At 35.2% G+C, this 111,907-nt stretch overlaps 4 protein-coding genes across 6 annotated transcripts; 3 read left to right on the forward strand and 1 right to left on the reverse strand.

Moving 5' to 3' along the window:
* Positions 1-1,316: 1,316 nt before the first annotated feature.
* Positions 1,317-3,793, forward strand: LOC128557564 (uncharacterized). Its single transcript, XM_053545036.1, has 3 exons — positions 1,317-1,375; positions 2,469-2,862; positions 2,978-3,793. Exons 1-3 carry the CDS (start codon positions 1,317-1,319, stop codon positions 3,791-3,793), a joined length of 1,269 nt encoding a protein of 422 aa, XP_053401011.1.
* A 10,371-nt stretch (positions 3,794-14,164) lies between these two features.
* Positions 14,165-20,735, forward strand: LOC123545625 (uncharacterized protein C20orf85-like). The gene is made up of 4 exons (XM_045331943.2): positions 14,165-14,322; positions 15,614-15,698; positions 17,140-17,292; positions 20,508-20,735. Exons 1-4 carry the CDS (start codon positions 14,258-14,260, stop codon positions 20,604-20,606), a joined length of 402 nt encoding a protein of 133 aa, XP_045187878.1. The 5' UTR covers positions 14,165-14,257; the 3' UTR covers positions 20,607-20,735.
* A 1,033-nt stretch (positions 20,736-21,768) lies between these two features.
* On the reverse strand, positions 21,769-33,708 carry LOC123539493 (probable RNA-binding protein EIF1AD). 3 transcript variants are annotated; one of them, XM_045324138.2, is made up of 5 exons: positions 33,656-33,708; positions 31,176-31,290; positions 26,060-26,168; positions 24,630-24,738; positions 21,769-23,386 (listed from the first exon to the last, which is right to left on the reverse strand). In XM_045324138.2, the coding sequence occupies exons 2-5, from the start codon at positions 31,260-31,262 to the stop codon at positions 23,200-23,202; spliced, it is 492 nt and encodes a 163-aa protein (XP_045180073.1). In that variant the 5' UTR covers positions 31,263-31,290; positions 33,656-33,708; the 3' UTR covers positions 21,769-23,199. The 3 variants fall into 3 exon arrangements, with proteins under 3 accessions (XP_045180073.1, XP_045180082.1, XP_053402671.1); XM_045324147.2 differs by having other exon boundaries at positions 33,607-33,677; XM_053546696.1 differs by lacking the exon at positions 33,656-33,708 and adding an exon at positions 33,168-33,436.
* Positions 33,709-37,487: 3,779 nt separating this feature from the next.
* LOC123522948 (collagen alpha-3(VI) chain-like) lies at positions 37,488-99,781 on the forward strand. Its single transcript, XM_053545124.1, has 64 exons — positions 37,488-37,645; positions 38,048-38,071; positions 38,330-38,449; positions 40,612-40,737; positions 41,334-41,506; positions 42,319-42,454; positions 42,865-42,882; positions 43,591-43,708; positions 44,989-45,171; positions 45,677-45,806; positions 46,237-46,372; positions 48,232-48,436; positions 49,277-49,490; positions 49,966-50,122; positions 50,407-50,436; positions 50,965-51,101; positions 51,680-51,851; positions 52,831-52,956; positions 53,463-53,591; positions 54,651-55,214; positions 56,202-56,246; positions 57,209-57,238; positions 57,603-57,629; positions 57,787-57,807; positions 58,283-58,298; positions 65,632-65,765; positions 66,131-66,250; positions 70,116-70,241; positions 70,660-70,832; positions 71,012-71,147; positions 71,815-71,832; positions 72,081-72,176; positions 72,824-72,943; positions 73,337-73,462; positions 73,913-74,085; positions 74,274-74,409; positions 75,032-75,049; positions 75,315-75,398; positions 75,690-75,809; positions 80,927-81,052; positions 81,143-81,315; positions 81,912-82,047; positions 82,234-82,251; positions 82,936-82,962; positions 84,389-84,508; positions 85,493-85,618; positions 86,694-86,866; positions 87,165-87,300; positions 87,837-87,854; positions 88,177-88,279; positions 88,881-89,063; positions 89,471-89,600; positions 90,462-90,597; positions 90,900-91,104; positions 92,118-92,331; positions 93,789-93,945; positions 94,342-94,371; positions 94,710-94,846; positions 95,806-95,977; positions 97,228-97,353; positions 97,449-97,577; positions 97,919-98,479; positions 98,871-98,912; positions 99,741-99,781. Exons 1-64 carry the CDS (start codon positions 37,582-37,584, stop codon positions 99,764-99,766), a joined length of 8,085 nt encoding a protein of 2,694 aa, XP_053401099.1. The 5' UTR covers positions 37,488-37,581; the 3' UTR covers positions 99,767-99,781.
* The last annotated feature ends 12,126 nt before the right edge of the window (positions 99,782-111,907 follow it).

Below are 111,907 nucleotides of genomic sequence, written 5' to 3' on the forward strand. Positions count from 1 at the left end.
AATAAACGCCAAGCAGTAATTAAATAAGAGGACCAACTGGTCCTGCACTCACCTGATCAAATGCAGCTTACTGCATTTAAACAATAAGAAGACAAGTTTTTTTTTCATCTAGTCTCAAAAACGCGAAAACATGATACAAGGTCGCGAAAACACGATGCGAAAAATATCGTGCCCTACTGACCGCGAAGGCGAAAACACGATGGGAGATTGAGGGTGAAAAAGAGAAAACACGATATTAATAACGATATTAAAACCCGATATCTTTGACATCGTGTTTTCGCTTTTTCACATCGTGTTTTCGCGATTTCGCCCTTATTAGGACGACGGCGCAAAACCACGATGGCCCTAACGGAACACCGTTGTTTCCACACTTTTTAAACGAACGACACATCTTAATTATTATGCGTTAGTTTTGAATGGAAAACACTAGGTATGTTCATCGTCTAGGTACCTTTTAAAGAAACAAAGATCTTTAATACAGTTTGCACCAATTTATTGTTGGATCGATGATACTTACACCTATGCAGATCCCGGGAAAATATCGAAGAGTAGTTTTGTCCGCCACGAATTGACTTTCTCGCCAACGGTTAACAAATGTGATTTTTTTCATGCCTATCATGTTCAAAAAAAAGATCGCGATAACAAATAGCTTAGGGCACTTCCTGGTATTATATACTCTGTTTATGATGTTGTGCCGCTGTGACAGAACGGAATAACAAAATGGCACCCATTAGCCAACATAGATAATACTCTTTTGAAGCTGCATGCCTCCGGATTTAAGTCAAATATGTCGAAATTTAGGAAAATCTTTCTTTACGGAGTCTAGCAATGGTGACAGGAAGTAATACTGAAGAGGGTTTGCGAGTTTCATGAACAATTTATTTACTTTTTTTTTCAGTAAAATATAAAAAAATGCTCAAAAACGTTAATCATTCTATTGAAATTTGATGTCTAACATTTTGTATCATTAACATTAATTATCAATGTTAACAATATTACATCATTTTTCAACGCTATCTGTTTAAACACTCCAGTCAGTGACATCACTGATAATCTATATTTATAAGGACTTTAAACCCAAAGTTATCGTTTTCACCGAATGCTGTGCATGTGCTGGGAAAAATATAAAGCGACAAGCTGAAAAATACTGTGTAGAATGTCAGGACTATTACTGTATACCATGTACAGACATGCACAAAGCTTTTCCGTCAATGAGAGGACACAAATTGCTGGACAAGGCTCCTTTCAGTACATATGGTCTATGGCCATATTTTCCAACAGAGAGATGCCAGATTCATAAAGCCGAACTTTAGGACATGTTCTGTAAGAATCATGATGAGGTTGTCTGCGCAACTTGTGTAGCTATAACTCACAGGTAAATACTTAAAGATCTGGCGCTCTATTAAGGTAAAGCAGATTTTTTTTTTGTAAAAGATAGGGTATTCACATTATTATAAGTCATGAATGTTGTAAAAATCTTCTTTGCCAGATTCTTTTTGACGAAGAAACCAGCTGTAATTTGCATAATTTGCATGGAAATTCATCATTCTGCACACCGACCAATCTCTTACCTCAACCATGTCTAATGTTTGAAGCAGGTTTGTTCTGTATTGCAGGAAAAGTACAAATAACTGCCGAAATTACAAGAATGAGCTTTTTCAGTATACCTTAAAACAAATTCTGCTTTATCATATTTTTATTCAATTAACTTGAACAGAATATAACTTTATCTATTGCCCAGCTGTATACAGCAATGTTAAAATAAACTAAGAATAGCAGTCATTAAGTACAAATCAGGAGTATATCGGTTAACCATACCGAAGACTATTCTTCCGGCCAATAATCGATAGTGGTCAGACTTTCTATATAGAAATAAGAAGGGCATTTACACATTTTACTTAATAACAAAAATATCAAAAATAAGAATCCTTAGGTGCAAAAATATTATCCATATTCAACATTTGATTAAACACACACTATCTTTAAAATAAATTTTATCTTTAATTTTGATTGACCCACGCGACGATTTATAATGCCATTATTTCGTCATTTGTTTCTTCTTTCTTCTATTTTCTATATAAGTTGTAAAATATGAGTAGTGCAGTAGACTATGGATTTCAGTTTTAAAGCATATCGATTTAGATCCGTTACATTACCAAGTCGTAATCAATTTATAAGCGATTCTCATCTTGTATAAATTTTACACCAAATCTGAAAGAAAACTCGCAAATATTTATCTTTAAGAACTTATAATCGTAAATAATTGACTGCGCAAACATATCTGATATACTCCAGTATTAAAGCACGTATCAGTTGTCACTTTTTTCTAGTCAACCATTAACATACAATTATATAGAATTATAAAATGAAAATAATTCATAACGTAGAAAACAAAAGGACATCCTAAAAATATAGGAAATCTGTCATTTAAAATAAAGAATGTAAAAATATATATGATTATAATACAGGGATTCATGTCAAAATATACACTCCATTCCGGACGAAGTTGACAATCTATACAAACAATCAGCTTCTGATCAAACCAAGAATCAACTCCTTGCAGCAAAAAAAAAAAACAAAACAAAACAAGTAGAGGATAAAAAGAAAGCCACACAGCAAATTCAAAATGAGCTAAAGAAACAAAAGCTGAGAGCAGCTGATTCTATCATAAACTATAGAAAAGAACTGGAGGCTGAGCTCAAGATACTTGAAACAGAATCACTCAAAGATGTGGATGTGCAATATAATAGTATGGAAAGAGATCTACAGAGTGAGATCAAGGAAGCAGAGGAAGATATTGAAGACCTGGAACAATCTGCATCCAAGCTACGAAGGTCTATTGAAAATAAAGCCCAAGAATTTGTATGTGTCAAATCTGCTCAAAAAATAATTGATATACAAAAAACAAACAGAAGCGAAAATAAGTTTTTCTGCTGAATCAGATATGAAAATAAAAAACTACCTAAAATAATCAAAGGCATTAAGACAAGCGCCTACAGCAGAAGCTACTTGCAAGCCTAAAACTACAGCATACAAAGTGAAACAGCAGAGGAATATTAATACTAAGGTTAAAGAAGACAAATATACATGTAGAATACTTGGATCCTGTTTTACTGAGGATGGTTCCCTTTTGCTTGCTGATAACAATAATTATAAGTTGAAACGTCTGAATATTTCAACATATACCATCATAGATCAACTAGATCTGGAGACAGGACCTGATACTGTGGCTGCAGTTAGTCTTCGCAACAACACCATACAGTTTGTATCACTAGGAGACAAGATGATAACAACAAGGAAGCTGAAGATGGATCATTACTGTTATGGTTTGGCTTTCAATGATGGGGAATTGTTCATATCTGATTCAGACAAAACAGTTTATATTCACGATATAAGAGACAAAATGTTACATAAAGTGATAACTAAAAAATCAGGCACCGCAATTTTCAGTGGCAATAGACATTTAAATGTGAGTAACTACAGGGATTTTGTGTATGGCGCTGATTCCGTGAAATGTCTTATAATTCTAAATAAACAGGGAAATTATCTATCAACATTTACTGACCCTGATTTAGTTCAGCCTTGGGGAGTATGCACAGATAAGAGAGGAAACATACTGGTCTGTGGGTATATTTCATCAAATATTGTCCAGATAAGTGAGGATTCAAAAACAAAGATAGGCATGATCAAAACAGATCACTATCCATTATCAGTCAGCTTTAATCCTCACCAGAACAAACTAGCTGTAACTCATTCAAACAACAACACAGTAAAAGTCTATGAACTAGAGTAAGACATAGTTACTGCTGCTGAAAACACTGTATAAATGAATACTTATTATTGTTAAGTTTTAAGGATACATCGACACAGGATCTCGGGTCATATGGTAACTTTTTAGTTTTACTGATGAAGGAAGACCCCGTTTTCCTCTCGAACTACAGACATGAGGGATTAGTGATTCAAAGTCAGCGACCTTAATCTCTATGCCACGTATCTGAACTTATTATAGAAAAACAAAAAGAAACCATATTAAGCAATTAAAGGTTTTACTTACATTGCTATAACTTCCCTGTTAACGGTGTTTTCAAGAAGAATGGAAATACAAACATACAGAGAGAGAAAATACAGAGTGAGAACATGCATTGTAAAAACATACAACATACATTGTAAGAACATACGACATACTTTGTAAAAACACACGACATACATTGTAAGAACATACGACATACTTTGTAAAAACACACGACATACATTGTAAGAACATACGACATACTTTGTAAAAACATACAACATACATTTTAAGAACATACGACATACATTGTAAGAACATGCGACATACATTGTAAGAACATACGACATACATTGTAAGAACTTACGACATACTTTGTAAAAACATACGACATACAGTGTAAGAACATACAACATACTTTTTAAGAACATACAACATACATTGTAAGAACATACGACATACATTGTAAGAACATATAACATACATTGTAAGAACACACGACATACATTGTAAGAACATGCGACATACAGTGTAAGAACATACGACATACTTTGTAAAAACATACGACATACAGTGTAAGAACATACAACATACATTGTAAGAACATACGACATACTTTGTAAAAACATACGACATACAGTGTAAGAACATACGACATACTTTGTAAAAACATACGACATACAGTGTAAGAACATACGACATACTTTTTAAGAACATACAACATACATTGTAAGAACATACGACATACTTTGTAAGAACATACAACATACATTGTAAGAACATACGACATACATTGTAAGAACATGCGACATACAATGTAAGAACACACGACATACATTGTAAGAACACACGACATACTTTGTAAGAACACACGACATACTTTGTAAGAACACACGACATACATTGTAAGAACATACGACATACTTTGTAAGAACACACGACATACATTGTAAGAACATACGACATACTTTGTAAGAACATACGACATACATTGTAAGAACATACGACATAATATGTAAGAACATACGACATACATTGTAAGAACATACGACATACTTTGTAAGAACATACGACATACTTTGTAAGAACATACGACATACAATGTAAGAACATACGACATACATTGTAAGAACATACGACATACTATGTAAGAACATACGACATACATTGTAAGAACATGCGACATACAATGTAAGAACATACGACATACTTTGTAACAACATACGACATACATTGTAAGAACATACGACATACTTTGTAAGAACATACAACATACTTTGTAAGAACATACGACATACACTGTAAGAACATACAACATACACTGTAAGAACATACGACATACTTTGTAAAAAACATACAACATATATTGTAAGAACATACGACATACTTTGTAAGAACATATGACATACTTTGTAAGAACATACGACATACTTTGTAACAACATACAACAAACATTGTAAGAACATACGACATACATTATAAGAACATACGACATACATTATAAGAACATACGACATACTTTGTAAAAAACATACAACATATATTGTAAGAACATTGTAAGAACATACGACATACTTTGTAAGAACATGCGACATACTTTGTAAGAACAAACGACATACATTGTAAGAACATACAACATACATTGTAAGAACATGCGACATACAATGTAAGAACATATGACATACATTGTAAGAACATACAACATACACTGTAAGAACATGCGACATACATTGTAAGAACATACGACATACATTGTAAGAACATGCGACATACTTTGTAAGAACATACAACATACTTTGTAAGAACATACGACATACACTGTAAGAACATACAACATATATTGTAAGAACATTGTAAGAACATACGACATACTTTGTAAGAACATGCGACATACTTTGTAAGAACATACGACATACATTGTAAGAACATACAACATACATTGTAAGAAAATGCGACATACATTGTAAGAACATGCGACATACAATGTAAGAACATACGACATACTTTGTAAGAACATACGACATACATTGTAAGAACATACGACATACTTTGTAAGAACATACAACATACTTTGTAAGAACATACGACATACACTGTAAGAACATACAACATACACTGTAAGAACATACGACATACTTTGTAAAAAACATACAACATATATTGTAAGAACATACGACATACTTTGTAAGAACATACGACGTACTTTGTAAGAACATACGACATACTTTGTAACAACATACAACAAACATTGTAAGAACATACGACATACATTATAAGAACATACGACATACATTATAAGAACATACGACATACTTTGTAAAAAACATACAACATATATTGTAAGAACATTGTAAGAACATACGACATACTTTGTAAGAACATGCGACATACTTTGTAAGAACATACGACATACATTGTAAGAACATACAACATACATTGTAAGAACATGCGACATACAATGTAAGAACATACGACATACATTGTAAGAACATACAACATACACTGTAAGAACATGCGACATACATTGTAAGAACATACGACATACATTGTAAGAACATGCGACATACATTGTAAGAACATACGACATACATTGTAAGAACATACGACATACAATGTAAGAACATACGACATACATTGTAAGAACATACGACATGCATTGTAAGAACATGCGACATACAATGTAAGAACATACGACATACATTGTAAGAACATACGACATACTTTGTAAGAACATACGACATACACTGTAAGAACATACGACATACTTTGTAAGAACATACGACATACATTGTAAGAACATACGACATACTTTGTAAGAACATACGACATACATTGTAAGAACATGCGACATACAATGTAAGAACATACGACATACATTGTAAGAACATACGACATACATTTTAAGAACATACGACATACTTTGTAAAAAACATACAACATATATTGTAAGAACATTGTAAGAACATACGACATACTTTGTAAGAACATACGACATACTTTGTAAGAACATACGACATACTTTTTAAGAACATACAACATACATTGTAAGAACATACGACATACATTGTAAGAACATACAACATACGTTGTAAGAACATACAACATATATCGTAAGAACATACGACATACATTGTAAGAACATACAACATATATCGTAAGAACATACAACATACATTGTAAGAACATACGACATACTTTGTAAGAACATACGACATACATTGCAAGACCTTACGCAATACATTGTAAGAACATACAACATACATTGTAAGAACATACAACATATATCGTAAGAACATACGACATACATTGTAAGAACATACGACATACATTGTAAGAACATACAACATACACTGTGAGAACATACGACATACACTGTGAGAACATACGACATACTTTGTAAGAACATACGACATACACTGTAAGAACATACGACATACTTTGTAAGAACATACGACATACATTGTAAGAACTTACGACATACATTGTAAGAACATACGACATACATTGTAAGAACATACAACATATATCGTAAGAACATACGACATACATTGTAAGAACATACGACATACAGTGTAAGAACATACGACATACTTTGTAAGGACATACGACATACTTTGTAAGAACATACGACATACATTGTAAGAACTTACGACATACATTGTAAGAACATACGACATACATTGTAAGAACATACAATATATATCGTAAGAACATACGACATACATTGTAAGAACATACGACATACAGTGTAAGAACATACGACATACTTTGTAAGGACATACGACATACTTTGTAAGAACATACGACATACATTGTAAGAACATACGACATACTTTGTAAGAACATACAACATACTTTGTAAGAACATACGACATACATTGTAAGAACATACGACATACACTGTAAGAACATACGACATACATTGTAAGAACATACGACATACATTGTAAGAACATACGACATACAGTGTAAGAACATACAGCATACAGTGTAAGAACATACAGCATACAGTGTAAGAACATACGACATACTTTGTAAGAACATACAACATACTTTGTAAGAACATACGACATACAGTGTAAGAACATACAGCATACAGTGTAAGAACATACGACATACAGTGTAAGAACATACGACATACGTTGTAAGAACATACGACATACTTTTTAAGAACATACAACATACATTGAAAGAACATACGACATACATTGTAAGAACATATAACATACATTGTAAGAACATACAACATACATTGTAAGAAAAATACAACAAACAGACATTGTAAGAACATACAACATACATTGTGAGAACATACAAAGTGAGAAACGTACATTGTGAGAACGTACAGGGTGAGAACATATATTGTGAGAGCATACAGAGTGAGAACGTACAGGGTGAGAACGTACAGGGTGAAAACATACATTCTCAGAGTGAGCACAAAAATAAATATTTGTAATCAAAACGCTACATAAATTCCAGATGAACTATTGAATATAACGGAAGCTGGCTTTGCAGCAATAGTATAATGAATAAATCAGTCAAAACTAGTAAGAATTCATGTAAATTTGTAAGAAGCTATTTTCGTATGTTATTACGAAACGTTATTATGAATTCACAATAGTGTTTGTTTAATTAATTATAAAGTTTCATTACCTTAAGAATTTTACATTACATGTAGAATGTATGTTCGTTTATTGTACATTTTGCCATGTACATATTCATAAATCAATGATTATTTAATTAATTTAGTTTATTATGTACTGTATGTAGACACGACATTATATGTATGTATAAATCTGAAATAAAATGTTGTTCTATTCTGTAAAAGATAATATGCTGAGATGATGTATTTTAGTTCTGTCTACTAGTATTTGTTGTTTAGCGAGCATATAAAAGCAGTGAATAAAATCAAAAAAAAATTAACATGTCTTTTGAATCCAAAAACTTCCAAGTTCTTTGAACATTATCATTATCAAAATAATAAATTCATTAATATTTAGTTACAATTTGAATTACTAGAGATATCACTAAATAGCAATAATATATGAGCCGTGCCATGAGAAAACCAACATAGTGGCTTTGCGACCAGCATGGATCCAGACCAGCCTGCGCATCCGCGCAGTCTGGTCAGGATCCATGCTGTTCGCTTTCAAAGCCTATAGCAATTAGAGAAACCCTTAGCGAACAGCATGGATCCTGACCAGACTGCGCGGATGCGCAGGCTGGTCTGGATCCATGCTGGTCGCAAAGCCACTATGTTGGTTTTCCCATGGCACGGCTCATATTATTATGCTCCCTAAACCTCTTTGTCAGAGGAAAAAAGGAATATTTTTTTAAAAATAGTTGCTTACCGCCCCAACCCCTCACACGCCGTTTCTCACTCTAGAAAAATACAACCGTGGAAGTTGTTTATGCCACTAACTTGTTGGGTGTGTAAAAGGGTGTCCCCACTTCTCTCGAGCACAGAAAAAAAAAAAGAAAAGAAAACTTCATGAAAAGTATTTGAACAATTTTTCAAAAGATGAAATTAATATGTCATTTACATCTGGATTTTATGGTAATCATAGGAATGAAGTTTAATTGTGATCTATTTTATAATAGAGATGAAGTTTAACAGTGATCTATTTTATAATAGAGATGAAGTTTAACTGTGATCTATTTTATAATAGAGATGAAGTTTAATTGTGATCTATTTTATAATAGGGATGAAGTTTAACTGTGATCTATTTTATAATAGAGATGAAGTTTAATTGTGATCTATTTTATAATAGGGATGAAGTTTAACTGTGATCTATTTTATAATAGGGATGAAGTTTAACTGTGATCTATTTTATAATAGAGATGATCTATTTTATAATAGAGATGAAGTTTAATTGTGATCTATTTTATAATAGGGATGAAGTTTAATTGTGATCTATTTTATAATAGAGATGAAGTTTAGGCTAATGTGATCTATTTTAAAGGCACTGACTTCCAGATTTTGACTAAGGTATGATTTTTCTTGAAAAACTGAAGTTTGGTTATATTATGAACATTAAAACACGAGTTTTTGTTTCTAAACTAGCTTAAAATGCCAATCAAGAAATAACAAATATGCAAGAGTCGTTAATCGAACACCGGTCGCAGGGGCAATCAACATTTTTCACAGTTCTTGACCAGTATACCAAACAAGAATACTAAACCGATTGCTAAATATTAAAATATTAAACTTTATTATAAAGGCAGTTTACTCATGCTACCACGTTACAACGCTTTTTAATTATGAATGGAAAAATTAGTAAAAAACAGCTAATTCGCGTGTGTAACCACAACTTATAATCTGTAAGTAACTTAGTTTCAATTCCTTCTTTAGAAATATAGAAATAATTTTCTGATTTTTATTTTTTGTTGTTGTTGTTATTGCCGTTCGATCTTGAGGTCAGTGCTTTTAATATTGGAAGTAATGTAAGTAATGTACACCCTAGACTTGAGAGGGGATGGTATATGGGTGTCCCATGCTTTTGTCCGTTACATACAAAATAACTGAGCCGCTCCATGAGAAACCAACATAGTGCGTTTGCGACCAGCATGAATCCAGACCAGCCTGCGCATCACGCTGTCTGGTCAGGATCATGCTGTTCGCTTTCAAGCTATTGCTATTAGGAACCGTTAGCGAACACATGGACCCTGACCAGACTGCGCGGATGCGCAGGCTGGTCTGGATCCATGCTGGTTGCAAATGCACTATGTTGGTTTTCTCATGGCACGGCTCAAATGTACTTTGGTAGGGGAGGGAAATGGCTACAAAATAGTAGTTGGGTTCAAATTCGCTATTCTAAAAATTTGCAATTTTTAATTGCTTTTGAACTTTTATTAATAAAAACCATACCTAACACTTCATTTTTGAACTGGTGGGAAAATAGAGAAAATGTAATGAAATAATACATCGTAACAGTTTTCGGCTTATACCCTGCTTTTTATGTTGAATGTTAATGCCATATGGCAATCTATTAGAATATTCATGGAAAAGTTTGCAGAATGAAAAACAAAAAAGACAATATCTTTGACTTCTGAATGTGTCTTAGTCGTTTAGGTTGGAGTCTGGCTCTTGCACTTGACATATCATCTAGGGGGCATTTGCAGCGAGAAATATCAAACTCTGTGCTGATCTGTGAAGTAAAACTGTTGACATAGGAGAACTTACGCAGTATAAGTATGGCATTCGGAGTTTTGGTTGTGATTTCAATTAGTTAGACCACATTCATGGCCGTTGACCATTGTAAAAAATATACGCAAATAATAAATTACTCATATAAGATGTATACGCACGCATTGAGTGTCTATACTGTAGCACAGGTGGCAGTAACGTACCTAGGATACAGTATGGTACCATGAGCCATATGCACTTAAATTTATTACAATTATAATGTTTTCTTAGGGAAAAAATGACAAAAAGCCATTCTGAAAATTTTTTTGCTCCTGTGACAATGAGCCATGAGAAAGGTAGATATGAACAGTTTGACATGTGCATTGCTTCCAGGTCCGTATTTTTTTCAAAACAATATTTCCTTATCAATGATTGGCCGTCTTTTGAGCAAAAGATTAATCTTTCAGAAAAAACTTACTTCAAAGCCCAGTTCCAAACCGTTTACGCATCATGAACGGGCAACGGCGTACGAAACGGTAGTGTTTTCTCTGTCCGAATAAATCCCACACATTTTTCGCACCGAAGTCTCCTCCCTAAAACACACCAAGCACACAGTGCCAGTTTAAAATAACGTTATAATCGTTCATAACAGACTAAACACAAACTAACAAGACCGAAAATCAGGTTCAATCCTACTTTGTTACTTACAAATTCGCTATTTAACTTTTTCGCTTTCGGAAATTACCTTCGCCTGCCATGATTACCGTTGACAAGACGGTGGTTGTAAAGAACGTTTTCATTGGCGGAGACAGTTTACGTATTTCAAACATAGCGATAAAATCCAAAGAGTACCCGAATATAAACAAGCAGCGATGATTCACGAAGATTATTTACCAAATTCAAATAAATAACAACTGGTAAGTAATTAAGTAGAATTGAACCTTATTTTTAGTCTTGTAAGTTTACATTTAGCATATTCTGACTGCTTGCAGTGCTATTTTTAACTGACATGGTGTACTTGATTTGTTTTAGTGGGGAGACTTCGGTGCGAAAAATGTGTGGGATTTCGGATGGAGAAATCACTATCGTTTCGTACGCCATTGCCCGCTCGTGATGCGTAAACGGTTTGGAACTGGGTTTTGAAGTAAGGTTCAAAGTTTTCTGAAAAATTAATCTTTTGCCGAAAAGGCGGCCAATCATTGATAAGGAAATACTGTTTTGAAAAAAAAAATACGGACCTGGAAGCAATGCACATGTCAAACTGTTCATATCTACCTTTCTCATGGCTCATTGTCACAGGAGCAAATTTTTTTTTTCAAAATGGCTTTTTGTCATTTTTTCCCTACGAAAACATTATAATTGTAATAAATTTAAGTGCATATGGCTCATGGACCCATACTGTATCCTAGGTACGTTAATGCCACCTGTGTACTGTAGGGTACATTCAAAACGTTTTTGTTTCGCAAAGATGTAAATACGTACTTTACTTGTAGTTGAGTAAGGAAAAGTGACGAAATTGTTTTAGAAGTAAAGAAAATACAGTTCAAATAACACTTTAACTTAAATTCTAATATATTTGTCTCTGTTAAAACACGCTTACGCTAGAATGACATCACACCTTAACGTGCGGTGACGTCAATGTTTTTGTTGCGACCAAGAAAGAGCGCTACTGTATTTTATTTCTGAACTAAATGCGACTTTGTAATACATTGTCATCATGGAAACACAGTGGGACAAATATGGCAGGTGCTTGATTCATTTTCACTTTCAGTTCGTCGGCTAATTTTATCTTACCGTCCCAAGAAAGTCGTAACGTTTTCGCAAAAGAAAAGCCGGATATTTTTCATATGCTGGTAGACTGTTTACATCAAATAGGAAGTGATTTCTCAGAATTTTGAAGAAATCTAAAAAGGTAGTTCCAAGCTTTTGATGAAATATGATCTAAGATGTTTTCGGCTTCGATTTATAGCTTATTGTATTGGGGAAAGAACTAGGCCATTTTCATTGTAAAGTTCCAGTGTTTAGTTTATTAGTGTGATATCATTATGTCCGAGGGAAGAGACATAACTCAAAACATAATAATGGGACAAGAAAGTCCCAGTAACATGCGCATATCTGCTTCAATGTGATGAAGTATACCAAGTTTAATTTGAATCGGATTGAAACTATAGGAGTTATACACGTCACAGATGGAGATGTAATGTTGCTAAGTCCAAAATAAAATATCATGTAGTAATAACAAGACATAATTTCAAAAATCCCGACAGCATGGGCATGTTTACTTCATAATATGAAGTATAACAGTTAGATGTATACTAGTAGGAAGATCCTTCGGAATCACTGAACGCAGGTACGGTGTAATTGAGTATGTTCGTAATAAGTAATTAAATGTGCAACACTCACAACGTCACCAGCCCATCCCAAACCTTACCACCGGCTTAAACGGAATACTGTAAAATTGAATGGTGTTCATGATCCCAAAGGACTAGAAAATATAACAATCCACAAAGTTTCATTTGAATAGAAACTGTAGGAGGAGTTGAGTACACAAAACATTCTGACGATATACAAATAAAAAAAGCAAACTCTAGCAAACAAATAATAATGCATGAAACTGTCCAATATATTTTTTTATTTACGCATTAACTTAATTCCGGAATTTCCAAAAAATAAAAAGGATGGAGACATGTCCCTTTAAAAGCACACGTTTCATATTACAATGAACAAAAAGAAATAACTCCAAAATAGATTACAGTCTTATCAAATTAACTATAGTCGATGATGAAGTGAAAATTATCGGTTAATAGTGATCTTTTTTATTATCATTTTTGGAATAAGATTAACAACAAAAATAGTTCACACACTGGATAAAAATGCATGTTTATGAAAAAAAAAACTTGAGGTTTTAATAAACAGCATAGAATATATAAGTTTGTTTTGAAAATATTAGCCAACATGAAATAAACACAGCGTAAAATTTAGACGTTACGTCATGACGTTCAACGCTTATGACGTCAACGATCCTGTTTGCGTCGTCACTGTAGAAACATCAAGTGGTATAGGTACACACGTTGCATAATCTGTAAGATATTTTTAGGAATTTTTAGGAAAACGAATTCACAATGGTGGAAGCTGCAGGCAAGCGATCGTCAATGACTTTGAGCAGGGTGCATAATGATGAGATATGGTAAGTTAAGTAAATTATAACCATAGAAATATATTATCTTATCTGCGAGTTCGATAACCAAAGCTTAAATTGATTTACCGGCGCAGTCGGGGTTTTCATGGTTGCTAAAAATACGAGAAAACACAAAATACAGCGCAAAATTATCGTGGTTGGAGTAATTTTTAATCATTTCATGTAAATTTCAATGACTGCGCATGTGTCGATAGTATCTGAAAATGAGCCATGCCACGAGAAAACCAACTTAGTGGCTTTGCGACCAGCATGGATCCAGACCAGCCTGCGCATCCGCGCAGTCTGGTCAGGATCCATCCTGTTCGCTGACGGTTTCTCTAATTACAATAGGCTTGGATCCATGCTGGTCGCAAAGCCACTGTGTTGGTTTTCTCATGGCATGGCAAAACTGTAGTTTAATAGTATTCGTAAACAGATAGACAATTTAACTATATTCAGATCACAATATCAACAAATCAGTTTTGATAAAGATTAAAGGGCAATAAATTCCTATAAAAACGCAGTTTGAACATAACATCAAAACTATTTTTTTTAAATATTTTCAGGTCCAGTTTTATTTTTATTTATAATCCATGGCATATTATATGCATGTGGATAAAACAAGTGAAATAATGAAATAGTCATAAATCAATATTGTACAATTTAAAGAATTCCGTCTGATTATTTTCGTACTCGTAGTTTCGTCCGCTGTTTTAAAAAAGCAGGATTTAGATTTCATTTTCGATCATAAGTGCATTTATAGGGTCATTCCTGAGATTTTATGTAAACAACACACGAATGTCATGTTTCAAATTTCTTAAACGACATTGTATTCGTAGTAACATGAGCGTATTTAAGGGTATGGATGTGGGCCCGATCTAAGGATGCTCCGCAAACTAAATTCTCTGCCGTTTAATTTAGCTAATAAGGAGGGTATCATCTAGAATTTTATTTTTAAAAAACGCACGAAAATGGTGGATTCTTTGCGTTTATCTGGTTGAAGAAACAGATCTGAAACTATCACAAAGCTTTTATGGATCTTAAAAGAAGATTCTTCCGCATAAATATATACAGTAAAACCTAACTGTAAAGACCGACCCTGGGAAGAGAAAAATGTGGTCGTCGTTGACAGGTGGTCCCTCGATGCTGGTTAATTTACACGTTTTATTGGCAAGCAGGTTTTAGAGGTCTTTATTCGGATGTGGTCTTTATTCGGAGGTGGTCTTTAGCCCAGGTTTGACTTATATGTACACGTCACCATTACCTTTTGTTTTAAAATGCTCATTTTTCTGTATCCCAGGAAAATTCACGTACGGCATGAGAATGTTTCGGCAAGACACAGGTGGCCAGAGACGTGGGGATATCTTATCTATGAATATAAAAAGGTAAACACTTTATATGTTTCATTGTCGACTGAAGTTCGAAAACTTAGTATCGTCTTAAGTACTGAACGCGTATTTAACGCTGCAACGGTATATACGGTAGCCCTTCGAAACAAAGGCTATATATACGATACCTCAAGGGGGCGGGGAGTAGGTGTTTGGAATCAATTAGATACATCAATCAGCTTTTATCAAAGGATAAGTTCTGTAAAGCAATACATTCACACAATAGGAACTTACCTGTACTTGATCTCAGTGATATTATACGTTTTTGTTCTTTGTGATCATTTCCATTTAATTTTACTGTAACATTTTAAGCCGGTAACAGGGCACTCGTTTGTCTGTTTTTGGGGCCGACTTCCCCTCATAAAATAATATGTTTTTCTCCTTTCTCAGAAGAAAATTCCCCTGATAATAGGTTGTTTGACCCAACTAGATATGAACTCTCTTTCAAGTTATATTATAGTGCATCCAAGGAAGGTTACTGCTGCAATATAGTTGCATAAGTTAGAAATGACTGAAGACAGTAGTAATAAGTGTGAAAAGTAGTAACATATATATGGCTAAAAACTTCCCCTTTTTGTCTTAAAACGATGAAAATTTCCCCTTCCTGAGGGTATGGGTACCTGTCCCCAAAAGTTGTCTAGTGCCCTGTGGTACTAAGGGGCGTGTTGCATATTTCATTTCCTGTCAGGAACCGACCCATTCAAACCGAGCCTGCTATTATTTTGCTTGGTAACGTTCATTATTTATTGAGGTATCTCTATACTATATACCTCCATGGTTGCGTTCTACTTAGATATTTCATAAGCCACTTTAAAGTGCCGTGTGGCGGCTATAAAAAGTATCCCCGTATTTTTTCTCAATGTTGTTATGTTTTTCCGGTCCTTTTAGATCATGGAATCCATTCAATTTACTATTATAGAATTCCGCTCAAACCGGCGCTAGGGGGCGTGTACATTTCATTACCACCCGTGAATAGATTCAATCAAACCAAGTCTGTTTTGATTTTGGTTGGTTGCGTTCTATGCTCCATGGATCTTATAGATACTATTAGCTCTACTTCATGTTAAAGTCAGATTATCAACCTTTTTGATTTTCTACAGTTAATTCACGTTGGTGTTTAAAATATTTTGAAATTGTGAAACTTACTCTAAGGCCGCATCCTTTCAAAGATAAATTGAGATTATTTCAATTTGAACAAAAGATGGCAATCATCTTTGAGATACTCTGTTAAATCTAAGTGGATCCGTAATAACAATTTCCGACCGATTACGTATTCTTGTATACGGTGTTTCGGCTTTGTTCGGACGTGTAGCTAACATGAGCACCTGACTTCCTGTTCATACCGTAGAATGCCGAAGCCACACACGGATAGTACGTAATCTAACGGAAATATCCGATTGTCATTGCGGGTCCACAACCTTAAGTATATCCATTACAGTTGAACTGTATGCTCGCGGGTGCACCGGTTTCTCCACGTCCTCGGTCAAGCAAGATGGCTGCCCCTGAATGTCTAAAGTTGCCCACTATTCCGCAGAAAAAGGTTGGATTTCCAACGACAACGAGTCAAGAAATAGGCTGGAAATCATCGAAGGTAAGATCAGTTTTATCTTAAGGTAGGTTTTACTTCGAGGTATTATCGGCTTTTACCCGGCTTTTGAATGTTGTATTTCTTTATGTATAATTTATATCATAATAATAAGTTATATGTTCATAAAAACTACATGCAATTTAATACTTATACAAATGTTACATATTGGTTATCTAATGTCAAAGTTGAAACCAGTCTGAAAGGACTTACTGGTCACTCATGTCCCCTTCGATAGATTTTTATGCTCCCTGAAGGGCGAGCATATAGTTGCCGCTTTAGCCGTCCTTCCGTCACACTATTTTCCAGAGTATAACTTGAAATCTATTAATGGCATTTGAATGAAAACTTCACATAATCATCAGGCCATTTAGACAAAGTGCAGTGTTAAAGAACCATAACTCTACCTTACCTAGTTTTTAAATTATCTCCATTTATTATACAAATTAAGGCTTGTCCGGAGCATTACTTGAAAAGTATTAAAGACATTTCATTGAAACTTCACAAAATGATAGAGGCCATTTAGACAAAGCGCAGTGTTAAAGAATCATAACTCTATCTTACCTAGTTTTTGAATTATCTCCCTTTATTATACAAAATAAGGCTTGTCCGGAGCATTACTTGAAAAGTATTTAAGGCATTTCATTGAAACTTCACAAAATGATACAGGCCATTGTCTGGAAGTGCAGTGTCAAAGAACCATAACTCTACTTTACCTAGTTTTTTAATTATCTCCCTTTAGTGCAGTGTCAATGAACCATAACGCTACTTTACCTAGTTTTTGAATTATCTCCATTTATTATACAAAATAAGGCTTGTCCGGAGCATTACTTGAAAAGTATTAATGGCATTTCATTGAAACTTTACAAAATTATAGAGGCAAAAATTACACTTAATGATATGTCCCTTGCTTTAATCATCTTCCTTTATTCAATTTTCTTCTTTTTATTATCTCCATTTTTTTCTTTCTAATATGTTATTCCCCATATTGGGATAAGCACATGCATCGGGGAGCATCATTCGGTTTTACCGATTCCTTGTTTATAAATTGTCAACAAGATGTTTCTTTTCAAAAAGCGCATGGATTCCCCAAAGTCTTCATTTAAATGGAAGGTTGAATTTTGGTAGATATATGATTGGGCACAATACAAAGAGGAATCAATAAATTCTTTATCAAAATTTCATCGGGTAAAGGATACAGAGCAGACATATAATAATCTCTTTTCCAGAGCGGACAGGTACTTGCTCGAATCCTCCTGATTTTGGAGGCGATAAAATAACTGGAAAACACATGGGTGGGCAAATAGCCCTTTAACTTCTTAGGATTATTACATCTAGTCTGTAGATGTCTTGCGATGCTTTTGTTTTGCTTGGTCAAAGGTAATGGTAACCGTAAAACCAAGAGTCTTCCAATAAGTAATGAGGTAACTCTTGGATGTACGAACGTAAGTTGTATGTAGCCTGTAAATAGTCCATTTTAAGGGATTAGTTCAAGCAGCGAGAGCTAGAGAGATTTATGTGCGTATAAATACAGAAGAAGAAAACTTCTTTCCCATTCACTCTTCAATTTGCTAAAATGCCACACTGATGTTGAAGTTAAAAACAAATTCCAACCAGTAAGTTGAATATGCTCAAGTCTGCGGTCATCAAACTTCTTAGGAACATTGTCCGTTGTCAAAAGATGACCTTATCATATTTGAGACAGATAGGCCAAAGGTCAAGGTCATAGTCACGTTGAATCCCAAAGGTTTCCCTGAAGACTGTAGAATTCATATATTAGCCGAGCATTTTTATGCCCCCGAAGGTGGGCTGATAAAATCGCACTGTCCGTTCGTGTGTGCGTCCGTGTTAATTATTGTCCGGGCTGTAACTCTGTCATCCATAAAGGGATTTTAAAATAACTTGGCATAAATGTTCATAATGAGGCGACGTGTCATGCGCAAGATCCAGACCCCTAGCTCCAAGGTCAAGGTAACACTTTAAAGTTCAAAGATTAACAGGGTCTGTTTCGTGTCCAGTCCATAACTCTGCAGTCCATGAAGGGAGGTTGAAATAACTTGGCATAAATGTTTACCATAATGAGAAGATGTGTCATGCGCAAGACGCAGGCGCCTAACTAAAGGTCAGGTCACACTTAGAAGTCAAAGTTTAACATGGTCTGTTCCGTGTCTAGTTTATAACTCTACCGTTCATAAAGGGATTTTGAAATTACTTAGCGCGAATGCTCCCCATAATGAGACGACGAGTCATGTCAAGACCCAGACCCCTAGCTCTAAGGTCAAGGTCAAACGTAGAGGTTAAAGGTTAACATGGTCTGTTTCTTGTCTAGTCCATAACTTTGCCATCGATGAAGGGCTTTTAAAATTACTTGGCATAAATGTTCCGTATGAGATGACGTGTCATGTACAATACTCAAACCCTTAGCTCCAAGGTCAAGGTCACACTTAGAAAATCAAAGGTTAACATGGTCTGTTTCTTGTCTGGTCCATCATTCTGCCATTTATCAAGGGATTTAAAAATAATTTGATACAAATGTTGACCATATTGAGGTGTGTCGCGCATATGACCCGGGTCTCTCAGTCAAGGCCACAAAATGATTCGTACCTAAACTATTCTTAATTTCTTGCATATTTTGTGCAGACAACTGTAGCATTCTTGGGGACGCTTCGGGGTTATCTGTCACTAAAAGTGACAGCTCTTGTTGTTTTTAAGGTGAATGCCAGTGACCTTGAACATGATTTCCTATCATCTAGAGCTATCACTTAAGGTGAATAATACCCTAGACGCAGCTGTGGTACAGTGAAGGAAAAATATTGTCATCATGACCTTTGACCTTCAAGTGTGACATTGTCATTGGCCATAGTGACCTAGGTTGTGCACTCGACAATTCATCTTGATGCGATAAATAATTCATTTTCGTTTTGTGAAAATCCTTTTGGCGGTAAAGACGTAAAGCGAAAACAAAACTAAAATATTTGATCTTTGAAGTCTTTGACATTGACCACAGAGCAGTCACACGGTATTTGCACTTTTCAGATCAGAAAATTACACTTTTTGGGTCAGTAGGTCACATTTCAAACAAGTTCATATCACTTGTAGCCGATTAATACCTAGTTACCACCGGCATGATATATTAACAAAGAGCTCTTCTTGGCATATCAAATAGTTAGCTCTGAACGTTTAGGAAAAACCAATGTCATTGTTTTTATTTGTATTTTCAGAATGGACACAATGCTCAGATGGTTACCAATTTTGGAGAACAAAGGCGTGGCAAATGTACCATTCAGCGTCGACTCAAATGGCCTAAAATGATGTTTTAATTTTTTTTAAAAATTTACCTTTAACTATTTTCCCAAAGTTTCAAAAATTTGCTTTTAAATAATTTTTTTAACAAAATCAGATCAGAATTCTTTATGGAAATGAGACTGGAATAATAAATATAAACATTTTTTTAGTACATATAGTTTTTATTTTATATGAAAATTGTATTCATGTAACTGACTTTTTCTTCTGAAGTTATACAATGTATATACATGTACTGTAGTTCCATAGGAATAACGCATAACAGTGTTATGAATGTAAAGGAATGTGTTGTATAGGCTGATTTAAATCAAACCTGCATACAGAACAGTCAGTCATATCATAAACCATGGCAATTATACAGTCACAAGATGACTCCAATCTACTATGGAAGCCTTATGAACTGGGCACCAGATTAGAACAGAGTTCTATATTTTTTTCCAAATAAACAGCATTCTGAAATTCAGAACACTTTTTCAGTGCTAAACAAGAGTGCCAGACTGTCACAGAATACACCCTTCTTAATATTCAGTTACGTATCATAAAGGTAATAATGTTGATGTTGTATGCCTTGTTAACCTAAATAAAAAGATTAAGAAGAAATCAAGGAATATATGAGGTTCCATGTAGGATGAAATTGACAATTGGATCAAAACTGAATGGACAAGGCTAATTTTGCTGATTTCAAGTATTCAAGGGTCAAAATCCAAGTGTCTTGGGCGATTTGGCTGGTTATCGAACTTGGCCAAGATATTATGCCCAAAAACATTGTCACCAAGTTTGGTGAAGATTGGAAGAAAACTGTTCGACTTAGCGGGTGGACAAGGCTAAATTGGCAGTTTTTTGAGTAATTCAAGAGCCATAATCCAAGAGTGTCTGGAGCGATTTGGGTGGTTATCAAAACTGGCTAAGATATTATGCCTAAAAACATGGTCAGCAAGTTTGGTGAAGATTGGATGAAAACTGTTCTACTTAGAGAGCGTACATGTTTCTTGAATGCTGACCGCCCACCCGCCACAGGTGTTCACATAATATGCACTGCTCTTTCTGAGACGGGCGTATAAAAAGAATATACCCAAGATGAGTCCTTAAACAACAACGCCTAATTTCAACTTGATTAACATAATACACTTTATTTAATCATAGCATGATTAAATCTTCTAATATACAATGTACCACAGGTCGAATGAGCAAAAATTTAATCAGGACAGCATCGTCATGGTCAAATATTAAAGCATCTGAACAATACACTGCAGTATATCAGATGATAAATCACAAGAAAGCCTTAATAATTTTAATTCTAACATGTTCATAAAAATAGTTCAATAATCCAGAGCTCATATGACCTAGTACTAACCTTTGATGATCCAGTATTCAATTTGACCTAAATTTCATTAAGACAAACATTCTGACCATGTTAAAGGAAACCAGGGAGAAAATTTGGCTTCTAAAAGGTTAACCAAGATTTTCTATGATTTGATATAGTGACCTACTTAACCTTGATTTTATACAGACAAAATTCTGAGCAAGTTTCATGAAAATCAAGTACAAAATGTGGTCTCCAGAGTGTGATTCTGACCTAGTGATCTAATTTGGCCACTTCAAAAGTGACCTAGAATCTTTAAAGAAAAGTTTCATGATGATCTGGTTGTAAATACTGCCTCTATAGTCTTAACAATGTTTTTCTATTACTTGACTAACTTTTTTTAACCTATAGGTACCCAGTACCAATGCACTGATATTCAACTGAGGCAAATATTCTGACCAAGTTTCATTAAGATTGTACCAAAAGGCTGACTTCTAGAGAGTTAGAAGTCAAACTGTTGAAAACAACAAACTCAGGGCGATCACAATAGCTCAAACTGAGCACTTTTTTGCTCAACTGAGCTAAACATATGCTGATCTATATTTATTGCATAATAATCAACTTGGAGTTATGCATCAAAAATCCTAACTTCACACTTGGCTTTTTGTTGTAATTTCTGTCAAATATGCTAGAAAACTGGTTAAGTATACCATAACTGATGTGTCCTTTATGTAGAATTTTCTAGAACACATGTAGAACTATAAGAGTAGAGTGCAAACTTTGTAATAAAATTATATCAAAGTTCAACTTTAATGGGTCAATGAAAATGGCTGTAATACTTGGTTTTACAATTACTTTTTGATGACTGGTCTTAACCTTAATTTCCTTCTTTTGTTAGTACACAGGCTGAAGTGTCCACATCTATTTTCCCCATCGCTGATCATGTAAAGGTCAGGGACAACCCTTACCCACTTTACCATGTCACACAGTATTTCTTATCTTCCCTTACCCATCATGCACTATTACAGTATAATTATTCATTTACAAAAAAGTTGCAGACTCTTAATACATTCTACTATTATTCATGGTTTGCCCTGTGGCCTTTATCAAAAATGACAAATATGAACTGCACAGTCTTCTTTCTTCTTGAAAAAATCAAGAATCCAACTGTTATAACAGGATAATTGAAATATTATCATCATCTCCGGCCAAAAATTATCAAATGATTATCTTCGATAATCTGCACAGTTCATACTTGATCACCACTTTTGTGATGGACGTTACTCTGAATTTATCACCATGTATGGTCAATCATTTTCATCTTCGTCACTACTTTCAGATTCCTCGTACGTTACAGTAGGTCTGTTTGTATTGATCACTTTATCACCGAGGTTTTCCTCGTTCTCCGAGTCACTGTCACTAGGTGGCAACATATCGTCCGGAATCATACTGTTACTGTTCTTGTTGTCGGAATCGTCAGAGAATCCTGCTGGCCTGAAATTGTAACATAATGACAGTTAACTTTCATCATTACATTACTCCCTACCGTTCCACAAAATAATATAATAAAGGTCTGCAATCATCCCATACTAATTTTGTATGGTTTCATAACACCAAAATTCAACAAATATGGAAGGAATGATCAAGATAACTATATATAGCATAATACTGTCTCAAAAATCCATATCAGACTTCAATTATGCCTGACAAAGACTTTGAAATCACCACCTTAGAACCTTTTAGAAATATGTAATGACACCGTGCATATGCCCATATCAAAATATTAAATTCTCTATTATTTACTTAAACAAGAGCTCTGCAAAGCAGGGTAATATATGCCACAGTTTTAGACTAGCAATCAGTGGCTGAGTTATGGGGGCTTGTGTCTAGTGGCTTTGATGCGATATTAAGGTATATCAAAGAAAGTAAAAGTGAAGACAAGACTTTAGTATGCCCACATGCATAATGTCAAGCCTGCCAGCTGTCAAGTGTGACCTTGACCTTAGACCTAGGGACCTGGTTCTTGCGCATGACACTGTCTCATAATGGTGAACATTCATGCCAAGTTACATCAAAATTCCACCAAATAAAAAAAGGCCACCATGCATGCAGAAGAAATGCTACGGACAAACTTCAATTTGACCTTTGACCTCCAACTGTGACCTTTACCTTTGAGATAGGAACATGGGGTTTGCACGTGACACTCCTTCTCATTGAGGTAAACATTCATGCCAAATATAAATAAGATTGGTCCATGCATGTCAAAGTTATGGTCCGGACAAAGATGGACGGGCGCACCCACTTACATACACCAACCTGCCAAAAGTAACGACTATATCGAGCTCCCAAGTGGTCTCGAGAAAAAATGTATGTGTGTGGGATAAGGGTTTGTGATTCGAAGTCAGTTACTCATCTCTCATCCCTCTGGTGGCATAAAAAGAAGGTACTAATCTTGCTGAAATCCAACAAAGACTTATAAACTGTGTAAAAGTAGGCATTCCAAAGACACACTATCTAATTATTTACAAATACTGAAACGTTTTTCAATAATTTTTGTTGCATTAACTTGTAAAGAGTTTCCAAAATACTCTTTGATTTTGTTTTCAATAAAACACAGTCTGTGACTGTGTATCATGTCTTTATTGTACTTCCTTGGAAGCAATTTACAGCCTTTAACAATTTACACAGCCTTTAAATATTTTCCTAGGCATAACTATTTAAGCAGATAAAATATTACCATTTTCCTTCTTCTTTGATGTATTTAACTTGATCCTTGTACAGTATGTACACTATCTCTGCTTTCACTTTGTCCCCTTCATCAATTGGTTCAATTATCACAAAATCTCCTGAAAATAACATAAGACATAATTCGAAGTAAGGTTTCTCTTGGTCATGTTAATTTTCGAAAGTAGAGACAAAAAATTATGCAAAATTAAAATATTATGGTACCAAGTTTTCTGTTCAATTTTGAATTTTTCATGCAAAATTTCTTTTAAGGCAACAAAAATTTTTCATGCTTTTTTCACTATGTAGAGACCTTAACTTGTTTAAAACTTGAATTTAGTATTACATATGTGAAATTTTTATTTATTATTTTTTGTTTTCGTACTCCAGAAAAAAAATGTATTTTTTCCTATTTGTGAACAAATTCAGGACTACCTTACACTCTGACAATACTTATAAAAGCACTGACCTCCAGATGGTATGACGACAAAAGAAAAGAAATTTTTTAGGTATCAGGAAATTTTTGTTATACTTCTTAAGAAGGCTTTGAAAGTTACTTACTGACAGAATAATTATATGTTACGGAAACACATGAGAATTAGTTGTTTTACTAATTTTTAAATTTAAAATTGGAAAGTGTTTGAAACTGGGTACCAGAGGTAAACTGCCTTAATTATAAATCTTTATATTTATCATTCGTCAGATACTTAATTCATCCTTAGTGTATTAGTTAGGAACGGGGAAAGATTTTATTGCTGAGTAAGCTCAGGTTTGATTCCAATATGTTTTGAGGACACACAATTTCACTTAAATATCTGCAATGTGACTGAAATTATTGTAAAGGAGCAGGCTGATGTCTGTTGGATAATGAAATCATTGTAAAGGAGCAGGCTGATGTCTGTTGGATAAATGTATGCTGAAATCATTGTAAAGGAGCAGGCTGATGTCTGTTGGATAAATGTATGCTGAAATCATTGTAAAGGAGCAGGCTGATGTCTGTTGGATAAATGTATGCTGCTGTTATTTATAGTTACTGGCTGACTGAATTTTTTCCCAATTTTGATCAAAATACATGTACTACTAAAATTCCCAAAGCAAAAGGTACACGGAGGCCAAACCACGTGACTTTTAGATATCATACACACCGAGAAAATGTCCTGATTCAGGTAGAACTTTGTCTATTTTTTCATTATTACTTGACGGATTTTCATACTTAGGATAAAGAGTGCCTAAGAAAGAAAAAGATGTGCTTTCCTCCACACAAAATGTCTGCAATTAGTTGTCAGTACTCTTCTCTAACACTGCCCAACTTTGAAAGTGTGTATGCATTTAGTCCACGAACAGCAGTTGGGTGAAGTGTTTGAGAAAAGAACTGTATCTATAAGCCAACCTGGGGTATTGGTCACCTTCCTAAATTACTGTTAAAAAAACATGATTTTATACCTCTTTTAATCCAGACATTTTTACGGAACTTGGTTGGCATGCTGACAAGAAATTTCTCATTATTTTCAGTTTCAACTTCATGCAAATTGTTCCCTCTTCCAGCTGAGATCTGTAATAGAGAAATGTGATTGTCAAATTATTATGTTGTCTTAAACTGGGGATTTAGGAGGGGCTTACATGTAAAACTGCCTTTTTCTTGAAGTTCTTGTATGTCAAACTCCACAATTTTTTGTCATTAGGGAAATTCTTTCAAACTTAGGTTCATAGATCTCCTATCAACATCCATGATGTGCAGAAGTAAAAATAAGATGTTCTTTAAGGGGCAACAATAATTAAGACATAGGCAATCTTGGCACTTAATTCATTCACCACCAAACAAGTCTTTTTAGAGGGGCTTACATGTAAAACTGCTTTTTTCTTGAAGTTCTTGTATGTCAAACTCCACAATTTTTTGTCATTAGGGAAATTCTTTCAAACTTAGGTCCATAGATCTCCTATCAACATCCATGATGTGCAGAAGTAAAAATAAGATGTTCTTTAAGGGGCAACAATAATTAAGACACAGGCAATCTTGGCACTTAATTCATTCACCACCAAACAACTCTTTTTAGAGCCATATTACAAGCTGCCAGTCTGATCTTACTGCAAGGATGAGACAAATGTTTGATCTTCCTGAGCGAGATAAAAGGCTGAGAGGCTCTGTTTTTTTTTATAGGGTTTAACTTGCATTTCGCTTTGGGGTTAGATTTGAGCGAAGTTTTAAGTTCCAAAGTGCCTATTCCACTCAAGTCGCCCACTCGCGAGAGCCCTGAGTTTAATGTCACACCAACACAATCATTATTAAAGGTCATAATTATGGTGACTTTCTTTCAAGCTTTTAATGGTGCAGAAAGACCCCGGATGCCCCTCCATCATTTCAGTTATTTATGTGCTCCTGGGTAAAACCAACAACCTTCCACAAGCTAGCTGGATGGCTTCCTCACATGGCAGAATTCTACAGTCCAAGCAAGGTTTTGAACCTACAGAGGCATGAGGCAAGTGATTCAAAGTCAGACATCTTAATCACACAGCCAAAAAGGTCGAGTGTAAGGCTTTGACCAAACATTAAATCCTACAGTACATATTTTGCTTTCCACTTTGACGATATTTTGATAGGTGTTCACCAAAAATATTAAACTGGCAGAAGGAAGGCATAAAGTTCAATAATATATTTCTATACTCTTCTAATAGCTCTTGAAACATTTATGACTGATGACTTGAAATATAGTGGATTCTAGTTGATTAACCTTTAAAAATTTATGACACTGTCTACATGTGTATATCAAAAAGTATTTTCACAGTGTATAGACTCTCTGTACGCCCGACCGGAAGTCGCCAAAAACTAGGCGTTCAGAAATCAAAACACAAATTTTTGCTGTCGCGGATGGCTTGGATTTTCGTTGTTTATTTCGTTAATATCGCATAAAGTAAGTGTATGTGTTATCTACATATTGTTTAAGAGCTACTGTTTACGTAGATACCAAACACGCCTATTAAAACTCTCAATATACTTCATTTCAAGTCAAATCACGTGTGGGTATTTGTTCGATTTTGTAATAAAACTATCAATTCTTTGAAATACATGTATATTGAGCTTTTGCAAAGAATTGAAACCTTTGCTACTTCGTAGATAAATATCTTACGCATCAATAAATACTAGCATGGCTCTATGGTAACGAATGCGTTTTCAGGAAAATGTGTTTTTCTGAGACATGTATGCCGATTACACTGTCCCACTAGTCGATACATTACTGGCCCACTAATCGCTATTTCTAAAATCCGGACTGAACGCTTAGTCGAAAAACTGAACGCATATTCAAAACTTCTTTTCATTCATGTATTTCCATAATTTGACTTTGTTTTATGACAACTGACAGTTAAAAAGTAATAGTTATAATTTCCCTTACCAAAATGAAAAGTTTGCAGCAAACTTGCCGCAAAGTTGCGGTAAATTTGCCGCAAACATTTTAGTTCACCAGAACAGAGTAATAAATGTTTGCAGGAGTTCGCCAGTAGCGGCGACCTTTCGGCAAACCTTTCGGTGACGTTGCTGCAAACTCACCACAGACTTTACTGAATTAAGAGTTTGCCATAACATCGCCAGAAACTTTATCACATGATTTTGTTCACCAAAACGTCACCAGAACTTTTATCTATATTTTATTCTCCAAAACATTCGCCATATGATCTTTTATTTATCTGACCAGATGTGAAAGTTTGCCAGAGGATTGCCAGAACAGTATCACATTACTTCTTCTTCGTTTTTATTGGCTGTATAGAGTTTGGCTCCATTTTCAAAACTGCCAAACAGTAGTTGAACATCGATGTATTAACATGAAATATTTATGTTTCTCTGCTAAACAAAAACTTCCACAAAAATATGGATAAACCACCGAAGTATACTGTGTTTAATTCCGTGGATAAATGTTGCGATGTAAGGTTAGTTTTCACATTATTACGCATGCAAAAGCAGAATGATTTTTATACGGTTAGCCTTTGTTTTTTTCAGACATGTGTCACCAGCTAAAGACCATTAGATACAATAGATTGCAATAAATAATTTAGTGAATCTGCAAATTTATTAAGACATTTGCACACAGAGGAATTTTTTGCACAACGGTTCCTTTAAAATATCTAATATAAATAGTTTCAAACCCATGTAAGCATAAAATATATTTACTAACGATATACTTTATCATAATGATCTCGTGCATTTGTATTTTTTCTTTATAATTATTTAGAAAAGATAAATCATTATTAGCAGATGATATTTTGCTAAAATAGTAGACCTTTCTTACTTTTCTTGAAAATATATCCTTTGTTCTTCAAAAACAAAAGGTCTGTTACTTTAACGCCAAAAGTTTGCAGCAAATTTGCGGCAAACAAATTTGCATAATTGTTTGCTGCAAAGTCGCCGCAAACTAATTTGCATAAATAGTTTGCCAAAAGCTCGCAAGAACATTGCCAGAAGTTCGCCAGAAAGGTTTTGGCGAATTTGCGGCAAACTTTTACCATGCAAATTAGGTTTGCCGCAAATTTGCTGCAAACTTCATTTGCATATTCATTTGCATAAATTGTTTGCGGCAAATTTGCCGCAAACTAATTTGCATGGTAAAAGCTCGCCAAAAGAAGGTTTACGGCAAATTCACCAAAATGTTTGCGGCAAATTTGCCGCAACGTTCGCCGGAAGCCTGATATTTTGGTAAGGGTTCTTTCGTTTTCGTAACAGTCACTGACCAGTTTATATGTTATTACTGCAGTTTCGAATCCACTTTTCGTAAAGGTTAGTGTTTATTAGTAAGTAATTATCAAATTGATTAGTCTAGCACGGCTCAGTCGCAGTAAATGCGTACTAATAAACTCTAACCTGCATTGTGTTTGAAATTATTTTTTTGTAATAATGACTAGATTCTTTACACTAACGCATCATTCATATAATCGTTAAGTGGCCCAACTCAGTGCTTGATCCATTTCCGGCATCTCAGAGACTTGTTCGGACTTTATGACGTGGACTTTATCATAATTCACAGAAGAAACAGCTGCCGTCGGCGCGGCTATTTGTAATTTCTGTTTATTTTAATATCCGGCTCCAAATAACCGCTGATATCAGTCAAAATCAAGCAGATCGAAGCCAGTATCCAATTCTTTTTCGTTTGCATTAAAAATTATTTCAGTAATCGCTACAGAACAAGCGGAAAATGACCTGGCTCCTATATAGAGCGGATATAATTTGACCAACATGTTATGGGACTTGCTGCTATCAACTAGTTTTATAACCCCAAAGGCACTTGTGAAATTTCAATTCAATAACTGTATTAGTTTTGGAGATAGTAACTTGCATGTAAAATTTTAACCAGAATTTTCTAAGTCCTAAAGGGGGCATAATTTGCCCAAAATACACGCCAGAGTTATGGGACTTGACCCAGTGAGGTTGGTAATTGATCTAGAAAAAGAAAAAAATAAGTTTCAAAGCTATATGCCTTGAAATGATAGCTGTATGTACTTGCATGCAAAAACTTAACCAAGGTGTGACGCCGACGCCAGGGTGAGTAGAATAGCTGACTATTCTTCGAATAGTCGAGCTGAAAAGGCTTTGTTTGCACAATGTTTATGTGAAGTTACAGTAAGGTATAAGCAAAAGTTAAAAAAAGATGTGACAAAAAAAAGGCTGCCAAAAAAACTTAACTTTAACCAAAGCCGGGGCTAGTAGAAAAGCACCGCTATTCCCCGAATAATCGAGCTAAAATACAAAGAAAAAAGCAAAAACAGTGTCCTGTCAAGCTGAGCGGAATAAATACATATTTTTCTCGTATGTTAACGGAAACTCGTATACAGATTCTATTTCCTGTCCAAGACAAGGACATCGTTGGTGAAACAGACTAGTAAATACTGTTTCACTGTCACAAGTAAAATACAATACAAAACTTATATTTATATAAGTACAGTGTATAGAGCATACAAGCCCAAACACTTCGTCATTTCGTTATTGAATAGGCGTACAGTGTTTTGGCGAATAGTGGGACAGTTTTTCTGTAAAGATTTGCGACTAGGCGTTCAGTGTATAATTCATATGCATGTTGAATTTAACAATATTTAAACTATTCAGGATTGTAAATTCATATTTGTAGGTATAAACTCGTTTGCATGAATTTATAATTTAACATTCAGAAGCGGTTCTGACACGTATTTCACTCGCAGTTCCTAAATAATGGGCATTTTAGCCTGAATACATCGTCTTTTGCTTCGACCTTCTAGGTTTTGAATGAAAATACGTTTTATTTTCATGTGTTAATGTCTGTTAAACGGCAGTTTGTTCTACAGACATTTATCATACATTGAAAAATATATACAACAAGAATATTTATTTCAAATAGCCACAGAAAAACATAAAAATACTCACTACCGACAGCTTCCAAAAATTTGAAAAACGAAAGTGAACGCCTAGTTATTGGCGACTTCCGTTTGGGCGTACAGAGAGTCTATACACTGTGATTTTGCTTTCCAATGGCATAAATCCCTATCCCCAACCCCCTCCCCCTGCACCCCAAAAAACGCAAAAAATGAATTGACTGCTTACTCTGACAATCTGCTGGTTTCCCTCTGGTAAGACAAAGTCATCCAGTACTTCCTTCACCACATGTTTTCTTTTTGTAGCTGCAGACATTTCAACAGATCTATTTAGTTTTGCAACTCTGAAAAGTTTAAAACATATAGCTGCAACACATTAAATAAAACTACTTAAGAGACAATGAAACCTCATGCAGTTCTTCTTTCCTTCATCATTTGCGCTGTGCCATGAGAAAACCAACATAGTGGGTTTGCGACCAGCATGGATCCAGACCAGCCTGCGCATCCGCGCAGTCTGGTCAGGATCCATGCTGTTCACTAACAGTTTCCCTAAGTCGCAAAGCCACTATGTTGGTTTTCTCATGGCATGGCTCATTTGCTTTATTCAGCTTAATTTTCTGGCATTATATCATTCTGTTGATAAAAACTTGAATTTAAACAGAAATAGTTTGGTTGAACATCCGACACATTTTGCCTAGCTACTTATAAGTTTGTTAAGATTAATTACTGATTGATATGACATGGCAGTATGATGGCACACTACATACATGTAGTAACTAATGTTTTCATGTCGGTAAAAAGCTACACATACATTCGGTTATATAACAAGCTGTCTTAAAACCCATCTGACAAGAAATAAATTTTGATTTAATCTACATGTAATTTGTTTTTACACGCTGAAATACTAAACTTAAACTCAAGTGGTTGGGGAGTTAATGCATGACTTTACAAAACTGATTCTTTCATAGAATAGTCCATTAATATTTTTGTTTTTTTTTGGTGTGGGGGTGGGGGGTGCATGGGGAGCGATTTTAGGCCAAAATTCGGCTCTAATCCAAATCAGTTTTTGTTCATTACATGTGTAATAGCTTATTTATAACAAAAACAATGTAACATGTGCAATAATTTAAACCCCGTGACATCACGCTGGGTTGCTTTCTCCTTATTGTTAGTGCTTACTATACAATTTCTTAACCTATATAGTCAGACATGTGTCAGGGCTGACATTCTACCATTTACAAGTCCAACAAATTTGACGCGAACCTAGGAAATATTGAGTTATTTTCCTTATGGACAATATCTCCACTTGCGTCACACACTCGAACTACCAATACAGTGGAGGAAATTTCTGATGAAATTTTTATTGCTGCTGACACTTTACATCCTATAGGTTTAAATGCCGATTATGTCAAAATTGGCCATAAAATCAAATAAAACTTACATGTATCAAAAGGGGATTCAATTCCTCATTGATTTATGTAAAAATTATGAAATAATTTCTAAAATTACGAATTTTCTGATGATTTAAACTAATATATGTACTGTAGTCTGTACACGATTAACGTTTACCGCGTGTCTACACAGCCTATGCGCAAGCGATAAAACCAGTAACTTAACATGACTGTGCACTGTGATTTATCCTCCATTATTTTGGTCCTTCGATGTTTTGATGGTAAGATTGCCCGTCACAAATATAAAACAATTTGACGTGTCAAATTATTTTGACTAACCATTTACAAACTGAAGCTGTGACTGTATGTGTATATCCCGATTACACAGGAAAACACAATTTTAGCCAAAATTAGGGACAAAAAACAGACCCAAATAGACGAGTACATGTTGTAGTGCTGCAAATGGGATGTTACTGGGAGTCTGACCGGTGTACTGTGTAAGAAAGAACTTAAAATTTTTTCAAATAGATTGGTTTTTAGAATTTTTGTGACTACATTTTTCACTTAGTCTAACAAGTCAGACGTGATCCTTGGAAATATTGAGTTATTTTTATTATGGGCAATATCTCCACTCGTGTCGAATACATGCCGACTCGGACCATGACTGATTCTGCCCAAATTTACTTCGCTTATTCGGCCCAAATTGTTTCTGACACGTAAATATCATAAGTAAAAACAACATTTATGAGTATTAAGTTTGATTTCTGATGCAAATAATAATTAAAATGCTTATTTAACTGATGCATTTTAGCTTGTCAAAACTTTCTTACCTACTTGTACGGTGTGTGCCTGGGCTGAATCTGCCATGGCCTGAATCAGCCTGTTTCCCTCGTGTCAAACACCCGAGACCAAAATAGTGACCAGTGGAAATTTGCGATGAAATTTTCAATGCTGCCAACGCTTTACATGTTATAGGTTTACATGCTGATTTCTCCTTATTGTTAGTGCTTACTATACAATTTCTTAACCTATAGTCAGACATGTGTCACGAATTGGCCATAAATTCAAATAAAACTTACATGTATCAAATGGGGATTCAATTCAGAAGGGACCACCAGTTGTCAAAATTGCAAAGATTCGGATAATTGTACCATACCCGAGTGAACTACCGTTTAAACATAAATTATCCTTACAAGTAAATTAATGAATATTTCAGAAGATCCTTGAGCAAACACTTAAAGATAATATTGTTACACTGTAATTTTGTACCAAAAGTAAGTATTTTCTTTTCAGTATCTTAAAATTGTTACTTAATTACCTTGGAAATGTAACCTGTCACACTTGTGCAATAATCTCCATTTTGAAGAGCTGATTCATAGCAAGAATGAACCCAAAGAGAAAGTAACGAGAAAGATAAGCTAATATAAAATTCAGTGAAGTCGGCAATATACCAGACAACATAGGCTCATGTGCGCTTTTGAACCGACTAAAGAATAACACGTAGTATATATTAATACAAATGGCTATAATGTTTCATCACTGAACGTTTGCCATTATTATAAAAGAAGAAAAGAAGCTGAAAAAATAAAGTGGAGGTTAATAGTATATAATTATACACTTTATTCAGTTTGTTAAGAAAAGGAATATGCAAATAAATAGCAATTAACACATTAAAAAAGGTCACCTGTAAAATTTGTCATTGGAATCATCAAGATAAAATTCTGACCAAGTTTCATGAAGACAGAGTCATAAATGTGGCCTCTACAGTGTAAACAAGCTTTTCCTTTGACTTGAGAAAGTGACATTGTTTTTGACCCCACATGACCCAGTTTCAAACTTGGCCTAGGAATTATTAATATAAATATTCTAAGCAAGTTTCATGAAGATAGGTCATAAATGTGGCCTCAAGAGTGTTAACAAGCTTTTCCTTTGATTTGACCACGTGACCTAGTTTTTGACCCCATATGACCCAGTTTTGAACTTGGCATAGGAATCATCAAGATAAACATTCTGACCAAGTTTTATGAAGACAGAATCATAAGTGCGGCCTCTAGGATGTTAACAAGCTTTTCCTTTGTTTTGACCTGGTAACCTAGTTTTTGACCCACATGACCCAGTTTGAGAACTTGGCCTAGAAATCATAAAGATAAACATTATCTGCAAGTTTGTTTAAATGAAACCTCTATATGGCTGAAAGGGCCAAAATGGAAAATTTTGCCTCTTTCAGGGGCAGTAACTCTAGAACCCATGATGGAATCTATCGGTTTTCAAAAGGAACCGAGATCTTATTGTGACTTACTGTGTAAGTCTGGTTAAAATCGAATGTAAAATGTCACTTCTATCGTGTTCACAAGGTAAACATTAACAAATTTTGGCTATTTCAGGGGTCAGTCAGGGGCCATAACTCTGGAACCTATGATTGGATCTGAATGATTTATCATGGAATCCAAGATCTATTGTTGTTTAAGATATTTTGCAAGTTTGTATCAAATCAAACCATAAATGTAGTCTCTATATGGCTGCAAAGGCCAAAAAAGCAAATTTTGGCCATTTAAGGGACCATAACTCTGGAACCCATGATGGGATCTGGCAAGTTTTCGAAAGGAACCGATATATTTATGCCAATACAAGTTGTGTGCAAGTTTGATTAAAATTGATTGCAAAATGTGGTCTCTATTGTGTTCACAAGAAATTGTGGACGGACGCCGGCGGACGACGTACGACGGAGGACGGACGACTAAAACTCACCTTGTCACTATGCGACAGGTGAGCTAAAAAAAAACTATGACTAACGCCTATCTAAGATGTCACTTAAAAGAGGAAAACAAATACAGGAAGCTTAAAAAAGGACTATAAAAACTAATGTAGAATATGTGGTTGGTTATATACGAGTTTAACAGGAATGCACGTGGGTACACGTTTGCAGTAGATTGGCAGTTATCAAAGTTTTCAAAATAGATATAAAGCATACAAACAGATAAGCAGGTGCAACAAAACAAAACAAGAAAATCAGCTGACTGCAAGTGAAAGAGAAGGAATTTTTCAATGGAATAAATAGCATATCAAAGTATGCATAAATAAACTATGTATTCTCCGTGATACTCTACACCGTATGTCATGATATGAGCCGCGTCATGAGAAAACCAACATAGTGCGTTTGCGACCAGCATTGATCCAGACCAGCCTGCGCATCCGCGCAGTCTGGTCAGGATCCATGCTGTTCGCTAACAGTTTCTCTAATTCCAATAGGCTTTGAAAGCGAACATCATGGATCCTGACCAGACTGCGCGGATGCGCAGGCTGGTCTAGATCCATGCTGGTCGCAAACGCACTATGTTGGTTTTCTCATGGTGCGGCTCATCTGTGCTATATCTTATACCTTAGATAGGGGGTGCACTCAGTCTGTACAAAATGTTACATTCGGAAAAGACCTGTATTTTTGTAATGCTACAGTCATAATTATGTCAAGTTTACACCTGTAGATTATATATAACAACATTGATTTTGCAGTTGTAAATTTCATTTCACTTTACAGCTCTAACATGAACGACAACATTTAACAGTTTGGACTAGGCAAATTGGATACAACTGTAAAAAAAAACTAAAAAAGTTACAGCTATAAAAATGGAAAACAGCAACAGCTGTAAAAATGTTTAGCAAGACAGGTGTTGAAAAAGAGGGCATTATTCAACGGAAAGAAAACAGAGGTACAAACAGTTTTAGGATGAATAGTAATTCTAAAGAAAATGAAGCATTACTAGAAAAAGCTAAATAAATAAAGAACAATAAGAAATATAATTGCAAACACAAAAGGTGACCAAGTAGAAACTATGAATTAGATTTTGTTTATAAAAATATCTTTATTACTTACAGGTTTTTAACGCATGTCTTTTACAGTAAAGCAATAATGGCCTAAGGCAATATCGCGACTAGTAAGACGGGATACAAACGCTATCGATACTTTTTAAAACTGACCGTGCGACCGTTCTCCTCCAACTGAAATTAACGGAATTTGGATAAGAGCCCGCGAATAAGTGCTTTCCATCTGACAAACAAAGGAACCAGGGGGATTTCTGGAATTACAACGTCTTCGATCTGCATCTTCCTGCTATCCTAAACTGCAATTACTAACAGTCTTCTGGAGGTGTCGCCAATAAAGGTAAAATTAATGGCTTACACACGCACGCACGCATACCCACACAAACGAATGCACACGCGCTCGCACGCAAACATACATCGATCATGACATTATTGGTAGTCCACAAATGACCATATATGTGTTAATAGGCGAGAACACTTGATATTTCCCATTGAATGCTGAACGTAAATAAGTAAACAGATAGAAACAAAATAGGACTTAACTTTAAGAAGGCTAAATTCGCAGTTTTTCGAGTGATTCAAGGGCCATAATCCAAGAGTGCCAGGGGCGATTTGGGTGGTTATCGAACTTGGCCGAGATATTATGCCTACAAATATTGTCAGCAAAGCGGACAAGGCTAAATTCGCAGTTTTTCGAGTAATCCAAGGGCCATAATCCAAGAGTACCTGAGGCGATTTGGGTGGTTATCGGACTTGGCCGAGATATTATGCCCACAAACATTGTCAGAAAGTTTGGTAAACATCGGATGAAAACTGTTCGACTTAGGGAGCGGACAAGGCTAAATTCGCAGTTTTTCGAGTGATTCAAGGGCCATAATCCAAGAGTGCAAGGAGCGATTTGGGAGGTTATCGAACTTGGCCTAGATATTATACCCACAAACATTGTCAGCAAGCTTGGTGAAGATCGGATGAAAACTGCTCGACTTAGAGAGCGGACATGCTTTGGACACCGCCCGCCCGCCACCCGCCCGCCACGGGTCATCATATAATACGCCCTGCTCTTTCAGAGAAGGGCGTATAAAATTACAAGTATTTTACTAAAAGCAATTAGAATTTACGGCTCTTTTTCTTCAATGATATGTCATAAAACTGACGGCTCTGAATCTTACTAAAACGTTTTAAAAGCCTTTGTAGATAACGACCGAGGATCTAAAATGCGCGTTTTGTTTCCTTACATGCATAAAATCATGTAAATGCTCAGTATGTGCAAGTATGTGCAACAGTCAGTTACAGACCAGTCAGTGCCAGTAAGATAAGAAGTTGACGACCAACATTTTTGCCCTTTTATTCAGCAGTTTATCATTAAGATGGTCCTTATCTTTACTTGCCAGTTTGAAAATATTTTAGTAGCATTAAGCTGAAATAATGGAGCTGGTGCACTGTTTATTTGTCCTGGGCTTTGTCTGGCTTTCGCACGCCCAAACAACTGGTAAATATCTTTTTTTTCATTCATTCATTTCTGTTGTACAGGTCTGAGAGATTTTCGGATCGTTTCGTCGTGTGCTAAAGACTTTCTCGCAGACTGACATTTTAATTTTAAGCGAAATTTAAATCCAATAAGCGGATGTTCTTTTATTAGTTCTGGCCATGTTCTTTAGAAATATGCACTTAACGTCATTTTTTAAACAATTTTCAAAAAAGGAAAAACGTATTTGCATATATACCTCACAACATATACTCACGACATAATGACATAATTTTGTTTAAAGTTAAAAGGCACATTTAAGTATATCATTTTAAAGCTAAACAGTTTATCACTAAACTTAGAATTGTTTAGCCTACTAGTAATCATTTTGCGTGTTCATAATTATGGAAAATATCTATCTTTCAGATTCCAGTACAAATGGAACAGAAGGTAAGGATTTACAGTTCTCTAATCAATGCAATATCAAACTATTCATTTCTGATAAAACAGCGGATATTTTACTTTAAATAAATTAGCAGACATTGCTAATGTCATCTTATTCGCTTATTCATCAAGTACTACAGTAATTCGAACACATCTGTCCATTTCTCATAGTTTATGTCCTAATGGTGAATGTCGATCAAGTCTGGCATTTAAAGATAATATGCACACTACATGTTGAGTATCTCGTGTCTGAACTACTTTCAGGATGTGACCACAATAAGGCAGACATTGTGTTCCTCTTAGATGCCTCTTACAGTGAAGGGCAGGACAACTTTCGCAAGCAGCTAGACTTTGTCAGTAACTTCACTCAAGGATATGACATTGGTAACTATATTTGTAAAGAGTCACATGTGGTTCTGGGACAACTTTTGTATAAAAAAAAATAGAACTACTGCCTGATCCTTGCAAGATCGTAAGTGGCAACTAATAATATCTGACACTTGGGATTGCTGGATCTCTGTGATTCCAGCAGTTATAAAAAGGTTTTGATTCCAAGCCGGGATTTAGGACCGGGCCCAGGGAGACTGCGCCACCTCCCCCGCCGCCCCCTCCTCAAGTCGACTGAGAAGTGACCTATACTCAAAATTGTACTCAAAATTTAGATCAAAATATGCACCAGAGGCCTCTATTTCATACCTATATTTAAAAAAAATCAGGGGATAACAGGAGCGGTTACTGCCTCCCGCAGCTACACTTACTCGGGGCTGTGCGCCTTGTCGATGAAGCCTTCATTCTAAACTGGTGTCCCCCACCCCCACCCCTTGCCCAAGTCAAATATTTCTGGAACCGGACCTGGATTCAAAACCTCATATTTTATTTCCATGTAAGTAGGGTGTGAAACAACAATTTTAATTCTGTTTGGTGTCATATAGCCTGCACTGTGTTGATGTACCGTAAATCCCAAACTAAACCAAATACTTGTCATGAAGGTGACTTCTTACAGCATTAAACTAAAGATGTCAGTTCATAATATAGTAGAAGGTTAAAAACTAAATCGCAGCTCTAAACTAGTGTTATAACAGAAGAATATGGCAAGGTGTATAAAATAGGCTTGGACCACTTCTATGACAATTTTGTTCCTCATGATAGCGTTGTTTTCTTATCATAATACCGTTGCTCTTGACAGACCCGAATGACCTTGAAGGGAATTTTAAGAAGTACAGACCGAAAGTACACCGACATGAACAGAATAGTAGAGTGAAATAGTTAAATAGATAAGATAATAACTGATAAGCAGACATTCCTCTCCAAAATCAAAAGGACATGCCTCCACTGGAACGTTAAAATTTCAATTTTTTAAAAAGAGACAGATCAAAAGATATTTTAATGTAAATATTATAAAACACAGCTAAATTCCTCTCCTTTGCATCAACATTTCATAGCGTGACTAAAGCTATTGAGAGTTTCTACATATTTTTAGTTACTGTAAAAAAGGGTGTTTTTATAGATAAAAGGTTCCTAACATGCACAGAATCATTTTATATTTTCTTTATATTGCAATAACTAGCTAATGAAAGCAGTTTCGAATTTTCGAAAAAGTTGACATAGATCTGAAGGCCCCCGCCTTTAAGGAATTAAAGTATTTTAAACTTAACCTTTAAACTAATCAGCAGAAACCTTTTAATTGAGGTAATGTGACCACGTCGTCTCGTAAATTCAACTATCGGTACGGACCCATTGACAAATTATCACCGTGTCCTTAATGGTGTTGCTGTCTGTGTCCTGCATTCAGCAAAGGCATTGAGCACATGCGTTTCTTTTACGGTTTCATATTTATTTTTGACTAACATATTCAATGTGTTTCTATGGTTACTGTTACGTCTATAAGGGGAGTTATTTTGTATGCACTGGGTGGACTTGACTGTGTACACCGTTTTCGCCCTGTACACCGATTTCGCCCGAATTGTACTCGTTTCAGACGGGCTAGTTGCGCGTGCACCGATTCGGTACACATGCGTGACATGCTGAACATCACGGCGCATTCGGGTGTACTGATCATGTGATCATGATAGTCCGTTGTTGTATGAATCGAACCCACGCGTTGTTACATGATTGGAGTTAAAGAGGGAGATTTGGAGCCAATAAACTAGTTTAAACTCACAAGTGATGATTTTGCCACTGACCGTTCCAAGGCGATGCCCTGTTGTTTTCCTTATCATATGATATCTGTGTCTAGTATCTGTTCTAGCTTCTATCTATATATTATTGCATTCTTTATGTTTATGTATACATATGCCCTTCAAGTGTATAATTGTATACATCTATACGTACCCTTATTTTCACGTAGAGTGCTGTATGGGTGGCTGCGTTCTTAAGTTGTTGTTTTTCTATTGAAATTTTGTTCTTTTTTTTTCTTACAGTTTCCGTTTTTTCAACGTGTTTATTTTAACACCAATATATTCTCTTTAGGTCCAGACAAGGTGCAAGTTAGGGTAATAGCCTTTTCAACGCCTTTATTTTAACACCAATAATTATATTCTATCTAGGTCCAGACAAGGTGCAAGTCGGTATAGTAACGTTCTCATCGTATCCACACAATGCATTTTACCTGAACACGTACAAAGACAGACAGACCTTGTTGAATGGCATCAAGAATGTTCCTTACAAGTCAGGTAATTACTTAAATACTACATTCCATTCGAAGGAATAGCTCGATCAGCTTTGGCTGCACATGTGTATTCCATGTAGCACGCCCCACCGTCATGATTTTCTATAGCCTTTTTCACAAATACGTGTTGCAAACTGCACCGTAAAGTTTCTACACAAACCGTATTTTTGGACAAAGTTTAACATACTTAGCCTTCACATTTGTCCTAAGGTTAAAGGTTATCTACCAAGAATGCTTACAGTGAAACACCTTTCAACGTAAATTCAAATTTTTCAGAACGAATTTTAGGTTCTTCACACGTTTATCGGCTAGCACACAGTACTCACTTCAGCGCAAAAATGTATATGTGATTTTTTAATCAATGTTACTACCAACATTTTATTTTTTGCGCAGAGATGACGATATAGTAAGCTGATGAAGCGTGTCGGCAGTATCGTAAATTATACGATCCGTCCTTTATATGCTTCCGTATGTTTTCCACCACTCGCTTTTCATGAATGAAGAATGAAAGAGAATGAATCCATGATTTAAAAAGTGTTTGATTTCATTTTCAGATATGCTAATTACAACATTATCAAAACGTTAATGTTTATCCTTTAGGTGGCACATCGACTGATGACGCATTGAAATTCGTACGGACAGACAGTTTCACAACAGCTCACGGTGGTCGGTTTGGTGTTCCAAAAATATTGGTGGTAATGACAGACGGACAATCAAGCGACCCGACAGGAACGGCCACGGAAGCTAGAATCCTGCATTACGATAATATCAAAGTAATTATATGTTAATCACCTATATAAAAAAGCTACATTTCAATTATATAACTTTTATTTATAATTTTGATAAACTGTCTGTTTCCGTGTAAGACACCGAGTGAAATCAAGATGCAATATTTTCACGAGTGACGAAGTAACGACATTGTCTTTATTCTATTTTTATTGCTCTATGTATAGTGTATAATTTAAGCGCAGTAGGTATTGACTATTTATTTTATATTGGTATTTTATTGTTATTTCTTGTATTAACTAATGAAACTGAATGCACATTTCAGGTTATTGCTAATGGTATCGGTAGCGGCGTCAAAACTAAGGAACTTAACGCAATAGCTACCGACAGTAAACATACTTTTTCTGTGATTTACATTTCAGGTTATTGCTATTAGTATCGGTAGCGGTGTCAATACAAAGGAACTTAACGCAATAGCTACTACAGTCAACATACTTTTTCCGTGATTTACATTTCAGGTTATTGCTATTGGTATCGGTAGCGGTGTCATTACAAAGGAACTTAACGCAATAGCTACTGACAGTCAACATACTTTTACCGTGACTTACAGTTCAGGTTATTGCTATACCATTCAGTCAACACATTTTTGGCGTGACTTACATTTCAGGTTATTGCTATTGGTATCGGTAGCGGTGTCAATACTAAGGAACTTAACGCAATAGCTACTACAGTCAACATACTTTTTCCGTGACTTACATTTCAGGTTATTGCTATTGGTATCGGTGGCGGTGTCAATACAAAGGAACTTAACGCAATAGCTACTACAGTCAACATACTTTTTCCGTGACTTACATTTCAGGTTATTGCTATTGGTATCGGTAGCGGTGTCAATACTAAGGAACTTAATGCAATAGCTACTGACACCCAACATTCTTTCACCGTACCGTCATTTGACTCCCTGCAAACAATCGAGAAGGATATTCAGACAGCAACATGTAAGTGCCTTTACCCTGAGTATTGGAAGAGGAACTGTCCGTTAAAACTGAAATGTATAAAGTTTACTCAAGAAGTTGATCCCGTATGATTTCCACTGAGCATCTAGCATATTTATTAGTGAAATACTGTCATATGGGCTCATGTTTATAGAATACATTACATCGGTTGATATATGTATCAAAATTATATCGAATCTCCGAACCTGGTCAGTATCGCATTAGAAGTATTAGGATAAAATGGACTTTGGATTTTATATTTTGCAAGAATTTGTATGAAATTATTTTTCACAATAGATATACTTAAACGCCTAAATTTACTGGCTAATCGAATGACGTATTAAAATCGGTTATAAGATTTCAAATATTAAACAAAAGTCAGTAAAATTAAATGAATATTAATATAATTTCAGGTGTGTCTGAGAAAATTGGTAAGTAAAATATCCATTTCATTTGATAATATTTGAGCCGTGCCATGAGAAAACCAACATAGTGGGTTTGCGACCAGCATGGATCCAGACCAGCGCAGGCTCCATGCTGTTCGTTTTTAAAGCCTATTGGAATTGGAGAAACTGTTAGCGAACAGCATGGAGCCTGACCAGACTGCGCGGATGCGCAGGCTGGTCTGGATCCATGCTGGTCGCAAACCCACTATGTTGGTTTTCTCATGGCATGGCTCATTTAACGCAGTTTAATGACTTGTCGCTTCTTTACCGCCTCGGTAGTAGCCTGGTGGTAGGGCGCCCGGTTCTAGTGCGGGAAGCCGTGACCGCATCATACCAAAGACGTAAAAATGGTACTTGTAGCTTCCTCGCTTAGCGCTCAGCATTTAGGGGATAGTGCTAGGACTGGTTAGCCCGGTGTTGGTATAATGTGACTAGGTGGTGTATCATGTCACGTGTCTACACTCTACAGCGAGATATTTCAGTGAGGCAGAACTATAAAGTTAGACATTGTGCTCACTGCTACAAGTAGACACCGTTGTTTATATGACTGAAAAAAATGCTGAAAAAGACGTCAAACCCAAACACACACACACGTGCTTTATATATTTTAAATTGTAAAACAACTTTCTGTTAGGTCTAGCTATTCAGAGTTTTACTTACATCTTTGTGTGACTTATGTTACAAATGTTACAGATTTAGTGACATGTGAAAGCAAACAAGCTGATATCGTTTTTGTCCTTGATGGATCAGGCAGTGAGACAGCCGTCAATTTTCAGAAACAACTTGAATTTGTCAGTAATGTTACAAACACGTAAGTATCTTGCAAAGAGCGGCTCCCAAATTTTCAGAAACTGTTTGAATTTGTCAGGAATGTTACAGGCATACGAGTTTCATGCAGGAAGGAAATCTCCAATTTTTACAAACAACTTGATTTGTAAGTTATGTTATAAACATGACCATTAGCGTGTTTGTTTCGCGTGCAGTGAAGAGTGTCCAATTTTCAGAAATAACATGACCTTGTTAGTCCAATCTTAACGTGACAGTTCTATATATCACAATCACATCTTTTACTGGCTGTTGATCTTTAGGTTTTGGACCCACAATGAAATCGGCAATTTCCGTGTGATTCCGCAATTCGGTATTCTTCGGGCGTAATCGTTGCTCAGCTTGGTCGTGGCTTTCGTAAAAATAGGAAAATGCCGAAATCGCATACGGAGAATACGTAATTTGCCGAGTGTCATTTAATACGGATCCATTAACTTACATTTAATACGGATCCATTAACTTACATTTAATACGGATCCATTGTCTTACATTTAATACGGATTCATTACCTTACATTTAATACGGGTCCATTACCTTACATTTAATACGGATCCATTACCTTACATTTAATACGGATCCATTGCCTTACATTTAATACGGATCCATTACCTTACATTTAATACTTATCCATTACCTTACATTTAATACTTATCCATTACCTTACATTTAATATGAATCCATTACCCTACATGCAAGAAAGATTCAACTGTTTTATTATAACCAGAAGCACAGTTTTATGCAATATCATTATCTGAAGTCTTCGTTAAAATTACCATGGAAACACTATGGAATCTGTACCGGGCGAGTGATTCGAAGTCAGCACCCATAACCATTCGGCCACAGATGTACCTCGATTCAATGTCATATAATGACAGAGTTCTTCCTAGGCAAATGATAGGGGACGTGAGTCATTACAATTCATGAACTAACCCAATCATAAACTTACCAAGTCATGAACTGATCCAATCATGAACTTACCAAGTCATGAACTGACTCAATCATGATGAGCTTACCCAATCAGGAAATGACCCAATCATGTGCTTACCCCGTCATGAACTGATCCAGTCATGAACATACCCAGTCATGAACTTATCCAGTCAGAATGAGTCTGCTATAGTTTTGTTTGGATGCGTCCTGTGCTTCCAAAAAATCTTTTCTCCGAAAAAAAGGTAGTTAAAAGCGTGTTTTTTTGATGATTAGAAACACACATGCGTTATGTATACAAATGCTATGTGCTGCATTGCCAACAATTGATCTTTTTTCTAGATTTGACATAGGACCCAACGATATTCAGGTTAGTCTTGTAACATTCGACACCCACGTGTTCAACGAGTTCTTCCTCAATGCGTATCATAACAAGACGGATGTTATAAATGCTATAATGAGTGCAAAATACAATGGTGGAACGACAAACACAGCCGAAGCCTTGAAGTTTGTCCGCCAAAACAGGTAAGAGCATTTAAAAAAATAGGTCTAAATGCAACACTGATTAATTTGTTGCTGATTGGTGTTCAGATATAAAGAAGTCCCAAGTTTTTCTCATTATAACTTGTTATTTTGAGCATTTTCTCGTGTCGTTGGGTTTCCGTATTTTTGTTTGGAAATCTTTCTTATATTGTCAACTTTCTCGCACTGATCGGTCATACAGTGTTGTTTCAATGTGGACAGATGAAAGGTCAGAAATCTCTCTTAGATGATACATGGCCATGCTTATCTTTGAAGTATTTAAATTCCATTGTATTCTTGAACATAACAGAAATTAGTAACAATAAAGCTCAGCGAAACATATATCGAAATACAGTATCTAAATACTGTTAAATTCATATAATTTTATGAACATTAGCAATACTTTGTTATAATACTACACAATACTGTTTGTTATGTTAAATACTTGCAGCTGTAACATTGAGCAACTGTGTAAATGTTATAGAAACTGTCAGATTTATCTTTAAAGTTTCAAACCTGAGAACGGTGGCCGAGGTAACGCAGTAACCAGACTTGTTGTTGTACTAACAGATGGAAACTCGAATTCCCACTATTCCACAAAAATGGAGGCAACTAATCTCCACCATGCCGGAGTAAAGGTAGTTACGTATTACGTTATTTACTTCTAGCTTTTACCATTTTTCTGACAATGTACCTTTAAATTTCTGCTAGTTTTAAAATTTTTTTTACCACAACATGGTTTAAGGTGGGTTTTTTTAACCTTTTTTTTACGGGCCTATGCTAGTATTACAACAACAGCTGTATATATATCACAACTGTCTGGCTTCTTTTCCCCCAAGACAGACGATGGTATGATGCAGAGTATGAGATGAAATGTACGTACTGAAATAGTGAAATATTTGACGCTTAGAACACCGAGACGCCATTATTGCAGCATAAGTGTGTATATTTTCCGTATCCGACGGGAACGTATAACAGCGTTTGGTATTCTTTAGTGAAATACATGATATGTATAGTTTTAAAAGTAATCATTATTCAAATTTTGCAAATTTATACAAAATCTTTCAGGTCATATCTGTTGGTATTGGGTCCTCGGTGTCGACGACAGAACTTACAGACATCGCTACTGATGCTAACCACGTGTTTAAAGTTGCTAACTTTAACTCGCTTGATTCAATACAAAGAGAGCTAGAATCGGCTGCATGTGAGTCAAAAATATTTGAAATATACTGGGCGTCATTGAAAAGTTACCACTTAATATATACCTCTTTATTTTTTTTTTATACAATATCGACGTCACTTTTTCATGGCCTGTGCGCGGTCTATTACTCAAAGACCCTGTCTGATCATGTCTCCTAACCCATTTCATGTCAGGTGAGAACAGCACAAACGGCGTGCAAATTCACGACATGAAAGTTCGGCGTCAACCATTCAAATGGCCTGATGGCGTTGATCGTGCCTTAAACTTGGCATTCTTAGCAAAGATATTCTGTTTTTTAACGTATTCCTGTTAGTATGTCGACTAACTTTCAAGTGCGATGAATGATTTGCGATAGAATTTTCGTACATGTCGACATTGCTCGAAAAAGTCATTTTGCACGTGCAGCTCGTGCCTCAAATGGAGTTCATCGAATTTGACAAATGTTTACATCAGTGACGTCTCAGTTGTGTCAAAAATGTAGTCGAATTATGCTTTTAACACAGTCCAATGCGTCTTTTTAAATATAAGGGCCATTAGGGTGGTAACTTTTCAGTGACGCCGAGTATATCTCGTAAATGTTATAACACACTAAATAGCTACCACTATATATTCTATATAAAATGACAAGTTTTCACAATGCTGCAATACACACCTAGACCCATTTTAAATTTCTTTAACTTACATTTTCTTGTAGAGCAACATTTATACTGTAAAAATATCCAAAGAAAAGTAGGGGTCATGTTTGATGCAAGAAAAATATTTCTGGTCAAACGGACACACCGTAATTTTTACACTGAAATGACAATCACAATTTAGGGTAGGGGTGTATGAATAATTTTCACATGTTAAATCAGTTTGGAGTCTTTTTTCAACATACAAATGCTACCAGTATGTCAAGTATAGGCATGCAATATGATTTCAACCAATATATAGCAATGATTTCAAGGAAAAATCCTTACAGCAAAAAAAACTGAGAACTATTTGAATCCGCCATTATGCGACTACCATTTTTTCATAGGTGCTCAGGCTATTTAGTGTCTGTATGCCTAAAAGCAAACGTTATATACTTTCGATTTATGTATTAGAGTCTGCCTATAAGAAGTCGGATAAAGACCAAACATGAAAGTAAGATTAAAATGGAAGTGTCATATAATATGTGTTGGATGACGCACTTCGTTTGAAGTGAAAAATAGTATTTCATGTCAACAGTCGTTTCGTACTTGTTTGTTTTACGGAAGTTGACTGGTTTTATCAAGCAATTTCCGATTTAAAATGTTCTACATCCTTTGGGCAACTGAAAGTATAAAAAAAATATATCTATAATTTTTGCCCAGTTTTGCAGCTCTATAAAACTAGATATCACGTTCGTTCATACAGTCTAAAATTTATACTAAAACTTCCAGTCGCCTAATGTTTGCAAATTTGCAGCGTTTTATGTATATATCTAAGCTACTATATTCTTGCCAAATTTGTTTGAAACGTGACTAGGGATTACATAGAGACACGCGTGCGGCAGAGAAGTTAGCATTTGACCTTTGACCTTTGAATATGTTGTATTATTTGAACATGTAGTCCTCCTTCGACGTAACAATCGTTGTAAGTGTGTTAGAGGCTACTCTGTTCGTTTATTCCTGTTGAAAATAAAAGGGAGAAACGTTAATTTGTATCGATAGATTTCATTTGCTTACTCGGACTGTGTGAGTTTTAATATACAACCACAGTAGCGGAGGTCGGCCAATCGAAAGCGGCCATAGCTATGGATAGTTAGTATATATAAATCAGCTATATACATTTTATTTTAACACGAAATGCAGTTGAGCGATAAACTAATTTTAGACGTTTCCTTACCATTTTTAAATCAGGCACAACACCATCAGAATGCGGAGACAAACCAACAGATATTGTTTTTGTTTTGGACGCTTCAAGCAGCGATGGTGCCGCCAACTTTCAGAAACAGTTGGACTTCATGACTGACTTTGTGAAACAGTTTGATATTGGACCAAGTGATGTCCAGGTTTCACTTATAACTTTCAGCTCATCGGCACACAGTGAATTTTACCTTAATACGTGAGTGCAACAATCTAAATTTTATAAGGATTTAAACCTGACATTTTCATTGCAGACTCAGTTTGAAAGAACGTACTTAAAATTAATTTCTTTTGTTAAAGTCCCCTTGATTTTTTAATAGATTTGGAGAGAAATTTTTAATCGATACAAGGTGACAAGATACTTCATTTACACAAAACAATATCATAAAAGTTCAAACTGACTTCGATTAATAGACTTTAAGATAATTGTTTTTCACTATAGTTAGAAAGTTCAGTCTCAGAAAAGATCAAACAAAATGATATCGCTCACTATGGTGAAAATGTCTTCCCCGTCATCAGTTTTTAACAATTTAACTACATTTAATACTGTATTGTCTACTTGGGAAACATGTGTCACACTGTTTAGTGGAAAGTGATTTGTTTCAAGCACTTTATGGTTAATGTCCAATTACGACAAGCGCCTAGCTATACAGTCGGGCCGGCAAAAGTACACACAAAATGAATGATTCGTTGATAGTTTATTTTACCGCCTCGGTAGCCTTATAGTACAGCGTCCACTTCGAGCGCGGGATGTCATGGGTTTAAAAAGGGAAACTAGCTCTCCTCACATACCTTCGTATGGATTCTATCAGGAATGAGGTGTCGAGAGCGATTAATACAAGTTGTACAATGGACCTTAAATAAATTAGTATAAACAATTGAAAGCTTATAAGCTGACAGTATAACACATTGGTAAATTATTGTCATATTAACATAAGCCCGTATTCAAACTTTATGTCCATACATAATACTTTGAATAGTTCAACCAGATGTAAATACCGTCCGAATATCATAATAAAACATTATTTTATCACACCAGAAACAAGGATAAACCTAGCCTTATTGCTGACATACAGTCTGCAAGATACCGCGGAGGAACCACGGCGACGTACGACGGTTTACGTTACGCACGTTACTACCACTTTGCGCATTATCATGGGGGACGAGCTAACGCAACTAAATTAGTCATTGTTTTGACCGACGGTCGCTCAAATGACGTCAGCAGAACTATCACCGAGGCTGTCCAACTTAAGGTAACTAGACGATTAGAATCAGACAATAGCCTTGTTCATGATACATCATAATATCGAAAATGATTGAATTGATCTTTATTACAGACAAAGATATCCACCTCGGTAGCCTAGTGGATGAGCGTCCTCTTCGAGTGCGGAATCGAGGTCGTGTGTTCGAGCCCCGGCCGCGTCATACAAAAGACGTGAAAAATGGTAACAGTAACTCCATTGTTCGGCGCTCAGCACCGGCTTCTTTTCTCCCATACCCTTTTGGCGATGGATTCCATCACGAACGAGGTGTCGAGAGTGATTAACATAATTTTAAGAACTTGCTTCACAATCGACCTAAAATAAATAAGTATAAAATAAAATAAAATAAAGATATCATTATTATAAAATCATTAAATTTTAATTTAATTTTAAATGTGTTCCTACCACCACAAACCCGCACAAAAAAAGTGAAACATAGATTTACTTATAAATTTTATCTCCACAGAATTCAGGAGCAAAGGTCATTTCAATTGGTATTGGTTCAAATGTAAATCAGTATGAACTGAACACCATAGCAACTGACAGAAATCACGCCTTCACTGTTGGTAGCTTCGACATTCTTCATACACTGCAGGAAGAAATCAAAGACGAATCTTGTGGAGGTACATGTATATCAAATAACAAAACATTTCCTGAATAATATCAAATATTTATATTTTACATTTTAGAAAACTTAACAACATAATTATGAAACAAATGACTGCCCTGAAATGCTTACTTTTCATGAAGTAACACGCTGCTGATTGAACTGGTAAAATATTGCAATGACCCGAAATGAAATATGTCAACGAAATAACACTTTCTTTTAAAACTAATTGTCATAAAAACCAAATAGCATATGTACACTCTATATACTGTTGCAATGACTTCTTTTTTATATTCACAGAAGGAAAACCAAAACCAACACCAAATCCCGGTGAGTTGTTATTTTGAGTCCATTGACAGTTTTATTTTTCTTCTTTTTTTGTTGTTTTTGTTTTTTGCTAAAGTTCCTATTCATTTTAATATAAAAACACAAACTTGTGAGGAGGAATATAAGTCAACATCAATAAGGGTTAATATCTAATAAAAGCCAACGAGTCGTTATCAGTTAGACTATAGTATATAAGTTTAAACACAATCTTGCAAGGCATATGATTTAGGACTGACTGTCAGTTTTAGATATCCCTACTCATTTAAATTTCCTAACTTTCTTCTTCAATATTGCTAGCATTACTTCATTATTTATATCTTATATTGTATGCAATTTTAAAAGAAAATATTGGTCTGAAATTTATGGTGTTGAGTCGCTACTGACAGAACGGAATAACGAAATGGCACAAATCAGCCACCATAGAAATTACACGAAGGTGCAATCATTGCGATGAAATGAAACTGTAACTATGAATAGAAAAAAACTTTACATACTTATCTTATTCTATGCAATCCATCTTTATATTTTCAGAATGTGGCAGCCAGCCGGCAGATATTGTTTTTGTGCTCGATTCTTCCGCCAGCGAAGGAAGTTCAAACTTCCAGAAACAGGTCGATTTCGTCAGGGACTTCGCTTACCAGTTTGCTATTGGACCACAGGATGTTCAGGTATGACCAAATGCAAAATTCGGTGAAAGGTTACTGACAGAGTCATTGAAGAGCGATCGAATGGAAATTGTATGAATGGGTAGTGCACTTGGTATAATTAGAAATAGATCTATCGCTAAATGCTTGCTTATAAAGGTTCAAATCTGAAAATGGCCACATGTCAAAACTGTGCCGATTTAGATGCATTACTTAGAGAATATTTAAAAAAAAAAAAAAAGAACAAACACAGGTTAGGAGACATTTTTGTGATTATTCAACATAGAGTTATTGCTCTTGCAATAAACACGTCTCTTTTTACCTTTGTTCATTGCATCAAAACAGTGATTTCGGCAAGTCTTGAAGACTGAAAGTTGTATATAAAACAGGTTGGGATTTCACGAGGAGTACATGCACATCTAAACATAGACAAAGCTTAAACATCTGAAACACTTCAGATTCAGGTTTTACAAGTACTTTTTTAACGTATATACTACATATTTCAAACTCGCAACTTTTTACATTTTGACCCATCATTTGAATCCTGTATGTACCAGTGTCTGTAACAGTAAAAAATCTTAACACTTTTATTATTGTTTCAGATAAGTGTTGTAGTTTTCAGCAGCGGTGCCCATGAACAGTTCCCACTGAACAAGTACCACGACCAAGCATCTCTCTTGGCGGCTATCTCCAGGATAACATACAACAGTGGAGCGACATATACAGATAGGGCACTGTCTTACGTTAGAACTAGCAGCTTCACTGCAGCCAAGGGTAAATGAGCCGCGCCATGAGAAAACCAACATAGTGGCTTTGCATCCGCGCAGTCTGGTCAGGATCCATGCTGTTCGCTTTCAAAGCCTATTGGAATTAGAGAAACTGTTAGCGAACAGCATGGATCCTGACCAGACTGCGCGGATGCGCAGGCTGGTCTGGATCCATGCTGGTCGCAAACCCACTATGTTGGTTTTCTCATGGTGCGGCTCAAATCTATATAATTTAACACGACTTGAAAACAAGAAATGTGCTATTTGCTTGATATTTAAGACGTTTATACACCCAGCTGAAAAAAAAACTGATTTAGTTCCAAGGGTACACAATATAGTTTGTCGGCGAATATATGTAAATATAAAGATATTAATAAGATTAATTGATAAAATGTTAAAATAATATTTTGATACATTAAGATGATTAGCATATGTATGCCTGTGAGTGAATTGAAATGAATGTGTGTACAAATGATGATGAATGAATGAATATCTATGTTTTTCAAAGTCACCATTGGCTAGTCCCAAAGAAGAATAATTGAGCCGCGCCATGGGAAAACCAACATACTGGCTTTAGGACCAGCATAGATCCAGACCAGCCTGCGCATCCGCGCAGTCTGGTCAGGATCCATGCTGTTCGCTAACGGTTTCTCAAATTGTAATAGGCTTTGAAAGCGAACAGCATGGATCCTGATTTCCTGGGTCGCAAAGCCACTAGGTTGGTTTTCCCGGATGGCGCGGCTAATATGGAAATCTAGGTTTTTCATCTCAATTTGCAAACGTGATAGTAACCACACTGATTTTAAACCTAATTCGAAAGACTAATGGTAATTTTTAGTTCAAGATAAGGGCTAGGGTCGGACTCTTGTCCCCTGTTTTCAAATCAGGATTCTTATCAGTATGACGTACAAAATCATGTTTCACGTGCATGAAACAGGACTATACTGAATCATACTAATAAAAAGAGTGCACAAATTTGTTTGCAGGAGCTCGACCGAATGCAACAGATCTTGTAGTTGTTATAACAGACGGACAGTCAACCCATCCTACAGAAACTTCTAAAGAAGCCATCCTGCTGAAAAACAGAGCAAACACAAAAGTTGTCGCAATTGGTGAGTGCCACGATTATTCCAAAAATTTGGAAAAATTTGAATGCCAGGTTCAATACAATTATAACTATATACATATACTTAAAGGTTCACTAGACCCAGATTTTATGTTTGAAAACATAGACAATTACTACGTATAGTTCATGTAAACATAAAATTTTAGGCGAAAAATAATGTCTCTAAAAATCCATGAAAAGTGAGTACTCTGAAAGTGACTAGTGGTACAAACTTATTGACATAAAATGTTTTACCAATAACTAATTTTTATTTTTTACCCACATTATCATTTTCAGTGTCATATATACATTCTATGCCAAACTTGGTTGAAAGATACAAATCGGGTCTTGTTTGAATTTCATTTAATTTATTGGTTCATATGTTTTTCCTTTATATAATATATAATTATAATCTGCTATTTTTTCTCTGTATTTCATTTATTGAGATCTACAATAAACTGTTCAATACCAAAATTCAAAATACATTTTAATATTATCTTTTTTAATTCTAAGGTATCGGAAATGGGGTAGATCACAGTGAACTGGAGAAAATAGCTTCTGACAGTGCGCATGCGCTCGCCGTGGCAGACTTTAATGCTCTCGCCACCATTAAATCAGAACTTACATTCGTAGCTTGTCAAAGTAAGTGTTTAGTAACAGTTGATTTTTATGAAGTTATTATATTTTGATGGTATAGAGATTATTTAGATTGCAAACGAGCAAGTACTGATGTTCTACAATGGAGCGTTTTAGCCGCAAGAGCTGACTTGAACTTGTCGGCATCCTATCCACTACACCACTATTTATCTGTAGAAACAGCTAGGTTCCGTGATACAATATTATAAAAATCTTTCACTGGCTGAAGATGCGGATTGAAATTTCTTGCATGCCAGACAAGATTTTCCACTGTTTTGCCGGTGCTAGAAAAGCTAATCATACACCCCTGGACCTAAGATGACTCACGTGCTGCAATTTATGAATGAATGCGTAAATTCATACGCTACTATCATAAAAAAGTGCTCTCGTTTTACTTTATTTCTTATGTAAATTAAAGATTATGGCACGCAAGAAAAAGAATCTATCGCTAGTTGTAGGTGCGGATGGAAATATCTGGCTCTCGGGTAACTGTTTTTACCGTCTGAACAGTTACCCTCGAGCCAGATATTTCCAACCGCACCTTCAACAAGTGAAAAGTCTTATATAATCTTGATGGAGAGTAACTGTTTAGGTGGTAATGAGGCTTTGTCAAATTACCGCAAAACAGTTACCCAAAGGCCAGATATTTCCATCAGCACCTTCAACCAGTGGTAGATTCTTTTGCTTGCATACCATTTTCTTCAATTAATAGAAGAAATAAAGTTAAACTTAGTCAAATGTTGTTCTTTTAAGAACTATTTTATTATAGTTGCGTATGAATTTACGCATTCATTCAAAAGCTACAAGATGTGAGTAATTCTAATCCCGGTTTTCCAGCACCAGTAAAAACACGCTGAAATCGTGTAAGCATGCAAGAATCATTCTTTCGTTGACATGTTTTTGTTACTTAAGTGGAATGTTTCCTAAGTATTTTAAGCTCAGTTTAAAAACGAATGTATTTACAAATTTTAAAGCAAAATACTAGTATTGATATGTTTATAAGACGTGAAAAGGTTTAGACGCACAGAAATAGGTATTATCATTTTATATGACATACCTTTGCAGCGTGTGGCTTCATTTCAAAAGCTGACATTGTCTTTGTGCTCGACGCCTCCTCAAGTGAAGGCACTCTGAACTTCCAGAAACAACTGGATTTCGTGTCACGTGTCGCAAATGACTTCCAGATTGGACCTAACCACGTCCAAATTGGCATGCTCACATTCTCTGACTATCCCAACCTGGAGTTTTACCTCAACCAATATCCAGATAAATCCACCTTGCTGAGTGCTATCCAGAAAACTGGTTACTTAACTGGGATCACAAACACTGATCAAGCCCTGAAGTACACCCGCGAGAACATGTTCTCCCCAAAACATGGCGCTCGGGATGACGCCCAGAACTACCTAATCATATTAACGGATGGCGCCTCATCCAACGCAAATCTGACTCTCCAACAAGCCAATCTGCTGAAAAGCCAAAACATTGATATCCTTGCGATCGGCATTGGTTCAAATATAAATCAAAACGAGTTGAATGGTATTGGGTCCGATTCTAACCACGTGTTTACAGTCTCTACATTTGATGCACTCAAAACAGTTCGGGCAGATATTAAGAAAGCAGCGTGTGAAGGTATGTATAACAACTGCAGTTCGAATCTATATTTGAGCCATGCCATGGGAAAACCAACATAGTGGGTATGCGACCAGCATGGATCCAGACCAGCCTGCGCATCCGCGCAGTCTGGTCAGGATCCATGCTGTTCGCTAACAGTTTCTCTAATTCCAATAGGCTTTAAAAGCGAACAGCATGGATCCTGACCAGACTGCGCGGATGCGCAGGCTGGTCTGGATCCATGCTGGTCGCAAACCCACTATGTTGGTTTTCTCATGGCACGGCTCATTTAAAACCACCTCAAAGTAAAGACCATAACTTTAAAACTTAAGTTTTCTTTTTCCCATATTACCTTAAGCGGTACATGTTTACCTCTTTTGAGGGAACTTCCATTAAGTCTACTTTTAACTTTCGCTATGGTGACCATTAAAGACAAATTGACTGAGATTTTATGACTAATCTGTACAGAATTCTTGTCCAACAGCTTCCATAATTCAAAATATCTTCTTCTTTATGTGTTATAAAATCTAAAACTGCCAGTAGGTTTTTCAATAACATACTGTTAAATTAAACGAACTCTACTTATGCAAACTTCGGTTTGAACGTACTCAAATAAACGACCTTCCAGATGTAAGAAAGAGCTATAAAATCTTGACTTTGTATATTATTTTGTCAGCATAATTGCATCAATTTTAACTATAACTTACATTTGAAAAAACAACAACATTTGAATGATATGTCTGACTAGAGTTCTTTAAAGATTTTTGATAGTTTATGTACGTTCTGGTAAAATACTGTAAAATTCTATTAAAAATACCAGAATGACCACAAACAAAAATGCAGCAGATCTAGTAAAAAAGGATAACAACTAAATGATTATCAATATTTCTTTGCTTTGCACTGCAGTCCACAACTTCCCCTCATCCCCTTACCTCTATCCCCGCACAGACTCAAAAGTGTAAGAGCTACAAATATTAAATATTTTCACCCAATTTGTATTTGCAGAAGTGACTACTACAACTACTACACCAATGCCCACAACAACTATGAGTAAGTGTTGTTTTTATATACAAAATGTGTGATTAAATTACAATGATTTGCTAATAATTCTTACCGATAAAACTGGTATAGTGTCGAGCTATTATTAAAACACATTGTTGTTAAAGTTTAAGTCGAAATATAAAAGAGTCTTCCCAATATTTTAGTATAAAAACATCAATGAATGTCATTGATATTGATTTTTGTATGTATTTTGTTAACTATAGCCAATGATTTATACATATTTATGTCATAAAATAGCTTTCCTGCATTTTTACAGACTGTACGCGGTATTACTTTTTATTTAAAATTGAAAATTAAATGAATGTTTTTCTAAATTATAAATGTTATATAAACCTAGGTATGTATTAAATGTATTAATAGTAGTCAAAACTACAAACACATTTTTAACAAGTCACTTTACTTTTCACCAACGTTTCGGCTTCATTAGCCTTCTTCAGGCTTTAAGTTTGGACTTATATACGTATAAATGGTTGGTTGTTCAGTGGTAAAGCACTTGGACTGTCAATCAAGAGAGCCCAGGATTGATTCTCGGCCTGGGCACTGGTGAATTTCCGAAATTCTCTTCATAGTATCTCAGACTTAAGCAGTAATTGTTATACAATGTAAGTCCTCGTGACTAGGTTCTCTTCATCAAGTAGTTAAAGAACCAGACTATATATCTATTCAAAAGGGGCTAGGAGGCGGACTTGTCTGCACCTAACATTTCTCTCCCTTTCACTTTCACTTATACCTCTTACAAAAGCACATTTTAACGTGTTATCATGAAAAAGAGAAGTGCAATATCAATCATGTTACTAGGGGAATTAAATATGAAGAAATGATGAAAATCTTTTTTTGTAAAAGTCTGTGTTCTAGTAATATTCAAAAATGATGTATTATATACTACACATACGTTTTGTTGGGAAATTAGTCAAGCATTGCCAACGTTACCATTTTAATATCTTTTCCAGAGACTACCACAACAGAGCATTTCATACCAGGTACGGTATACATTCGTTATTAAACCATATGTGTTCATAATATAGCAAAATTTGCTCTTTTTCGACGTCAGAAAAAAGAAACAAAATGGCGTGGGAGTAACATTCTAAAGACATAAATATTTGGTTTGGATATAACACATCAATGATTAAAATATGGTCAGTCTTTATAGCTAAACATTGTAGCATAAATATTACAACCATATAGAATTAACTATATTAAAATTAATAATTACACTTACAGTCAATATATGCTTTAATTATGTGAACCGATATTTTTATACCATTTACTAATAGGTACAAATTAGATAAAATGAGCCGTTTTATTTTCAAACATTTTGTATTTGCTGTGTTGTTTTTTTTTCAGACACAACAACAGAACATTTTATACCAGGTATGTGTGTCCCCTTTCTGCTTCTTAATCATATTTCTGAACTTTTTTCAATGAATTTTAAAACTTATCATAGTAGCCTAGTAGTAGTGTTTAGAAATTCATGCAACAAATTGATAAAATTGTCACTAATATCTGTCTTTTTTTCTCTCTTCTACAGACACAACCACTCTTGGAGATGGTAAGTGGTCGCTTAGAAAGAAATCAAGAAAAAAATAATACTCCTTTTTTGGAAAGTCAAGCTATAAGCTAAAGACTAAAATACAGTGCATTAATATTGTGGCTTTTCGAAAAGTGTCGTTACTTGCTTTATCGCCTTTTACGATATTACAAAATGGTTTTGGTAAGGGGAATTATATTACACCCCTTACTGGCGAATTAATTGGATGATTTGATAAATTTCCAAACATGAAATGGTTTCGTCACGACCGCACTACATGAAAATGAAGCATTTATGATATACATGTCCATTAGCTTTTCGCCTGTTTTTTTACACGACTTGACATGCTTTAATGGTAGTTTTGGATGTCCTTTTAAAAAATTCTCAGTCTTTCACTGTTATTACATTTCTGATGCATCTCGCTGAATACGGTTTTAATGTTACTGCTAGCATCTAGAGTTTTGCCTAAATTCAAGCATACTTTTTGTAATTCCAGAGCCACAGGCACAGAAGTAGTTTTTTGAAATTTGGTGAGTATAACGTACATAAAAAGGCTGTAAGTATCCAAAATAATGCGCTGGCTAATTTGCTCAGTATGCAGAATATTGTTTCTTTACTTTATTTTGAGTAAAACACGTATCTCGTTTAAGTATTTAAATTTCACTCAAATTTTCATTTTGAAACTAACATATTGCATGTACTGCTAGAATTCAAAAGAATTGTACTCGACGCATGTCAGTGCGGATGTAAATGACACGAAACATATAAACATGTACATAATGATTATTTACAAAATGCATCTCTTTAAGTGTAGATGTACATTTAAACATATCTATATATGCAGATTCAAGCTAAACTAATTTTCAATAGATTTTAATATACTTATGAATTAATAAAATGGCTAATAGGTTGAAAAATAATGAAAAATATTGTGATGAAAATACTTTATAATAAATTTAGCTTTAACAATATTCATTGTGAGTAAACAATAGAAATGATGACGAAAATACAAAGAAAAAAGTAGAGAGAAACGCAAGAGAGATGATGTCAATAAAAGGGCTTTATTATTTAATAATATTTTAGTTTTGTTTTCTATTTTACAGCAAGCCGGAAGCAGCTACAAAAGCTTTTGAAATCAAATTAAAATGTAAAGATTAAATAAAATTGTTGCTTTATTTTGTTATTTCATTATTTTGTGCTGTGTTAAACGTCACACCGACACAATAACAGGTCAAATGACGACTCTCCAGCTTTTCATTATAGAGGATGACCACAGGTACCTCTCCGGGAATTATTGCAGGCATGTTCGTGTATCTTGGTAGAACCACTGACCTTCTGTAAGCCAGTTTGTTCGTTTCCTTGTATTGTACTACATGGATTGCTAAACGATTCAATATGTAAAACAGTAATTCGTCTTACACTACTGTTCGGCCAAACTGGGTTTGAATTGATCTAAACATAAGTCATGCTGTTTGCTAAACGCACTGCAAACACAAACGATTATACATATGACGTTACAAAGTTTTGACGGTAGGAAGTAACGCACTCTCGGCTAACAAATACAACATGTACATGACCACAGAACGAGCATTAATATACGTGGAAATGAGAGGAACTCTGAATCACAACCTGTAAAACATAATCAAACATTGTAAAAGAAGTTCATTAGGAAGTAAAGAACACCACCAAACAAAATAATAGCTGATAGGATTTGATCGAGCCAGTTTATATGAGGGTATATGAGAGGCAACACTCTTCGCACCACTAACACGGGTTTAAAGGGAACTCTCTCGTATAACAAGATTGAATGGATTTTATGCTCCCAGTATTGAGTTCAAGTACTGCTATTGCAGGTTACTTAAATAATCATTAGAAATCCTTAGGCAGCATATAGAGCGCAACCAGCAACACGAGAGGTAAGGCAATACAAGTTGAAACATACAACCGGCTGAACTCTATTTAATGGATTATATGTATAATAATAACAACGAGTCCTGCTAGAAGGAATCGACATTTGAAACTGAAATCTGGCGAAGGTAATCAAATTCATAAAAGTTCATTCGTAAAACATAAAACCCACATTTTCCTCATGTCTTCTGTGTTTAAATGTAAATATCTATGTTTTAGTTATCTGGGGCTCGTGTATGTCGAATCATAATTCAAACCATTGTCCAAAATATCTATCTATATATTATCATAGTTCGTATTGAATTACCTCGAGCGTTTTACCATTTTTGTTTCCCCAAAAGCATCTGCTTAATTTTATTAACACCATCATTAATTCACGCTTTAAAATAAGGGAAATGAGGCAGTTTGTGTAAGTAAAGGTTCAGGCAATATATATATATATATATATATATATATATATATATATATATAAAAGAAAAACATCCAATGGGTTTCCTCTATATGTATATATAAATGTGCACGTGTAATGAGTACCCGTTCGAGTGCCGACAAGATACATGAACTGTTTTTATATCATACAATAAATGTTTCCTATATATATAATTCTTGATAACTACAGTTTTAAAAAGTATTCTAGAAAAATTGAATCTAAGATATTGTAGTTCTGCAGTCAATATTGAATTATGGTCATATAATTTATCGCAATTAGTACTTTCTGTCATATCAATAAATTCCTTTTATACAACTTTATTTATTTTAGCGCATAATGCTACAAAACCTAATGTCAGCATCAATTGTCAAGAAATTACTTTTGTTAAAGTATTTTAGAGAAATTTGTTAAAACTGAAAAATGGTAATGACACTATAATGGCACCTGGAACGTGGCTATTTTTATTGCAGAACTATTGACTTTGGTAGATAAAACAATTAGTAATTTGAGAAAAAAATACCTTTTATTATAACAGTACCTCTAAATGAACATTTCTTCAAAATAAATTATTCGAGCAAATGTCGACAAATGTGAAAATTGTTTTTAAGTTTATCGATACCCGACTTGCGGCTGAAGGGCAGGTGTCCTGACAAGAATCAGCAAGATTTAAATATTGTGGACTTTTTTATCGTATTACGGCTGTTTGAGATTTACATAAAAGTCTACTTGTACACATAATATTAAAATCATTTACTTTGTCCCGAGAAAGCGGTCTTGGTGTGCAGCTTATTTCGAAATATTACAGGGGTATATTTATTTAGTTAACGCAGCAGTAAATCTTGTCCTAAACTGCTCATAACTTCAATGAATTGCTTTGCATGAACCATAGCTATGTGTATAGGGTACGCCTTTCGCACGAATATTTTATTGTGTAGTAATGTCCCTCCTGCATAGTATTTTAGAACTGAATGCTATGTTTTGTGCTTTTATATGGGTATAAACCACATTTAGACTTAATATAATAATTTTACATTTAATGTGGAAAAAAGTGATGGTTCCTTAAAACACTCTGGGAATGGCTCTGTGAAGTTTATTCAATGGATCACTAAAGTGTTTTGCTTATATTGTGAACTGGACTAATTTGTTTGATTAAGCGATAAGAAACGAGTGAAGATACGTAATTAAATGTCTTATATGCATAATACCCATTTGCCCGAATTGCACGTTTTATATGAGAAATACGCGATTGAAATCAGAAATGGTGTATTTTCCGTTTATGACCACCGTCGTCAAAGTAAACAGAGGGTAGGGTATAACATGTACAACTGTATTCTTTTCCGGTCTGATGCCAGCGGCGGCGGAAATACGCATGGCTGTCAATCCAGAGGTCCGGAGTTCGTCTCACCCAACCAAGAAGGCAGTGCTAGTTCTTCCAACGAAACTAAGGAAAGGAAAACGTATATCTGTAGTATATGCCCGGAGACTAAACATAATATGATAATTGGGTAGCATTTTATAAGTGACAGTGCGAATTGTCCATGTTAAGTTACAATGCGAATTGTCCATTTTTCCCCCTTTTCTTGAACACATGAGTTTTGTAAACAAAAACTCACATGATCATCTTTTATCTACTAGTATACGAGTTTTAATCTTTTCTTAAAAACTTCGGTCGAAATGTTATTTTAGAGAATTTTAATAATGGTCAAATCTATATATGTCTGCTTCAGAAATATGTACTCTCTCATTATATTCTCAAAACAATTTCACAAAACATATGTACATGTCCTATTTCTGTAAGTACATTGTCCCATTAAAAAACTCTGTAGCTGAATAAAGCACAGGAGGGTGGCATACTAGTTGAAAATCACAGAAGTACACATTTTGGGGTTTTGTATTGTTTTCTTTTTTCATTTCTTTATTTTGCTTTTGTGTTGCTTTTGTCATTGAAAGTTTTTCTTCTTCGTTTTTCCCCATTGTTCGATAGCAAACCGTCATTAATAATTTATATGAACATCATTTGGAAGCATAAAATCCAAAACAAATTAATTGTAGATTTTTTTGACTGGGTCTTTTCACGTCAGGCTATGTAATGAGCAACTCGACACATTACGAGTTCTTAGAATCCTCGTAAACGGAATTCTATTTCACTGAAAATTAAATGGACGCAATCATTCTAAAGGACAAGAAATATGGCAAAGCTAAGTTTAATATACAACACTGTAGAGTTCAGTTTTAAAATACGAGCTTACCAAGTAGAGCCAATAAAACTTTAAAAACTTCTAAAAAGTAAAACATTTCTGCCAAATGGATACTCAATACATTAACAAAGAAGAACAAAGACGTCAGCGTGTTTCGATCTTTAATCAATATTGAGGGAATCTGATTTTATCACCATGAACCGCCCATAAAATTAAGGAACAAGTTATGGACAAAAAACAACAACAACAAAAATCAACCGGTAAACGAGATTCTATGGCTAAAGCAATAGCAAGTGTAACTACAACTATTTATCCGCCGTGGACCAAAAAATCAAATTACCATCTTCGCATGTCACTGCATGCAGTCAAACCTATTAACTCACCATTTCATTGAAAATGGGTTATCACTGTCAGAATAATTGGTATATTTGATTTAAAAAATAATATATCTCATCCAGTGATTTGTCGTTGAATAAATCATTGTTTGGAGTTCAGATGCGAAGGAATTATATCACGAGGGCGCAGCCCGAGTGATATAATAATACGCATCTGAACGACAATGATTTATTCAAGAGCAAATCACTAAATGAGATATATTATTTCGATTCTAACACGTTACCAAGGATTTTTAAGTACATCCTTGACGACATTCATTAAATATTTGCCCGTTTTCAATCGGTTTCTTTTCCAGCGCGCCGCTATGCCGTTTGACGCCATGACGTAATAATTGTGACGTCATAACAGTGATTTGTTGTATAATAATTCACTGTTTTCTGCCTTCTTTGTTTAATAGGAAAATGAATCGGATCGTGTTAGAATGTTTGTTTGTTTCGGGTTTAACGCCGTTTTTCAACAGTACTTCAGTCATATTGATAACGTAACGCATAAGCACAGATAGTGCCTGACTCCCTTTTTAAGCTAGCATTGCTATAATTATTGTTGAATTGCTGTAAATAATAGGATTTGGACAATTATGGACGTTTTGTGTTAATTTCAGTGTAAGCAGGATCCCAGCATCACAGGTCGGCATTAAATCTCCCGCATTGAGGATACGCACGCATTAAATGTACACTATTAAACCTATGTTAAACCTAACCATAACCTTTTAGTCAGTATATAGTACACTCAATACGTTTAATGTTGACGCAGCATCACACATTATGTTATATACGATAGTTCAATGAAATTATTATCGTATCGGATATAACAATGTTAGTGGGTGTTAACCACCTTATGTGTTTTATAACTTTCGCGGGTAAACACGTGAAATTCGTGCATATCTCAGGCTTTTATATAGATGTTTCGCGGGTTTTCTTCACTCGAGACTAATATTTGGCAGAAAACGCATCGTTGTTTTGTTATCATATACTCCCCTGCCACCCACCCATCCTGATAAATATATTTTATTACAGAATGTCTTATTCAGAATGCTGTAACAGTTCAAGAAATTGAATGTTTTGTTTTATAGATAATTGTCATTTCTATAGAGTCAATGGAGATGTGGCGAATTCAAGCAGTGTATCATAAGAACATTGCAATTACATTGTGTACACGGATTTTAATCAGTTAACATATAGTTTCAGTGCCAAAGGACCACTTGATGATGCCAATATCACAATGCCAGTGGACCATGAAGATTAATTATCGAACGGATTGGCTGAAATTGCACTGTATAAAAACGTACTGCCAAATAATAAGTCTTATTCCTATTTCTGTCTTTTGTTGTTATTGTTATAGCAGATAAGATAATAATTAATTTACTCTCGATAACAGAGAGCCAGTAAAGGGAACCAACTATTTGTTAAAGCAAGTACCCGTTGTAAAATACTATGTACAAGTTTGGACCAATCAGATATAAGTTCTATAAAAGCACCAATCAAAGCTCACGTCTGCTAAAGTACAAATAGGTAGATGGACGACAGAGAGATCATTCTGTATCCAGCAATAGAAGAAGAGACATCGAGGATTCAACTAATAATTAATCCCAGTACCTCGAGTTATTGCCACTACACTGTCATGGCGGATAAATTATTAAAAAGAAAACGTTTGAAGTTCATAGACTAAGAGTTGCAGAATTTCAACTAGGTTTTGAGCTATAGGGCCAGCGCATAGGAGTTTTACCTTAAAGGTCGTTGAATGCTATAGACGATAACAAATATAGGCTGAGCACCTGAAAGCTAAGACAGAGACCCAGAGTTTGGTAATCTACTGAGATAGTAGGAGATTTCAAGCTTAAAGACGAGGTTCAGCGTTGTTGGCGAAGTACAGCCAAGGTATCGGGTTATATCTATATGATAGTTAAATGCTACATTGTGATAGCGTATAAGCGCTGAGCATCCAGGAGCCAGGGCAAACATACAGAGTTGCAGCTTCAATTAAAAGGACATCTATGCGGTAAGACTCGTATGTTGTTGATTCAAAGACATTGTCTGACGGGAACTTCAACAAAAAGACCAGTCAAGTACAGTATCTCCAACCTATAGGAGTTTGATCTGCTTATCGTTAATTGAAGATTGTTAGTTTGAAACATTTAGTAATTTGCCTGATCCTTGAAATTATTTAGCTCCAAATAGAAATCATTTACGAATCATTGGTACACGAATCATTTAGGCAAGGTAGCCAGAGGAAAACTCTATATATGAGATATTTGCTCTCACTAGCTTTACGTTTTAACAAAGGACATTCTACATCGTTTGTCAGCTTGTTTAAGACATAGTCACCTTAGCGACTGGACCCATTTCATTGTTCAAGATACTAAAAAGGCGTAGGCACTTCCCTAGGTCATATAACTCGTATACTGACAATCACATCCTCATTTAATTAATGGCACAAATCGTCTTTTCCTCATCAAGAATTGAAAACAAATACCTTGCGGATCATCGTTTTCACGCCAGGAAGACAGCTGTATCTGTAATTTCCGGTAAATAATAGGGATACCTATGTTTCATTGTTTAAATTGTCTGTAAAATGTTTCAAAATGCGAATTTATGTTGAGGGTGACTATTCTGAAGAAATGTAATCTCCATTTCACCAATAACTCATTTTGTTGTTTGCCTTTTACACTCAGTTAAAGCATTTAAGCATGTTTTTAGTTCATCACAGATCAAATGACTTATTTTTTATTTGAATCGAACTGATGAAACCTTCTGTGTAGAAAAGAATTTTTAAAGTGTACCAAGTGACAGGCACACACCTATATATATTTCAACTTATATAATGAAAAATTGTGCAATGATTTCTATAAATAGAAACAGTCGACTTTGTTATAAATAAGGTCAGTAAACAGTCAGTGATATGCTATCTTTAATTTTGTCTTCATTGTCCAGGAACAATATTAAGCATTTATTCGAAAGAAGACATGTCGGTCTTAATTTCAAAAAATGTTTATTTGAAAGTTTTCATCTTTGTTACATGCCTCGTCTATTCCAATGCACAAACAGATGGTGAGTTGTTTTTTCTCTCTCAGAAAACTAGCTTTATTTAACATTCACTTTCTGTCTTAAACATATTACTTTTGAGCAGTTGATTCATAAATATTTCAGCTGACCAATTCTCACAGTCTTTGATATGATAAAGCAATTTTACTCGAAGAACAGTTGCTATAGCAAAGATTATAAAATGATGATGATGATAATGATGATGACAATGACATCTAGGAAGATGATGACCAAGATAATTGTGATAACTGTTGTAATGATGATGACGGTAATGACGACGACCATGATGATGATGACGACGACGACGTCATGACAGTTATGATGATAATGATGGTGATGATGATGATTAATCATGATCTCTTTATTGCCAGACTGTGGACATAGTAAGGCGGACATAGTTTTTCTTCTCGATGCTTCTACGAGCGAGGGTGAAAACAATTTCAGAAAACAATTAGATTTTGTAGGAAACTTTACAAATGCCCATGCAATAGGTAAGAGAGCTTATGATTTTTCAAATGTACCAAAATATCATAAGATATATTAAAGAAAGTCATAATCTTAAAACTTGAGGTTCATTCTACTTTCTAGTTGCCATACCTTTGCAACGAAGCATAGCCATAATTCACCTTTAATAGAAAATGTTTAGCAGATAACGAGTTTCTAGCAAAAAGCATAACGGAGACGAAATCATCAGTGCAATTGTTATGTGCGTGAAATTAGCCAGAGCAGCCAGAGTAGCCAGAGTGGCCAGAGTTCAGCCAGAGTTTAGCCAGAGTAGCCAGAGTTCAGCCAGAGTTTAGCCAGAGTAGCCAGAGTTCAGCCAGAGTTTAGCCAGAGTAGCCAGTGTTCAGCCAGAGTTTAGCCAGAGTAGCCAGAGAAGTCAGAACTCTGACTAGCCAGAGTAGCCAGAGTTCAGCCAGAGAAGTCATAACTCTGGTTACTCTGGCTGGCCAGAGTTGCTAGAGTTAGCCAGAGTTCAGCCAGAGAAATAATCATAACTCTGGTTACTCTGCCTGGCCAGAGTAGCCAGAGTTCAGCCAGAGAAGTCATAACTGGTTACTCTGCCTGGCCAGAGTAGCCAGAGTTCAGCAAGAAAAGCCAGAGTTTCTAGGATGTTAAAATGTTCTGGCTACTCTGGTCAGCCATAGTATCCGGAATAGCCCGAGTCGCCTGGATTTTATTTGCTTTGGTTAGTCTGGCTGGCCAGAGTAGCCAGAGTTTCTAGGATTTTGAGAGTAGCCAGAGTAACCTGGTTCACAAAACATTTTCCGTCTTAGCTGAATTTGATTATAAAACTTAATATGTTATTTCTATCTAAATAGCGTGCTTAAACTGAATTTCAAGTTAATTAATATTTTCAAGTGGCTATTTAGAGTAGTCAGAGTAGCCAGAACTCTTGTTACTCTGGCTGGCTGGCCATGATTTCATTTGCTCTGGCTACTCTGGCTAGCCAGAACAGCCATAATTTCCGGGATGGCCATTGGTACTAGCTACCCTGCTAATCAGAAATAGCCAAAGAAAATACAGTAAAACCTGTTGCCAGAGTAGCCAGAGTAATCAGAACTCTGGTTACTGTTGCTGTCCAGGACAGCCTATTTCATAATTTTTACATAGTCTGGCTACTTTGGCTGGCCAGAGTAACCAGGAATAACTGAAATGCGCACGGGTTCTGGTTACTCTGGCTTGCCAGAACAGCCAGAGAAAATACAGACAAACATGTAAACTAGAGCCATTTTTAAAATGTATGACCCTTTTTCATAAAAATCATATTATACATGATTAGGTTGCACTAACTGTTTGTATATAATTATAATGTAAATAAAAAGTTAGACCTGTTGCGTGTTGTGTGTGTGGTATATGAAGGCTGAAATTCACAAAGATTAAAGCGAACAGGTCTTTATATTTCTGGTAGATTGAAAATCTTTAAAACAAGCCTAAAAATATCAAATAAAATAACAACAACAACAACAACAACAAAGAAACAGTAAGACGGCATGATTTTCGAACCAAGTTAAGAGTAACACGAATCAGAAAATGACATTTTCAAAAAAATAAAAGAAAATAAAATAAACGGGTATATGCAAAGGCTATTTGTTTATATACATTGTAAATAATGCTTAGGCAGGGATATAAATTAGCAGGGGCCCAGTAGTCCATGGCCCCTAGATTTTGGGCTGGGCCCCTAAACTGTTGGAGAAAATGACCATATATCTAATGTTAAACATTCATTTGACAGTCTGGATCCATAAATAAAAATAGCTAATTTATACCCCTGTTAGATATGTTTTCTTTTTATAAGTTGTAATTTTACAAAGTAGCCTGCCTACCACGAAGGGTAGATACGACGAAGCGACACCGATCCATCCTGGACCTTCAGTACTTATATGGCTGTATGCCATACCACACTGGACTGTGATTTAGCGCAGTGCGACCTGGCTGTCATGGTCTTTTGTTTTGCATTGACCCTTTCTGGATCTTATTCATGGCATATTTTATCTCCAGTGTATTGTCTCATATCTTTCTGTTGAAAAAAAAATGGCACCAAATTGAAAGTAAAAAACACATGTACCTGAAAATAAATATGCTATTAAGATAGAAATGACATATTAAGTTTTATAATTAAACTTGGCTAAGACTGAAAATATTTTGCGAACATGGTACCTGGTTACTCTGGCTACACTGGCTACTCTGGCTACTCTGGCTGACCAGAGTAGCCAGAACATGTTAAAATCCTAGAAACTCTAGCTACTCTGGCTGAACTCTGGCTACTCTGTTAGAAACAGCCAGAGTAACCAGAGCAAATGATATCCTGGTGACTCGGGCTACTGTGGCTACTTTGGCTGACCAGAGTAGCCAGAACATGTTAAAAATCTAGAAACTCTGCCTACCCTGGTTGAATTCTGGCTACTCTGGCCAGCCAGAGTAACCAGAGTTCCGGATACTGGATGAACTCTGTTAACTCTTGTTGAACTCTGGCTACTCTGGCCAGCAAGAGTAACTAACCAGAGTTCTGACTACTCTTGCTGAACTCTGTCTACTCTGGCCAGCCAGAGTAACAAGAATTCCGGCTACTCCGGCTGAACTCTGACTACTCTGGCCAACCAGAGTAACCAGAGCTATGACTTCTCTGGCTGAACTCTGGCTACTCTGGCCAGCCAGAGTAACCAGAGTTATGACTTCTCTGGCTGAACTCTGGCTGAACTCTGGCTGATCTTTGGCTACTCTGGCCAGTCTGAGTAACCAGAGTTCTGACTTCTCTGGCTGAACTCTGGCTAGCCAGAGTAACCAGAGTTCTGACTTCTCTGGCTACTCTGGCTAAACTCTGGCTGAACTCTGGCTACTCTGGCTGCTCTGGCTAATTTCACGCACATGCAATTGTTTCCATATTGTTTGAGAATAGATTCTTTTATGATTTTTCAAATGTACCAAAATATCATGATATATTAAAGAAAGTCATAATCTTAAAACTTGAGGTTCATTCCACTTTCTAATTGCCATACCTTTGCAACGAAGCATAGCCATAAATGTAATGTTGATCTCTGTTTTGTGCAAAGTTTCTTCATAATGCTTTTGATCAAAACTTTGAGGCAACCTTGATGAAAAATCTCCGATCCGCCAGGTTGGAGGTTAAGCAAGGGGGTAAACTCCCCTTATTGTTAGTTATATCCTTTAGTTTTCTGTATATTTCATATTTATTCAGATACCTACCTACCTACCTAGTCCTTGTTGTGCCCAGAGGCACATAGGACAAGAACAGTTGCAGCGTTTCTAGTCCTTGTTTCCGTAATCGTGATGTTTTACAATAAGGGGAGATTACCCCTTGCTCAACCTCCAACCTGGTGTACAGGAGATTTTTCATCAAGGTTGCCTTCCTCTAGAATGGTTGCTTGCCACAGTTAATGAAGCCATTCTATCCAGGTTTTATATCAGAGTTTCCTTCTCCTAGATCAGTTACCTCCCAAGGTTAACGACCCTTATCTAGCCGGCATTTATCCCATGACTGGGACAAGAATGATGAGTGCTAGGGCGTGTCCACGCACCGGTGAGTCTACACACTGCATCTCTTAGACCCTTGCTGTTCCGAGATCCTTTACAGTTTTGCCTAGGATACTAGACCCTAGTTTACCGTATGCTGTCGCTGGGAGGCACTGCAAAGATCTTGATGGTGTAGAGGCTTTGTATTGACAGAAAAGACGCGTTCTGCTCTCTTTTTATCCGTCAAGCTGACTAGCCAGCGGCGGCAGTAGACTTAGAGTTCCTACCACACTAGACGCATACACAATCATGTGGCAAAGCAACCAGCATACATTTATTCAGATATTGATAAATAATTTCAATTTTTTTCGGCTTACACAGGTAAAGATGGATTACAGGTGGGAATAGTAACGTTTTCTACGCAACCCAGAAATCAGTTTAACCTCAACAGATACTCAGATAAAGCATCTCTTCTCAATGCCATACAAAATGTACCATACGCTTTAGGTGAGATGACATTTCTATACAGTACATAGCAAGAGCAAATGTATTGTTGATTTCTGTTTTGTGCAAAGTTTCTTCAAAATGCTTTTGATCAAATTTTGAGGCAGCTCTATATGTAACACCGACTTTAAATAAAATTTGTATCTGTATCTGTTTCAGCCCGAGTCATTTAGCTGATGAAAAAATGCCGTCGCCTCGCTTTATAAGAAACATCATTTAGCTGGTGAAATAATGCCGTCGCCTCGCTTTATAAGAAACATCATTTAGTTGATGAAATATTGCCGGATTCATTGATAAAATAAAAAACAAACCCAATCATTTAGAGCTGTTGAAATAGTGCCGTCTTGATTGATAAAAAGGAACAATATCATTATAAATAAATCTTTTCGGCAGTTCTATGTGATCTCCAATTTGTTCACAGGTGACACGTATACAAACGAGGCACTGAAATATGTCCGACAGAATAGTTTTACGGCCGCTCACGGAGACCGAAGTGGAGTACCAAACATTCTTGTTGTGATGACGGACGGCGAGTCAACTATACCCACGGCAACTGTAACAGAGTCAGCACTGCTACATAAAACGGATATCACAGTACGATATTTCTATATTCATTTTCTAGTGTTTTTACAACAAACGAGTCTACTTTTTGCACAGAGGCCTTACTTTCAACAAGATATATATCAATTATTATATGTATTTATTATCATTCGTAAGCACAAGATTTGCTGATCACTATCTTAACTGTGTAAAGTGGACTTTATCTTACGTAGGTAGTGGCAATTGGGATCGGAAGTCGTATACAGATTACGGAGCTGAACACCATAGCTTCAGACAGACAACATGCATTTACAGTGCCGTCTTTCGACTCCCTACACTCCATTGAAAAGGAGATCCAGAACGTTACTTGTAAGACACTTACATTTTTGCCGTTGGAAAGAAATATTTAAACAATATGTTTTCGTTCATTATTTTTTTTAAATAATATTTGAAATATATCTTTACGATGCCGTCTTTCGAGTTTGTGCGGTTCACTGAAGATATTGTAAACACTTACCTTAAGACAGGAAACATTCAATGATTAATTTTTCATTAATTATGCTTCACTTATATAATATTTGAGCCTTTTACAAAGTGACGTCTTTTGACTCCAAAAGCTATATTGAAAAGAAAATCCAGAGGTGTACTTGTAAGGCACAAATTCAACATTAGGCTGAAAATATGTCGACGTTTCTTTTCTTTGTTGTCAATTACTTTCCGCTAATATTTTTCTTGAAAACAGGCCTTTACAATGCCGACTTTTGACACACTACAGCCTATAGACATTGATATTACAAGGTGAATTTTAAGGGATTCTCAACTTATGGGTAACACTGTAATCATATGGTTTCACTGGCGCACGGATATTAGAAAATCATATTGTAAAATTATTTTCTATTCTATCCCTGCAAATCTTCACTGAATTTGGTTTGTCACGCAATTTCTAATTCTAGAAATAATGATAAAACTAAGGATAACACAACTGCGAAATGACATTATTTTGTCAGCAATTATGACTAAACATTTTTATTTTCAGGTGTCACAGAAAAATCTGGTAAGAATTCTATTTAAACTGTATCCAAAAATTGTCATGACAACTGGCAACTATCGAGTCATCTATGGTTACTCGGTCAAAACTTATTTAAAGCTTGCATTATACTGTATCCCCAACTTTAACTGCATCTTGATACAATGTTTCCTAGTATTGCTTTAGCGCCATGGCTAATTCACCATAAACTTTGTAATGTAAATCATTTATAATTGTGTTACCCTGTTAACTAGTTAAATGTTTTTCTTTGTCAGAAACAACAACCTTACCGACAACTAGCAGCACTACCACCAGCACTACCACCAGCACTACAACCGTCACCACAACTTCAATCCCGTCTACAATAGCAGGTAATGCAACTAGTATTTGCATTTCGTAACAAACTAGTTTTTATTATTTTACATTCTTTTTCTGTTTCAAGTTTCAGTCTAAAACATATGAGCCGCGCCATGAAAAAACCAACATAGTGCGTTTGTGGAGATTTAAAAAATATGAGATTTCTATTACTTTTCTAGCACCCTTTTCATGATAAATACGTTCAAAAGCGCTTTACATATAGCAAACGCAGCCACACAGGGCGCGAAAATCATCCTCTTCTAGTAAAGACACAGAGCGATCTGACCAGAGGGACAGAGCGAGACAAAGCCCCCAGAACAGATAGCGAGAAATCCTTTTTAGAAACAGGCCTGTCCAGCTTACTTAGCCTAGCTCTTTGCGAATAGACAGTCTAGTTCTTTAACGTGCCCGGTATGTAGCACCGATACACGCGAGGCCGTCTTTCCAGGGAAGAACCAGTACAGGCCTCTTAGATTCTTAATAAGGATGATATTGATGATGAAAATTATGATAATAAGGATTATAATGATGATGGTGATATCGCTGATGTGACGATGATAAAGATAATGGTGATAACGGTTGTGATGATGATGATGATGATAATAATGATCATGATGATCATAATGATCATGATGATTAATCATGATATGTTTATTTCTAGACTGCGGACATAGTAAGGCGGACATTGTATTTCTTCTTGATGCTTCTACGAGCGAGGGTGAAAACAATTTCAGAAAACAATTAGATTTTGTAGGAAACTTTACTAAAGCCCATACAATAGGTAAAAGATCTTGTGAGTTTTCAAATGTACTGAAATATGAAAATTATTAAAGACGATCATAATCTGAAAACCTTACATATAAAAATCAAGGTGTATTCAGGTTTTTTCAACGATAATGTTAGTCTTGCAATCCATTTTCTTATTTTCTGGTCATTCCTTGGCAACGAAGCATAAACATATTTCATCTTCAACAGAAAATTTACAAATGATGATGATTCCCAGCAAAAGGCATAAGAAAAGAAGAAAAGAAATCATCAGCACAAGCTATTGTTTCCGTATTGTGCGGGAATCTATTAAGCTCTGTGTCAGTTATATTCTTAAGTTTTCTGAATATTTCTTATCTATTCAGATGCTGATGAACAATTTCAACATTTACTTTTTCGGCTTCCACAGGTAAAGATGGATTACAGGTTGGAATAGTAACGTTCTCTACCCAACCCCGAAATCAGTTTAATCTCAACACATACTCAGATAAAGCATCTCTTCTCAGTGCCATACAAAATGTACCATACGCTTTAGGTGAGATGACATTTCTATACATAGTAGCAACTAATATTGAGTCTCCGGTGTAAAATTCATTTCTGTTTGTGCAATATTTCTTCAAAACGATTTTGAGGTTTCAAGGCAGCCCGAGTCATTTAGCAGATGAAATAATGCTACCTTGCTTGATGAGAAATTTGAAATTGCTAATGAAATATTGCCATCTTAATTGATAAAAGATAAGAATATCATCTAGCAGTTGACATATTGCTGTCTTGACTGATAAAAAAAAAACAAAAAAAAAAAAAAAAACAAACATTTAGCTGAAGAAATACTGCCGTCTTGATTTACAAAAACAATAAGAATATCGTTTTGTTGATGAAAAATTGCCATCTTAATTGATGAAAAGTACCGGTATTATGATAATTATAAATAAATCTTTATCTCTTTTCAATCGGCAATTATATGTGATTACCATTTTGTTCACAGGTGATACGTATACGAACGAGGCACTGAAATATGTCCGACAGAATAGTTTTACGGCTGCTCACGGAGACCGGAGTGGAGTACCAAACATTCTTGTTGTGATGACGGACGGCGAGTCAACTATACCCACGGCAACTGTAACGGAATCAGCACTGCTACATAAAACTGATATCACAGTACGATATTTGTATATTCATTTTCTAGTTCTTTTACAACAACAAAAATCTAATTTTTGCACAGAGGCCTTACTGTCGTCAAGAGGGATATTCATTATTATATGCAACTATTATTATTATTTCAAGTTTAGCTGATCACTCTCTTAACTATGTAAAGTAAAACGTATTTACATCGTAATGGAATATAGGTTGTGGCAATTGGGATCGGAAGTCGTATACAGATTAAGGAGTTGAACACCATAGCTTCAGACAGACAACATGCCTTTACAGTGGCGTCTTTCGACTCCCTACAATCCATTGAAAATGAAATCCGGAACGTTACCTGTAAGACTCTTTCATACTTATCATTTGAAGAAAATTTCTAAACGATATGCTTTCATAAATTATTTTCTGCCTATATATCATGTGAAAATAGTCTTTAAGATGGCGTATTTCGACTCTTTTCGGTTCATTGATGGGTCACTTATATAGACACTTTAAATACTTACCATTAGAGAGGAAACATTTAAACGATGAATTCGTCATTAATTGGTTTCCGCCGTCTTTGGACTTCCTCCAGCTCATTGAAAAAAGAAATTCATAGTTTACTTGAAAGATAAATGTATCATTCAACAGAAGAAAAAAAAAGATTATTTTGTCTTAATTAATTGTTTTACGCTTACGTAAAACTTGGAAAAAAGGCCTTTACAGTGCCGTGTTTCGCCAGCCCATTGGCATTATTTCATACTTATCAGTAACACTGTAGTCATTTGGTTTCGTCGGTGCACGGATATTAGAAAATCATGCTTTGAAAATAATTTTTAATTCTATTCATGTTAATCTCTCTGCATTTGGTTTGCCACGTAAGTTTGAATTCTATGAAATAATGATGATGACATGACACAATTGCGAACATGGTTTTATTTTGTCGGCTATTGAAATCATGACTAAACATTTTTATTTCCAGGTGTTACAGAGAAATTAGGTAAGAACTGATGTTGTTTAAATTGTATCTAAAACTATCATGACTACAGAGTATTGTCGAGTCATCTGTGGCTACTTGAGCAAAACTTATTTAAAGTGTGCATCATTCCCCGCCCCCTCCCCCCCCCCCCCCCCCCACACACACTTTAAATGTGTCTTGATACAACGTTTTCCAAAGTTCTTTTAGCACCGTGTACAATTCAATATTGTAATGTTAATTATACCTAATGTGTTACCTGGTTAAATAGTTTTATTTTCATTCTCAGAAACGACAACTTTACCTACAACAAGCACTACTACCACCAGCACTACAATTGTCACCACAATTTCAATCCCTCCAACAATTGCAGGTAATGTAATAACATGCTAATGTATTTGCAGTTTGTAACAAATTTGTGATAAATTATGTTTTTGTTGTTTATTTATTTTGTTGTTGTTGTTGTTTTATTTGTTTCTATACTGTATTTCAACTTTTCCTGATATATTACTTTATATTTAAAGTATTGCTTAGATAATTATACCATTATTTGGCTAGAACCAGAAAAAGGTCGATCATGATTTTCAAATTAATGTCGACAGAAGCGGCATACTGAAATTATAAATACATTGTAAGCAATTAATGATTTGGCTTTAATATACAGAATGTGCTCATAACAAGGCTGACATTGTATTCCTCTTGGATTCCTCCATCAGTGAAGGAGACGAGAACTTTAAAAAGCAATTAGACTTTGTTGGTAATTTCACAAAGGACAAGGAAATTGGTATTTTTTTCTATTTACCTGTCTGCATTTTGGGCCTAAAGAAAGTCATAAACTGTTTGTATTCTTTGTAATAAATTTTCGGGCTTTCAGTTAAAGAAGATTATTATTTGCATATTAGATATCTCAGATTATTTTTAATTACGTAAAGTGTAACGTCATAATTTGTTGTTTTCTTATTCTTCCTTTAATGTGCGTGAAGTTAGCCTGAGCAGCCAGAGTAGCCAGGGTTAAGCCAGAGTAGCCAGAGTTCAGCCAGAGTTCAGCCAGAGTTTAGCCAGAGTAGCCAGAGAAGTCAGAACTCTGGTTACTCTGGCTAGCCAGAGTAGCCAGAGTTCAGCCAGAGAAGTCATAACTCTAGTTACTCTGGCTGGCCAGAGTAGCCAGAGTTCAGCCAGAGAAGTCATAACTCTGGTTACTCTGGCTGACCAGAGTAGCCAGAGTTCAGCCAGAGAAGTCATAACTCTGGTTACTCTGGCTGGCAAGAGTAGTCAAAACTCTGGTTAGTTACTCTGGCTGGCCAGAGTAGCCAGAGTTCAGCAAGAGTAACCAGAGTTCATCCAGTATCCAGAACTCTGGCTGGCCAGAGTAGCCAGAATTCAACCAGAGTAGGCGGAGCTTCTAGATTCTTAACATGTTCTGGCTACTCTGGTCAGCCAAAGTAGCCACAGTAGCCCGCGTCACCAGGATATCATTTGCTCTGGTTACTCTGGCTGTTTCTAACAGAGTAGCCAGAGTTCAGCCAGAGTAGCTAGAGTTTCTAGGATTTTAACATGTTCTGGCTACTCTGGTCAGCCAGAGTAGCCAGAGTAACCAGGTACCATGTTCGCAAAATATTTTCAGTCTTAGCTAAGTGTAATTATGAAACTTAATATGTCATTTCTATCTTAATAGCATATTTATTTTCAGGTACATGTGTTTTTTACTTTCAATTTGGTGCCATTTTTTTTCAACAGAAGGAATATGAGACAATACACTGGGGATAAAATATGCCATGAATAAGATCAAGAATGGGTCAATGCAAAACAAAAGACCATGACAGCCAGGTCGCACTGCACTAAATCACAGTCCAGTGTGGTATGGCATACATTCGTATAAGTTCTGAAGATCCAGAATGGATCGGTGTCGCTTCGTCGTATCTACCCTTTGTGGGAGGCAAGTTTCTTTGTAAAATTACAACTTACATAAAAAGAAAACATACCTAAGCATTATTTACAATGTATATAAACAAACAGCCTTTGCATATACTCGTTTATTTTATTTTTTTTTATTGTTTTTTGAAAGTGCCATTTTCTGATTCGTGTTACTCTTAACTATGTTCGAAAATCGTGCCGTCTTACTGTTTCTTTGTTGTTGTTGTTGTTATTTTATTTGATATTTTTAGCCTTGTTTTAAAGATTTTCAATCTACCAGAAATATATAGACATGTCCGCTTTAATCTTTGTGAATTTCAGCCTTCATATACCACACACACAACACGTAACAGGTCTAACTTTTTATTTACATTATAATTATATACAACAGTTAGTGCAACCTAATCATGTATAATATGATCTTTTTAAAAGGGTCATACATTTTAAAAATGGCTCTAGTTTACATGTTTGTCTGTATTTTCTCTGGCTGTTCCCGCCAGCCAGAGTAACTAGGTCCTAATTTCACTAAAAAACTTAAGTAATTACTTAGTTAAGTCTGTTATTTAAAAACCGCGCTATTGCTTAAGTTATTGTTATTTAATGTTATTTTTTCTATAACAATGTATCTAAGATAGATTATACTATGATTAGTAGTATTTGCCTGCAAAACTTATTTCGGTCATGCAAATATGATATTTCTATTTAAGCACGATATAATGAAGTTAAGTATTTGCTTAAGTATATTTCTTATTTCTATACTTCGTTTTCTGTAAATGTTTTGATCTATGAAATAGATATATACGGTTCTGTAATGGATGAAAAAGTCAACACTGAAGACGCAAAAAGAACAAAAATAAGCAGTTGAAATAAAGGTCTTAGCTAAGCAATTACTTAAGTATTTTCGTGAAACTGGGGCCAGAACCCGTGCGCATTTCAGTTATTCCAGGTTACTCTGGCCAGCCAGAGTAGCCAGACTATGTAAAAATTATGAAACACGCTGTCCTGGTCAGCCACAGTAACCAGAGTTCTGATTATTCTGGCTACTCTGGCAACAGGTTTTAATGTATTTTCTTTGGCTATTTCTGAATAGCAGGGTAGCTAGTACCAATGGCCATCTCGGGAATTCTGGCTGTTCTGGCTAGCTAGAGTAGCCAGAGCAAATGAAACCATGGTCACTCTGACTACTCTGGCTGACCAGAGTAGCTAGAACATATTAAAATCCTAAAACGTCTGACTACTCTGGCTGCTGTCTGAAAAATAAGACAATTTTTTGAAGTCCGTTTTATGAATCACTTGATACATATAAAACACTAAAAAATCAAACCTGAGAGAACCAAAAGGGTCATTTCGCAATAGGTATTACAGTTTTTTCTCTGGCTATTCGGGCTAGCCTGGGTAGCTTGAACCAATGGACATCTCGGAAATTCTGGCTGTTCTGGCTAGCCAAAGTAGTCAGAGCAGCTGACATCCTGGTTACTCGGCTACTCTGGCTGAACTCTGGCTACTCTGGCTACTCTAAATAGCCACTTGAAAATAGTTATCAACTTGAAATTCAGTTTTAAACATGCTATTTAGATAGAAGTGACATATGAGTCGCGCCATGAGAAAACCAACATAGTGGGTTTAAGACCAGATCTGGATCCAGACCAGCCTACGCGTCAGAATCCATGCTGTTCGCTAACAGATTCTCCAAGTCCAATACGCTTTAAAAGCGAACAACATGGATCCTGACCAGACTGCGTGGATGCGCAGCCTGTTCTGGATCCATGCTGGTCGCAAAGCCACTATGTTTGTTTTCTCATGGCACGGCTCAATTATTAAGTTTCTTAATCAAATTCAGGTAAGACTGAAAAACTTTTGTGAACATGGGACCTAGTTACTCTGGCTACTCTGGCTGACCAGAGTTGCAAAAACATGTTAAAATCCTACAAACTCTGGCTACTCTGGCCAGCCAAAGTAACCAGAGCAAATGAAATCCTGGTGACTCGGGCCGCTCCGGATACTCTGGCTGACCAGAGTAGTCGGAACATGTTAAAATCCTAGAAACTCTTGCTACTATGGCTGAACTTTGGCTGAATTCTGGCTACTCTGGTTGAACTCTGGCTACTCTGGCTAGCCAGCCAGAGTAACAAGAGTTCTGGCTACACTGGCTACTCTAAATAGCCACTTGAAAATATTAATTAACTTGAAATTCAGTTTAAGCATGCTTTTTAGATAGAAATAACATATAAGTTTCATAATCAAATTCAGCTAAGACAGAAAATGTTTTGTGAACCAGGTTACTCTGGCTACTCTTTAAATCCTATAAACTCCGGCTACTCTGGTCAGCCAGACTAACCAAAGCAAATAAAATCCAGGCGACTCGGGCTATTCTTGATACTATGGCTGACCAGAGTAGCCAGAACATTTTAACATCCTAGAAACTCTGGCTTTTCTTGCTGAACTCTGGCTACTCTGACCAGCCAGAGTAACCAGAGTTCTGGCTACTCTGGCTGAGCTCTTGCTACTCTGACCAGCCAGAGTAACCAGAGTTATGACTTCTCTGACTGAACTCTGGCTATTCTGGCCAGCCAGAGTAACCAGAGTTATGATTTCTCTGGCTGAACTCTGGCTGCTCTGGCTAGCAAGAGTAACCAGAGTTCTGACTTCTCTGGCTGAACTCTGGCTAACCAGGGTAACCAGAGTTCTGACTTCTCTGGCTACTCTGGCTAAACTCTGGCTGAACTCTGGCTACTCTGGCTAAACTCTGGCTGAACTCTGGCTACTCTGGCTAATTTCACGCACATCTTCCTTTAGACATAGTTTTTGTGCTTGCTAATTAAGCGGTATAGGTCTTCTTTTCGTTCTTAAATACATTAAACATCTTTTAAGTAAACATTATTGAGACTTAATAATAATATACAATTTCACGAAACTTTATATATAGTGTCAGGTCTTAGTTTTTGCTAAATTACCGTCTATATTCAATAGATACGATTTGCAGAGCTAAGTCAAAACTTGAAAACAATGTCATGCAATAAAATATATAAAAAAAGCCTTCATCAAGGAGCTTTGATTATTAAATGACTTGTTATATAAATTGGCGGTCTATAGTTGGTACTATTGACCGGTCTGTAGTTCAACACAAAATTTCAAGTCAAAGTTCGAAGAATAAAAGCTGTTGGAGGACAGCAACGCTCGACTATTCAACAGCCTTGTCATTTGAAAGAAAGCGAAAGTCGACATAATTTTGTACAAATACAAAACAGGGTTATGGAACCTGCACAGCGTTTATCAGCTCATGACAGTTGACAAATGTGTAAAGTTTCAATCCATTCCCATTAGTGGGTACTGAGCTACCAGCTTACATACAAAACCTTTTCCAAAACTGCTTAGTCAAAAAAAGGGCATAATTTTGTAAAAATGGAAAGTTCAGTTATGGAACGCGACATTGCATGTCAGATTATGACAGTGAACAAGTATGTGAAGTTTTCAAATCATTCCCATTAATGGGTACTGGGATACCAGCTTACATGCAAAAATTCAACCAAAAACAGCTAAGCTGAAAAAGGGGCATAATTTTGTAAAAAGTAGAATTATTAAACCTATGCATTGCATGTCATAAAATGTCAGTGAACAAGTGTGTGAAGATTCAATCCATTCCCATTAGTGTGTGAAGGTTCAATTCATTCCCAAAAGTGGTTCCTGAGATACAAGCTTACATACAAAAACTTAACCAAATCGGGACGCTGTCGAGCTTAGAAGTATGAACATTTATTTTTAAGGTGGATATTAAAACAAAATGAATGACTGGCCGATCAATAGTCAAGACTATTGACCGGCAAACCATTCAGTAAGTGCAAGCTTTTGGCCACCAAGCCTTCTAAAGTGTACTATGTATAATTTTCATTTAACTTAAAAAGGTTATGTTTAAAAAAAATTAGTGCTAAATGGAAAATTATTAGTTATATAATTGTAAAGTAATAGTGGCTTGCTTTCTTTTAACAGGTCCTGATAAGGTACAAATTGGAATTGTCACATTTTCGTCAAGCCCGCACAATGCTTTTAATCTCAACACATACAGCGACAAGCCTTCGCTCATTCAAGGAATACACAGCGTCAAATATATGTCAGGTATGAGAGATATGCCATCTTTTTTGTCATTAAAACATGTATGCTATCCAAAATAAAGAAACGTTTTACCTATTTTTATTACAATTTCAGGTGATACGTATACAAATTTGGCGCTAAAATATGTTCGAGAGAATAGCTTTCTAGCATCACGTGGTTCTCGCAGTGGTGTACCAAAGATTCTAGTGGTAATGACAGATGGTGGGTCTACAATTCCAACAGAAACAGTAAATGAGGCTGCCAAGCTGCACAATACTGATGTAAAGGTATCTTAAAAACTTATGCTACAAAGGCGCTGCCATCAAACATTCTTCGTAACTTATTTCATAAACCTTATGCATGTATAAAAGAGAGATTAACTGAAAAATCGTCAAATATACCATTAAAATAGCTTCATTATTTTCACATAAGAACAAAACATATCAGTTTTCTTACTTACTTTAAACTTATCTGTTTTGTCATGAAATTTGGACTGTATCGAGAAACAACATTAAAAATAACAACAACAAGTACTTATCCTAACTGCTTTAATTTCATCATCAACAGTAAAAATGATAACTGACTTGTTTTCTCTTTTAGTCAGTATGCTTTTTCTGTTGGTATCGATGAAATGTGTTGTCATAGTGTCATAAAGCAACTTTTTATTAAGGCACATTTCATTATTCTTACTCAGAGGTTCTTCAAAATCTCGAGACAATTCAACCATGGAACTATGGTAGACCTCTGGTATGTGAGAATGCATTTCACCAGTAGGGTGTTTGAACATAGAAAGTAGTTTGTAATACAAATGTTCAACTTAGTAGCCTACAGAGAGTGAACTTTTCTAGTCTTTTTTGTATTCATTTGCATTTTATCATTCTAGGTAATAGCAATTGGTATAGGGAGTCAAGTACAGATTACGGAACTGAACACCATTGCTTCAGATAGACAACATGCCTTTACAGTGCCATCTTTTGACTCCCTACAGTCAATTGAAAAGGAAATTCAAAGGGTTACATGTAAGATATTTACACACATGCGATTAGGCGCGAACGTCTAAACATTTTATTAATTTTGGGTAATTTACGCTAATACTTTCACTATTTATTGCCTACCTAGTCTGTTTGTGTATATTGCTGAATGTCTATTTGATTTATTTTGTCTTTTTGTTTAGCTATTTTAATCTGATGTTTTTTATATTTTAGGTGTTACAAATAAAGTTGGTGAGTATGATAGAAATATTATGTATCGATATGTCCATCCTCGCTTCTATATGTGGTTTTATAATTCGTATGATTAATCCTTCGTTTAACATCTAAAAAAAAAACGTTTAATGAAAGTTGACAACTTTGCTTTACGCTACAAAATACTTTTCAACTGTTTATTTATTATCTTTCTATTTTCAATATCCCTTTAGTTCTTGGATCGTAGATTTAAAAACAATGTATCTCTTTCATAACTTATCAGGAACAAGAAAATATGCTTTTTAATCTCAACATTTTATCATAGACCTTGCTGCGAAACTTTTTCGTTGTGTAAAAGTCTGAAGACTGTTTTCTGTTCCTTAAGATTGTTTTCTATATGCGCCGCGCCATGAGAAAACCAATATAGTGCATTTGCGACCAGCATGGATCCAAACCAGCTTACGCATCCGCGCAGTCTAGTCAGGATCCATGCTGTTCGCTAACAGTTTCTATAATTGCAATAGACTTTGAAAGCGAACAGCATGGATCCTGACCAGACTGCGCGGATGCGCAGGCTGGTCTGGATCCATGTTGTTCACAAATGCACTATGTTGGTTTTCTCATGGCGCGGCTCATATATATTATGTATACAATATAATGTAAGTACTGTATACAAACTACTTGAAAAAAGGCCAACAAATGAAAATATCATCTACTTTCCAGTGCAACCAAGCCCTGCTGCAATCGTAGGTAAGAGAATTAATTGATGTGTTCTTGTTCTTACATGCTGTAAGGTAAGTAACTTAGATTAAACACAGAACACACACCACCTGCACTTACCATTTTGAATTGCTTCTTCTTTTCATCCTCTAAAATGACCTTTAAAGAAGATGTTAATTTTGGAATGCAGTTGAACAATGGAAAGAATGTTTATTTAGATATTCAGTAAGAGTCTATAAAGTCGTGAGGAGCATGACATGAATAATGGTTTTCATTAAATGATAATTTAATGATGAAAAGAAGTTGTCCATAGTGTTTATAAAATATTTAATTCAATCGGAATTATAACGTTTTGATGCTCCCAAAGTCACCTGCACTAATGTGTGTCCTAAAGCTACAACATGTAAACATCTTCCTTCTTGTCTACCATTAATATTGCTAGACTAACTGCTTTATCTCCCTGTACCATGAATATAAAATGACTTCTATATCTTCATACAACATAAATATCTCTGAAATGACTTCTAAATTTGCATTGATATTGCTAAAATAACTTGTATTTTCATTTCGGTTCAATCCCATTAATACCATCAAAATTACCTTTGTATCTTTATATACCATTAATATCGAGAATAGGACGTCTTTATCTTCAAATTCCATTAATATCGAGAATATGACGTCTTTATCTTCATATACAATTAATATCAAGAATATGACGTCTTTATCTTCATTTACCAATAATATCGAGTGTGACGTCTTTATCTTCATATACCATTAATATCGAGAATATGACGTCTTTATCTTCATATACCATTAATATCGAGAATATGACGTCTTTATCTTCATATACCATGAATATCGAGAATATGACGTCTTTATCTTCCTACACAATTAACAGAAATAAAATGACTTAATCTATGAATAGATCCTCGGGCGGGGCGTATGTTCTCCGTGACTATTTGATAAACGACATTCTGTCTGAAATCATTAGTCCTCCACCTCTGATAATTCATGTGGGGAAGTTGGCAGTTACTTGCGGAGAACAGGTTTGTACTGGTACAGAATCCAGGAACACTGGTTAGGTTAACTGCCCGCCGTTACATGACTGAAATACTGTTGAAAAACGGCGTTAAACCCAAAACAAACAAATAATCTATGAATAGTATACAGAACTTATGTGTGTGCATATTTGATAAACATGGAAACAGTATGTACAGCATATATGGCATTATTTGTATTGATCTCAAACAACTAAAGGAGACAGAGACTGCTTACAAGTGGGTTTAATCAAAGAAACTTTTTTGAATTGTTTGAAATTGTATTTAACATATCAAATGCAGAATTTTTCAAATGAAAATTCCTGATGAAATGAATTTAAATTTAAAATCTAAAAAGGAAGTTTTGTTGTTTCTTTACTGTCTCAATGTGGATTTCCGCTTATATATCTATTTTGCAGACTGTGTTCATAACAAAGCTGACATTGTTTTCTTGCTTGACTCCTCCACCAGTGAGGGTGAGGACAACTTCAGGAAACAACTAGACTTTGTAGCTAATTTTACTAAGGGCTACGATATAGGTAAACAGAAAAAGATATCTTTTATCTCAATAAGTACTTGTAACAACTCATAATCATGAACAACTACATGTTAAAATCATATTGTGCACTTAAGGAAGTAATAACTCAAGTGGTTTGATTTCTCCTGAAACCAATAAAACCTGCTGTGAAAAGATACATGAGCCGCAACATGAGAAAACCAATATAGTGCATTTGCGACCAGCATGGATCAGTTATGTAACGGCTGGCAGTTAACCTAACCAGTGTTCCTGGATTCTGTACCAGTACAAACCTGTTCTCCGCAAGTAACTGTCAACTTCCCCACATGAATCAGAGGTGGAGGACGAATGATTTTCTATTATCAAATCAAATGATCATACGCCTAGCCCAGGGCTCGAACTCACGACCCCTAGATCCGTAGATCTGCGCTCTCCCTATTGAGCTAAGCGGACGGGCGTGATAGTTAATAAAATCTGTGAAAACGATCTTTTTTGAGTACTGAACGCAACCAAGCATCATAATAGAAGGCTTGGTTTGATCGAATTGGCTCTTGAGAGGTAATGAAATATTCAACAGCCCTTACGTCCCAAGCACAAAGTGTATGTGATTTCTTTTGGAATGTATATGTAGGAAGTCCATAGTCTTTGTGTTTGGTGACATAGGAACTTAATTCGAACAAGGAAAGATTAACTTCAGCAATAAAATTACTCCGAGAGCAAAGGTAAATTCTCATTATCTTTAGAAGTATGAAATGCATCACTTCAAATATTTTCTAAAGCTATTCAAGATAGTGAAAATACCTACAGCTGATAACCAATTCAGTCTATTTTCTACACCGCGATGTTTGAACAAATGGTTCAATTTTTTCTTAAGGGACCTTAATTCCCTTCATTGATATCTCTTGCATTTATTTGTTTGTATTTTTCTTTCGTCAATTTCAACTTTACTGTCTGACTTATTTATGTTAGCTCGTTTCCTATCAAACTTCTTAAACTTACCTTGTAGGACCAGCAGCCGTGCAGGTGAGCATTGTGGCTTTCTCAAACCAACCGCATAACATCTTCTACCTGAATAAATACACGGACAAACTGTCACTGATAAATGGAATCAGAAATGTTCATTATTACCGAGGTAATTGAATAATACTTTTTTGTCAAATTTTGAATTTATTTTTAAGCTAAGGAGTTTGAAATATTCTAAAAATAAATGCATATTTGGTTCTTATAGCGTTATCATATTAGAAAACATAAATTATAGATTATAAACTTGTTAAACTTACAATGAAATATCTTTATAAAAATCTTAAAGCTAATAAAAAAAGTATGTATAAATTTACAACAAAGTCTTTTTTACTTCAAACTGATACATGAATCATAAAGACATATCGCACAGTTTCTATATGTATAAACAAAAATTTTCCTATGGACAGAATTTCTTTAAACTTTGTGTATTGACTGAGAATCAAGTTTAAAACGGAAATATGTATTAACAATCATAGGTACCGGGCCCGCTTGATCTTGACTTATCTGCCCTTGAAAATAGTTTTTTTCCAGTATTTTCCGACTTTAAAGCGGAGATAATTCATGACCAAGGCTGGGTACCTATGGTATGTTTTTATTTCATATTTTTGTTTTTGATTTGATCTTCTGTCAGTAACGACAGTTTAAAGAAGAAATTCTGTCCGTACGAAAATTATGCCCCGTGTCAATATAGACACTTTGGCAAATGTCCTTAACTATGAAATGACAAAATGGTACGGTAAAGTCCTGGTCTTTCCCATGAACCAAATTAAATTTCTTTAAACTTTGTATATTGACAGCAAATGAAGTCTGAAACAGAAATATAAATTAAAATGTACAGTTTCCTTGCCCTATTGAATTATCTGCCCTTGAAAATTGAATTTTTTAGTATTTTCTGATTTTCAAGGGCAGATGATTCAATATCAAGTCCCGATACCTATGATTTTTAAGACATATATTCGTTTTAAACTTGACTCATAGTCTGTACACAAAGTTGAAAGAAATTCTGTCCGTAGGAAAATTTTTGCCAATATACATATAGAAAACTGTGCGATATATCTTAAATGGAAAATAAAATGTCCATGTAGAAAAACAAAGAAAAGCGTACAAAAATCTACATATAACAGTGTTAATCGATACAAGTTTAATATTCAGAAAATTCTGGTCATTGTTTTAATTATCTGTAGGTGATACATATACCGACCAAGCCTTGAAGTTTGTCAGAGAAAACAGTTTTTTACCCGTGCATGGATCACGTTATGGTGTGCCCAACATTCTGGTGGTGATGACTGATGGAGAATCAACAAGACCGACTGCAACAGTCATTGAGGCGAAAACATTACATTATACCGACATTAAAGTATGCTATAACGTCCTTTGAAAATAACATTATTGATAAATTTAAACACTGACATACACAAAACTCTTAAGTGTCGTCAATTAGTAATAAACCTTTAATACGTTTCTAAGAAATATATATTTCTTAGAGATTTTAAATCAAATGAAAGGTAAACATAAAATGACTACTAATATTTACCCATTAAAGTTAAATGCGAAGAATGAAAACACCGAAACAAAATATTGAAAAAAATGATTTCAGTAAAAAACATTGGATTACTATATTTCATATGATCAATAGATATACTTCATGCATACAGGTGATCTCAATTGGAATTGGTAACCGTGTGAATCCGACAGAGCTGAACAAAATTGCTACTGACCACGAACATGCATTCATTGTTCCTTCGTTTGATTCGCTACAAACTATAGAACATGAAATACAAGCAGTTACTTGTGAGTTGTTCTCTTTACTTTGTACATTTAAACGTCTTGTGAGTCATTCTCTTTTGATATATTTAATACTTGGTAGATTTGAACTAATCATGAGATATTCTCTTTTGAAGTAATCAAATGCTTAGAAGTTTTGAACTAAAACGTAAAAAATAAATCACAGTCGAATGGAGATCTGTAATCAATTTTCTGAAGTCCAGGGGTTCATTTCTCAAAAGTTTTGTAAAAAGTTCTGCCCGTAGATTTGTATTTGTCGTCAGTTATAATAAAGTTGAATGTCACTCTAAAGCCGCCTTTTTATTTAAAGCATATGAGGAATAGACATAAGTGTAATAATTATATACTTGCATGATCCAAGGCCAAAACTAAGGTCCAATAGTGAACAAACATCGGAAATTATACTTTGATACATCGTAGAAAAAATACGAATACCATTTTTTCAGCGTGCAGTGTTTTACAATTACCAAATTATTACTTTTCTCTCTTATATCTTAAGTATAGAATTAATTTAGTATTAATCAATATTTTGTATATTTCAGGTGTATCAGAAAAACGTGGTAAGTCTTGGTCCAGTCGTTCCGAACTTGTCTAATATTCGTTTTTTCAAGACTATTATTTGAGTGCGTGATTAACCAATTTTTGATCATCGTGTAGTTTGACATAGAAAATTCCTGATTGTCGTTTACTTTCATGTACACCAGTTCCTGGTTATCGTTTAGTTTCATCTCCGTGTACATGCATCTCCCATGTATAAACTTTATCTATGTCTTTCGTACATTATACGATTTTAATATTCATTAATGATCTCCTTTTAAACAGTGCAATAGTATTTTTGTCCTTGCATGTCAATGCGTTCAAATTCTTTGATTTGTAATACAGTTACATGCGACAATAAGAGGGCGGATATCGTTTTTGTTCTTCATGCATCGAGAAAGGACATCTTTATGACTGAATTAGACTTCGTTCGGAACGTAACCGACGTGTAAGTCATGAACAGACTCTATTAATAAGAGTCTGCTATTATTTCTGCTAAGTTGCATTCTATACTTCCAAAGGATATTGTTAAAGACTTTATAAACTGTCACAACAGCAGTCTTTAAGCACCGTGTTGCTCTACTCACACTTTGACTCGGACTATATGTGTAAATACATATACTCTGGTTCTTTGGAATCGTGTGTTTTATTCAATTGTATTAAGAATCCCGCTGAAGTCAGTACTTTGGGGCATAAAGGGTGTTTACTCCTCTTGAACAAACTCATTCAAACTGAATCCACTATAATTTTGCTTCATTACCTCCTATGCTTCCAAGGGATTTGATCATAGATGTCTTTAAATACACATCCAAATGTAGTTTTAAAAATGCAAAGTGTGTGAAAATTTATATTATTACGTGTAGGTTGTATGTTATTCTTTCATTAGGTTTAAGAAGTGGGAAAACAATAATTCTGTCAGTTTTTGTTTTGTTTTGGTTACAACTACCATTTCATACCGTATTAAAACTCTATACCACGTTTTCTATATCTGTTATTTGTTTTTAAAAAATACGAACAGTGTAAACCTTAACTTGATTTTTATAATGCAGGTTGAGTGTCGGATCAGGCAATATCCAAGTTAGCCTTGTTACATTCGGGAGTCAAGTTTACAACGAATTTTTCCTGAACGAATATACGAGCAAATCTGATATAATGAGAGCAGAACTCAACGCCAGTTATATCAGCGGCGAGGCTAATACTCCTATGGCGCTAGAATTTGTGCGCATAAACAGGTGCGGTATGTTATCTAGACAAGAAGTTGTGACGTGATCAAGCATCTTGCCGTTGATAGATTGAAATAAAAATGTTTTGTTCTATGTTTTTGGGTAATGTAAATTGTATCCACAATTCGCATCATTGTTTCAATTCCTCAATTTTAAAGGTTCGGTGGCAATTTGCTGTATAGTTTTAGCGCTGTCACCTTAAATGTGTTATATTTATAAGTTTTTACAATTACTTTAATGGCAACTATAAACTGCAATGTATCATGATGAAAAGTTATCAATTTGATTATTTCTTTGGAACAAAAGACTTTTCTCTAAAATCAGTTTGAAAACTATTGACATGTTTCGATGAAAGTATTTTTGGCTATTGCTTATGTGTCGTTTTTTAACTTACTTGGACCCCTTAATTGTTTAAGTTTTAAATCCGAGAACGGTGCTCGTGGAAACTCTGTTACAAGGTTAGCAATAATCATAACAGATGAAGATTCAAACGTGCTCTATACAACGAAAAATGAAGCTGCAAACCTACACCACATCGGTGTCAAGGTAAGTTGTGTTTTAAAATGACTACCATTAGAAGCTATAGTCATTACAACTGCATTTGACATACGACTTGGTGATTTCGAACGGAATAAAAACCGTAATATGATTTTCAATCTAAAGCTGGCGTGTGTTTTTTGGCTATTCTACCTACTCATCAGATCTATAGTCTGACAGTAGTATGATTTTCTGATTCTCATGGAAAGAAACGACATACTTCTAGTTGCAAGCTACTGTAAAAATGTAATTATAAGGACTGAATGTTATTTATGGGCATTTAGATGGTATAGAGTCCACTGTGCGACTTCTGGCAAATCCACAAATTGCGCAAGTGATTCTTGTTTGATTTGCTAGATGTCCCAATATATATTGCACATATCTAAAAGCACGAAAATGATATTCAATTCTTAAAAGTCTGATTGTAAATATGTGTATGAATAAAACTATGGAATTCTACAAAATGTGTCATCAGAAATAATAGTGAAGGATGATTTCGCTTTCTTTCATAATTTTTAAGAGCTCGTTAGAAATAGCTTTAGATTTTAACTTGGATGCCATCACAAGCAGGCCTCTCCTGAAGCAGTTATATACCATAACTACTCGTTTCTTTTCCTTATGGAAAGCGCAAATGGTACATAAATAAATATGGTTTGCTTATATTTTGAAATATCTGAAATCTATTGACAGATATTATAAGCTTCGTATTTCCATTTTCTCTTTATTTGCTTGACTTTTAAGTGTCGTCCAAAATAAGACATGGAAAGCATAATAATGGAAAAGCTGCATAGTCGTGTCTGGAATATAAAATTAGGTGTGCAGCAATGCGTACAATTTAACAATTTACTGTATTTTTTCCTATGTGCGCAGACTATCTCTATTGGCATTGGGAGTTCTGTATCTCACGCTGAACTGGACAATATTGCATCAGATCAACGTCACGTGTTTTCTGTAACGGACTCGACAAATCTAGGATCATTACAACAAGAGATTGAAAATGTTGCATGTAAGTTTTACTTTCTACATGTTAAGAAATATAACTAGCTAATTGTCTTCTTTATAAATGCAAATAATGGCCAGAAATGCTGGAAAAAATACTTCAGTATTAATTGCATAAGATCTGAGACACTTCGTTATGAAAATTCTCCAACAAAAATCAAAAATTAGTCTCCATATATCAACAGCAATCATTCTATGGTAAACGCTTATATTCCATGGTCCACATTTCTTGAATTTATTTACTTTTTCTAAACTGACGCCAAGTACTCAATATGTGTAAATCAATCATGATTTGTTCTTACTCTACAGGCACAGCTACATCTGGATGCGGAGACAAACCAACTGATATAGTATTCATCCTGGATAGTTCAGCCACCGAAGGCAGAGACAACTTCCACAAAGAACTGGACTTTATGAGTGAATTCGTCAAACAGTTTGATATAGGTCCAAGTGATGTTCAGGTTTCTCTCATTACCGTTGGATCAAGCCCCCACACAGAGTTCTACCTTAACGAGTAAATATTTTTCAGAAACATAATAAATGAGCCGCACCATGAGAAAACCAACATAGTGACTTTGCGACCAGACTGCACGGTTGCGCAGGCTGGTCTGGATCCATGCTGTTCGCAAATGTACTATGTTGGTTTTCACATTGTGCGGCTCACATATCACTAGTGCAACAGCTTTCCAACTTTATTCTCTGCAACAGACTGTGATAAAAGTCGAGTTCTACCTTTACGAGTAAAAATGTAACAAATCACGCGTAAAGCCAAACCATATCATAAAATATCACATGCCATCCAGATCTTACAGAAAGAACCAAAATGAAAATGTTTTTGACTATATGCATTTAAAAAGATGTAGAATCACTACTAGATAAAACCACAATAAACAAATATAGGATGTACATGACCGGATATTCATGTCGAAAATCATAATAAAATAGTGTTTAGACACTTCACTTCGATTTTACTTCAACTACTGTATTAGACCATAATTTGACATTTTGATCAGACTCACATTCAGTACTTCAGATGAAGTCTGATCAGGCAAATTAAAGAATTACTTACAAATTATATTTTCTTCGTTCATATTTCATTATTCTACATTCCAACTGTTTTGCAATATCCATTATCACTAGTTCTCTGGCTAGTAAATGTATATGTAAAAAGATTGCTTTTTGGGTTCTAAAACTGTAAAATTATGACATGCTATCCAAGTTTAAGACAGTTATGTCAAGTGTAAAGCTCTCTGTACATTTGTTGATTCTTTCATGCGAGGAAATCACCCTCCTGAATTTCAGAATAATGATAAATTTATCCAGTCTTTACGTGAAATATGTCCGGAAGACACACTGGAGTGTTTTTTACCATTTGCCATATGACCGTTCGGTTTATGCCTAGTACATCTGCATAATGGCTTCAAGCTCGAACAAAAACGATAGTTTTCATTATGTAATATAAATATGTCTTCGTACTTCTGTGTCATTAAATGTCATAAGTTCTTCATCTCCGATTTCACTTTTCAGATATAAAGATAAAGCAAGTTTGATTTCTGCAATTCAGACGTCAAGGTATTTGGGTGGTGGCACAGATCTTTATAATGGAATAAGTTTTGCCCGCTATTACCATTTTTCGGCAAGCCATGGTGCCCGGCCAAATGCTAATAGACTGGTCGTAGTCGTCACAGAAGGAAACTCGAGAGACCCAAGTAGGACTTTATATGAAGCCCAGTTACTACAGGTATTTTACCTTTTTTACCATCAGTGCTTGTATATTACAAGATGATGAACTCTGAAATAGACGCTTAGAAAAAATACCTGATTCAACTTTTAATTAGCAGCTACCTATCAATTGGACGATTCTGTCTAATGACACCAGTCCTGACAATTAACAACTGAGGTGTATCAAAAACTTACATTTATAAATCAATAAATTTTCTTCTGTGGGACACCTCTGTGCGAATGAATACCAACTTAATATATTCCAAAACTGATACGCATTCAGCTTCACTGAACAGGAAGGCCTCTTTACTATGAAACTATAATTTATTAATTCTGGTACCCGGGGCATGCGCGATACAGAACGAGTATCCAGTGCAATATGGCGGTCCATAAGTCAATTTCAAAGTTTCCCGTATTGTAATATAGGAAAGGGTCCTCACCCCGAAGTATCTGCGTATCCATACGGATATTGCATATCTGTGATATTGATTTATTTATTTTGTTCGTCTCGTTTGTTTCGTTTAACGTCTCACCGACACAATTTTAGGTCATATTGCGACTTTACAGCTTTTGGTGGCGGAGGAAGACCCCAGGTGCCCCTCCGTGTATTATTTCATCACGATCGGGCACCTGGGCAGAACCGCCGGCCTTCCGTAAGCCAGCTGGATAGCTTCCTCACATGAAGTATTCAACGACCCGAATGAGGCTCGAACCCACATCAATGAGGAGCATGTGATTTAAAGTCAGCGACTTTAACCACTCGGCCGAGGAGGCCCCTGTGATATTGAAGTCTATGCTGCAAATGTGTTACAATTTGCTCGCCGTTTATCGTGTACCTATCATGTTGAATTTTTGTTTGTTTCGGGTTTAACGCCGTTTTTCAACAGGATTTCAGCTATGTTAATCTAACCAGTGTTCCTGGTTCCTTTATCAGTAAACGCCTCGCCCGGGGATCGTACTCACAATCACGAGATCCGTATGTCTGTGCTCTCTATACCGAGCTAAGCGAGCGGGTACCATGTTAAAGATATTAGAAGTATTTCATATAATATGTAAAAAGATCCTTTAGAAGCAAAGAATGCAATAAAGAAGAAAAATAGCAGACTCGGTTTGATTGAGTCTAGGTTTGATTGAGTCTGTTCATGAGAGGTACTTAAATATGCAACACCTCTAACGCCCCCAATCACCGGCTTAAGCGGAACTCCATTACACAAATGTTCAATGGACTCCACGATCCCAAAGGACCAGAAAATGTAACAACACTGAATCAATGTGTGCATGTATAGCTATTCGTTGAAAAAGTGCCTCACATTGTAAAGAAGGAAACACATATGTATCATCCCGATATTAAATTTGAAATACACTGGGCAAAATTCCGTGCGCACTACTGAAGTTAGTAACGTTATTGACTTATGAATCTATAACCGTGTTTACAAATGCGTAGTAGGATATCAAATTAAAGTATGCCTTTTACAGAACACAGGAGCAAAGATTACCACAATAACTATTGGACAGAATGTGAATCAGTACGAACTAACAAACATAGCGACTGACCGTAACCACGCCTTCTCTGTTGGAAGCTTTGATATTCTCCATACAGTACTACAGGAAGTTACAGAGGAAACATGTGAAGGTAATATAAAATAATATACAGGTACAAACGTCATGAAAATAGCTTTAGTTACGTAACAAACCAAAAGCCTCGTTTTGAATTCCTTACTTTGTGTATTCGATGAAGACTAGAAGCAGCTGCGGACTTGAACATCAATTCATTTTCTCCTGAGTATATTTCGAATATTTTGCAGGCATTGCAGAAAATGTTAAGCGAAAGCATTATAGAAAATGATTTCTAACAGAAGCTGATTTCAGTAAATGAAGACATCTATGCTTTCATAAGAAGACCTGCGAAATATTTAAAGAATTATATTGATCTGGTCTTGTATCAAGTACAGATAAGACAAACCCTATTAATATTGTTTGAGTTGTTCAAAACTTCGTGTTAAATATTTGAATTGAACGTTTATTTCAGGTGCAAAACCATTGCCAGTACCTATGACAGGTAAGAGTTACCAGAATTTATCTTAGATTAATTTGTAAAAAGTTGTAAATAGCTTTAACATATCATATATATTCAAAATACAGTTAGTTGATGCGTGCTTTTGTATGTTCTTTTGTATGTTTGTCAGCACAGATATTTAACTCATGAAATCAGTCTTCAGACATTAGTATCTTGGTGAACTAACTCTTGAAATTCGTAAATGGCAAACATGTGTTTAAAAGTGGTCTTACATTGCTTTATAACCCGGTATTAGGTGCCGTGATTAGTACCTACCAGATACACTGGGTCGTCACTTGTATCTGACAAACATAATAAACTTTTAATATGAATGAAAATAGATTGTGGAAAAGAACAAGCAGACATAGTCTTTATCCTTGACTCCTCTTCGAGTGAAGGGAGGGTCCACTTTCAGACACAATTGGACTTTGTCCGAGATTTTGTCTATCAGTTCGCAATTGGACCAAATGCAATACAAGTAAGTTTCGTAAAAATTGTTTTCTTCATATTGTAGTTCTACCAATAAAGGAATGTATATACAAGTTTCAATCAAATCAAGTGATCTGTAAATGTACTTTTGTAGTTTAGTAATATTTTATTGCAACTATTACATTCTAACACGACCGGCAAATAACCTACATAAATGTAGAGCAAAATCTATCTCGGGTTATTCTGCAATAAACCACTCGCATGCAATGACGTCATCCGATCCAGGTGCGTAGCACGGTCGTAAAAAGTAGTTACTATTTTTTCCAACACTGTTGATACTAGTATGTCGTGTTAGAATCGAAATAACAAGTTCCCAAGTGTGGTTTATCGTAGAATAACCCGAGTTTTTCGTTCTTATGCGAAACAATATATCACTCAGGCCTACGTCCTTCGAGATATATTCTTCGATACACCACGACTGGGAGCTTATTATTTCTTAAATAACATGGATGGTAACAATACTTATCATGTATACATATATATAGTTCAAATGGGTCGGGTTACAAGTTTGAACAACATTAGCGACAGCTCTCCCCAAATGTAAATGTACTTAACATGGGAGAACTGTATATGATTGCACAAAGCTATTGTAGATGATAAACTCTTGTTGGTGTGTTCAGTGATAAACCATAAAACATTTAGATTCTACATGTTTGTCTTTATCATGTTTTATCAAACTGTGACAAACGTTCAGCAAGATTCTACTGTGCCAGAAAAATTTTGAATTACAAATTAATTTGACCAACAAACATTAACTTTTCAAACGTGAACAAAGATATTAAAGTGTAAGAATATATGAATAAATTATAATTGAAAATCTACTGTTCCATCGTAAATATTTGTTTCAAATCACATGCTGTTTACACCGTCATTATGTGGATCATTCGTTAAAGCTCAGGTGTGTTTTTATGCTATGCTTGGAGCACTGAAAACAATAAATTTTTTCAGGTAAGCGTTGTAGTATTTAGTACTTATGTGAAGGAAGAATTCCCGCTAAATAAGTATCATGACCAGGCAGATTTACTCTCCGCCATTTCAAAGATTCATTTTGTTTCCGGGGCATCTTCGACGGAGAAAGCCCTTCACTTTGTAAGGACCAACAGCTTCTTGGCAAGTAAAGGTAAAGTGCATTTTGTTTTTCAGAACACCTAATTACCGTCATGTGGGCTTCCGTGGCCAGGAAGTTACGGTCACTGACGTAGAATCACTTGCCTCTCATCTATATGGATTAGACACTTTGTTTAGAATGTAGAATTCTTCATGTGAGGAAGCAATCCAGCTTGTTTACGGAAATATCTACCCTAGTGCACGCCTGAGATTAAATAGTGCCCGGAGAGCCACCTGGATCTTCCTAGCAAGGAAGACCTAGCATCACATGTTTAAAGCAAAAATTATATTGTTAAGTGCTAGATGGAATTTGCGTAATGTAAGATGTGATAAATAATCTTTGCATGATGGAAAAAGAAGCTGCTCGTTTTATAAGTTATGCAAATGTACCTTGAAATATTGAATTATTATATAGATTCTTAATTGCTGATGCATATCTCCACATGTAACAGTTTTACAAAGAAAAAAACATACAATGCGAAACTAATTTATGAATATTGTATTCTGTAGAAGTTCACATTTTAGACAAAGTCATGGTACCACCATCATTTTCCTAAACAGTTTAATTTCGAGGTAATCAAAAGGCCGCTAATGAAAACAATATGTTTTTGTGTAGGCTGACAACAGAACGCGTCCTTCCTATGCACTATATACAATTATACATATCTCTGATATATTCGTGCGTGTATATTAGATAAGTTCTTAACTGGAGTTATCACGTTTTACACTGCTGGTGCCTGACATGCTTCTGATTTCGCCCATTGGTACATTACTCTTTACCCTGTGAACGATACTGACATTCCTTATATTACAGGTGCCCAACAAAACGCTATTAACATTCCTTATATTACAGATGCCAAACAAAACGTTATTAACATTCGTATATTACAGGTGCACAACAAAATGCTATTAACATTCCTTATATTACAGGTGCCCAACAAAACGTTATTAACATTCGTATATTAAATGTGCCCAACAAAACGCTATTAACATTCCTTTATCACAGGTGCTCGACAAAACGCTACTGATATTCTTTATATTACAGGTGCCCAATAAAACGCTATTTACATTTCTTATATTACAGGTGCCCAACAAAACGCTATTAACATTCCACAGGTGGCCAACAAAACGATACTAATATTCCTTTTATTACAGGTGCCCAACAAGACGCTATTAACATTCTTTATATTACAGGTGCCCATCTAAACGATACTATAATTCCTTAATTATATAAAAACGCTACTGAAATTCCTTATATTACAGGTGCTCGACAAAACGCTACTGACATTGTTATTCTGCTCACCGACGGTAGGTCTGGTCATCCTCAAGACACAAAGAGAGAAGCACTCCTTCTGAAAAATCGACCGAATACCAAGGTTATTGCTATTGGTATGTTATTGTTACTTTTACATTGGCTTAATTTCTATATGAAAATGGTCTGTATTTTTTATATTCAGCCTTCTTTATTGTCTTTTTTTTTTCAGGAATCGGATCTGCGGCTGACAGAAATGAACTGCGAACGATTTCATCAAACAACGAAAGTGCAATACAAATAACAAACTTCAATGTTCTAACAACGTTGAAACCGCAGCTGACTTATCTGGCCTGTCATAGTAAGTATAAGTAACGTAGTAATATCGTTAAGTATTACTATCTTTGTATATTTCTTTGTCGAAATACAATTCTGCGAAGATGATTAGCATGCTATGTAGACTAAACAACATTCTTTTCGCAATGACAAGAATTTTAATATGAATTGTTATCTAATTTGACAACTTTTTATAAACGGAAACACAAACGTTCGCGAAGCCTAAATTTTTGTTGTTGTTGTTTTTTAATACGTTATTTATTTCATCTCGCCGTAACCTATATGGCGCCTTAGTTTTTGGTTCTAAATGTACATGTTTATTATATGAAATAATTAAAAATATTTATCTTGTTCTTTTATTTGCAGCTTGTGACTTCTTTTCTAAGGCTGATATTGTGTTTGCAATCGGAGTATCCAATCAGAGTGCGTTTAATTTTCATAAAGTCATCGATTTCGTATCTACAATCGTCAACGACCTTCAGATAGGTGTCAACAATGTCCACGTCGGAGTTCTAACATTCTCGGGGTCTCCGACTAAAGAAATCAGCTTGAATCAATACACCAGTAAAGCAACTCTTCTCAGCGAAATACAGAAGATAGGTTACCATAGCAACGGCAACTCGAATGTAAATGAAGCGCTTGAGTTTGCACAAGACAACATGTTCCCGAGTTCACGTGTTGATAGATATACAGTCCAGCGCGAACTTATCATAATAACTGATGGTTTTGTATCAAACACAACAATAACTACGAAGCAAGTAAACTTGATAAAGAGTGATACAAACATTATAGTTGTAGGGATAGGATCTAGAGTCCACATAAGTGAAATGACCAGAATTACTTCTGACAAAGACCATGTATTTGCAGTAAACACATTCGATGATTTGCAGAAAATTCGGAATGATGTGAAGATGGCCTCTTGTGAAGGTTGTACACTACATATCTTATTGTAGAATATCTTATTGTACAAAATTTCAATGATTTTACCGCAGACCTGTTATCAGAAATGATTGTCCACACCAAAGTAAATTTGAAAAAATATATATTGGCAACCAATTAACATAACAGCAGTGGCTGTCATGGTTTAATTGAGTCTGTTGTTGTACAACACCCTCACACCCACTCAGCACCGGCTCAGCTGGAATTCAATATTAGTAAAAAAAATGAATGTTCTCCATATTATTTGGATTACTGCTAGGTAATTGTGTGTGGTCGTTCACCTTTTATATATCTATCTTATTTTTGCCTTGACAAACTGCAGCGCATTCCTACTTTACTGCCATTGACAGTCGTATTGAATCTTCTTTTTTATTTGCAGACTTTGCAACAACAGCTTCACCGACTACTAAAACCAGTACAGGTTTAGTATTAAACCATTTTTCAGAATGAAAATATATCATTGTCTCTCTAGAATAAACACATATAAAATCAAGACGAGACCCGGGCCGTCTCCGGTATCTTTATATTTTGATTTTTCGTTGAATGTATTTAACCTTAACGGTAACCTTATTATAGGCGCATTTTAGTTGTCATTTTAACCCACCATACGGTTCTGGGACGATTCTTGTATAAAAAATTGGAACCATCATTATTGCATATCGTAAGAGGCGACTTATAGGTTAACATTGTTCTTGCAGATAACGATTCCAGCAGATGACAATTTTGATTCCTACTCATGTTTTTATTTCGATTATAAATAGATGTGGAACTAGAAAATTTTAGTTGTATATGCTCCAGATAAACACTATACGCGATCGGTGCGTCTCGTATCTTCCATTAATCAATATTAATTAACGTATAATAGTTGTTCATTTTAAGATAAACAGTTTTGTGGAAGGAGTCGAAAATTCATTCAAGAACGAAGTTCATCTTAGTTTGACACAACTACCAAAGGAGATATTACCGCTAACAGATGGAAACGAAACAGCTTACAAAAGCGTTTATTGACCTTTTTCCCTTCAGTTGTTGATTAGATTATAGAAACTCTTTATGTTGATATGACTTCCTGTACATCCTAATGTGATGTAGATTCAGATTTCTTTTTCATATGCTTACATTTATCGGGTAAAAAATTCCGTAACAGAAATTACCGTTAGATAACCCAACAATTGTAGGAAGAAATAGTGCATTTTGTCAATGAAATATGCGTTTGAGTTACAAAAATACCGTTATTTTCTTCTCTTTTCAGTGATACCTACCCCGAAAGCACAGTGATGCCAGATCTATGCGACAGACGTAGTAATTTATCACTGTTTTAGTCACGGTTTGATGCGATTAAAAACTGGGTTATGCAAACAGTTATCTCAGGACTTGGATGTTTATGATAATTCTACTCGTCTGGGGCCATGAACTCCATTCAGTATTATGGTATAAATATGTTTAACATGAGTTAATGCTTTGGAGGCGTAAAGGATGGTTGCTTGATAAAACGATATTTCTACATGGTTGCAATTCTTGCTTCGAAAGGTTTTTTTATAGCCGCTGGTATCAAAACGTAATGTAATTCAAAATTTGCTACAACTTTTAAATACATGGGTCGTTCACAAAATACTAAGACTGATACCATTACTTAGAAACTTGCCAATAAAGTATCGTTTTAAATTGGATTCATTTTGAAAAATTATAATTTCATCGCTTGTTGTTATGTAGCAGATACATAAAACTTTTTTTTTAAAAAACCAAACAGTTTAATTTTTGGAAAAAAAAAAAAAAATTTTTTTCTGCTACATAAAAGTAAAACCAATCGAAAATTTTTACTTTGAATTTTTGGCTTTTTTTTTTTTAAAATCCTTTTTTTAAGAAAATTGGGTAGGCTTTCCCTGCCCACTTTCGCGACCCCTTTTAAAGACGTCTTCAAATGTTACCAAAGGGTTAGCGAGATGTACCTAATTAATTTACTTGTATTTTTAATCTGTGAAAATATACTGATTTACTTTTCTAAATACGAGCGTATATGCAACACGGCCTTCCTGCTTAGGGTCGTAAATTTGATCCCTGGCGAATCGAATGTTCTTTGTAGTGATTTGATAACAGACATTGTGTCCTGAAATCATTGGGCCCTTTCCACCTTTTATTAAATTGGAGATTAACCCCTGACTTGCGGAGAAGCCCTAAGTACTGTTTCAGAACCCCGGAACACTGGTTGGGCAAATTTTAAAAACCCTTTTAAATAACAAAAATTTACCTTTTAAAAAAACAAACGCCAAATCCAAAACCAAACAAAGTCATTGCAAAACAGTGCGTCTTTTGAAGAATAAAATAAATTTGGTTTTTTTTTAATCACCCCTTTTGGATATGGTGCCTGCTTTATTTTTTTTTTTTTTTGGAATTTTTCTGCGATATACTTTCTTCCCTTTAAACTAAACCCCACCCCCCGCAAAATTTCCATTCTTTGTTTTTTTTTCGTTTAGGGAACAAAAACCATTTTTTTAAAAACCCGATGCCCAAAAAGGGGCCCCCCTTTTTTAGGGAACTTCACTCTGTTATTTTTTGAAGGTTTAATGTACAGCCCGTATTAATACTTCTGCGGATTTTATTTAGGTTATAATTTGTACTTGTAACATAAGTCTTAATGTTGAGTTCTGCTTAGTCTGGGAATAGACGCACGCACGCACGCTGACACACTCACTCACACACACACGTACACATACTAGCAGCAAAACACAAGTCGGGCACCGCATGAGGACGGCCGGAGGACAAAATTATAACGGCTGCTAAAAAACCTTTCTAAAGGTAAAAGGAGGAGGTACAAAAACAAGGAATTAAAAGCAAGGGAAAAAGGACGGGAAAGGGGGAAAGGGGGGGGGGGAAAAAGGGTAGTGAAGGGGAAAGAGGGGAAAGGGGCACTAAAAAACAAACAGACACATAAACAAAGCAAAGAAAAGACGGGCAGAAAACAAATTGAAAAAAAAAGCATCGCCTTGAGGGGGTAAGTTACCTATAAAAAGGGCACTGTGGGTTTTAAACCCCTTTTGGGCCCCCAACCCCCCGCACGTTTTTCCCCGCTCCCTTTCTTCGACAGTGTAAATTTAAAAACACTCACCGTTGAGAAAGGCTCTTTTATAAGTGACAAAAAAAAAAGATAAAAAAAAAGTAAAAATGAAAAAAAAAGGGGCAAATCCGAAGTATAAAACAAACCCAAAAAACCCCAACAACTTTTCCGAAGTCAAAGTATCCCAAAAGCTGAACTTTTAAGGGGAAAGACCCAAGCAACTGCAAGAAAAAAAATTCCACCCCTCCCTCCGAAAGTTTTTTTTTTTTGAATTAAGGAAAAAGTGCCAAAGAGTCTTATACTTTATTTTTCATCGCACCATCAAAAAAACTCGTAGCGATTAACTGTAAATTGGTCAATCAATTACTTCAATACGGCATGTTAATTAATATAGTTACAGCTATACAGAGAGGTTATCAAGACTAACATTTTCGATAAAACTTTCTACAATGTTTATTAATATTCAAACCTTTAACAATTATTAGAGGAAAACAATTACTGTAAACAATATTTAACAATATATTAATATTTTTTATGTTTATAACAAATTCATGTTTCAGCAACTTTTTTAAACGAAGGCCCCCATGCGCCTTTCAAGCATTTTCCCGAATTTTCCCTTTCATGACATAACATTTTAAACTACAAAAAATTTAATTAAAGTATTTCCCCCCCAGAACGTTTTTTTTCACATTATTTCTTTTTTAATTTTTGCTGTCACAAGCACATGTTTTTATTTTTTCTTTTTTTAAAAAAAAAAAAAAAAAATTTTTTCATTCCCCATATTCTGTTTTAAAATCACAACTCGAATAAAAACCCTAAACACAAGTATCCCCATTTCGAGGATTCCTTTTTTTTTTTGTGTTTTTCCCCCATGTATCTTTTTCATTATAACAAAGCTTTACAAACATCTCTTTTTAAAAGGGGTTTTTTTTTGCCTGTTTTTTTTTTTCCTTTTTACTTCCCTTTTTTGGGAAACCCCTTTTTATTACATGGAAAAATCACAAAAAATCACTTTTTAAAAAATTTTTTTCTTCCCCGAAAGAACCCCATAATTTACGGGTTCTGCAAAATGAAATTTTGAATTTTACATTGGCCAAAATCCCCAAAAACCACTTTTTAAAGGGGTTTTTCTCCGTGTGTCTTCTAAAATAATCTTTTAAATTTCAGATTGTATTTTCATTATAATTACCCAAAAAATTTAAAAAAAGTTTTTTTTGGGGTGTATGAAAACCTCATAATTATGAACCTATAGAACCTACTTGAATCACAAGCGAATCACAAGCACCAAAAATTAAAAAGGTTTTTTTTTCTCCAAATGTTTTCTAAGATTTCAGACAAATTTTTTTTTTTAGGAAAATTCACTTCGATTACAAAGCATATTCACAAAAATTTAAATTTAAAGCCCTTTTTTCTCCAGTATGCATTTTTAATATGCCCCTTTAAAAACCATTGGGTTTTTCCCTGCATAATCACAAAGATCACCTTTTAAAGGGGTTTTTTCCTGTAAAAATCCTCATATAAAACTGCCCAAAAAAAAATTTGAATCAAATGCAAAAATCCAAAACAAACCCCCTCTAAAGGTTTTTTTCCCTGATGTTTTTTTAATATGACTTTAGAGGGAAACCCCTTTTTTTACATGCATAAACCAAACATCCATTTTAAAAAAATTTTCTCCTCCTGTATGATCCTTTATATGGGGGTTTTCAGACCACTATTTAAATCAAATGCAAAAACCAAACCCACTTTTAAAGGTTTTTTTCCTGTTGTTTTTTTCATATGTCTCTTCCAAATTTCCCCTTTGGGTTTTTCATGCAAAACACAAAGATTTACTTTGAAAAAGGGTTTTTTTTTCCTGTATTGGGTTTCCCCATATGATTCTGCAGAAAACCATTTTTTAAACACATGCAAAATTTAAAAACGCCCCATTTAAAGGGTTTTTCCCCCTTATTCTTTTTAATATGTATTTTTAGAAACCGCTTGTTTTACATCATTTTCACAAAAATCACATTTAAAGGTTTTTCTCCTGTAAAGCCCTTTTTAATTTTGTATTTTAGAGAAACCCCTTGTTTTACATGCATAATCACAAAAAACCACATTTAAAGGGTTTTTCTCCTGTATGCTTTCTAATATGTATCGTTAGACAACCGCTTGTTTTACATGCATAATCACAAACATCACATTTAAAGGGTTTCTCTCCTGTATGAACCAAAATATGTCTCTTCAGACAGCTACGTGCATTACATGCATAATCACAAATCTCACATTTAAAAAGTTTTTCTCCTGTATGTTTTGTTATATGAAACTTTAGAGAATTGCTTGAAGAACAAGCATAATCACAAAAATGACATTTAATGGGTTTCTCTCCAGTATGTTTTCTAATATGAATCTTAAGATTACCACCTGTATTACATGCATAATCACAAAAATGACACTTAAAAGGTGTCTTTCCAGTATGCTTTCTAATATGTATCTTTAGAGAACCATTTGTTTTACATGCATAATCACAAACATCGCATTTGAAAGGTTTTTCTCCTGTATGTATTCTCATATGTACCTTTAGAGACTCTTTTGTATTATATGCATAATTACAAACATGACAACTAAAAGGTTTTTCTCCTGTATGAACCAACATATGTCTCTGCAGACGGCCGCGTATATTACATGCATAATCACAAATATCACATTTAAAACGTTTCTCTCCCTAATTTTTGTCATATTATTTCTTACTTACTTCGGCTTATCCATCATCATTTTTTGGAACTCTGGTTCGAACTTTCTCTGCGTAGACATGCCCGGTACTCCATAAAATTTACACTTCTTATTAAAGTCGTAAAGTACACCGTGATTAAATTTATTCAGCCTTGATATGTAGCTATCGCCGAAAATTGCATACATTTTCATTTGTTTAACCTTCGTATAGATTCACCAGGTTTTTTATTTGTGTCTATATCCCCTTGAATAAATTTATTTATTACCATTGTCATACTTTGTTGTGAACGATTGATCCATGTCAGCAAACAAACCTGATAATAATCAATTAGTAGCAATTATAAAATTAAAGCTTTAAAATTTCTGTGCTTTGTACATAGCGGTAACTAAAAGACGGTATTTCAATCGTGCAAAAAACACTTTTTGTTATGATTATTCAATAATGATCTGTTACAGACTAGCTGATTAATAACTTATGACACCAATTGTATTCTATTGTATTTGAAAAGTAAAAAAAAAAAAAAATACAAAAGTAAAAAAAAAAAATACAGTTTAGTTTAATAGTTTATTTATGTCTCATCCATGCATATTTACATATTACAAAACATATAATAAATACATCAATAAAAAGCATGACCAATCCACTACAGATGTATAGGAGACTATCATTACATAACTTAAAATTACTTATTAAAAACAGTTGATCCATGTTATTGTCAGTGTATATTACTATGTTTATATTTATATCTACAAAAGTCTAATCATATATTCCATCCACAATTACAGTTGATCATGGACATTGCTTATTAACAGAGCATATTGCACTAAAATCTATCGTTGTTTTCAATGAATGTATGAATAAATGTGAACGAACAAATGAATGAATGAATGAATGAATGGTTGAATGGATGGATGGATGGATGGATGGATGGATGAATGAATGAATGAATGAATAACAAGACTCATGAATATCTTAAAACAATTAAGGATTAAGATATGTAACCAATTCTAACATAGAAACCATGATAAATTGTGATATTGTAATATATGATGTATGAATAATAATAATTACCAGTACTACTTACCGTTTTTTTATGTGTCTGTGTATGTTTTTTATTCATTTTATCTATTTTTTAATATCATTTAAAATTTTCTGTAGCATCACTCTGCGTATACTTTGTTTTTTAACATATATTTCACATCTTCATATATACATTTTAAGTCTTTGGCATTCAATATAAATACTGCAATTCATAATAAATCCTTTAAAAATGGCTTCGGTATGGAAATGTTACGTTTTTTATGGCTGTCTAGTCATAAACGTTTTATAACATTTTTTGTCTGCCCTTTTATATAGTGTGTCTGTTTATATAAAATCGACAATACCTGTAAAATTAATTGACTTAATATCAGCACATACTTTGAGAAATGGCTTTGTATGTGAAAAATTGTAAACTGAATTAAATTTATTTTATCCTTTCGTTTACCTATAGTTGTACGGGTCATTGAAGCTGTTTATTGAATGCTGGCCATATTGCACAGTAGCTGTGTATTGCGTCTGACAGGTGGTCATTGAAATAGGACCACCCATTAGCTATTTAATTGACATGTTACTGACCAATCAGCTATCAACAATAAAACAATTCGTTCTGGAGGCGTTTCCCTGCGGTGCATTTACTCCATAAGCTAAATAGATATATCTTTAAATTTATTCCACCTTGAGATGAGAAGCATACAAATCACATCATAATAAAGGAATTTTAAAGGATGCACAGGCTGGTCTGGACCCATATTGGTCGCAAACCCACTACGTTGGTTTTCTCATGGCGCGGCTCATGAACATATAATACATAGACAAACATATCTGTCGAACACAAAAGAAATGAAAATTGATAGAGAGTAAAAGCAATTTACATTGAGATAAATGACAATTTATAGCTCCTAATATTGAATGTTTAAGAGATAGTCCATGATATTATTTTAAGTATACATAAACAACAAAAATAGTGTAAAACATACGGCATGTAAATATTTTTCAATATGCAGTTGTTTAGTTTCATAATGAGTAAGAAAATGTGTACTAAACATATTTTACTGAATTTTCATCAAAATATCAATTTTGAATGAACCTTCATTATTGTCCTTTTGGATATTGTATTATAATTTATAACTGTATAACTTATACGTAATAAAACGTATAATGCAAAGAAATACATCCGCTGCAACACCTCAAACAGAAAACAGTGTTATTTTATTTATACAAAAACACAATAAACACTGACCATTACAAACTTATTGATGGCACTGTATCAATTATGCAGACTTTGAAAAAATGTTGAATGTTTCTAATAGTCCATAAATATTTCACGTACTATAACTACATGAATTAAGTTTCGTTTTTCAATTAGCTCTAACATATCCACTTAGATAATGACCTAATCTCGAAAGTCGAAAATATTAGACCACATAATAAAAATGTGTTAAAGAATTTTCTCATTAATCATAAGTAAGTCGTGACTTATTTGTCTTACAGCGAAAATGAAAGATTTTAAAAAAGGCAAACAAAAATTAAGCCCTCTACAGCCTTTGTTGTACAACACTAATTATCTCAAAGATGTACAATTTTGAAATTGTACATTTTTCACATACAGACAGTATTCCATTCCCATATAAATCACAGAGATTTACCTAGTAAACATAGTGCATCAGGTACTGAAAAGAATGTAATAATTAAAGTATACTGTCTATATTATGTTTTAATGTAGTGCCTTAAGTGAAAAGCACCTGGAAATTCTAAGATTTTGTGAGATGATGAGTAAAGCGCACAATTATTTTATAGCAGGAAGTTCTTTGAGAATCGCTGATACTCATAGTTGGCCAGATAGCATTTTCAGTACTTGATTTCGGAAATCTAATGGGTCAAATGTCACAAACAGTTCATTTTGGTGTTGATTCATTCAAGGTCTCAAGGTTGTTATACTTGGAATGATTTTCATGTTAAATATTTTTCGAAAGCTTCGTTTAAAGCATACCATTGGTACTTTGAAAGATTATGACTTGAACTTAAAAATATTTCTTTGTAATCATCATCTGCATATATGGTTACAAACCCCATAACTTATTGTATTTTGACAGAATGATCATCACCATCTGCATGTGTGGTAACAATCCCCATAACTCTGAATTGTATCTTTTACCAAATTATGCCCCTTTTATACATAAATATTTTAACAAACTTCGTTTTCTGGACATAATTTGGTACTATATAAGATAATGACTTGAAACTCTAAATATTTCTTTACCAAGACATTCTTTGCAATATCAGTATCAGAAGATTATTATGAAATACATTTCATTCAAACTTAACTATCTTGTAAAAGACATTTCTTTCTTTATATGCTTCAGGCTGCTGCAACGAGAAAGACGAATGAACTGCGCCAGGCTGCTCAGCGAGAGATGATGTTCAAAGCGAAACTTGAGTTACCGAGCCGACCAGAACATGAGTTCCCGGGTGTAGACGTCACTGCTGCACAGGTCATTGACAGTTTCGTTGACGATTTTGGCGGCGACCCACGAATTACTACAGGTGACGGCGACTGCCTTTTTAACGCAGTCTCTATACTTCTTACCGGAAACGAGGCTCTTAGCGTATCACTCCGTTACCACACATGCTTGAATCTCGTTAACAAAATGACAGAGTACATGCTCCATCCCCTCCGGAAGCAAATCCAGAGACTTTCTAGCAGCTACGACAACACATGTTTAGCAACAGCCAAGATTGGTACTGCATCCAATTCATGGACGGTTTTGGCCCTTGCGGACGCAGTTTCAAGACCTATTAGGATTATCTATCCGTATGCGAATGGAAAGAAAGATGTGGCATACACCTCGCTTAACACCGTATTCGTCCACAACGATAGTAGCGGAGAAGAGCTGGCCATTCTGTGGCATCGCATGGGTTGTGTACCAGAACAGGATCAATATTATGAAGTTAACCATTTCAGTGCGGTCACCGACGTTGAACCACTTGCTACCACGCAGTCGCCATTAAAGAACGCGTCACAACAACCACCAAAGAGAAGCCTTGAGTCAGAGGAAATTCAATTGGATTCAGAGGATGCTGAAACATGGTCAATTCCAAAGCGCGTCCGGCAATCGCCAAACTCATCATTTCTTGAAGAGGAAATAGAACTGAAAACAACAAATAGGTTTCACGTATTCAGTGACTGTGAAAGTGATGCTGAAATCGAGGAGAATTACGAGTCGGTAGATGTAGACTTTAATTGCGATGATCCTTCTCCAAACACATGTCCACACAAAGATGATCGCGCTAACGAAAACAAAAACGTATCAGAAGAAAGCAATAAAATGATAAATAACAATGGGAGCTTCCTCGCGAATGAAGAAATATTAAATTTATTGAAAGACACAGAGTCACCATCCACCAGCATTCCAAAGGGCACTAAAAATAACGCTTATGTGGTCGTTGATTACAAACAGGACGCTGGAGAGAAGAATGCATTTGTGGATGACTGTGGAGTGTGGGTGTCTGGGACAACTGTGAACCAATATTTTGTTGTAACAGAAAATGCGGTTAAGAATGTGTATAAGAAAAATGGGTTGTTCTGTTTGAAAAAAATTGTTAACAAAAAATTAACATATATTCCTTTAAAACCACAACCAGAAGGAACACTTACCTTGCACAGGTACTACGCGCAACTGAAGGCGGACAGTACATTTCGAAGGCGAATAAGTATTGTATCTAATGCATCAGAATGCCTTTCGCACTTGAACAGAAAATGTGTTGTAGAATACATAGGACAAAGAAACAGTAAAAAACCCTCACATGGCAATTCAACAACGGGTGAAAGTTATACACGAACACATCCGAGTATTATAAAAAATGCTGCGAGCCTAGTCGGAGAAAGGTCTGCGTCGCAGGTAATTAATGATACAGCTAAAGAGAATAGCCCCCTGGCCCCAAAAAATGCTAAACAAGTTCAGGACAGGATAACTTACGAAAAGAATAAACAGAAACAGAAGAAAAACCCTATTACAAACACTGTTCCCAGAAGGAATTTGAGTGATGATTTGTTAACTGTCCTCGGTGAGCTGAACGTGCACGAATTTGTGCAACAGATAGTTTTGACAAAAGGGAAACCAGCTTTAGTTATCTTGTACAATGAGAATCAAATAAAGAATATGAAATCAAATTGTGAAGGAGAGAAAATGAGTGTGATTGGGGTTGACAGAACTTTCAATTTAGGGAGGTTTTTTGTAACAGCAATGTCTTTCAAAAATAGGACAGTTATAAGTCGGAAAACAAAACAATATCCAATATTCCTTGGGCCGATTTGTGTTCAGTGGGACGGGGAACAGGCATCTTACCAACAATTTTTTGACCACGTTAGAGACAAATTATCATCCACGAAGTTCACTTTCGGAACGGACGACGAAAAAGCAATGAGAAACGCATTAAAATTAAGTTTTCCAGACTCCGATTTCTTGCTTTGCACTAAACACATTAAAGACAATATAAAACATTATTTAGAGAAAAATGGTACTGAAGAAAAATTGTTAAACAAATAATCAGCACAATTTTTGATGAAACTAGTGGCCTTGTGTTTAGTCGCAATGACTTTGAATATCTCCAGCGGGAAGACGATTTGTACACCTTTCTGAACACATTTCCAAAAATTCAAAACTATTATGACAAATTCTTAGCAGAGAAATTACGCGACTTCGTTTATAAACCATTAAAAGACAAAAAAATTTCACAACTTTGGACTAACAACAATGCTGAATCCATGAATAACCGATTAAAACAAGAAACACAGCACAAAATTTTGACAGTTCCAGACCTTATTGATAAACTATCATCTGTTGCTGAAGGTCAGCTCATCAACCTCCGAAGAGCGTTGTACGGAAACGGAAATTACAAGTTGTTCGGCAAATCCGAAAAACTGCTGCTAGAAGAAGACATTTGGGCTGAAAAGAACGAAGTTCAGAAGCAAACGCTCTTCAATAGGCTTTTAACTATGTCCGTCCGCACTGATACGGACAGTGACTTTTTAATTTCGGCAGACGGTCATTTGAAAATGAAAAGACCCCGACAAAATGCCGGTAAGAAACCCGGACAAAGACACCGTCCAGCAGCTGAACGGGTTACAAACGTAAATAACAGGTGAAACAGTGTCACCAAGTCGATCTGAAATTTATAACACATTGCTCATGTCGGTAAAGGATTGATTAGGAAGAAAATATTATTACAAGCTTCCTTGTTTTGTTGTAATATGTACTACCAACTTCTGTCGGTACAGGACTGTCTTCCTGAAAGACAGGCCCTAGCCTAAATGGCGCCGATATATTTGTTTCTATAAGTATTGTGCATGTGTAAACAAAAGTGCTTTACCAAGATATATTAAGAAGAAAAGCTGATTACATACGTGTATTTTTCATTTAATTGCTTCTTCAGCTATTGAGCATGTGTAAACAAATGTGCTTAACCAAGATATATTAAGAAGAAAATTTCATAACTTACGTGTATTTTTTATTTAACAATGTACATTATACTACCAACTTCTGTCGGTACAGGACTGTCTTCCTGAAAGACAGGCCCTAGCCTAAATGGCGCCGAGATAATTGTTACTTTAAGTATTGTGCATGTGTAAACAAATGTGCTTTACCAAGATAGATTAAGAAGAAAATTTTATTACGTACGTGTATTTTTTATTTTAGAATGTACATTATACTACCAACTTCTGTCGGTATAGGACTGTCTTCCTGAAAGACAGGCCCTAGCCTAAATGGCGCCGAGATAATTGTTACTTTAAGTATTGTGCATGTGTTAACAAATGTGCTTTACCAAGATATGTTAAGAAGAAAATTTGATAACTTACGTGTATTTTTTTTTAACAATGTAACTTATTATACTACCAACTTCTGTCGGTACAGGACTGTCTTCCTGAAAGACAGGCCCTAGCCTAAATGGCGCCGAGATAGTTGTTACTTTAAGGATTGTGCATGTGTAAACAAATGTGCTTTACCAAGATAGATAATGGAGAAAATTTTATTACATACGTGTATTTTTATTTTTAACTGTACATTATACTACCAACTTCTATCGGTAAAGGACTGTTTTCCTGACTGTTTTATTACGTACGTGTATTTTTTATTTTAAAATGTACATTATACTATCAACTTCTGTCGGTACAGGACTGTCTTCCTGAAAGGCAGGCCCTAGCCTAAATGGCGCCGAGATATTTGTTTCTTCAACTATTGTGCATGTGTAAGCAAATGTGCTTTACAAAGATAGATAATGGAGAAAATTTTATTACATACGTGTATTTTTATTTTTAACTGTACATTATACTACCAACTTCTATCGGTAAAGGACTGTTTTCCTGAAAGACAGGCCCTAGCCTAAATGGCACCGGCATACATCTTTTCCATATTGCTCTACATCCGTATTATCAGTTATATGTACACATGTATTGCTTTATTTATATAATAAGATTATATATATCATGAATTAGTGTTGTTTGTTACTTACGAACGAAGCCCATTTATTCTCTTTTAAAGATTTTTCACAAATGAAATCCCAGCACGAGTACATTGCCCAGCTTTAGGGACGTCTCGGTGAACATGTCCCTTGT

Source organism: Mercenaria mercenaria, chromosome 1 (assembly GCF_021730395.1).
Source record: "Mercenaria mercenaria strain notata chromosome 1, MADL_Memer_1, whole genome shotgun sequence".
Classification (NCBI taxonomy): domain Eukaryota; kingdom Metazoa; phylum Mollusca; class Bivalvia; order Venerida; family Veneridae; genus Mercenaria; species Mercenaria mercenaria.

What these genes read in the sequence shown, in the direction of transcription:
- LOC128557564 (XM_053545036.1), top strand. Translation starts at nt 1,317, where the DNA reads ATGTTCTGTAAGAATCATGATGAGGTTGTCTGCGCAACTTGTGTAGCT. An exon ending in TGTGTAGCTATAACTCACAG is followed by an intron (nt 1,376 to 2,468) that starts GTAAATACTTAA and finishes ATTATAATACAG; the next exon opens with GGATTCATGTCAAAATATAC. An exon ending in AAAATAAAGCCCAAGAATTT is followed by an intron (nt 2,863 to 2,977) that starts GTATGTGTCAAA and finishes AAATAATCAAAG; the next exon opens with GCATTAAGACAAGCGCCTAC.
- LOC123545625 (XM_045331943.2), top strand. Translation starts at nt 14,258, where the DNA reads ATGGTGGAAGCTGCAGGCAAGCGATCGTCAATGACTTTGAGCAGGGTG. An exon ending in GTGCATAATGATGAGATATG is followed by an intron (nt 14,323 to 15,613) that starts GTAAGTTAAGTA and finishes TCTGTATCCCAG; the next exon opens with GAAAATTCACGTACGGCATG. An exon ending in TAGGCTGGAAATCATCGAAG is followed by an intron (nt 17,293 to 20,507) that starts GTAAGATCAGTT and finishes TTGTATTTTCAG; the next exon opens with AATGGACACAATGCTCAGAT.
- LOC123539493 (XM_053546696.1), bottom strand. Translation starts at nt 33,379, where the DNA reads ATGTCTGACTATAGGTTAAGAAATTGTATAGTAAGCACTAACAATAAG. An exon ending in GGCACACACCGTACAAGTAG is followed by an intron (nt 31,291 to 33,167) that starts GTAAGAAAGTTT and finishes TAAACTTTTCAG; the next exon opens with AGTTGCAAAACTAAATAGAT. An exon ending in ATCAAAGAAGAAGGAAAATG is followed by an intron (nt 23,387 to 24,629) that starts GTAATATTTTAT and finishes TTACAATTTCAG; the next exon opens with GCCAGCAGGATTCTCTGACG.
- LOC123522948 (XM_053545124.1), top strand. Translation starts at nt 37,582, where the DNA reads ATGGAGCTGGTGCACTGTTTATTTGTCCTGGGCTTTGTCTGGCTTTCG. An exon ending in AGAGCTAGAATCGGCTGCAT is followed by an intron (nt 46,373 to 48,231) that starts GTGAGTCAAAAA and finishes TTTTTAAATCAG; the next exon opens with GCACAACACCATCAGAATGC. An exon ending in CAGCGTCAAATATATGTCAG is followed by an intron (nt 81,053 to 81,142) that starts GTATGAGAGATA and finishes TTACAATTTCAG; the next exon opens with GTGATACGTATACAAATTTG.